General features: G+C 45.0%; 4 protein-coding genes and 1 long non-coding RNA gene across 6 annotated transcripts; 2 read left to right on the top strand and 3 right to left on the bottom strand.

Moving 5' to 3' along the window:
* Positions 1-2,833: 2,833 nt before the first annotated feature.
* Positions 2,834-27,341, top strand: BSX (brain specific homeobox). The gene is made up of 6 exons (XM_065040553.1): positions 2,834-4,589; positions 5,271-5,467; positions 5,644-6,762; positions 12,448-12,535; positions 21,761-21,870; positions 23,345-27,341. The coding sequence occupies exons 1-3, from the start codon at positions 4,325-4,327 to the stop codon at positions 5,881-5,883; spliced, it is 702 nt and encodes a 233-aa protein (XP_064896625.1). The 5' UTR covers positions 2,834-4,324; the 3' UTR covers positions 5,884-6,762; positions 12,448-12,535; positions 21,761-21,870; positions 23,345-27,341.
* On the bottom strand, positions 10,044-27,108 carry JHY (junctional cadherin complex regulator). The gene is made up of 8 exons (XM_021296845.2): positions 26,903-27,108; positions 25,742-26,168; positions 23,223-23,730; positions 16,061-16,713; positions 15,000-15,261; positions 12,738-12,818; positions 12,495-12,620; positions 10,044-11,129 (listed from the first exon to the last, which is right to left on the bottom strand). The coding sequence occupies exons 1-8, from the start codon at positions 26,922-26,924 to the stop codon at positions 10,926-10,928; spliced, it is 2,283 nt and encodes a 760-aa protein (XP_021152520.2). The 5' UTR covers positions 26,925-27,108; the 3' UTR covers positions 10,044-10,925.
* A 777-nt stretch (positions 27,342-28,118) lies between the features above and the next one.
* On the bottom strand, positions 28,119-38,897 carry CRTAM (cytotoxic and regulatory T cell molecule). 2 transcript variants are annotated; one of them, XM_065040551.1, is made up of 14 exons: positions 38,303-38,897; positions 35,497-35,643; positions 34,002-34,154; positions 33,660-33,791; positions 31,927-32,094; positions 31,306-31,377; positions 31,060-31,125; positions 30,852-30,917; positions 30,606-30,671; positions 30,280-30,387; positions 29,691-29,789; positions 29,176-29,322; positions 28,728-28,811; positions 28,119-28,272 (listed from the first exon to the last, which is right to left on the bottom strand). In XM_065040551.1, the coding sequence occupies exons 1-14, from the start codon at positions 38,349-38,351 to the stop codon at positions 28,142-28,144; spliced, it is 1,488 nt and encodes a 495-aa protein (XP_064896623.1). In that variant the 5' UTR covers positions 38,352-38,897; the 3' UTR covers positions 28,119-28,141. The 2 variants fall into 2 exon arrangements, with proteins under 2 accessions (XP_064896623.1, XP_064896624.1); XM_065040552.1 differs by lacking the exons at positions 30,606-30,671; positions 30,852-30,917 and having other exon boundaries at positions 38,303-38,896.
* Positions 38,898-40,056: 1,159 nt separating this feature from the next.
* Positions 40,057-100,692, bottom strand: UBASH3B (ubiquitin associated and SH3 domain containing B). Its single transcript, XM_065040550.1, has 14 exons — positions 100,392-100,692; positions 63,647-63,700; positions 62,876-63,062; positions 62,177-62,375; positions 59,967-60,136; positions 57,642-57,850; positions 52,095-52,230; positions 51,734-51,854; positions 50,754-50,876; positions 48,741-48,833; positions 48,344-48,488; positions 46,036-46,142; positions 45,386-45,495; positions 40,057-44,856 (listed from the first exon to the last, which is right to left on the bottom strand). Exons 1-14 carry the CDS (start codon positions 100,550-100,552, stop codon positions 44,719-44,721), a joined length of 1,953 nt encoding a protein of 650 aa, XP_064896622.1. The 5' UTR covers positions 100,553-100,692; the 3' UTR covers positions 40,057-44,718.
* Positions 100,693-108,884: 8,192 nt separating this feature from the next.
* On the top strand, positions 108,885-111,913 carry LOC110363756 (uncharacterized). Its single transcript, XR_010467933.1, has 2 exons — positions 108,885-110,019; positions 111,684-111,913. It is a non-coding gene; the product is annotated as an uncharacterized LOC110363756 (long non-coding RNA).
* The last annotated feature ends 30,318 nt before the right edge of the window (positions 111,914-142,231 follow it).

Raw genomic sequence — 142,231 nt, forward strand, 5'->3', positions numbered from 1 at the left:
CTCAAAACTACCTTCCTGTCTCAATCACTTCCTAATGTGGTCACCAACATCAACAACACTTCCATCCCCTCCTGTGCTTTGTACCTGGAACTGTAGCCCTGAAATTACCGTGAGGTTTGTGGGTAAATTCAGTGATTCTATTAGAATAATAGAGACCCAGCTTTTAGTCTGTTTGTTGTCTTGGAGTAAAATTAATAGGATGATTACTTCTTTATTTCATGTTCTGTTGTCTTCCCTTCATCTCAGCTACAAATGAAGGAGAGTTCCATTCTGTGGGCTGCAGGACAACATATTTTCGAGGCTGCGAAAACCAAGGGCTGGCAGAGCGATGAGCCTTTGAAGACCTGGTTGGATCTTCTCCTTTTGCTGCCATTAACCTTGGTTAGGAAACCAGCTCTTCCCTGACACATTCTTTCCCCTCCCACCCTCTCTCAGCCCTGTTTGCACCAACCACCATGAGACAACCTGCTGGACTCTTCTTTTAGGCAGCACTTGACCTCCAAGCCCATCCACTGAGCCCTCCTCGAACTTGACCTGGCGTCAAGGCTCACTAGAGTGTTACCAACACTGAAATACCATCTGTGGCAACACCGAAATGCCAGTAAAAGCATTTCGTGAAGACCTTAGTGCTAAAGGGCCTTCCCACCGCTGCCTTTATGTCATGGCAGTGAAGCTGAATTGATGGAACCTCTCTCCACAAACAGTGTCACTGTTTTCCATGGGCAGTGTGCAGGGTGGTGGGAGGCAGGGTTGGGTGCCAGGGGAGACGGGTCTTGGCCAGACGGTGGATGTAGGTGGGTGGGATGTAGACGGGGTAAGCGGCTGCAGTGAAGCACAAAGTGCTTTTCCCCTCTCGCCAGCAGTACCCGGTGAGCCCCAAGCAGAGACACCCCGCTCCTCCGCATGCGGAGAGGTTTTGCTTGAAGCATCATGCATGGAACATTCTCCATTAAGCCACGCTTTGTGTTCAAAAGACCTACTCTCTATGTTACGTGTGCAGCTACTCGAACCGAGCTCTTCAGACCTCTTTCCTGCAGCCAGGCTCCCATTTTGATCATATCAAGGCTGTCTGTTTTTAATTTAACCCTTCCTTTTTAAGTGGATTTTTCTTGAAAGGCATGAAAAGGCTGGGCTTCCAAGCTACCTTACCTCTTCAAGAGCCGCAGGAAGGTAAGTGCACGTATTTTTAAACTGCACCAAATTTATCCCTAATGCAGCACACTGAAATAAAGCTACTAACATCAATATAGCTGCACTGACCTTTTAAATGACCCTCTACGTTTTAACTCAAATAAATTTCTGTTTTCCTAGGCAAAAAATTTCCCCATAATACCTCTAAATGATCTTAAGTGTGCAAGTAATGATGCCCAGTGTTTATGTAAGCAAAGTGTATGTGTATTATGTTATTAAATCATAAATGGAAGATGTGTGTGTATATGGGGGATACGCATGCATCGCTACCAGCAAAGTTTATAAAGCTCTTCAAGCCTGTAGAAATCATTTTATGTTATTGAAGAAACAATGAACAAACTCCACGGTGGTGTGGCTACCTGGGGTCACAGATGTGTGGCTCTGGAGAAGCTCCGAATCATTTTGGGTTGCAGGCTGAGATGTTACACAGTCCCACAAGGCATACGGGGAAGGATGCAAGAGCACAGCATCCAAACACAGCTCTGGTCCCCCTTCCATCTCACTCTCTCTCCCAGATGTATCCCTAAGCCCAACAAAACCTCAGCATTAACACAGGTTTGGGGCAATTTCTGCCAAATCTGGGGAAAAGCTGTGGGACCACCTTAACAGGAGACCCCACTCCATTGAGAGAAGGCCACAGAGGGTCTCTTTGGAGACTTGACTCAGCTGTGAATTTAATAGTAAATAGAATTGTGTGTATGCAAAAACACATAAGAATATCTGCTTGTGCACGTATGTCTGGCCAGACAGACAAAAAGGTTAATGTGTGATCTGGGGACTGGTCTTTGGGGAGAGTGAGAGTACAGCTGGGACTGGGAGTCTTTGGGGGTCCTGGCATGAAATTCATGCTGATAGGTCCCAAAACTGGAAAAATAGGTGAGAGATTTGTAAGGAAAGGAGAGCACCCTGCCAACACTGCCTGCCAAAGGTTGGAAGCACCTGGCACCCCTTCCTGTCACAAAAAGCCATTGAATGTTAAACTTTAATAATCCCTGGGTGTGAGGAGTGCGGTGCAGAGGTCCCCCTGGGGTCTACCTTCCCTTCGGGGGACCTCCACAAATAGGGGGTTATCACTTCTGGCTGTTGTTACCTTTGAATTAGCACCAGGGAGAGGCTGCTGTGCCTGAAGTGCCACCGCCTGGTTTGGGGCGAGTTTTGCTGCTGTTGCTGCCAGTTAACACCAAGAGAGCAGCCCCATTCCCCCCCGTACCCTAAATAAAGGGGGGCGCGGAAAAGCAGCCGCTCTCGATAGGGCTGTCAGGCTTTTGCCTGAGTCCTAAAGCTGTCACCCAATCTGGCTGGAGTAACACGTCTTTAATCTTTCAGATCTGCTTTAAATATATATATCTACACACCCCACTGGTGAGTAAAACCCCAGCCCTCCCTGAGAAGCAATCTCAGCTGATGAAATGGCCAGTCAAGCGGCTTACACGCCCCTGGCTGCGCTCCCTCCTGTTACAAGTTGGGAATTAGACCCGTTTCATCACTGTTAATTCATTTGCTTACTCATTTGCTCCTCAGAGAAAGTTATTAGCCTGTTGTATTTTTAACCCCCCCGGGCAAAATCCCGGGCTGATGCTGAAATGGGCGTTTCAGGAGGGGACGCTACAAGGGATTTACTTTATTGTCTATTTTTTTCCTGGAGAGAAAGATGCTCCCGTGGGTTTTCCCGGTGAGACGGGGAGCTCGCTGGTCCCCCCCTGAGTTCTGGCCAAGCAGAACTGATGAAGGAGACACGTATTTATTTTAAAAGCTATTTTAAAGGCATTATAACTAGTTGGGGGGGCTGCCCGTGCCCTCGCCCACGCGTGATCGTGCCCGGTGACGAATAGACGGGACCGCTGGAAAACTCGTCCGCGCCGAGTTCCAGATTCATTAAAATCGGACGATTGCCATTTCTATTCTTTCAGAGGCTTTTCCTCGTCTATTTACCATTTACCAGCTCATCCATATGGAAGACATGGCTTATACTTCCCTGAGAACTGTACTTTTAGGACTAATTGATTCTGGTAATTAATTTGTTCTACCTGCTGGATCAGATGGAAATGCTGTCCGTGTGCCCAAGGATTAGCACTTGCCTTTCTAACATCTTTCTTAATTATCTAATAGCATGGGTTGTGCGAATTCTGGCTCTATTAGAACACTTTTACTATTAACGGTAGTGATTGGAATTGTGATGACAACTCGATTTCAACAAATTAGAGCTTAAAATCAGGAGATGAAGAAGAAGTGCCTTCTTTTAATTTCCCTGAGTTTAACATCAATAATTAGAGCAATTTTCTGAGATGCGAACCGAAATTATCTCGGCTCTGATGTAGTATATCACCCTCATTTTAGCAAATTGACTCCGGGGAAATGAATGTTACAGATTAGGGGAAGAAAAAAAAGAAAGACAAACAGAGGAAAGACCAAATATAAAAAAAAAGAGAGAGAAGCGTTAGCACAACACTGAGCGGGGAATGGATGGGAACAAAACCCCAACGGGGCGATAACCTGAGTGCAAAGACACAAGTTGGGAGCGGAGCGTGGGACAGGTCGGGAAAGCGCCACTAGTTGTTCTTCCTTTTTTAAGAAAATAAAGGGAAAAACCCTCATGTTTGGGAAAACTCCCCAACACCAGCGCTGGGACCGGGGCTGAGACGACCGCGCTGCCCGGGGCGGTGCGTCCGCGCTGCGCGTTGCGCGGGGGCGGCTGCGCGGCACCGGATCCCCCCAGCGCCCCTCCGCAGCCTCTCCGCGCCCCCTCCGCACCGCGGCGGTGGTTTGGGGGGCCCGGCGGGCCCGTCCCCCCGCCCGCACGATCGCTATTGGCTCGCTGGAGAACCCCCTTCCCACCTCAAAGGCGCGCATCTCCCCGCGCAGCTCAAGCCCACCCGCCTCGCATCCCCCTCGGCTCCTTCAGTTTATTTCTTGCCTGGGGGGAAATGTTTGTTTAATTATTGTTGTTATTTCTTTTTGCTCCGGAGTTTGTTTGTTTGTTTGTTTAATTGTTATATATTAATTTGTTATCATCATTATTTTTATTTATTATCTTCGGCCCCGGGAGGTGCAGCCGGCCACCCTCTCTCCTCCATCAGCCAGCGCTCAGCCCGGCTCGCTGCTTTCCCCGCTGCCCGAGGTGGGGACAACCGAAATGAACCTCAACTTCACCTCGCCTGTGCACCCCGTCTCGGCACCCAGGCCCACCTCCTTCTTCATCGAGGATATTCTGCTGCACAAGCCCAAACCCTTGCGGGAGGTGCCCCCCGAGCACTTTCCGGGCTCCTTGGCCTCCCGCGTTCCCCTCTTGGACTATGGGTACCCCCTGATGCCAACCCCGACCCTCCTGGCGCCCCACCCGCACCCTGCTCTGCACAAGCCGGAGCATCACCACCATCCCTACTTCCTCACCACCTCGGGTAAGTGCAGCCCTTCGCAGGAGGAACCTGCGGAGTTTGTGGCCAGGTGACACCGAGGTGGGGACTCGGGTGGGGACAAGAGTCCGCAGCCGCGGACGGGACAAATAGAGGTGAACGACAAGTCCTTTTGGGGCAGCGGGGCACCTTTCCGCATCTTCCATCGAAATGGGGGCTGCATCCCTCGCCAGCCGCTCCCGGAGCTCCCTACACCGCGGGGCTTCGTTCTCGGGAACAGGTGCTGCAGCTTGTCGTTCACTCGATTGCATTTCCAGGGTTTCCCTCTCTTTGCCTTTATTTTATTATTATTACTATTGGTTTTGGACCGGTAACATTCCTTGTCCCTTTGCGTTGTCCTGCCTTTTTCCGCGTCCTTTTCGTTGTGGTTTAATTGTCAGGAGGGTGAAAGTTTTTCTGCCAGCCTCAGCGGCGGTGGAAAAACTGCGGGCTCTGCCCAGGCTACCTTTGCCTTGCTGGGGTGGGTTCAGCTTTGCAAACCTCTGTGTTTCCAGAACAGCAAGACACCCCCCCAGCCCCAACCCCAAACCAGTTAGACTACCTCAAAAACGAAATAAACGAAAAAAGTAATAATAAAAACAAAAGAGGCGGAGGGACAGCCCACCCGGGGGCTGCAGAGGGCAGGAGCCCACGGGCAGCCCGGGTCTCTGCCGTGTGTCCCCCCAGGAGTGCCGGTGCCAGCCCTGTTCCAGCACCACGCTCACGCCGAGCTGCCCGGGAAGCATTGTCGCCGCCGCAAAGCCCGCACCGTTTTCTCCGACTCGCAGCTCTCCGGCCTGGAGAAGAGGTTTGAGATCCAGCGCTACCTCTCCACGCCCGAACGGGTGGAGCTGGCCACGGCCCTCAGCCTCTCCGAGACACAGGTACCGGGGCGCCGGGACCGGCCCGCCTGGGAGCGGGGCTGGCACCCGTCCCCTCCCCTTGCCCCACGCAGCATCCCCACCTTCGCTTTTTAATTTTCTTTATTATTATTATTATTATTATTATTATTATTATTATTATTATTATTATTATTATTTTCCTTCCCTGCTGTCCCCAGGTGAAAACCTGGTTCCAGAACCGGCGGATGAAGCACAAAAAGCAGCTGCGGAAAACCCAGGACGACCCCAAGCACCCGGGCGGCGAGGAGAGCCGGGAGCAGAGCTCCCCCGAGCCCGAACTGCCCGAGGCGGCCGGTACCGAGCCCCGCAAGGGCCCCCCCGGCCCCTTCCTGCTCCAGGACCCCGAGGACGAGGTGGACATCCTGGAGGAGGGGGATCTCTGCCCCCACCGCCTCTAGAACCACCGGGGCCCGGCCCCGGCTCGCCTGCCCCTCCGGGGCGGTTTTGCCCCGGCCCCGCAAGTCGCCCCTACAGCCCAGCCTTGAGTAATGCCGGAGCCCAAAGGGAAGGGGGGCACGGTTTTGGAAGGAGGTGTTGATGTGGGGAGAGCCCCCTCCCCGGCGGCCGGGCCCAGGGCGAAGGAAGCGACAGTGTTTCCCCGCCGGCATCACCCCAAGCCTGAGCTTTGCTTGCAAATCTGATGGGGGAGAGCAAAACAAGGCGCGTTTCCTTTAAGTTTCCCCTTCCCTTCGAAATACCGGACTTTTCTCACTCCCCCGAACTTTCCTCGATTTTACAATAAATGTTTGCGGGTGCCAGCGTGTTGTGGTTACTGAGAGCGGCAGGCAGGGCACGCCGAGCCCGTTAAACTCGCTGTTAAACTCGCTGTTTCCCTCCGTAGTGCGGTAGGTCGGGTTTAATCCCGGGCTGAGCTTCCAGGACGCGCATAAACTAAAAGAAAAAAATAAATCAATGTAGAAACGTCCTCCAAAGAAACAGGTAAGAGCAAAAGTACCCTTTATTTAATTCCGTTATGGTGAAGGGAAGGGGGAGCAGCACGAACAATTCGATCCTGCTGGGAGCAAAGGCAATCCCAGCTAGCAAAGAGATTTTCTACAGCTTGGAGAACACCTGCGTGGGCAGCGTGATTCCTTCGCGGCTTCCAGGTGTGAATCACCTTCCGGATGCTTTTCTTTTCCAAGAACCCCAGAGCTGGCCCCGCGTTTGGTTCCTGTTCCCGTCCGCATCTGAGCTTCGTATCGCAGCCAAACGAGCAGTCACCGGCCGTGCTCGCTTTGCCTTTATCTTCCTGACGGCGAAATGGTTTTAATTTCCAGGTAAATTGAGATTTTTAAATGTATTCATGTTTTTGTGTTTGCAAACGCACTGGGAGCGCGGCAGAGGCGCCGTGTCTCCAGGGGAGGGCTGAGCTTTCCTCGGTACAAGCCTGGAGGAGACTGTGCTTGCTCCCATGTTGTCTGTGCAGCCCCCGCTGCACCAGCAACCCGCTGGCATGTCGGCGTTTCGTTAGGTTATTTACTTTATTTCTTCTTTAATTTTCTTTTTGAACAGAAAGTTAATTTGTTTATCCGGTGTCGTTAGCACTTTGAGTGCGGTTTGGATGATGGGACATGTGATTTTGCGAGGGAAAATGTGTCCCCTGGTTAATATGTAAAATACAGACGATTGAAATGTGTCTTTGCTTCCTTTTTGTGAATTTCTCTTGATGCTTTTTACACGTAAAATAATAAAGATCGCATGTCGGAGGGGGAAAACACCCAACAATCTGTCCACAAAATGTCTTTTATGCTGTGTTTATAAATACTTCCAGGACAATAATTTTCATCAATAAATTGTGCTGCAATGCCCCTCGCCTCCCCAAGGATTGTAATCCAGAAGGTAAACCCAACCGGTGGTCTCCTAAAGCCTCGCCGGTCGTTTCTCGTTGCCATGTCACTGGCTGGAAACGCTTCTCCAGCCCTGTGACTCTTCCCTGCTCTCAACACCCACCCAGCTGCGGGCAGGGAGCTGATGGAAACTGTCTTGGAAACCTTGCCGTTTGATGCTGAAACAGAAGAAAAATCCCTTTAGTTTAATAAGAGAGTATATTAATATCAAGTATAAAGGTGTAATAATTTTTAAAAATTGCACCTGAATGAAAAGGGATATTAGAAATCTTGTGTCTTTACTTTAATGAGTGATACATTTTACTTGTGCAAAGTGTTGTATGCTCTCTCTTATTACTGAAGACAAAGGTGTGTGAAAATACTTCAGGCTGGGAAGAACACAAAGAGGCAGGAGAAAGTAAAAGCAGAAGATTAAGATGTACAAGCAGCAGAAGTTTTGGGCACACACATGCAAAAGCAACTTTTTCCTCCTCTGTGCAAGAAAACGGTGGTGTCAGCCCTCCCAATACAGATGGAGGGGTGCAATGGGGTGCTGCGTAACCAAGTCACCGCTGCACCAAACAGCCCGAAAGTTGGTGCTTGTCTCTGTTGCAGTGCAGGGCCTGGGGCATTCGCGCACCCGTGGGCTGGGGTTATTTATGGTCTGATAGTGGTTCTGGAGGAGGGAAGGATCCTGGGGTGCAGGTGCAGGCTCTGCAGCGCAGCATCTTTGCTGTGCCACAACCCAGACAGCGCTGCAGATGATGGAAAGTGTGGTGGGGGCAGCTCAAACCCACAGGTATCCTCGCTCAGGACATGCCAGGTCCTTGAGGAAGGGGCAGAATGTGAACCAAGTAACACACGAGTCTCTGCTGCCCCTCCCCTGCCGCTACAGGAACTGTATTCTTCATGAAGTATTTATGCCAATTAATAAAATAAACCCCACAAACACCCACCTATCTCCACCTCTCTGCGGTGCTAGGCGCCTTGGCTAACATTTAAAATGGCAATCACATTTAAAACCAAAGTCACTGCTCGTTAGCAGCCTCAGCACCAACACTGCAGTGCTGACACTGCAGGGCTGTGCACCCAGGCTCTGGTAACAGGAAGAGGCTTTGGGAATGGGCTGAATCCCCCAGAAAATTTGGGGCAAAACCGCCTGAGATTGAGACAGAGGAAGGAAATAGTCACTGCCTGAGACATCCCCTCCTTCACCAGCCAGCTCCTTCCCGGCTGGATGCTTCTTTAGCATCTGCTCTATCTGGATTTTAGGCTCGGTATCACCCCTGTTAGAAGCGGGCTGCTTTAACTTGCCCTTGCCAGCTGTCACCAGTGGAGATTCACCACCTTTACCTGTCACCCTTTGTGAATCCAGAGCTCGCTCTCGCTCCACGGAGGCGTCCAGCAGCGCTGGTCCTTTCTTCATGTCCTTATTCTGCAGAGAATTTACTGTAGGATGGTAATGACTGAATGCTTGGCTTGTTGGCTGTTTGTACACTGTAGCTTGTGACTGCAGGAGTTAGACGTAATCTCGTCTGGTTTGCAATCCTCATCTCCGACAGTTTGTCTTTAGAGATGTACTGATGGAACACGGCTTTTAAGCTTTGCCTTATTTCCTGTTTTGAAGGGATAAACCAGTGTGGTTTTGTCAGTCAGCAGCCAGCTGTTCGTACCTTTTGTGAGACGTTGTGAAGCCGATTTCAGTTATCTTTGAGAGAAATGTGACCGTGATGTTATTGCAGCAACATTGCTCTTGAGTAGAACTGACCGCTGGTCTTTGACCACTGAAGGTGATCTTGGGTTCTACATCTCCCAAATCTAAAATATTAAGAAAAGGTGGCACTAGGAGGGGCCCGTTGTGTAAATGTGGAGGAGTTTTGCTGGGTGGTGTGTGCATTTTTGCCCCCAAAGGCAGTCTGTGCTCTGGGATAGCTGTGCTGGAGCCCCGCGACTGCGGCAGGCGGGTTCTACTCCAGCTCCATCTCCCCCTGAATACTTAATGCAAAATTCAAGGCTTCCTTATTTAAATTCCTTGCCTTCCTAATTTGAAATACATTAAGTTTTGGCCTTTGCTTTTAAGCAGATGGATGCTCATCATTTAGTTGTATGGTCCCTTTTTGTGCCACCATATCTGTTAGGTACAGGAAAAATTTGCATTAGTATTGAGGTAGATCAAAAGATTTTCTTTCCACATATGCTGTGAAAAATGTCTTTTTTTTTCCTGTGAGAAATGGTCCATTCCAAATGGTTTGTGAGATGATCATGATCAGTGTTAAAAACAAATCCACCCCCCCACCTTCCAGATGCAGCATCGTGGCTTTTAATTTAGCATGGGTTCAGTATTTAAATGTTTCCTACAAGTTCATTGTTTTATTAAAAAAAGCCCAAATGCAACACACCACCCACCCAAAAAGCTCACCTTAATTTATGGGAGCTCTAAAAGGTAGTAGGATGGCAGATAGGGAGGAAGGTGATCAATTAAGACATTAAGCATTTTGCACCACATGGACGCATCTGCATGTCAGCCAAATAATAAGGCCATCAGCTCATTTTCAGGGGGCTGCTGCCTACTTCAACTCAATCCTCAGATCAAAGAGAAAATGTCTGCTTGCATTTTCTAATCAGAAAAGGGATGCTAATTTAGGTTCCTTAATGTGTGGTGGTAAGAGACTTCTTCAATTAACTGAATTCTATAGCTCAAAATATAAAAAAAGAGGGATACAAAGGGAGTCAGACTGGAAAGGCAGAAGTTCTCATTAAATCAAAGGTCCAATATTCATTACCTCCAGCATCTGGGGCTAAACACTAAACATGGAGATCATCAAAGGGGGTTTAATGGGTTAAATTGAGAATATAATCTAATTAAAATATTAGATACGAGTAAATAGCTCTTTGATATTCATCTGAAGGTTTCATTAAAATAGGTACTTGAGGTTTGTATTAAGGGGGGATTATCACTTTTCAGCAGAAACAACAAGTTGAGGTTCCCTAATCAGAGATGCTTCAAAGTGTTACCATTCCGGATAGAAATAAAAGTAGAAAAGCAGCGAGTGGCAGAGCATGGAAACATTTACCCAGCCCAGCTGGATCATAGTGCGGGCACCAACGTCCTGCAGCGGGGCCAAAGGCAGCTCCCAAAGGTGAGGAGAAAGGAATGAGGCGGAGGACGGTCCCGTTCCAGAAGCTGCGGTGGACATTGATGCGCAGAACACTTCTCCTGCAGCCTGACCCACGTTCCCCATACTGGAAGACACTTTTCTCACCAAGTTTCCCCCAAAGATTATGTTATGTTCGTCACAAACTCCCGCCTGGGATGTCTAATAGTCCAATTCATCCTTTCTCCATGAGGGAGGGATACAGTATGGTGGTCAGTTTTTCTTGTATGAGGTTTGGAGTCTGCAGGGTGTATTTCAGCAACTGACCTGCTTTTGGGACAACTGAGGCATCCTGTGGACTGTAGGATCTGGGCCAAACTCACCCAGGATTCTGTAAAATGAAAGGTATAGGACTTTTCCAGCAATATATGTCATACCTTCTATGACATATATTAATATGTCATACCTTCTACGACATATATTTTTGCCTTGAAGATATCCCTAATAATTTCAAAATACTTATAAGATATGGAGGGTTCTGAAAGCAGCTACAACTTGCTTCTCCTGCTCGTGTCTATTATGCAAAGTTTCCAAGGATGCAATTTGAGGTAAACTGTCTCCATTTAAAGTCTGTGGCAGAACACTTTCCTCTTTCACCTCTTCACCTGATTGTCTTGCCATGAAAGTCTTTGGTCTAGGAATCTTCTTGGCATATTCCAGTGCCTAAAAACATGAAAATTGGGGGAACTGATTAAGAGAAAGCTGATTAAATTTCAAAGAAATGTAAGTGTTTCTACGTTGAGTCAAATTAATAGTTCTCCTAGGTCCTGATCTTGTTTCTGGCAGTGTTCAGTACTAGATGCCTCAATGGCGACTGTGAGAAACCTCTGCAGTGGGCTACATAACCCATCACAAGTTGATTTGCTTTCTGGCACTTACCACTGGAGGCCATGTTAGATAATGAAGCAGTGTTTTTTCTTTAAAAAAGAAAAGGTAACATCACAGAATGACAGAATCACAGAATGTCAGGGATTGGAAGGGACCTTGGAAGCTCATCTTGTCCAATCCCCCTGCTGGAGCAGATGTGGTCTCCCCAGGGCAGAGCAGAGGGGCAGGAGAACCTCTCTGACCTACTGACCACCCCCTTCTAACCCACCCCAGGTACCATTGGCTTCCTGGCCACAAGGGCCCAGTGCTGGCTCATGGTCACCCTGCTGTCCCCAGGACCCCCAGCTCCCTTTCCCCTACGCTGCTCTCTAATAGGTCATTCCCCAGCTTACGCTGGAACCTGCGGTTGTTCCTGCCCATATTCAAGACTCTACACTTGCCCTTGTTCTATTTCATTAAATGTTTCCCCACCCAGCTCTCCATCCTGTCCAGGTCTCTGATGGCAGCACAGCTTCCAGTGTCACCACTCCTCCCAGCTTGGTGTCACCAGCAAACTTGCTGACAGTCACTCTGTTCCCTCGTCCAGATCACCGATGAATATATTGAATAACACCGGCCCCAGCACTGCCCCTGAGGCACTGCACTGGGTACAGGCCTCAACTGGACTCTGCCCATTGACCACGACTCTCTGGCTTCTTCCCTTCAGCCAGTTCGCAGTCACCTCACTCCCCGCTCATCCAGACCGCACTCCCCCAGTTCAGCTGTGAGGATGCTGTGGAGACTGTGTCAAATGCCTTACTCAAGTCAAGGGAGATCACGTCCACCTGCCCCTTAGCCTTCACCCACAGACTCTCAACTCGCTCCTCATCCATGCCTGGACAATTCTCAATACATTGTAGTTGCTCTCTCACATAAAGAGCAACTCCAACACCATGCCTATTGACCCCAACGTGCGTCTATTAAGTTTATAAACATTTTTTCCCCCCAGTTTCATTAAGCTCTTGTCCTCAGTCATAGCTTGTAGCAGGGAGTTTTGCAGGTTAATATTACAAGGATGTAAACTGCAGTCAATTATTAAAAGGAAGATCAAAATGGAAAAACTATTTTAACCTGCTGTGAGTTAAATTTACGCTTTTCCTTTTCTTTGTACAAGGTCCAGAATCTTTCCGTGCATGCGTTGTAAAAGGACTCTGTTCTTACCTTCTGTCTTGACACTGAAGATATGACCTGGGGTTTTGTAGGTAAGCTGTGAACTGAAGCAATGCTTTTCTTATTGTGTTCCTTAATCTGCTTTGCATATTCCTTTTGTTGCCTTAACTTCTCTTTCTGACAAAAGGAAAAGAGGGTATGGTTAAAGAAATGTCTCAGTGGATCCACCTGTTCTCCTCTGCCTAAGTTCACTTTGCATAATTGACAAATAGATCAATAAAAGAGACAGCTTACTTTCTCTTTGATTGCTTCATAGTCAGGTCCAAGGCCTCCAAGCTTCACGTTTAGATTTATGTAGGTTTTTGAGCTACATGGCTGAAAAACAAACAGCAGTTATAGATCTTCCTTTGTATGATTGCACAGAGAGCCTAACTAAAGCAAGTCTGGTAGCGGACAACCAAGACAAGAGCAGGATCCAACTTGCAGTCTCAGTCTTAGCTCCAGCATGTCTCATTTTGAGGATGTGACCAAAAAAATTGAGTTAATTGCGCAAGTCAAATTGCACCGTATTTCCTTTGAATCTAAGCAGGTAATTGCCAATCATCCAAATCACAAAGCAATACTTTCTCAGTCAAAAACGATCTTTGGTGAGCTTTATTTTTAAACAGCTTAAAGTGACCCATTTGACTGTTACGACTCCAAAGAAACTGGTAAAGAGAAGCGGATAAAAGTACCTGATTCTAGTGGTAAAAACATGAGGCAAACGTTATTAGTAATAGTAACCTTTCTTTGTTCTCAAAATAGCAATGGAAAATTGTTCACAGCCAGTTGAAGAATACATGCAAAGGCTTTGCAAGTGCATAGGGAAGACAGGAGATGAGAGATGGGTGATGCCATTTCAATACTTCATGACATTACTACAAAGACGCCAGTGCTTCCAGAATATTCTTCATCTCTTTCAAGAATATTAGATTAATTTTTACAAATGGCTTATATTTTAAATACTTGTCAGTGGAAACTCATTATGATCAGCTCTATATTAATTTCAATCACAGAGTAATGCAGAAACACCAGACAGTTCTATATGCAAATAAAACCTGCATTTCTGCAAAGGATGTATTCAAGTTAAACTGAACTGTAAAGAAACTAGTTTGATACACTGAATTTTCCATCTGATGTTTCTTTGTGTCAGTTATCCCTTTCTTTTGTGAAATATTTACACTTTTAATTTAAGGTACTCTGAAGAGTTAATAATTTAGCTGTCTACAACAGAATTAGTTGTATACTGCACTTGTTTATTAGGAAAAGCTGGATTTTGCTGTGAGATATAAAGAGTCTTATTCTCTGTGGCATTCCTCACGTGAAGTGTGAGAAAGCTACTGAAAATACAGCATAGAAACAGCAGTTTGAACTCGGGGGAACAGAAAGGGAAGGAAATCAGTTACTATCATAATCCAGCTAATTCTTCTCAGAGGCATTCAAGCAGCAACACACAAACTGCCTCCTAGATGAAACACATCAGTAATTATTCCAGCTTAGTTTGTCTGCCCTGAGACTCAGAGCTAACTTCTTAAACATTTAATTTGTCATGGACACACGGGGATATCTCTGTGCTGTTCCACCGCATCTGTGTTAACTGGTTACAATAAGAAACTGCACACACAGAAAAGACAAAAAGAACCAAGTTTTAATCAGGACCAAAATGGGATCATCAGGAGACTTGTAATAATGTTTATGCCGTTAGCTTTACAAATCCTCTAAGTTTGTTGTTGTTCAGTTCGATTCCCTTGGAAACCAAGAGATTTGAGTCGGATGGCAAATGAGCGTGACCAGGATAATGGTTTGCTCAGATCTGAGGCCTGGCTGCCTGCTGCTTTCTACAAATAGCTTTATTCTAAATCATTTTATCATTGGATAACTTAGAGGACAAACACTGCTCTGTGTGTTCTCAGAGCTAATCAAGACTGGAAGTGACACAGGTGGTGGTGAACTGCCTTGCTCTTTAGACTAAAATGATTTTAGTGTCCGTTGCCACTTTTGTTCCCTGGTTTTCGATACCCTGGGCAAGTCGGTGTGTATCAGTGTGCTCTCTGGAACAATGAAATATTCCTCAGGCTGAGGGAGCTGGGGCTCTTTAGCTTGGAGAAGAGGAGACTGAGGGGTGACCTCATTAATGTTTACAGATATATAAAGGGGGAATGTCAGGAGGATGGAGCCAGGCTCTTATGGGTGACAACCAGACAGGACAAGGGGCAATGGGTGCAAACTGGAACACAGGAGGTTCCAGTGAAAGAGGAGAAGCAACTTGTTGGGGGTGAGGGTGGCAGAGCCTGGCCCAGGCTGCCCAGGGGGTTGTGGAGTCTCCTTCTGTGCAGACATTCCAACCCGCCTGGACACCTTCCTGTGTAACCTCATCTGGGTGTTCCTGCTCCATGGGGGGATTGCACTGGATGAGCTTTCCAGGTCCTCCAACCCCTCACATTCTGGGGTTCTGGGATTCTGTGATTCTGGGGAAACAGAAATGTAGAAACATGCAATGCACATCTCTTTGCTTACCTTCTTGCTGACTTTAGGCTGGTTTTGCTTTTCCATTTGCATGATGTATCCTTCTGAGTTGCTTCGGCTTATTTCCACTTGATTTCCTCCACCGCTTTCTGGATCTACCTCTACACCACTTTCTACGTGTGGGATTACAGGTGGAAGCAGGCTGAACAAGTGCCTGGCAGCTAGATGAGCTTCTGTCCAATGGATGATTTGTTGGTGATGTTGCTCCATCTGTTGTGTGAACGGGGAGGTTGCACAGGGGGCTGTTGGTGAACTGTGAACAGAAGATTGAAAAAGACTCAGAAAAGAAAGAAGGGGTAAAAAATATCACGTATATACAGCAGATAGCTCAACAAGCAATTTGTATGTGGCATGGTCCCTGCTCACAGAATATACTGGGAACATGAAGATGGAAAGATGTGTGTTTCACAATGACTGACTTTGCTTGCACCCAAGTGTGTGGAAACTGTTTAAATTAAATGGGAAAAGTTATATATGTGGAAACTTTCAGCCTGATTCAAAGCTAGCTTAAGATAACAAAAACTGCCTGTAAATGGTTTTGGATCAGGCTTGCTGAGTACTAAAAGAATTAATTGTCTATGTGAAATAAACCCCTTCATTTTTACTAAGGCAGGTGAGATCCTACATAACTAAGGATTTTCCTGCCTTTGGTCTGTGTAGCGAGCCAGGATTGGCACTGGAATGACTCTGGATGCTCACCCTGCAAGGCGGGTTTTGATAGAACTCTATGCAGCTCACAGTACATTTAGTTTATGTACAGTGCTCTTTGCCATCTATTATTTAAACTTCACCTTTTAGCCTTTCAGAAGAAAGCCTTCAGTTGTGGAAAATTCTATGTGCAGGAGAGCCCGGAGTTCAGAACCGCCCTTTTCCAATATCATATTTAAAAATCAATGGTTCTGATGAATCTTAAGTTAGTAGTAATCTCTAGTGGCAGGTTGGTAGCAAAATATTTTTATACTTTGGACTTTAAAACATTTTCTTGTCTTTTTCTATTTTTTTCTGGGCATCATGGTGTTATGATAATACTGTTTCAACACTCCTATCCTTACCATAAACTACCGATAGCATAGTTTTGATGACTTTTATCCGCATAAACTTGTCTTTTGTGGTCCTGAAGTGGTACTTGACTCTTCACCAATTCTTGAAAATAGCCATTAAAAGTAGATGAGATATTCCTCTGATTTGGATCTGCTTGACCATTGGTAGTGTTGTCTCTTGCAAAAAGCTGCACAGGGGAAGGGCTGTATACATGTCGCTGGTCACGTGGAAGTCCATTTGGAGAATCATGCTGGTATTTCTTGTTCTCCTTGCTGGTATATGCTGGATATATAACTTCTACTGGGTTAAATGTATGCAGTGTTGGATGAAAAGGATGGGTAGTTGTGGTGAAATCCTGATTAACAAGATGTCTTGAATTTGGGAAATGATTTAAGCGAGTATCTAAATGTGCTGCTGTATTAGTGTCAGGGCAAACAGAAGGACTCGTGCACAGACATCTCCACCGTGCGCTGCTGTTGTCTTGCTCCACTCCCTGCATGGGAACAGGCTGAAATCCTGAGGTTTGGTGGTGACTGTGGTGCCAAGGCTTTGGTTCTGCTGCTCTTGCTGGCGGTTTTTGGCTCTCGTTCCTTGGGAAAGCTCTCCCTGCGACACTCTGCTTGGATTTCAGTTTATTTCTCTGGGACGACTTCTTTTGCTGATCCTAAAACAAGTTATCAGAAGTGGGTGAATTTCAGTAGTTGCTATTTTGTATGTGCATTAAGATCAACAATATATAGGCGTAAGGGTAAGTTTGCCTGTCACAATGCTTTTCATGTAGCTATTTCTTAGAATTCTACAAAATGACTGATTAGCTGATGTTTTAACTAGATTACGTTCTATGATTTTAATTCAGGACAACATTCTTATTTTAGACAGCCCTTAAATAGCTGTGCAGGTGACAATGAAGTCGACTTCTGAGCACGTACTGAATTTTGAACCAGTGTTGATGTGGTGCCTTCAACAAGCCTGAACAGGTTGGAGTGCATAGTCATCTGTCTCTTTAAAAATCAGGGGTGTATGGAGCCAGCTACCCCTGTTTAATGTACACTCGCACCTAGAAAAGGTTTATAGCAATGAGTATTGTGATGGAAATTAGTTTTAAAAGTGAGCTTTTAGCAGAGAGCGAAGTGTAAAAGGGAAAGCACCCGTGTCCTAAAGTCTAAGAAATGACCCTGTGGTAAATATGGAATGAGGTGCAAAAATACATGCCCTTAAATGCACAGGACTACTTGTTTCTAATCCTGCAGACAAGTGGTAGCTCGTTGTCAACCATCTGGGGAAAACGTTTCAACAATCAAATAGGTTCTTGGTTTCTATCTTCTCATGGAAGTAAACTGCACCAAATTTCAGGAAAAGATGGCTATATACACTCAGATTGGGCCACAGTAGAAACTGTCTTATGTCAATGATTTAAATGATTTCATTTCTAAACCAAGCACTCCTCTCTGTCCTGTGTCGTGCAAAACATTATCCAAATAATAAGAAACAATTTGAGAATTTAAGCACACCAGGACTACTGTCTTGAGCTAAATGACCTACTCTAGAGCTGGACTTTATCTAAGATTTATTACTTTCCAATCACAGCATCAGGTGCTGCCTGTTTTGAGGAAGGACATGGCTTTCCTTCTAGGGAATATACAAATCCATTCTCAGTCCATTTAATCTTTGTCAGCGCTAAAATCCTCCATTTCATCCTCCTGTCTCTCTAGGGTTCTTTTGTTAGCAACACTTGCAATCACTACATAGCATATGCACTCAGAATAAATACTTAATGGTAGGTATTAAATCCACATATAGAGCAGAATGTTTTGGTGAAAGCTTTAGCATTGGGGAACCCTGACTCCTGGTGCCAAGATGATGATTTGTTAGCTCGACCTCCGCTGTAACGATTAATGTTCTGGCACATGGTGCCACTGGTGGAAAGCACAAACTGCTGCCAAACTGGGACCAGGCCAATGTTTCCCCATTTAAATGGAATGAGCAGCCCTGTAAAGTACCTCCTCCATTGTGAAATTCCGTATATAAAGCACGTCTCTCATAATGAACGGCAGCATAAAATCTTCTTTGTGCTTTACACAAGTGTAGCTTCTAGTCTTAAGTGAACAGCAGAGAATTTAAACAGTGTTCCTGAATTACTTCAAATACTTGTACTACAAAGGCAGTAACTAGGTTTGCCAACGATAAATCCAGCTGGCTTGAAGTTCTGGTTCCAAAGTTCTTGGGTTTGCATCAGTGATGACAACCTGGTCTTTTTTATTGCTGCAAAGACTATCCCAGTTTTGTCAGGCCAGCATTAAAGAGATCTATAGTTTTATGTATACATTTTATGTGTGACCTTTTCTACTTGTAACTTGTTCTAGTTTATGGTAACCCCTTGATGTTCATGGGGATTTTAGGGGACAAGTAATGCAGCAGTAGTTACATTCTAGCTCAGAATCCTCATGAACCATCAAACACGACCATGTACTAGTTTGTGCTTTTACATCAACCAACCATGTTCCAAACAGATAAGATTCTTTGAGCTCAGACTTTCTTGAGGTTTGGGATCTATTTTGACTTAAAATCAGCATATGCATTAAATTTTGGAGATTATCTACTGATATATATGTAAGGATTTATTGTCAGTAATTGATATTTTAAAAGTAAGGAGATTACAGCTTCAAATATTCTAACTTCAGTGCTTTTACATATATTTCAATTATCATGTTACATTGAAAAAGAACCTTGAGCTGCTGTGATTTCAGGTACCATTTATCTTCAGGCTCCATTTTCCCAGTCCAGAATGGCAGGACACACTGAACTGGTTCCTCATCAACAGTCTTAGGATCTGCAGCCTAAAACCCAAGAATGTTTACGGCCACAGCCCAAACGGATGAAAGGATTTAAAAGTCTTGTGGAAAGACTGAGAAATAATTTGCCTCCTATTAAAGCTAAAACACTAAAGTTAGGCATTGTATAATAGATAATAAGACAATGAACGGCTAAAAGAGAAAATGAAAAAGGAAGCAAAAATGCAGTTAAGAGTGGTATGGTAGCAGCGAGTATTCCTTCTACTTTTAAGAAGAAGAGAGGACAAGAAAATTGCAGGAAGTATGCAGCACAGAAATGTACTTGTAACTCTTCAATGTCTGGCTTTCTCCATTTATACAAGAGCCAGTGGATGCACCTAATGACAGAAAAGCAGCTAGAGAATCATAATTGTCCAAGCAATCAGCCAGTGTACCACGATATTGATAGATGACATACACCATAGCAAGGTTTTGGACAACAGAGTCATGTGGAAAAAGATGGCAAAACGCAGTAATGTTGGTGGAAAAGTACAAGGAGTAGTTGCAGAAATAAAACAGCTAATATACACAGCCTGGGAACAATATTGAACAGCTTGTGCAAAATAGCAAGCCTGCAAACAAGAGGAACATCCTCCTGTGGCCACAGTTATAGTAGCGCAATGGCTGGAAATCAAATTTGTGCAATTTTTTGAGGGTGGCTGGTGGCACTACAGATTTCAAAGCCAAGAGATACCCTTGAAAATATGGCAATAATGAAAATCTTCCTTGAAAGTGTATATTTCCTTCCCAAGCTATAAAACTTCACAAAAAACACACAGAATCCCAGAATGTGAGGAGTTGGAAGGGACCTGGAAAGCTCATCCAGTGCAATCCCCCCATGGAGCAGGAACACCCAGATGAGGTTACACAGGAAGGTGTCCAGGCGGGTTGGAATGTCTGCACAGAAGGAGACTCCACAACCCCCTGGGCAGCCTGGGCCAGGCTCTGCCACCCTCACCCCAACAAGTTGCTTCTCCTCTTTCACTGGAACCTCCTGTGTTCCAGTTTGCACCCATTGCCCCTTGTCCTGTCACTGGTTGTCACCCACAAGAGCCTGGCTACATCCTCCTGACACTCGCCCTTTCCATATTGATCCCCAGGAATGAGTCCCCCCTCAGTCTCCTCTTGTCCAGCTCCAGAGCCCCAGCTCCCTCAGCCTTTCCTCACACGGGAGATGCTCCACTCCCTTCAGCATCTTGGTGGCTGCGCTGGACTCTCTCCAGCAGTTCCCTGTTTGGAAAAAGCTCTTCCTGTTGTCCTTGACCCCTCTCGCCAGGTTTAATTCTAAGGAGGCCTCAGCTTTCCCAGTTGCCTCCCTACACCCTCTGACAACAGCCTGATGTTCTCCCCAAGTGGCCAGCCCCTCCTGCCATGATCTATAAACTCTCCTCTTCCATTGAGCACACCCAGCAGTTCCCTGTTTAACCACACAGGTCTCCTGGCTCCCTTCCTTGACTTCCTACGTGTTGGGATGCTCTGATCTTGTGCCCGCTAGAAACAGTTCCTGAACACGAACCCACTCTCTTGGGCCCCTTTACCTTCAAGCAGCCTTGAACAATGCTGCTTTATTCATAGTAGTGTTGTCCCAAATTATCCTGCTGAGTACGATAGCAAGTGTGACACCGGCTAACACAGGAGAACTTGCTCTGAGAAGATATTTGTGACCAAGAGTATTATTAACTGAAAATGGTGAAATCAGCATGAAGGAAGTGTTAAATCATCTTTGGGGGTGAGAGATTAGGACGACTAGGGAAAGGTAGGCTTTCTGATCTCATTGCTCCAAATGGCCACGCAGATGCTACTAGTTGTGAGTAGAAGTGTTCCCAAATGAAAAGTTAGCACACAGGTTTCCTGAACTGTGAATCGATACAGCTTTGCAGTCAGTAAGACGTTTTTGGTGGAACCAAGTGACTCACTGTATTGATAGTTTACTGGGCAGGTAAAGCATACTTCTACATTATCTCTTTGAAAGAGGAACAGGACACAACCTCTGCCAGCATTTTTTGTGAACTATTCTATTAATACCAATCAAATTGAGAAAATGATCAAATGAAATTGCATTTTGAGAATCATAAGCTGTGTAATGCCTATTCTGTTAAATTGAGGCCCATAATTGCTTCTCTACTGAAAAGATACAACAAAGACAGCAATCATGGCATGTCATTATCCCAGACTAGAAAACCGGCCTTTGCAGTGAGGACTTCAAAGGCTTGTGGTTCTCGAATTGCATTTGGCTGCTATTGTTGAAGCGCAGGCAATCTTGATTAGGTGTTTACACTGAGGTAAGGCGCAGTGCACAGAGAGTCTGAGTGCCTTGGTCTAGAGCCATTAAAAAATTGTACATTATGTTCCTTGCTTTGAAGTAAGGGGCTTGTAGGTAGGAAAGCAACTCATATTGAGTACAGCTGAGCTAGATTGGGCCACTACTCCTCTCTCTTCCTCTCTCTCTGTCTCTCTCTCTCAAAGAAACTCATCATCAGGTTCTTAAAGAATCAGGCAACACTGCAAAGAACTTGATGCTTTATGAAATGCTATATAAATTAGTAAATGCACAGATCAACACGCATTTGTGGTATGTTTTGGTACATACAGCACAGGTGTAAATCTTGCAAGAATGGCGCTACAAATATTCTACCTAACGTTATGTCAGTTGAAAACAAGCTGTGCGCAAAGTACTTCAATGTAAACACTAGTTCATTACCACAGTACCTGTCAGCCAACAGCGATCACACTAATAAAACCAGCTTTAACATCCTGCAAAGCTCAAAATAATCGAGTTTAGGAAGAACCAGTGTTCGGAACGTGTTTGAGCACTCCAGCAGGAGACATGCGGCTTGTTTGCTTCCTCTCATACTTGGTGTTTTTGCACCTTTGATACAGTTTTCCAGGCGAGGTGACAGGCTCTGACCATCAAGATGTTTCCATCGAGTCATCTTTCACCCCCCTCCAATGAGATGGAGCAATGGATGTCTCAGTTAAGAACAAGAGAGGTCAGTACTTCTTCCTACGCTTATTTGCAGAAAATACAAAGGTAGCTCACAGTGATGCTGCTACAGCTGAATCAACTTGTTGAGGAAAGAAACACACCTTTCTACATGCATTCTGCCTGGCTCCTGCTACCTCACAGCCCTGCTCTCCCCATGGCTACTTCAGCAATGTAATCTTAGTCCTGATTTTAACATCTTTTGTTTATTACATATCTTTGAAAAGTGTCTACACAATGAAGTCCTGATCCCTGGCTCCAATACTTACGTATGACACATTTTCAGAATTCCCCAAATAGTAAACATAATCATATCAACACAGCTTTCATTAGCAGCAATCTACACTCATTATTTTTACCATCAACCGAATTATAACTGAAAAAAAATAAGTGCTCTTAATAGCTCTGCTAGAAAAAAGCTTGTCCACCACCACACTCATTGTAATGTAGTCAGCAGATGCCCTCTAGTGTTGTGTCAACTGTTCATTAGCCTTGGAAAATGTGTCACTTGACGCAGAAAGTCTCTGTAGTTTTGCAAGTTAAGAATTTTCTATGGTACAACTCATGGAATGATTCAATGACTCCCACCTTCCCATTATGCATAATAAGTAGCAAGTAAAAGCAACAAACTCATGTATAATCGTTCATTAGGAACTGTAATTACATTTCCACTTAATCCTTAATACAAGTTGGCTGACATTTTGCAGTCAATCACAAGAAAGCTGGGCCCTTCAAATCCAAGTACTCCCCATGACTTCTACCTGCTGACTGATTTCAAATAAACGTTGGGGCTGGCTGTGAAAGCAAGAAGGGGGAAAGGCTGTCTGACCACCCAAACAACACATATTTCTTGGATACGCCTACACGTGCGGCCCTAAATGATAGTGATAAGAAAGAGTGTGCATGGCCCTTGCAAGCAGTGTGACCACAATGTGTTTTCTGGTTCTTAATCATACCTACATGCACTTTTTTGTTATGACCAATGCGGGTGGAAAAACACGAATACAGCTTTTAAGGCCAAATGGTGGCATCAAGGTTTCCTACTGCAGTTAAAAAAATTGTGAGTGTTCTGCTATTAGAAGCAATTTGCATTTGCTGCATCAAACAAAACTTGGGATATGGTATTTGCAGAGATAATCATTACCGAATTCATGTTGGCCATCACCTGGGTTGTGAGTAACTGAGGACTTGTCAGTTATTCCATAAAGCGTGAACAAGATTATCTGGAAACCATAAGTTACCAGTTGTGTGATAGACTGTGAATCTACTCACCTCCTCTGCAAACATGACCGTGCAGCTATTCAATTTTAACACTAGACAGTACTCAGTTTGTACCAATTGTACGTAAAAATTACCTACCTGCTCTTGAAGAACTACTTCTTGCTTTTTAGCGTGTAATTGAAGATAGGAATTTGTCTTCCCTGAACGTAATCCTAAAGTCTGTTTATTTCTTTCCACAAAGTCTTTTTTTTGTCTTCGAGGTGGATCTTCTCGAATCTGAAGAGAAAACGCGCTGCTGTATGTACTGGGACTATGTCTGAAATGACGGCCGGCTGCAGATTCCTTCCCTTTGGTATGTAGCCTAAGAGGTTCACTGCTGATCACAGCGTCTGGTCCATGAAAGCTTTGTAATTCTGTACCTGCACCAAAATCGGAGCAGGAGCCTTGTGACGTTGCCTCCTGTTGATACATTTCTGTTGGGGAGCTATTGGAATGGAGGTAAAATGAACCCTGTGAGAAGTCCACACTGCTTCCTCCAGCAACTTGGTGGGATTTCTCTGCCTCCGAAAATTCCGCTGCTTCTTTTGTGTTCTTCCAGTTAGGATTGTATCTCAGGCTGAGATATTTGCCCACAGACTGTTGTTTCCTATTTAAGAAAGAAACACAAAACTATTTATGTAAAAAAAATCTGTGTGCAATTTGAGCCTACAAAAGTCCTGCAAATACGATCAGCTGAATTATTTCAGTGCATAAATTGTGGCAGTTTATGGGACTGGGATCAGGACAATTTTATCAAACGTTTTTTAGCAGAAAATTTAGGCAGGACCTCCTCCTCATTTTTAAATTTCATTACCTCCAACAGGAGGAAAACCAACTGCAGGAAGGGGCCAAATACATGCAAATTGGCTTCCAGGAGACGTGTGGGTAGCGGAAGGAGTAAGAACAGCAGGAGGAAAAGCTTTTGACACTGTTTTCTGCACTGGACTTGCAGTATGGTTCTGGTTTCTTGGGCACTGACAAATGGTCAAGCCTTTCTATATCTACATCTATAGGCACTGAAAGCCGGTTGACTCTTCAGCCCCTATTAGAAATGTACTGATACGCTGGATTCTCCAAACTGTGGCATAGTTCATTGTGTTAACATTTCCATAAATCATGCACTCTTCCTTTCTAAATTAGTTACGTGCCTATGCCTATATTTTAAGTGGCTCCTAATAAGAAAATAATGTGTTTCTCTGGCAATGCTTTTCATTTCAGGTAAGCATTGGTGCCAGGGTATTCTGTATACTAGAGATCAGATGATTTACACTGGTGAAAACATTATTATTCCTAGTTGCCACACACCACAGGTAAACAGAAATAGGTGACCATATTTTGAAGTGAGTACAGAAATATGTGATATAATTGCAATGATTGAAACGACGGAGTATAATGCTAAAGAGTTCTATTGTGCGGAAATGTGTGCACAGCAGCCCCATTGTATTACGCAGGCCAGGTCACCGCACAGGAACAAAATGAGTGTGAAGAGCCCCTTCACCTCTAATCATCTGCAGACAAAAAGTGCACCTTTTATTCCTCCCCCCGACTTGATATAAAGGTTAGATGGACTCTGTACTCATCAACAGAAGTGTTGCATGCAGACAACAGACGCAGCGTTTCCTCTTCAAATTCCGAGGTTAGTAATGGATGTAGAGAGGGGGTTTCATATGTATATGCTGTGATATTTGCTCTCGTTAATGGACTGTGTTTGAGTACTTACTAGGCTAAGTTCAAACAAAATAAAATCAAATTTCCATTTAATGAAGAGCCTCACATTCAGCACAGTATTCAGTCAAAAAAATTACTAAAAATTAGAGCATGTTTCTAGTACAATTAACATCATTTGCACTCTCAATAAAATATTCAATAACTGGCCATTTTGCCTGTTGAGGAGGTGAATAAAAGCATGCTATTAATCATTTAGCCTTCATTTGTTTGCCATTTTATTTTAAGTAGACAATTAAATTGAAACTACACATTATTATTACTTCAGGTTTAATTTAATCCCTTTAAACTTGAGAATTATTCCCAATTTATACAATGTTAAACCTTTTACGCATATGACAGCAAATTAGATTTTGTTTTAGGCACCGAGTTAACACTTTCTAAACAATGTTTAAAGGTGACAGTAACCCTGAAAATTTTAATTTTAGTTTTATACAGCTATAAGGGCAAAACTGCATTTATTCCACCCACCAATTTTTGCCTCTAAAGAAGCGGCCTTGTTTGTTCAGCACAGGGCTTTCTGTTAGGAACGAAAAGAGGATGTGTTGGCACTGCTTCTGCTTTTCTTTCTGGTCCTTTCTCACAGCCCAGCTCCAGAAACCCTCTGGTCCATGATCTCAGGGCTGCTGCACCACCCCGAGCTCTGACGGTTCCATCTCACCCTCCTACACTGGTGTTTTAGCCGAGAAAACATTGCGTCCGTGTTGGAGAAATGGGTGCAATGAGTGTGGCTAAGGTGAAACAGCACATCTTTGTGTGTAACTAAGTCCGTAGATGCTCTTAATAGCATTTTGGCAATACAAACTGGTCTTGAATATATCATATATATGCTGAGGAGCATAAAGTTTAGCGTCAGAACTATTCTACTCATCTACTAAAATCCTATGCCTTACCTTCCGCTGCCAGCATCCTTTTGCATTTCATTTGTATATTGATTTGCACCACACTCAGCTCCTTCTTGTTCTTTTGAACTCTCTTCCTCCAAGCTGTCTTCTTCTAAGCTGTCGTTCTCCAGCTCGTCAGAACACAGTCCTACCAGCTCTTCATTTTGGCGAATGCGCCGCTGGAGTTGTATCTGATACTCTCTCTCCTGAACAAGGCTTTCGAAATCAGAGTCTTGGGAGTCCCGCAGGCTGGAGGCGAAGCTCCCTTCTCTTACAGGTGACCTTTTCCAACTCGCAGGGTGGAAATCTGGTTGCGTGAGTGTGCGCTGGGGAAAACCTTTTTTACTTATGTTGCAAGTGTGTGGAGAAGAAACTGAAATATACTTTGTACCTGAAGAATTAACTCCGTGTTTTGCACCGATCATATACCCCAGCCCTGTATTTGGAAAACGTGAGAGTAAAAATAAAAAGGTTGTTCACTCTGTGATAATGATTATATTTGTTAAAAGCTGGAATAGTGCAGAGTATCATTGGCTTAGGCTTGGAATTCGATCTTTTCTATTAAAACTATTATTTATTCTCATCAGTTATGATGATTTTCCTTTAAGTAGTTAATATCAAGGTCCCGATGCAGCAAATACATGACTTATTACTATGAAGAGTATCTAGTACTCTCTAACTACAATTTGAGTGCTAACAAAGCTGATAATATATAGACAGCTTAAGAAAAAGAAAATTAAGCTAAGACAAAGCAACAAAACTTTATCTGTTAACTTCTGAGGAGTCAAAGAAATCTCATATGTTCTTTTCATTCAACTTTATACCATCTTGACATTTAAGCTATCAGCAAGAAAGTGTGTGGCAGAACACCATGAAAAGAACTGGAACACTTAAATTAGAGAGTTTCTTCTCATTTGATTGCATTTAAATGTTCGTAAGTCATTTGCACCACCGGATACTTCCAAGAGGAATTTTCTGGAAGGCCAGAGGCAGCAGAAATGCACATTAGTCAGTTACATCCCAACCCAGCCCTTTAAAGCTACTTGGTGAGTTTCTCTTCAGCACACGGGCAACTGTTGAGATACGGAAATGCAAAATATAACTTCTAATTTTTCAGGGTTGCCACTGCTCGTCACACGCGAGTTTACCCCCCGGGGAGGCCTCTGTCACCTGGGCGGCTGCCGGTGTCCATCGCTCCGGTCACATCACCGTGGTCCGTGGCCTGGGAGCCCCTCAACCCGCCTGAGAGAAGCCTTGCCCCCAAATCCCCTCGTCCTGTCCCCTCACCCTGTCCCCTCGCCCCCAAATCCCCTTGTCCTGTCCCCTCACTGATTCCAGTTCTGCCCCAAGGCCTCGTCCCCGGCCCCCGTTGCCATGGCTACAGCGGCGGACGCCGCGCCGCACCTACCAAGGGTGAGGGCGGCGGGGGGAGCGCGTTCCCCCCCGGCCCGCGGGGAGCGTGGTAGCGCCCAGGATGGGCGGAGCCACTTTCCACCTGAAAATGGAATTATTTACAGGAGTCGCTTCACGGGCTTTTGTTTAATTCAGTATTCAAAACCAGTTTTGAGCGTTTTTCTTATTTCTGGTGAGAAATAAAATAAATACAGCTTTCAATTGTATATTTCCTTTATTTTAGGAATTCTGTTTTATCTTCCTGCGGCAGCAAAGGTTCCTGGTGATAGCATGGTGAGGCTCTGCAGACATAATGCCTTGGTGACCCTCTTAGCGAGCAGGCGACTCTGTCCCTGTATTTGGGGAGTCCCATGGGTGACACTGCCCTTCCTCTTGATCCTTGCCAGCCCCTTGCCTCAGTGACCCCCCTGGAAGCTCATGCGATGTGGGAGACTGTGCAATTATAGCACCCAAATGTTTTGCTCTCAGAGCCCCTTGCACACTGGCCCTGATGCAGACAGCGATATTATTGTGCAGGTGAGAAACTCAGGCTGAAGGCCCAGCAACAGGGACAACCTTTGTTTTCCTGCTTCGTTAAACCTGCTCGTCAGTGTGAGATAACACCAGCCCCAGCTGCTCTGCAGCTCCCAGGGCTTCCTGCTCAGTCCCACCCTGTATTACAGAGGAGGTGGCTGAAGCATCACACAAATATCTCCATGTCCTCCAGCTCTCGGGGCTAATTGCATCTTCCTCTGCTGGCAGGACCTGAGCTGGGATCGATGAGCTCTGTTTCTGGCAGTGGCTAATTAAATCCTCTGAGGATTACAGGTAAATCAGTCTGTTCATTGCTAAGAGGTTTGGAGGAGCACTGGTCCCACTGTTTGGGGAAAGCAGCTCAAGCTGTGCTTTGGATTGAGGGCAGCTGTTTGTACTTGTGCTCCTTGAAATCATGTTGATGTCTGAATGCTGTAACACAAATATCAGGAAACAGTGGTGTTTCTGCACATCTCGCCATCCCTATACATTCGTTTCCCTTCCACATCCAAACAGTTTCTCACTTATTGCAATGTTTGTGTCTCTCGGATTCTTCTGCATTGTTTCTGCATATCCATCCGTTACATATTGCATGTTGGACTTCTGATTGACAACTGAAAGATAAACACACATTTATTACTGGTTTTGTAAAGGGAGGGGTACCTGCATGGTTTAAATATTGTTGGTGGTGAAATGGGGCAAGAGCCGTTCAGGACAGTTTAACAATAGTAGCGTTCCTGGTATATACCATGCATATTGTTTTAAATAATGTTTCAGCAGATTATATTTAGAAACTAGATAAACCCATTGTGATTATCCAGTCCAACCTATCAGATAAAAAGCAATGATTTTCATTTCTGCATCACTCTTGCTGCAGCTGTAATATCTGTGGTGGACCTTTGGTTATGAACGGTTTGGGTTTAAAATATTCAGGTTTAAAACATGCAATTTGCAAATATCTCTGCAGGGTGAGATTGACTGCAATCTGCCCTGGCTGTGGTCAGCAGCAATGGTCTAACAGGAATCAGGGTCTAACAGGAACCAGTTTATGTTGGCTAAAGCTTCTTACCGTGTCCGTTCTTCTCATGGCCTGGACTGTCTTCATTAGATTTGGACTTAAAACTCTCCACTGTCTGGTCTGAAACATCATTTTCTGCGCAGAAAACAAATGTAATTAAGATGATTGATTTTTGCCATGACTCTTCCCCACAAAAATCCCGAGAGACCAGTCATAAAATGGGGGTTCAATCATCCTCATCATCCAAGAGAGATGCTTAAAATAATAATTTCTTTGGCTCTCGTGGCACCTCGTGTCAGCTGAAGCATGACCCGAGGCTCAGTTATAGGGACTCTGCAAACAGTTCTTTGCAACAAGTCGCAGCTGCTGTCTATGGGAGAAGGACATTTAATTGGTGGCTGGAGGAGCCGTGTCTTGTCTCCGCTCAACAGGCTCCCCACTTCTCCAGCCCCTCCGAACAAAGCAGCACCAGCAGTTGCTGGACGCGGCCACCACTCACCTCTCTTCCACACCCCGTGAGCTCTCTTCAGCTTCCTCATAAAGAGCAGGACAATGATGAGCAGCACGAAAATCAGAGCAGCCACCAGGATGGGCAGCAGGAGATTATTCTCCTTCGTTTCCATACCTTCAGGCTGCACGTTTTGCTCTGTAAAAAAGGCAGGTATATGGTTGTGTTGTTAAATAGCTTCCTGTGTGTCTCTGGTAATTAGGACAAAATGATAGATCCTGGACCAGGCCAGATGAACACGGTGGGAGTGCAGAAGTCACCTTATTTGACTTAATTTTAGGCTGAGGTAAAATTTTTTCTACTTATATCAGCAAGAAAAGCTGTTGGAAATTGGTAGACTTGTGCCCTAGCACAACAAACAGTAACATTTAGCACTTTTTCTAGATGCTAAAAATGGTAATGGTAATTACCCACGTAATTACCATTACGAGGTCAGAGAGAACCAGCTTGCTGTAGGAAAGCTTGTTGCGTGTTTGGAAACTATCACTGAACTCATGAGTTCGTACCGAAGGTGATGGTGGAAATCACAGTTACATTTTCAGTTGGTGCTGTGTCTGGCGTGGAAATCTCTTCTGTGACGTTGCCATTGAACGACGTTTCAGCCCCTGGAGGAATGGAAATGAGAATGTAGCACTTCTAAACAAATATAAACAAAGAGTTGCTGTATTTCTAAGCCAGCTGATTGATTCTTTTCCCCACAGGGCTTGTCACACTAAGCAGGCACCTTTGCCCACCTGGGTGGGTTTTGGCCAACCCATTTGGGCAGTGGAGCTCTTCGTTCTTCTGCTGGCAACAGTTCCTCAGCTCCGAACCTGCAGCCTGCTCCGTGCACAGAGAATTGTTGTTGCACAGTGCCATCTAGTGCAACCGTCCAGGGAAACCCAGCCTGGCGCACACCCACCTGCTGCTATGGCTGATGTTCTGCATCTAACAGGTTCTGTCTGCTTTCATGGTTGTAAAACTGAAGGCTCCCCGCCCAAGAAAGAAGTGCTGGTTTTTATGCTACATGCGGGTTAGTGATGCAGAATGTAATGCTGTTCTCGGTAGCACTTCTGTCCTGGTTTGGTAAATTCATGTAACTAAGACCGAACTTACAAGTAGATGTGACATCGGGTTGGAGGTTTTGCTGGGTTGGTGTTGAGGCGGAGCTGCTAACTACTGGATCTTCTGGTACTGTAGAAGGGATGGTTAGTTGCTCAGATCCTAAAGGAAAACCCCCCAAACCCAAGATAAATATCAGAAGAGACACTTTGCCATGGAACTGATCCATGAAAAATGAAAGCTGCTCTGGTATGCTGTTTGGGTTGCTCTGTCTGATCTGTGGTTAGACTTATAGTCCCACCTTCCTGCTTCAGCTTTCCTGTCCTCTGAACGTATTTAATGCTATGAAAAGAGGAGAAAAATGAAAGCGAAACCCTTACCATTATGTTGTGGGTAGCTTGGAGCAGACGCTGTGCTGCTGTTCAGATCCGACTCTGCTGCAGTCACTGGGGAAGAAAACCAAAGTGGTTGTGAAGCCTGAGCAAAATGTCCCTCGGTGCTGATGGCAACTGCTCTTTTGCAGCCCTAGTTCTACATAAAGATGCTGCACGGTATTTTCTGTGACAGATACTGTGTTTATCTGCCTTGCGCATTAGTTAAGAAAAGGCCAAGCAGTTAATACGTACCTGGAGATTGCTCATTCTCCGTTGCGTGTGTATTGACTGCACCTGGTGCAAGATCTGTATTTGTCACTGAAAAAACCCAACAACAATACAACTTTCAGAACACTTTATAAGCATTTGTTGAATCAAGCAATCTAAGGAAGAACTTTCCTGTCCTCTGAACGTATTTAATGCTATAAAAAGAGGAGAAAAATGAAAGCGAAACCCTTACCATTATGTTGTGGGTAGCTTGGAGCAGACACTGTGCTGCTGTTCAGATCCGACTCTGCTGCAGTCACTGGGGAAGAAAACCAAAGCGGTTGTGAAGCCTGAGCAAAATGTCCCTCGGTGCTGATGGCAACTGCTCTTTTGCAGCCCTAGTTCTACGTAAAGATGCTGCACGATATCATCTGTGATAGATACTGTGTTTATCTGCCTTGCGCATTAGTTAAGAAAAGGCCAAGCAGTTAATATGTACCTGGAGATTGCTCATTCTCAGTTGCGTGTGTATTGACCTCTAGCGCAGCTGGTGCAGGATCTGTATTTGTCACTGAAAAAACCCAACAGGACAACTTTATAAGCATTATAATACACTTTATAAGCATTTGTTGAATGTAAGGAAGAACAAGGTAAGAAGAATGAAAGTGATCCTAAAGATGAGTAAATGCGCAGAAGGCAAATTCTAAGAATTATTAGAAAAGCAGCTTCAGTGTTAATTTACATTTACACCCTGCTAGCTTCCCAGCTGGATGTGTCTAACACACAGAAGACGTGGAGAGCTCACTGCTTTTTAGGAACATGAACTTTGAATTATATTTAAAGCTTTAGGGCAAACATACCTGAATTCTAGAAGCAGCACTGGGGAACTGACCAGTCTGGGCTGCTGTGACTTAATATTTAATGAATTTTAAGGTAGTTTAGAAGCATAAAAAAAGCCCCTAAATATTAGCTCGGAGTTCTTCTTGTGCCCCAGGTGGCCCTCTCATTTAAAAACAGATCCTACACACACAGCAGTAGCCTATGGGCTTCAGCTTTGCATCACTTCCCCCACTTCAGAGAGGTAAACCGGGATAGTCTCAGCTCAAGGAGCCTGCAGTACCAGTCCTAGGGATGTCCTCAAAGTGGAAAGATGCCATCAGCTCCTCTTTCAGTGCTTGGTGGCGAACGATGCAGCTGGCGGTTGAACCGGGCCCATAGGCGAGGACTGTCAGCCTGCTGGTTGTGGTCCATTTCTTCCCATCCGCTTCTAACTTGTGCTTAGTGTCACCTAGACACCCGTTGCAAGAAAACATTTAAGTGCTTTCTAGTCAAGAGCAATTTAATGAAAAACCTTCCAGGCGCTATCTGCATTACTGGGCTCTGCTAAAGCAGCGCGTGATTACTGCGCACAAGTGGTTCATTGTGTAAATGGATTACACGGGAAGCGAAGGCAGCAAGGTCATGTTTTCTTCCTTGGCGGCTGTTTAAGTGCAGATGTCGCTGCATCTCCTGCGCTCACCCCAAAGCCTCCGCTCTGTTTCACGACTCGTGTGGGGAAATTGCCCTGCAGAACTGTGGCGAAATGGCCACTTTTGGTCCTCACTGAACAGAATAAATTGCTTTTCTATGTGCCACAGCTATGCAAGGACCTGCTATCTGCAGCATGACCGAGATTGAGAAAAGTTCCAGTTCTGCTATGCGGTAATCCAAGGGCATTGATTTTGTGTCTTAATAACTGTGGATTTGTTATCCAGAATGTAAAAAGAAGTCGTTAAATTTGTATTGCTGTGCAGTATTTATGATTGTAATAAATAAGCATTGGTGTAACTCTGTTAAATTTTGTACAAGTCAGTGCGGGTTTGACTCTTCCCTTTTTGCAGTGGGCTGAAGTTAACCAAAGATTAATTGCCTTGCCATAATGAATTAGAGAGAGCCATGTAACTTGTCTGATGTAGTTCCTGGTCCTCTAGGTAATACTGACTTCTAATCATTTATATGAAATGGAAAAATAAAGGTGTATTTCATGCGGCAGAGACATCTTTGAATAGCGTTGGTGGAGAGGAAGGTTTTTCAGATGTTTAAATTAAATGCCCAAGGTGGCACAATAATCTCTACTGTCTGTAATGCAGCAGCTCTCTGGAAACAAACTGTATTCTCTTGATCTGTTACCCTTTGTAACACCTTTATTTCTTAAAGAAAAGAAATTCCTTGTTTCCAAATTAGCCTTTACAGATAACTTGCCATATCACAGAGACCACTCTGGGTATTTTTCTCAGACTTTGATATGGGTGTACATTTCCTGTGTAATGGGCTACAGTTAGAGCTGATAAACTAGTTATCATTAGAACATGGTCTTCAAAGGAGCTATTTATATAGTACACAAATTAAGCTGAGCTACGTGGTGGCTCTGAGCATGTTAACAAGAGGGAAAGGCTGGTGTGTGCCCGAGCTGCTCAGCAAAGCTGAGCAAAATCTACCGCTTACAACAAGAAAATAGTTATAATGGATTTGCTAACTGACTTTATATTTGGGCTTTGAAAATTGTGCTGCCGGTTTTGGTTTCATTTTATTTCAGTGGAATTTTGCTCCAGACTCTCAAGAGATTCTGGTGCCAAGTGGCTGTTCTGTGCTGAATGTGAGCAAAGCAGATCAGCCTTTCTCTTGCATAAACACTGAATTCAACGCTGACTTTTCTCCAAACTGGCACCACGGGGGCTGAGCTGTACGGAATGAGCAGTGATAGTCCCAGCAGATGCGTTACACAAGGTGTTTCACCCTCCAGTATTTTTAAACATACCCGAGGCTGATAAGGAGAAATTGTTAGTAATCAGTCCCCGATCCTTTCACACTTACCGGGGAGCTCTATGCCATTGTCCAACAGCCAGGTGACCTGGGGCTGTGGTTTACACCCATGGGTATAGCAAGACAGCGTAATGCTGCTTTCTGTGTCTCGGGATACTTCCAGTACTGGATTAGAAGGAGCAGCTGCAGCAAGAAGATTTAGAATCAGTTACAGTACATTTTTCCACTAATTTTTATGAATGGCTGCATACATAGCGTTGTTCTGGGGGACTGAGCTAAAACCGGGATTACGGTGTGTTAAGCACCATGCAGTTGTATGCAAAAATGCATCTCTGGAGTTGAGGAGCTGGCTTTGTTCTGCTCCTCTGGAGCAAAGCAGGTGAGGGAACTTACCTAATACCTCAACAGTCTTGTTCTTGCTTTTGAATGGGGTGCCATAGTAGAAGCACTTATAGACGCCTGCATCGTGCACGGTTACGTTAGACAGTTGGATGGATAATTCCTCCTTTGAATAATGGATAAGTTTGTACCTCCGATCTCTTAAAGCTGTAAGGAAAATAAAACCCAGCACGCTATGTGTCTTGGTGCATAAAAGGAAGACAGATAATCAAAGCAGTAATGAACGAGGATAGTTGTCTTTATTGCATTTTTAAAATTCATCAACAGCTGATGTAAGGGAGCAGTTCTAGCAGAAAGCATTGCCAGCTGGTGCTGCGCTAGCACAGAGACAGCAGTAAACTGAAGAAAAGGGGAAACATGCTGCCAGTGCGGAAAATTAGATGTTTTTTCTCGCTTTTATTATCAGGGGCTCTTATTCCTGTGTGAGGATTTGATATGTGGTCAGAACAGCAATATGACCTTTGAATACCAAGCATAGATGCATGAACTGAGGAGCTTTACTTTCCCCATTCCCCAAGCCTTTATCTGGCCTTGAAAAAACAACTTCCCCTCTTTGGCTGTATTTTGTGATATATGAATGAACGCTATGGTCAGCCCACACCTCTTTATTACCTGCTTATTAATTGGCTGTTTTGCTTCCCCTATCCTTGCCAAATCACCTTGGTTTTAATGAGCCCGCCTCCTAGGATATCTGGATATCTGTACTGTGCTGCGCAGTCCCCTTTCTCTCTCTATACTTTTAAATCTGCGCTTCATTCCTCTTGCTGGGTGACCCATCAGAGTAATCGGGGTCAGGCCAGTGAGTCACGGGGACTTTTCCCACAATCGCAGCACAGAAAGTGCAGCTTTTCTGCCCTTAAATTGAACCGAAACTGGGGATGTGTATCAGTCACGAGGGAGAAAAAGACCTCCAAAACTAGTTGTGTTTTTTTCTTAGGTACCCAATGTTATTGGAATAAATCCCAGTCAGTGTTATCATTAAAGCCTGAAGGCTTTAACAAGAAGGGATGCTGACTAGGTACTGTACAAATGGGGAGTCCTCATCTTGCAGAGCTGTTGAATTCAGACCAAAAGGAGGGGAGATAAGGACAGATAGATGTGAGGTATAGGGAGTAGAAGCGAATATAATAAGTGTAACTTTGGCTTTGTCAGCACATATTAGAAACCACTGCTTGTCGAATTCCCCGATGAGCAGAAGAGCACCCAGGGCTTTCAGGCACGTCCTCTCCCATCTCACTTGTAAGGCAGGAGTGGGTTTTTGTGCTAGTCTCTTGGTGCCGGTGGTAACTATGGTTTATCGGTAAAAGCTCTAGTGCCAGACCACTCTTGTGGGGGGTTCCATTTCATCAGCTTCCTGCAGCAAGGGGCTGAGTGTGAAACCATCTCGAGCGGTTGGGTAGGAGCTGAGTCAGCCTGGCCATGGAAAGCCCACCCCGGAGTGACCCTCCAGCCCCCCGTGGAAAGTGTTGCCTTCAGTTTTCACACTTACCCCGGTGGGTGTCCAGGAAAATGCTAAAATCGTGAGGGTTTAACCACTGCCGGGCAGAACTGCCATCACTGCTGAGGGTGCAGCGCAGATTTAGGTCTTCACCTTCCTTCAGAGTTATGGTTTCACTGCCAGCTCCTGGAAAATCCCCTGCCAGAGGTGAGGGGGAAAAACCATGTATTAAAATGTGACAAAAATGTTTCACACAGAGTAATATGTCAGCTTTCCCTTTTTTTTTTTCCATGGGTGTAAAGGTTTTCTTACATTGGGAAACTTGCCGATACGATTGTACTGATATCAATAAATCACAGTCATTAGATAGGTCACCACAGCTGCTGGGTAAGACTTGTACCAGGGGTCTGTGATCTTCATCTGCCAGCACAACCAGATTTAGTTATTGAATGTTATTCCACACAAGCCATTGAATAATTGATAGGAGACCCTTTTATGTATATGTATATGTATATGTATATGTAACCCTGTATGTTAATACAAACAGGAATTTTCCTTATTCCATGTTCCCTTCTGGAGCTGTTGGACCTGCTCGAGCAGTGAATGATTAGCCCCTTGCAAAATGAGGCTTTTTTACTCAAAAAGCGTAATACTGTGACTGCTTTGAACCGACTTTGAAACTTCTTTCATAGGCAAGATCTGCAAACCCAGCCTGGCACAGCTTCCTGAAATGAAATGTCATTCTGTGTCTTTCTATCTCATTTTACAGGCAGTAAAGTGTGTTTTTTTCTCTCCAGACATTCTAAGATACATAATACACTTTGTGAAAATACTTTATGCCCTAGAATGAATTGTTTTCTCCGTAAAAAGCATGTGCTGCAGAAATTACTAAGAGCAGTGCCTGGGTCAGAGTTCAGTAAATAGGCAGTGAGAGGGGTTTATTTTCATTTCTGTTTTGTGTGGGTTGATTTTATTTTCTAGGTAGCTGTGTGCTGCAGGTTCCTGCTACACACACGACCATTTCAGTTTGGGGAAATGAATCTGCCCGGCTTCGGGAAAGCTTTTCATTTTCATCAAAGATATTTAAACATCTATCAGAAATGCAGCTCGTGCCATGTGGGGGTTGTTTGCCACGGAGCGGTAGCAAAAGGAAAACCTTGCACCGGTTCTGCTTGTGAAACCCTGTGTCGGGGGGGGGCAGAGAGGGCCTTGCTGTGGTTTTCCCCAGGGCCCTTCTGCGTTGTTTTCAGTGACAGTTTCCTGTCGCCAACAGCAGCGCGGGGGCTTTCAGGTCGCTCCTTTTGAGGCGAGAGCAGCAAGACCGAACCAGAAAAAGGGGGAGGTGTTGCTTGCTTTTCTAAACCAGCAAGCAGCAGCCCCCAGAACGGAGCATAAACAGAATTTCCGTGAGCGACCGTGGCTGCATTCAGACCATGACTCACAGGTCAAGTTTCCTTCCATGCACAGGGGCTGGTTTGACGGGTCTTCAAACCACTGTAGCCCACCACGGTACAGTCGTGGTGACATGGGACACGCTCCAGTCCCAGCTCTAGAGGATAGTGATTCTTGTACCCTGTGGATCCCAGGTGCCCTGGGTACCTGGAAAGATTAGTCCAGCATCAAGTACAGCGATATATCCACCTTCTTGCAAGACAGGGCAGCAATTTCATACTAGAAATTGCAGGATGCAACCGAGCAGAATGCCTCTGGTTGCTCTAATTTGAGCCTTTAGAAAGCACACAGAGCTTATTGCAGTGATACGTGCTCAATACATAATTTCAGAGTTATCTTTAAAACTGGAGCCTATAGAGAAATCGTATTTAATGGGTTATTTTTGACCTGTGGCTGCTGAACCTGTGAGTGGGAGCCTGAATTAATTCTGGTGGCCAAGCGCAGGTAGCAGTTGTCAGCAGGCACGAATTCTTCATGCGTTAGTCTGGCAATATTGGGGGAAGAGGGGTTGTGCACTGAAACAGAGTGGAAGCTGCTGATTTGGAGCACGTCTGCTGTTCAGCTAGGATATAACTGACAGCTTCTTCTGTTAAACACAAGCAATGGTAATAAAATATCCTAAGCAAGCAGTATTACAGAATGCTTTGTCGCTGTTTAGATTGGATGGGTCCGATGTTAACAATACCTTTGTGTACAAGAGTATTACCAAAGCGTCAGCAATAGCACTGCTGTGTTTTCTGCTCCAGCATTGAAGAAAGGAGAGTGACTGTTCTTCAATGAGAACCAAACTCGTGCCTGCGTTCCTCCCGCAAAGGTCAGGAGTGAAGCCTGAGATGCGGATCGCTGGCTCCGTGCTTTCCTTGCTTAAGTCTTTCCCTATTTGAAATGGTCGAATGTGAACCTCGTATACTCTCCCGTGTATGAAGGAGAGGGGATTAGCAAAGTAGGTATAAGCTGCATCCTCTAGTAGGAGTAAGGAGGCTGAGCATTTAAAGCGCTTTTCATTTTTGAAGTCCTTTGCAAGAGGTTTCTAAATTACTCTGGCTTCTTATATTAGCATCTTTTTACACAATATGTGACCAGAAGCATACACAGACATCCTAGCCATGACAGCAAGCAGCAATCTGCTGTCCAGATTTAAGGGAGAATCTTTCCATTTGCCAATGCTTTGCCATCTCAAGCATGCCAGGAGGTGAACTGATCTCCTGGATGCTGGGTTGAGCAGTCAGCCGGAATTCAGCACCAGCGTGCTTTGGAACTTTGGTGACAATACAGCATTGTCAACAAGAAAACAACAACAGCAAAGCCGCTTCGCATGTTGTGTGCCCCAAAGCTCTGGAAATCGAGTTCTCCAAGCTGACTGCTTGCAAAGGGGACGTGGTATAAAGCAATGTGTATTGCTTACCTTGCATCAGGAACAGAGCCACGACGTGCAGCACCCTGGTGAAAGTCATGCTGCGGTGCGGGCGAGACGGTCTGTGCTGGTTTCCTCTGTCTGCCGCGGCCACGGGGTCCCTTTTCAGCACCGGGGGAGCAGATTTACCGTGACTTCATCACTGCGGGCTCTCTGCCTCCTTTCCCCTCCCTGCCATTCCACTCTCGTGTTTCCTAGGTGTTGGTGGCTGCTGAGAAATCTGTGACCTCACAGGTCCCTAAAATGAAACTGGTGGGTGACAGGAGTGGTGGCGCTTCACCTCGCACCCCCTCCGGCTCTGTCTGCTCAGCATCTGTGCGGGGGTGATGTATATAGAGGGGAAAGCACCTAAAGGTGCAGTGATCCTACAGGTGCACTGTTTAATTCCCCAAGATGGGGGGCACCCTGGAAGGCAGAGATTATTAGGTGAACAGCGCTGTTGTGCAGTAATGGAAGGTTGCTTGAAAACCCAGCTGAATGGTTCAAATCCCTGGAAAAAATAGCCTTGCGTCACTCTGCATCTTATACCTCTGTATGCACGGGAGGTTGGCATTGCTCTGCTTGCAGGGATGCCAGCAAAACAAATAACCAGAGAAATAGAATTAGCTGCGTGTGGTTTGTGGCTCTCCGGGGAATTAACAGCATTGGGGAGGTGGTTGTGAAAGGTTCACTGAGCACCAAAGCATTGAGGAGGTCCCAGGGGACCGACTGGTGGCACAATCTGGGTTTCCCATGTCCTGATTATTTCAGGAGCAGGGCGCAGCAAAGCTTTTCGTGTCTCCTGGGTGCGTGATGTCCAGCAACATCACAAGACTTGTCCGAACCTCTTTCCATGGCGTAGCCATGAGTGCTGATTCCAAAAAGGCTTCAGCAAATCCTCTTCTGGCAGTTTCCTGCAACTGCCCGCCATTCACTGCGAATGACTAACACGGTCAAAATGAGCTGATAAAATAAGAAGTGTGGTGTAAAAACCATGTGTGTTTACAGGGCACAAGTTTGAGTGAATGGGACAAAATGGTTAGTTATAAATACATTACGCATTTCAGTTCCAATTTACTAGAACCTGTTTCCATTAAACCTTCAAGTGCATGGAAGTGCGTCACGCAGTGTATATCTGACTCTAAAAAGCTCTGGCTTTTGTGTTAATCATAATAGGATGGGTTTTACTGGAAAACAGAGCTATAGGCCATGAAGTTTAGCGTCGTTAGTTGGTTCGAAAGGAGCCTTGCTGGCTGATTAAACTACTGCTGGATTAAACGATCCAGATTATGAAAGAAGATATGTGTTGAGAAGGTAAGAAGTGCTTTGGTGTGGTTGTGCTTCCAGTTCCACACATCTAAACTTGACAGTAAAATAATTCTGGGGGAAAAAGCCATCAAGCAATAGAGAGACTGGATGATCTTTTGAGGTCCCTTCCAATCCCTGACATCCTGTGATTCTGTGAAATCACCTGCACCCGACTCAGAGGGAAAACTGTTCCTGTGCAGTAGAAGGAAAACCAGACTTGAGATAGTTTTGTGCCACCTGCTGTCAAATAGATGAACTTCATCTTTTGGTGGAGGGAAGGAAAATGCAACTCAAATTCCCCATTCTTCATGTTTCTGAGGCTGCCACCCCATCCAGGTCCATTGCAGGTCTGTGTCAGAACATTCGCTCCACCAAATCCGAGGTGCTTGAGAGGAGAATTTAAACGGGCATGGGAAGGTGAGGGTGCGCGGCAGCTTCATTAAATCACCTACGAGACGTTTTTGTCCGACTTCCGAGAAATCCATTTAATGTAATAAGCAAATTAAAATGCGGTGGTTGTTTTAACAGTTGTTAGCACTTGAAAATGAGATTAAGACCAACCAATAAATCCCCCCAAAATAAAAAAATACAGATGTCACAGGTAATTACAGCTATTTTTGGCAATACAATTATTGGGATTTTTTTAAACAGCAAACATTTTTCTCAAATAAATACAATCTGCTCACACTAAAAAACATAATAAACAGAACGATACATGTTTGAAATGAAAATAAAACGTATCCATTGATAACATCAAGTTTTAAGAGACGTCCACAGAGAGAAACTTCAGAAAATACGTTTTAATGGGAAGTAATAGAAGGGAACTGGCTGTGTATTTTCTGTTATGTATCACATATGGTGCATGAATAGTCCCCAGGGAACACGTATTTGAGGAAGTGGTGAGAAGTAAGAAGCGGTTCAGAGCGTACGCAGCCAATCACACTTACTGCTTCAGTTTTGTTTCCATTCATTCCCTCATTCACCATTTTAAGCATGTCTGCTCCCACCATCGTTTCGCATGGATTTTAAAGTTCAAATAATGAAAAAAAATTCAAACCCCACAAACTATTAAGGCTTCCCCTCTAAACAATAGTTTGCATGTGGAATTTCAACACGTTTCAAGTTGTGCAGCGCCGCAGATTCATTTGGAGCTGTGGGTTTAAAGGAGGGTTGGTTGACTGCAGCCTAACTCGGCTATTTAGTGTCCTGCTTTTTGAAATGAATATAATCAGATACTAAATATCGTTCTACTTCTGTGTGCGTTTCTCAAATCAGGGCTGGAAGGGCTCAACCCCGCACTGATGAGTCCTCCAAATTCCTCGTTAAAGCAGTGATAAGTGTGGCAGGACCAGGCTTTGTGCATCTTCATCCCCAGCCTGAGGAAACGATGAGAAATCTCCCTCTTTGTTCCCTTAGGCCCTGGCTCAGGATCCGGAGGGTGAAGCAGGAGCTGAGTTTGTCACAGTGCTGTAAAAACCCCCTCCCCATCCTTTTCATCCACGCTCAGGGATGACAGAACCCACATCCCTGAGATATTCCTACCCCGGGGGGCAAAATAATACGCTGGAAAATAGCGCTTTAGCATCCTTTCCACTCTCTTTGTTTTGGAGATTTACCCCTTGTGTTCACTAATGGTAATTCCTGCAGAGTTCTTGTGAACAACCACTGATTTGGCGATGTAAATTATCACTTTCATAATAACACAGACCCTAGAGGCGATCACCTGTTCTACCATCAGCTGACTTCTGCAACTGTTTGGACCGAGTGAAAAGGGAAATAAGTTATAGACTGGATCCTTAGTTTGCATAAAGAAGCAAAGCTCTGTTGACTTGAGTTTTACACTCACAGAGAACCCGGCTGCGTGCTCAGAGGGTCCAAGTATTTGGCTGTAGCTGCTACTGCACTAAATGCATGAAACTTTAGACCTGGCACCTGTACTGATCTGGAAATGGAGCCCCTGCAGTGAAGGGAGATACAGATAGTAGTGATAAGGGTCAACGCTTGATCAAATCAGAACTTCTTCCAATATCCTGGTTTTCAGCTCTGGTGCGGAGCTGCCACCAGCTGCTGCTGCGCTGGAATCTGATTCTGCACATGGATTCTTGTACTTTTCCAGCCCTTTAATCTGCAGTTTATGAAAATATCGGACAAACAACTTACTTGTGGCAGATTTGCAGCTTTTTTGCTCCATTGGGAAGAGAGGGGAAGATCTGGGAACTGCTATTTGCCTTCTGTACCCTCATTAAACTGTTGGGACCTGATGCAGCTCACAGTGAAGGCAAGGAAGAGGCTGGCATACACTTCAGATAGATCAAGTCTAATGTTCTTCTGGGACAAAACACTGAGGTGATATTAAATACACATTAATGAGCAGCAATGGAGTGAAAGTGAAGCAGCAATTGATTGGTATTCTTAACATATCAACTAAAAACTTAAAAGGTACACTTTTTTCCCCCCGAATGAGCCCTATCAACATGATACTACTTAGCACAAAGCCCCTATGAGAAATCAAAATGCTCACGTTCCTGACACTTGAAAAATCTAATTTGAGATAAGATTACAATTGTCAAAATACTTTCCCAAACATCCAAAAAAATATATATATATATTTAAGAAGAGCGTATTTTAACATCTACCTTCTCAAACAGAACACTCTTTCCTATATTACTTACTGTATGCAAAGATCAGCTAGTCCAATATTCAGATTGTACATTCAGGTTTTGTTCCTGCTCTGCTTCATGCTGCTGTCTAAATAAACTCCTTGTAATGTCACTTAACTGCAATAGGACCCGAGTAGCCTCCCATAGGCAATATTTGTTGCCCCAAATTACATCCTGCTGGCCCATAGCATGAAACTAAAAGCAGTTTGGAGACTTACACATGCATTAATAACCAAATTAGTTTTGGTGTGATTGTCATTTATTTGAACTCTTTGAGAATCTGCAGTGAGTAAGCATGGAGGAAAACAAGGCAGAAATGCTCTTCAGAATGTCTGTACACAGCCCAAAATAGTTTAAATTACAGTTAAAAACTAAAGTGACAGCAGTTTAGCTGCACGGGAGCAGTTTCTTCTGTCATCTCATAAGTTATCTCCCTGACTTTTCAGTATACATCCCTGGTATAATAATGCACTTATGAATGGCCTACTGTGTATTACATAGTCATAAATAATGGGCTATCATTATGGAGCGTGACAATGTACATATTGCACAGGACGAGCTCTCTGCTGACTCACAATCTGGACAGAATCTAATGGACTCTACTTGGCAAGCTCAGTAAAACTCAAAGACGAGCTGAACCCCCTTAAGATTTGTGACATGGCAGCTGGGGAGTGTTTTGCCCCGTTGAGGAGGACGGGATTGCAGTTTATCGCTCCTCCTTTGCAGCTCAGTCCTTTCCTGCTGAAGGTTATAAGAAACCTGCACAAAAATCCAGCTTGGCTCTCGCTAGGAATAATAAGCCTTTGTCAAAGTCAGTGGGCATGAACTTCTGTGCCATACAAACATTTCCAGTGAGGACATGAACACTTTCTGCAGGGGAAAACTGGACAGCAGAGGGGTACCTAGGATGCCAGAATTTCCTTCCTGGTACTTCTGAACTTGCCTTTGATGGTTTTTATGTGGATACTTAGACTAGACTTACGGCCCGAATGAAGGAAGGAGTATGCCTAAATCTCTTTCATCCCATTTCAGCACATTTTTAAGTACCTTCTGAAAGCGAGCCTATACTGATAAGACCCATACAAACGTCTGCAGGAAATTTTTGACCCAACGCAGATGACTTAAGATAAAATTAACCTGCTCCGAAGCCACTTTATGCTGTAAACTACCCACTGGGTCACGTTTTGTGTTCTCCTCTAAATCAGCTGGTATTGGCATCTTGCAGGTTGTTGCACTAAGAGGCCACTCCTTGTGATTTCAAAGATTTTAATTACAGATGGCAAACCTTCTCTTCTTCTTCTCTAACCTTGTCCCACTAGATAAACAGCATCTTAACAGGCTCAAGCACGCTGCTCCTAAATTTAACTGCACTGCTTTTCCAGCTCTGCTTTGTCTTTATGACAGATGGCACTTAGGAATTAAGCAAAAAGAAGCCAAGCGTGCAGCAGGGACTGAGTTTCAGCATCTTCTTGATTTCATCGTTACCTCCTGAAGAAAGCTGCTGACTGCAGGACCTCATCAGAGCGGACAGAACAGCTCGCAGGGACAGAAAGCCACCGCTGTGTACATGACCAGCACAAAATCGCGGCATAAAAGTCTTTTCCAAGGTCTTCCGAAGGGAATTTAAATGACACAAACACTTTAGGCTGGGTCTGTGCACAAGGGTGGGTTTCGATAATCTAAATAAAGGAAAGAAACAATGCCGAACTTTCTAAATCCATCAGGTTTCGTTGGAAAAGGCTTGTTTCCTATCCACTCCAAAGAAACCGCTCTCAGGCTTGGTTCACAACATCTTTTGATGTGCAAGCTTCATCTGTAACTGATGAGGAATTACAGCTTTTCTTCTGACGTGGCTCAGTGTCTATCGGTCTCTGCATTCTCGGTGTGGCCAACACAACCCCTGCCACGGTGCCGAAATAAAGGAGAGGAATAATCTGCTGCTGCCTGCACAGGCAACGCTGGACTCTCATTTCCAGCTGGTGGTGGTTTCCTTTATAGAAGCTGCCGAGAATTTGGGGGTTGTGAGTGATGGGGGTGTCAGCACGTGGTCCTGAATAAGCCTGCTGATGCTTTGCAAAAATAGTAGTGGAAAAAAATAACCCAGCATCCTGAATGCTTGACTTCTACACAGTGCTAGTTGTTTCTAATGTGGTGCAAAAGGCAGTGAGAGCTACTGGCGTTACCAGAGGTGGGAACATCTACCTGAGCTACTGACTAAACAGAGCTTCAACCTGCATTTTAATAGTTTTTTCCTTGAAATCACTCCCTTTTGTATTGGCCTAGTTGTACATGAGACGTTTCGCGTGACTGTGGCTGGGTGAGAGATATGCTAGAACAGCTGTTTGTGTCATCCACTGAACATCTTATGACTATTTTTCCACTGTCAATAAACACAAGAAAGAAAGGACATTGTCCAAAGCTTGGAAAGGCCATGGGTTTTCCTCGCTCGTGTAGCTTTGCCTATTCTTGTAGTAAGGTTTCTCTCCAGTTAAAGCCTCCAGTTGGTCCGTGTGTGAGAGGGAGGATGGGGGGGTCTGTGAGCTGCCAAACGCCCGTGTCTCCCAGTTCTTCGCACGAGCAAAACCCCAAATACGGAATCTGTGTGGAGAGAGATGGAAATAAAGGCAATGAGCAGCGTACACGGAGGGAGCTCCTCGATCCTGCTGTGCTCCTGGAACATTTCACTCTTCTCTCTCTCCCCCTCTTCCCCAAAGCCCATTTTCAGAAATGATTGTAGGAGTAAAGCAACAAAGGCGGGAGGCTCCGTGATAATTTTCAGCCCTTTTCTCCAACTCTTTATAGTGAAATGAGGAGGGGAAGTGTTGTAGCGCCCTGTGAAGTGTGGTTAGGGTGTTTTCGGCACTGGAGGGCACTGTGGGAGTCTCTGTAAGTATCTACAGGCAGAAAGCAGAGTCGGTAGGTAGGCATCTGATCCCATGCTCTCCGTGACAGAAGCCACACGTTAACGTAAGCCTCTCAAACCAATCTGCTTCACTCTCACGCCTTCGAAGCTCAATAACGGGCAAAACAATCAGACAGGAGGAACAAAGCGTCCTCTCCCTGGTTAAGCAGATTGCAGGTTTCTATTCTGTAAAACCAGCGAGCTTTACTCCTCACTGGTAATTACCTTTCGGACCATCTGTACAAAGTCCTTGGAGTTCTGCGGCGAGAGCCCTTGGAGCTGGCAGGTACAGGCCTCCAGGGAGGACGCGTGTGCCACGATCAGGATGTTGTTTCCTGAAATGAACCAAAATCAAGCGAGAAACGCAGGCTGAGGAGGGAGGTGAAGCCAGCTTTAGGGACTGCTGCCCAGGATCAAGCAGAGCATTCAAAACGGGTTCAGTTTGTCGCATAACAACACGTTAAACTGTGCATATGGGGGGAAAAAGCGTGGTTTAGCAACATATTTAGAGTATTTCCCAATTTTTGGGATAATGGCTAACCCAGTGTTACTGCTTTAAAATGGCTTTCTGAAGAAAAGATGATTTCAGCTGTCTTGTGAAGCAAATACTTCCACCCCCAAATTAATTCTGATTAAAACAAGCACTTTAATTTCAGTCGCTGGTTTCCCACACCAATAGCTTTAGATGTTCATTTCCAGGATGCTTTACAACCAATGTCACACTGTGCCATCGAGGCTTGTGAGCAAAGCATTAAAATAAACAGAATATAGAGACAGAGCAGTGAAATTACATCAGTGAAATGACCAGAACTTTGAGTTTCCAGTGTCGCTGGGAGAGGGGCTGGCTTGTTTTTCACCCCGTCTGTAGCACTTACCTTTGCCTTTACATTCACTGATGATTTCTTTTGTTACTTGGTAGCTTCTACTTATGTATGTATCATAAGATTCGGAAACCACCAGCTTGCTGACAGGAATGTGAGGTCTGCAAGCAGAAAAACAAAGCCGGTAAACTAGGAGAAGTGACGAAGTTTTAAGTGCAAGTTATGATTCATCTGAAAGTATTTGTTCCTTTAACTCTTCCAATTCCCCAAATCCCCAGATGTGTTTCTGGTGTCGGGACCACTATGATTTTTAAACTTCAAAACCGAGATGTCTGCTGTTGCTGCATTAAGATATTTCAGTTAACTGGGACAAATGATAAGTGGAGTGGTTAGTGGAGGCAGCATAAGAAGTGCTGATTACACTTGTGTTAGCTTTGCAACGGCACGTGGCAATAATGATATTGCTTCATGTTTATTTAGTTATGCCTCCTTTGATTAACGCATTTCAGGGCTCACCCGCCCATGTGAAGCTGGTGGCTCTATCAGCTGGAGCAGGTTGATGTGCACGGAGAAGCAGGGGCTGGGAAGCAGAAGGCTGTATTTTCACGCCCCGGCACAAGGAAAGGAGCTGACTTTTCCTCTCCATCTGGTGGCCTGATGTATGCTCAGGAATTGCACTTGCGATGGGTGACACAGAGCACCAGGAGGGCCGTGCCCAAGTCCCCCACATCACCAGCTGACCACACAAAAGCAGGTTTTGTCTTGTGCTGGGAATATTTGTCCCAATGTTCCCAGAAGGCACGTGTTTTCTGACGCAGAGGCTCCTGTGGTCCAGCTGCTCTGCCGAGCATTACCCATATGATACCCTTTCAGGGATAAATATAGCGTACGGACTTCTATTTAGATAGCCTCAGAGTGTTGGAATTTTAGCTGCAGACCAAAAGGATGCAACACAAGGCACTTATTCCACTTGAGGGTTCTTTAACAGACGGGTGCAGCGTGACACCGGCAAACACCGGTGTTTCTGGTGATACCATACACCGCAAAAGCCCAGACACAAAATATTTGTCGCCATGCCCACGTAGGTGGAACTCCCGTGTTTGTACACTGTGTGTGTATTAGAAATGGTTTGGTTTGATCTGAGATTGCTCAGGCTCACGCTAAGACAGAAAGGGATGGGCTCTGCAAGAAATCATCATGATACAGATATTTCCGCAGTCAAATGTGGTGGAGGGCTGGAACCGTGTGACCTTTCTGGAGTTGCCTTCTTTGTGGGAGCTCTTTGAGTCTGGCTTGTATAAATGAATCATAAATTGGAGGGTAGGAAGCCCCAACAGATCGTCTTGTCTATTCTTTGCCACATGACTATTTCTGCTGGGTTTTATTTAGCCTTTCTCTCTGCGGTTTGCAGTCAAAAGCATTTGTGTGTTAGGCTGGAGGGCACCAGGGCTGTGAAGCTTCACTGGGGAGTCGGAGAGCCTTGAACTTCCCTCTGGACTCCGGCTGCAGCCTCGTGGTGTTTTTTGGCGATGATATTGGGAATGCAGAGGGAGCGGCTCTGTCAGGGTCCCTGAAAGCCGAGCCAATAATCGCTGCATTTCCCTTTTCTGCAAAGCGGGAGGAAAGATCAGTGGTGCTTATCCATTTGCCATTCAAATGGCTTTTCACCAGCTTTGTTTGCTTTCACCAACCGTTTTTGTGGCAGATACTGTGAAACGCTGAGGGAGAAACCTGCAATTTTTTCCACTAGAAATATTTCAAATATAACTGCTGAGATGTGATAAATGCTCAGGGTTTAGCTCTTTGATAGAAAACCTCTGAATTTCGACGTCACAGGAGGCCTTGAATTCCTGACAGATGCAAACACGTTCCCCAGGATGCTGCAAAATCTACAATTAAGATCCATCACCTTGCTAATCCTAATAGAGAGACAGACAAGCATTTTCATTTGGGGAGGGGGAAGGCTGGTGTGAATGAGCCCATGATCTGGTTCAGTGTATGAATGTGACGATCAGGGAATTGAGTCTGCCAGACTAGTTCTGTGAGCTGAGCCCCAATCCCTCAGTTTTAGGAGAAGGGTTAAACCAAACATAAATACTTTGACACCTGACAGGTAATGGAAAGAGGAGCTCCCTGATCAGCAATATAGCTGAACCTTGCCAGTAATCGGGGAGATGTGATTTATCATAACCCACTGTCAGCTCACGTTCGACCCAGCAGCCTCGAGCCTTCTCCACATTTATTCTGGGAGCCTCAGCAGCTTTTCCAGTCATTGCTTCAATTTAAAAACTCATCAGGGTGTTACTGTTAAAGTAAAAAGCCAAAAAGCAATCCAAGACCCTCCGTCCCCCCTTCCTGCTACCTGTAGGTTGTATCGACGCTTAGAGTAGCTGCAGCTAAATCCAGGGGGGGTATCCAGGCAGGTAGTGTGTTCCCAGAGACCCACTTGGTCCATTCAAACAAGCCCGGCTCTATTCGGATTTTCAGGTTGTTCTCTTGTTGCATACCTGGAAAAGGGAGCGAGAAAACCAGCTATCAGTGGAAGTGTCTGGTGAGGAAAGCAGCAGGACTGTTCAGCTTTAATACTTCAGTTTGTAAATCAGGTTTTTAATTCTCTCCAGCACATAGTTGATTAACAGTATGTATGGAAGATGAAGTGTTTGATATATGTACTTGGCATAGGATATTCCAAGGAATGTAAACCCCTGTTTCCCAGAAAATGAGGACAACGCAGCTCTTTCTGCCCATTCGGTTCTTACCTTTCAGGATGTTGTGTGCTGTCTGTACACACCGCAGGGACGGGGAGCTGTAGATGTAGTCTACAATGGTATTCGTTTCTAGCAAGGCTTCACCTGCAAGCAAGTTTCAACACCCGTGAATAAAAGCAGACAAATGGCATTTGGGCAGCAATGCAGGGCATCTGCCACCCAGCAAGGAGCACATGCAGTTTGTGTTTTGGGAAATACGTGTGTTTAATTTCAGCAGACACTGTGATATGTGCAGCTGTGGATCCGAGGCGCGTTCTTCTCTGTGTGTTGCTCTACGTCTATCTAGACACTTAACCAGTGTGCAAAGAAACGGCAGCAGCTTTTGCTTTGTTTCTGTTTCTCTTAGATTTGGCCAAACAGCAAACAGTGTGCGGAGAAAAACTGTAGAGAGCTTGAATTTAATTTTGTTTTCGTTTGTAAGCCGTAAATCAGAATGATTCAACTTAACTCAAACCCAACCTAATTCAATTGGCTTGGTTTTTCGCTAGTGTAAATTACCATTTCATTACACAGGTGGGAGATCACTGAAAATGAGATAAGAATCAACTCCATTATTAGGGTTATTAATATTCTTGCAATGCCTAAGGGAACCAAATGAGCACAGGAATCTGCTCAGCGTTGCACAGACTTGTAGTAAGGAAGGGTTGGTTTTTGTTATATTTGAAGAGCCAGGACAAAGAAGTGGGAGCAAGGAGGGGTTATTAACCTCGACTTCGTTATGTTTAATGATGGCTGTAACCGTGTCAAAGCAAATCTATAAATCTCTTGAGAGAAGTGGGGTAATTTAGAAGGAGCGGCACATCCAGCAACCTCCATCATGGGTTTGCTTTCATTGTTCTCGGACTCATTTAATGACACTAGCAATGTGTGCTGTGATTGCTCCCGGATTCGCCTTCTGTCGTGTGCATATTGCCAACCCCGGTGCCATGTGGCCGGGAGTTCTGAGCATCCTGCTGTTGTACAGCGATTTATTTTAGTTTAAAAAGCAAGTATAATTTTAGCTGCCCTAGTTTGAATGTGACCAAGGCAAAGTGCTCTGCAGGATTTCAATTTGAGAAAATGCAAAGTACGGTGCTCTGCAGCTCATGTCTTTGAGGGGCTGGGCTCTCCTAAGCACAATGCTCAATATGTGCTGCTCGGCTATTAAATCATTTTCTCTCTATACACAAATGAATAGGCTCAGGAGCCAGGGACAAGGATGGGGGAGTGGGACAATATGGGAAATAATGTAGACTGTGTTTTTGCCAGATAAACATAAAGCCAGGTGGTTTGATACAAGTATATTAACTGCAGATCAAGATGTAACATCGCCAAAATCAAGGAGACTGAGGGGTGACTCATTCCTGGGGATCAATATGGAAAGGGGGAGTGTCAGGAGGATGGAGCCAGGCTCTTGTGGGTGACAACCAGTGACAGGACAAGGGGCAATGGGTGCAAACTGGAACACAGGAGGTTCCAGTGAAAGAGGAGAAGCAACTTGTTGGGGGTGAGGGTGGCAGAGCCTGGCCCAGGCTGCCCAGGGGGGTTGTGGAGTCTCCTTCTGTGCAGACATTCCAACCCGCCTGGACACCTTCCTGTGTAACCTCATCTGGGTGTTCCTGCTCCATGGGGGGATTGCACTGGATGAGCTTTCCAGGGCCCTTCAACCCCTCACATCCTGGGATTCTGTGATTCTGTGAAAAAGTGTATTTTGCATGTGGTGACTGTAACGCTGCTGCATTCCTCGACAACATTGGTAACAACAGCATCTTCCAGGGTGATAACGCATGCCCTGCGCTCGCCGTGCTAACAGCTCTGATTTCATACTGCGGCCTAGATTCTATGCTTTGTCTTTAATTCCGCTGCAGCAGCTGAAGGAGACAAAGTTTGCTCTGAAACAGAGGGCTGGACACTGAAGGGACTTTGCAAAGGTTCTCGAAACATCTAAATCCTGTTAGTTCAGGGCACCTGAGTCCTATTTTTGTGCTTTCTGTTGCTCAGGCTGTGTGTGGGAGCACAACTCACCCACGAGCCTCGCCTGGGTACAGCCCAGCACGGTGATGGGCGCATCCTTCTCATAATCCCTGAAACCGCCGCTTCTTTGAGGTAAACTGTGAGGCATATTCAGGTTACTACGCATATACCTTCCTGTAAGAGAAAGGTTAGAAGCAGGTGTTGGAATTATTTGATCAGAGAGCATCATGCCTCTTCTTTCTTTCCACCCTCTTCCATCGCAACGTCCGTACCACGCAGGCTCTGCCTAGACCTGTTTGTCGAGGCGTTTTTCCCATATAAAACAATCAGGAATCGGAGCAAATTAAGTATCGGTTCAGAACGTTGCTAATTTAACGCCCCGAAGGAAACAAATTTCCATCCCACAACAAACGGAACCTGAAATGTTACACTTCTACAGGAGGCTAAAATGTCAGAGCTCTTCAAATGTAATTTAGGGAGAAGGTAGTTGTAAAATCATCCTTTTTTCCAGCCATTTTGGCTATAAGATATTGGCATTTTTTTAACAGAAAAAAGACTTTGGATGAATCTTCTACCAGCTCTAATGCCAGCAGAGCCTGAAATTATAGTCTGTTAACTACAGTCTGAAAATCAGGCATATTACTGGGTTGCAAACTCTATTTGATGCTCCAAAAGGCACCCTGAACTGCACCTATGGGTGTTACTTTCCTTTAGGACCGAAAGCCAACTGTGCCAAAGATGTTTGCACTGGACACTGACTACCAGCATCATGGCTTCATTTCCAAATGAAAATGCTCTTTGGTAGTGTTACTTTAATGGAAGTTTTTCTTGCAATACTCTCCCAAATATTGTAGCGTTTACTTCGTGGCTGGTGTTTCTACTTCTGACTGCAGCCCTGGACTCCGCACCCGGGGGGTTTCCACTCGTAACTGCTCAAAGCAACGTTTTGTGCTCCCATCCAACCTTTCCCCAGGTGGTTGCCACTCGCTTTCCTTCATCTAAACCTGAGAGAGCCAGGGGAACCAACTCACCTTTGGCATCAAAACACTGTGACAGCCAATACTTCCCAAAAACCACATCCATCCTTTCCCCGTGTCTGCAGACAAACAGGCAGCGTTTCTGAGGCCCGGGCTGGCTCGTTATTCTCAGGGGCTGGAAGGAAAATCACAGGATGATTGACCTTCACCAAAGCGCAAGGGGTTTTCTGAGCTCTGATTTACTTATGGGAGTCAAGACCAGGCACCTCTTGCTTTACCCTCGTGCAAATGTGGGTGCAAATGAAACTTCCAGTGCGTGCGGTGAAAAGAGACCAGCAGAAAACTTCAGAGGGAAAACCAGTTGGTGGAAACTTGCCACCACAATCCTGTGTGATCTGTGTGTGTGGGTCCCCACCTGCACGTTCTGGCAGATGATGGTGAGTGGTCCTGTGTCCCCAGGTCCTTGGTCTTCCTGCTGTCTCCGTTCCAGGGCTCCGTCAGTGAAGGCTTGAAAGGACGGGGAAGATGTAGTATTCAGAATTGAGTAGGACCTGCCAAAAATAGAAAGGTGTTGGCTTTGGGAACGCTTTGGACTTCATGTGCTTGTGCTGCAGTGAGGACATTTCTGTAGTCTTTGGGAACTGATGATAATTACTATGGTCATGTTATTACATTATTACTTGTATTTTAGTGCTGCCTAGAGGGCAGCTTGCTAGGTGCTGTAGAGACAAACCCCATCTCAACAGGCTCTCTGTTTCCTTCAAAACAGCTTCACAGAACAACAGTTCCCAAACTTTGGTCTGTCGGGCTCTGTCAGCTCTCAAATATTCTCCTGGAAAATGCCCAGACCTTCCTCACAGCCCCGGGACGCTCGCTAACATCATCTGGGGACCAGCTGTACATTACTTACCACGGTCTCATGGATCAAAGTTTGGAAACGAATGAGTTTTTACTCACCTTTGGGGCACAAGCTATTGCTTCAGTAGAAGGGCAAGTTTTGGGGTACCTGCACATGAGTATCCCCTGGTAGGGACACAGCACATTCAGTTTGGGTTGTTGTTTCTACATTTTTCAGTGCTATTCCCTTTCCTGTCTACAGTGGGAATTTATTCTCACCAGTGCCTCCTGTTAAGTGCAGCCAAAGGGATATAATAGATCCTATTCCCCCTCAAGGGTTTATCTAATGATGGTCCCCCTGAATAAAGCTCTCATGGCCAGACATTCAAGGACTTCGACCAAGACCCTCGGGAGTAAACTCTGCCAGGCAATTACAGAAGCTGCACTGACCCTCTGCTGATGAGGTTACACTGTATGGGTCACGTTTGCTTAGTCATTTAAAGAAACCCCATTGTCAGATAATGTACATGGTCATTTGCTTTGACAGACGTAGTTGCACTTTTCAGTGCCTTGAATATGTCAGAAGTTGGTTCCTAACTAGCACCTAGTTAGGATAAAATCTCAGAGGGGTCCCAGAGCTGTTAAAATGACACCAAGTGCCTCGAGCAAGGGAATGAAAATAGGTCATCTGCATTTTCTGTAAAATGATCTTCTGCGAGATCGTAAGATTTGCACCAGTTTGAAGAAGAAAAGAATACCACACTGTTGGTCCTGATGCTGGTCCCTTACCTGGGAGGATGAGGGAAATAGTCCCAGGTGCTGGGGTGACAAATCATGTCTAACCTTCCTCCTCAGAATATCTGCATGTGCTGTATTGCAGGCAGAAATACCCACTTCCAGCTGGCAGGATAAGGCCAACTCTGACCCAAAAGCTGCCCGAGTTCATTGGCGTGCGCAGTGAGCACGGACAGACATTTATCACGTTTATTACGTGGTCAGCCTGGAGCGCGGGTGCAGCTGCACAGATACATCCTCGCTGACCCGAAAACTCGAATATCTCACCGTGAGAAGGATCTGGATTTCTTAGCTAGGCCCCGTCACTATTGCTGTGTTGCAGCTTCCAAACCCTCATCCCATCTCAGCCCTTTCCTGCTTTGTCTTTTAAGGATGCTGGCCTGGAGAATACTAAGAATTTTTTTGGTTACCCCTCTTCCCTTCATCCCCAGGAGTTGCTGCACAATTTCAGAGACTTTCTTTCTCTCTAATCCCTTATTAAAAGGCCACAGACACTGTGGTATCTATTTATAGATGCTAGGATCTGCTGCGAATGATGATGAGGCAAAGGCTTCCTATCTTGCCGTGTCTGGAGCAGAGCCACCAGTCTGACTTCAGTGCTATCTCCTTGATGTTGCTGGAAAACAGAAGCCGCTGAAGCTATTTCAGCTTAGTCATCTTCCAAGCATGGGTCATTGTTTGGAAGCTTTTCCCAAAGGCTTGTAGCTCCTCTGCTTGGCAAACAGAGACTGAAGGCAAACAGCATTTACTGTGTTCAGTGCTCTATCAGCGATGCTGCTGTGTCCCCGGGGGCAGTGTCAGGAAAGGCCCCTTGAAGAATGGAGATGCTTGGAGCAAAGGATGGAGAAAAGGTCTCTGTCACGACACAACGTTAGTTCTCAGCTCTGTGTAGGAAAAGACTCCTCTGCCACATCACTCATCATTATCTAGAGGAGAGGGACTCCCAAGGAAAAGGAACCAGTGATTATTGCAGAATGGGAGGAAAGGAGAGGGGAAAAAAAACCCCACTGAGCCCCAAATATAGCTTGAAAAATTAGGGCTGATTTTCCTCCCCCCGGTACTTGTGCCAAGTCTGATTTCTCAGGCTCATTAAAGGGGCAAAGAATAGCTCTGGCATCTCACGAGGAGCCAAAATAGACTGGTGTGTAATATCTACAGCGCTCCTGTCCATTTTGGGGCAGAGGAGGCAACTATTTCTGGCTTGGCTGGTAATGGAAAAGCAGTGCAGGGAACCATCACAGATTTTAGCTTTTGGGTGGTGCTGGCTCCACAGATACAAAGATAGTACTCTTACTTCTGCCATACGCCTTTACATGTATATGTGGAGAGCCCCATGGGTTTGAACGCTTGGTTTTTGTGGCTTCTGCCATGAAGTATTTTGTTTTTAACGAACCTATGGTCAGGTCCTTTCCCAGGCTCGGTCAGAACAGATCTTATCTCTCTCTCCCCTAAGGAGAGTCCAGTGCTTTCTGAAAGGTTATTTTTCACTCACATACGCTTACCAAAGGGATGGCAAGAATGGGTCACACAGACCGAGGATCTGGGTTGTGCTGTGTGGGACGCTGAAGCAATTTATCTTCAATCATTTTCCAACCTACAGCACTGATCAGAGATGGAATGTTTCCCCTCACTGTTACCAGCAGGTCCGGTCCTTGGCATGAGTAGAAATCACGCAGGGATGTGCCACAGCCAGAGAAGAAATGTAGTTTAGGTGTACAGAAAATCCTTGGGGTTTGCAGAAGAGAAGTGATACCATCCCTATTTTTAGGAGACAGGGAAAGGATTCAGCCTTGGAGTCTCTCAAGGCACAACCTGGTTCCATGGGCAGTAACTCTGCCTTGAAGGCAAACCCTCTTCTCCCCTATTAAACAGATAATCAGGTTTGTCCTCTTAGTGTGGCAGCCTGTTGGTCTGCAGCCGAGGCACAGACCTTGCTGCAGTGCAGGGACATCTTTTTTGTATGTTTGTACACTGCTAGCCAGCAAGGTCTGTGTGCCGGGCAGAGACCTTGAGCTGCTATTTGGATATTAGCCATAAAAACCATGTCCACAAAACCAGGCCACTGTTCAGCTACTGCCTCACTCGCGCCCAGAATGAGCTGTATTTTCACAGAATCACAGAATGTTAGGGATTGGAACAAAGATGCTGAAGGGAGTGGAGCATCTCCCATGTGAGGAAAGGCTGAGGGAGCTGGGGCTCTGGAGCTGGACAAGAGGAGACTGAGGGGGGACTCATTCCTGGGGATCAAGATGGAAAGGGGGAGTGTCAGGAGGATGGAGCCAGGCTCTTGTGGGTGACAACCAGTGACAGGACAAGGGGCAATGGGTGCAAACTGGAACACAGGAGGTTCCAGTGAAAGAGGAGAAGCAAGTTGTTGGGGGTGAGGGTGGCAGAGCCTGGCCCAGGCTGCCCAGGGGGGTTGTGGAGTCTCCTTCTCTGCAGACATTCCAACCCGCCTGGACACCTTCCTGTGTAACCTCATCTGGGTGTTCCTGCTCCATGGGGGGATTGCACTGCATGAGCTTCATGATGATCTCAATAATGCATGATTTTGACTTGAGGAATGCAGTCTGTTGCGATTAGGAGGGAAAGCTCCATGGCTGTTCTTTCTTTCTTTCTCATCCTCTGCAGGGATGGAACAGGACGTGGCTGCGTACGCAGAGGCAGCACAAACCAGCCCCCGGATCACAGGATCACAGCATCGCTCACCGACAGCGGCCTCGTCCCAACACCGCGAGCGGGGTCCGGCAGTCCCGGTGAGTACTGCCACGATTACTTTTCTTTTGCCTACAAAATGAAGATATCTGTGCGCTGTTCTTCTCTTACCACAAGGATCTTGCCGTGAATACTGTGGCCTGGAGGCTGTCCTTAGCTCGCTATATTGTTTTGTCCACATGACATTCTGTAACATAATATTCCCTGCGGGAAGCCGTTGTGTAAAATGAGGCTGTTTTCCGGGTATGTAATAATGTTTTTGATAAATGTTCCATATTGCTTGCTCCAGTTGATGATTTATAGTCTTTAGCGGTAATCAGGGAAAGGGCATTTCCTTTCTTTGCTTATCTGGAGGCAGAGGTGCTGGAGTTACAAAGCATTTGGCTTTCCTTTGAGTTGCTGCTGCAATAGTAATTCTTTCCCATGCTGCTCCCTAGGCCTCAGAACTCTTCCAGGCACTCTAAGAAAACAAAGCAGAACGCACTTGAGCAGTCTATGTGGACCTGAGACCATTTTGGCTAGCAAATTTTGGGTGAAGAAAGGATGGTGTTGCTGGATTTGGAGACTGGAGGGTCTGGATTAAGTTGTGTCTTCATAGAAACTCTCTGATTGACTTTGCCCATGTGTCTTCGTTTTCATTTCTTTAAGCTTTGTTTACTGGAGGTCTTTTCTCACAATGAAAGATGAGTTGGAGTTTGATGGCGACAGACTCGCTATATAGGTTTGTTCTGTTTGGTAAACATGTTGGATCGGTTTCTACTGTCAAGTGCTGTGCTGACACGGGTTACCGAATGCTTTCCTTTCTGCTTGGCCTGTCTCCACAGGTCACGTTTGCCCACTGAAATTTGGAATATGAAGTGCCTGTGTTTTGTTCTGTGTGTCCATCCCTTCCCCTTGCGACTAACCTGTGCTCTGGTGTGACCGTCACCAAACTTCTGTACCTGCACGGTGCTTATCAGGGGGGCAGCAGGAACGTTCCTCTCCTCATTTTGTGCTCTTACATACAAACTACCCCCTGTGCTCCAGATTTCTCAAAGGTGTTTGGGCACTTAGAGATGCAGACAGCCCTGCAGCAGTGCCCAAACCCACCCCTCAAGTACTAGTTTTTGATTGCTGTTTAACTAATTCCCATCAAAATCAAGAGGCATAAGGCATATCCTTATTCAAAAAGGTGAGATCTGTATTCTCATTCAAGCCAATGGCAGGCAGGCAATGAACCGCTTTTGAACATCTTGCTAAGTATCTTAAGAAACACTGCTGATCCCGAGTCCTTTTCCCTGAGGAATTCTACCCAGCAGATCTCGCTTCCCAAAGTAATGCTCAAATTTAAACCTTCCTGATCCTTGGCCCAGCACAGAGGTGTCTACACAGCAGTGGCTCTACCACAGCCATCTGCTCCGGCTCTGTTCAACAGCACCAGCAATCCTATGAGTAATAGTTGCTGAAACAGCTAGACAAATCACATCGTCCTCTAATCCCGTGCACAGGGAGAGCATCTGCTCTTCCTTTCCTTTGTGTGCCAGTACGTTTTCCCCAAGTGACCCTCTGGGAGACTCTTCACTGACCCAGGTGAAAAATCACAGCGATGGAAAGCAGACTGAGCAGCTTTACCTACCCATGGAACACCCAGGTCCCACATTCATCCGCCTTCGTGATGTAATTTTCAGGCAGAAGCCCAGAACAGCCAGTTGCGAGGGAAATGCCATAAATCCAGCCCTCACTTGTACTGGTTTGTTCCACGGGGGACATGAAAATAAAATCCCCTGGGACCAGCTCCAGTTCATCATCGTTCTGGGGGGTGTAAGGATAGATCACTTGCAGAGTCTGGGGAGGAACAGAAGCACAAATGAATGACTGTTAATGGAAGGGAAGCTTTAGCAGAGTGGGGCAAGAGCACTCGCATACTGGACTTTAACCTTAGCAAGGTGTGAACTGTTCTCCTTGTAACGCGTCACTTTGTGCATCACTTTGTGTGTTATCCAGGAAAGCTTTACCTTCAGGGAATTCCTGACACTTCTCCCTCTTTGCTGTTGGAAAGATTTTCTAGTTATTTACTCCTTCTCTCTTTGATTCCAGTCGTGCCTTTGATAACCAGGAGGGAAAGGGGGGGATGGATTTTAGAGCGAGCAAAAACATGACTGTGTGCTTAATTCTTGTGCTTAATTCTAAGTGCCCTATTAAAAATGGAACCGAATTCTTATTGAGAGCTGCAATTACACAGTTCATGACCATCAGTGATCATTTTTGATGCACCTACTGATGCTCAATCTGAAAGAGCAGTTCTTGTTGCTGTTGGAGATGGGGCAGAGACACTGTTGGTGGGTGAACAGGTTTGACTCTGCGACACCCTGTTCTCAAAACTATTCACAATAACACACAGGAAAAATAATACAATAACACACAGGTGATGAGAAATACTGCGGCCACATGGTTTTCTTTGTAATTCCTACTGTGAACAGGATTAAGTTATAAACGTGGGGGAAAGATCAGTGAGTATAATGCTGTAATCTTCACTGGTGTGTAAGGAATCCACACGTATTAAATGTCTATCAGTAACTTTCTGTGGAAATGGCTACAGCAGTCCCTCATTTAAAAGGAGAACAAACGTGTTATTGTCCCTGGCCAAGCCTTACTTTTGCAATGGCATCGCGCAAAGAAAACCCATAATCTGCCGAGCAGCCCTGATCTGATGGTGTCAGCCCATTTTCCCACTAATCCTCCTAGACTATTCGCGGTATCTTCAAAGGCAGATGGAAACTAGTCACTGTCACCTGATACCACAAGGCCAAAACTTTCACAGATGGCTGCCTGAAGTTAGATATGCAAAGACGTGAGCTGGTTTTCATCAGCAACTCCCTTTATGGTCAGTGATGGTGTTGACCATGTGCAGCTTCTAAAGGGCAAGATGACACTTTGGATAGGAAGGGAGGTTGGCATGGCATGGGCTGGGGCAGAGCGCTGTGCACGAGGGATTTCAGCTCTCCAGAAGCTCGGACATCTGATTACTCTGTGTTGTATCATGTGCTGGACTCAAATCACTTCTTCCCACTCCACCACAGGTTTTGTGCGTGTGATTCAGGACAACGCACCTTGGTGGGATTAATCACCCCAACCTTAGGGGTCTAGTTGGCCACCTGAGCAGGTTCCCTCCTCCAGAAGCTGATTCATCTGGTCCTGAGATAGATGATTCACTTTCTGGAGGTGCCTGTTTTCCCTCACCGAGCCTCAGTACAAAGGCAGACTCAGACTCAGAGCTCTAACCTGGGGACATGTACAGGGAGATAAGATGAATCTCACTTGTGGTTTCTCTGTCCCCAAGATCCCAATCTACAAAATGGAAAAAAATATAGTTTTTCTGTATATTGTGTTGGAAAAAAAAAATTACTAAGAAAACTAAGTTAAGACACTGCAGTTATAGAATCCATATAAGTAACTGAAGTATAAAGGCCACGAGTGTAATAATTTCTTACATGGTGAAACGAAATGCTGTGGTTAATAATAATGTCAAGTCTGTACAGAAGAGGATAGCAGGCTAATATAATGGCCTGGTTCTTGAGAGATCACACCCGCTTACTTTGAGCTAACAGAGTCATTGTTAGAATTAATTAATCCAGCAGGACACAGTTCCCACAAGAAGGAATAAACGAGGTGGGTGAAACAGCAAGTCTAGACAGTATGAGTAAAAAGCAATCAAAAAAAGGCAAGATAGGCTGTGTGTTAAGATGACTGGTGGGATGTGGGAGATCTATGTTCTGGGTGTCCTTGTGGGACCTGAGGCAAATTTCTCAATGTCTGTATAGTCTGTGCTGCGCATGGGGAGTTCTCATTCAGCTGGCAGCTTGTGAGCGCTCTCAACTGCAAACGCAGCTAAACCCAGCTCTGCTAGGTCCTCTTTTTTATTGTTTGGATTTTTGGAGTGAAAGAGGCTCAGAAAACGTACCTCGTGATTAACGAAGCGTATGTCTCGGGAGAATATGGCGGCCACCCAGTCGCAGCCCAGCTTGACATCGATGTTCTGCGCCAGCTTCTCCAGCGTGGGCAGGTGGTTGGTCTGGAAGTGATAGGCCAGCGTCACGTGGAGCTGCTTCTTGTGGGGCTCCACGTGAACATCTGCAACAAGAAGACGGCGGTTAACAAATGACTATTGAGATTAGCAGCTTTTTGGAGGTGTAAGAGTGTCTATCGCCTCCAAACAGGAGCTGGGAGGAGAACCTTTCAAATAGCTTAAGTGGAACAAATTGTGGGCTAGTTTCTGGGGAAGTTGAATGTGAGTTCCCTATATATGTAGCACTTTGGATCAAATAATTAAAGATTTGTGGCCTTCTTCAGTCCTGAGTCACACCAGGGTGGCAGACAAGGCATTCTTGCCAAACTGCCAAAACACACATTCAGAAAACAACGGCCTTCTGGATGGTGTGATAACCATTATTGTCATTTTGAACCCACCGGGTCTTCTGCCAAAACAGCCATTTTTCCAGGAAAGGGGTGGCCTTCCTTTCATTGGCAGATGAGCAAGTTAAAAACACTACTTTTTAGTCTCCTCTGTTCTCTCTTCTACAGTAGCAATTACAAATCCATGGAATTTACACATTCATGAGAGTTGATTAAATCTTTTCCCTGGGCATTAGTTGGATTAGCAGTTTGCCCGCTGAGGGTGAGGTATTCCAAAATTGTGGAAACAGACCTAGAGATGATAATGATTCAAAACGAGCCTGCAGAAAAAGAACCTTTATTAGGAAAAGATTCCAGGAAGCAGAAAGGTGAAAGTATGTGAAATATTTGGACTCTTCCAGTAGATGTGGAAATCATAGGATACATTGTTTGAGTGTAATTTATTCTTGCTTATTCAACCAAAAATTGCAATTAAATTTGACTGATTATTCAGTCAAAATTGCAGCTATTCAGAGACTTGGCTCCAAGTGCCAGCCAGGGGTGGCTCTGCAAGCTCATCCATCTTTTATTTGATCAGCAAGAAAAAATATGCTCTGGATCTCTGCAAAAGCCCCGGAGGCTTTAATGTGATAACCTGCCCAAGCTGCGGACTGCAATGCAGCAATCGGCTTCCCCTGGGAAAGAACTGCTCCGAATGGGAGCAACGCAGGGCCAGAAGCTCGCTGGAAGCCCATTGATGCTTCTTTCTCCTTTTGGGGTAAAAACTGCACCTTTTGACTGCGTTGATTTGGATGTTACATCACTCTGCTGTGCAGGGGAGCACTTGTACCATTGTCACATGCTGCACAAGTCCTTGAACCTGCCTAATGTGCATTGGTAAAGATAACAGCCGTTTCCTCCCTCTTCTAAAGGGAGAAAAGTTCTAGGTCACTGTCAGGTGAAAACAATGTGATGAACCTACGACATGTCTGTATCTCTTCCTCTGAGCCATGGGCAGAGACTCGTAGCTGGTTTTTTGGTGTTACGGAACTCAGGAACTCAGAAGTTGCTGTATCTCAATGCACTTAAACTCCAGGATAAGCCTGTGATAATAAAGGACTAAACCAGTTGTGTTGTGACTAGTTTAGGCTGAGCACTACGGCGATGGAGCGTGGGAGGATTAGTCAGGGAGCTATTATAATGCTCTGATGCTGTTCTGGTTTCCAAGTTTGGAGGTAACCGGAGGACACGTGGAGAGCATGGGGTACTCTGTTATCTCCCCACTCCTGGCTCCTACAGGTTCCCCCTCCAGAAGCAGCAGAGGACCAGGCAATGGAGCCGCCGTGTTGGGAGACAGGGCTATTTGGAAGTGTTCCCTCCTAGGATGCCAGGGTACTTGGGGCCTTCTGACCCCATTTGCACCTCAGAAATGCAGTGCAAAATCAAACGCAGCCTTTACATGGCTGAGTAAAGTTCTGTGACAGTAGCTTGAGGTAGCGAGTGGAGCAGGAAATGCTCAGCCTTGCAGACAGAGCGCCTATCTGAAAGGTTAAGGAACCACCAAATGTCAACTTCCCTTTCAGGAGATAACACTTGAGACTAAGTGTGAGATGATCTTACAACCGCTCCTCTCAGGCTCTTAGCCTCATGCCACTTTGAAAAATCAAGTATTGGCCTAATGAGCTTCGTTTCTTTGTGCCATCAAAGTTATGGGTTCTGAAAATGCCCAAGTCTTGATGAAGACATGAGCTCTTTGTAGCTGCCAGCATAGCCACTCACCGGCTTTCGAAGCGGCCTCTGCGGCAAAGTCTGCAGCAAACTTCTTGAGCACCTCAGCGCTTTCTTCCTTGACAAAGAGCCCGATGAAGTTTGAGGACGTGTAGAGCTCCAAAGGCAGAGGGGCCGGGAATTTGCATTTCCAGCGCATCACGGTGGCCTGCAGAGCTTCGGTGAGAGCATCCACCTTGCCGTCCTCACACTGCCAAAGGAAAAGGGACAAGCGTTTCTCAGGTGGAGAATCGCTCCTGCGCTTAGCTCTGTAGTGCAGAGAAAGACAGGCTTGGGGGGGTGGGCATGGATTGTCTACCTTTGCTGTAATGCAGTCTGAAAAAGCACATGGCGGTAGAAAAACAGTAGTTTAGAACTCGTCTGCCCCTCCCTTGTCCTCAGAACAGGATCAGCTATCCCCAAGTAACCTTCCTAACCTCACCCCACTGCCCCCCCGGCTGTTCTCATGGTAGCGATCGCTTGAGATGATGAGAACTTGGTCTTGTGCTGCTGCTGCTGCTCGTCAAAACAACCCGCTTAAAAACCAGATACCTCATCGACAAGCCCAGGCATCAGGCGGTTCTGGCAACAGCCCCCCAGCTCCTGAGCAGAAACCCTCTGATGCGGCACGTAATGTCTGCAGCCTGGCCCTGGCAAGGGCTGCTCATGAATGCGTGTGTAAGGGCAATGGAAAGAGGAGCTCTGCTTTACCATAAAGAACTGGCAAAGGGTGATATGTGGGAAGATGTTGTGAGCTTTGTTCTTCCCACAGATCTGCTTCGACTGCTGCCAGAACTCCGACAGCTTCTGCGCCAGGGGGCCGGTGGGGCGCAGGTACAGGACGTACTCCCGGGGCAGCGTGTCATCGAGGAATGGGTCACCCACATGGGAGAACAGCCTGGGAGGGAGAAACAAGTGTTAGATTGATGGATAGACACATAGAGTTTTCCAGCAAAACCAGCTTTCCCTGTCCTCCCTCGTGTTCATTCTCCCTTTGTGGAGAGAATCAGCTCTGGCAGGTCAGGCAGAGAGGTGCGATGTCTCATTTGCAGCCTATTACCACTGCTCAGTAATACAGAAAATAGGTTTTTAGTTTCAGACTGAGGCTCTGAAGATCTAACCCGGGTCACTGCTTCTGCCTTTCTGACTTTCTGTGTGCAAAACACAGGGAGGAGAGCACTAGAAATTGCTCAACAGCTTTGAAAAGGCAGCACTCAGTTTTCTGTTTAGGTGCTGGGGTGGGGAAGAGCAGTGGTTTCTTTCTCTCTCTCACCTTTTTTTGCTATTACTCGAGATCACAAGCTCTCTGAGACAAGGCTTCTTTCCGCATTGCTTATTTACAGCACTTAAATAACAGTTCCATAGTTTTGCTATTGTATTTCAGCTAATGCCCCTGTTTAAACATTCCACATGGCTAAAAACTTAGATGTTTAATTCAGTAATTTCTTTTACTCTTTTTAACATTTATAACTTCATACCAACCAGTCGCATGCTGCTTGTACACTTCTTCCACCTGTCGACGCCAGTGCTTTTTGTCTGAAGAGAGAACAAAACACAAAGGAATATTTCAGCGATGCTGGGTTACATGGCTACGGTCACATCCATTGCTTGAACAGCGATTCCTCGCTGGGGAAGGGCTCTAATGGTGCGTTCAGAATCCAGACTGATTCCCTCAACCTTGGGGCTTCTTCTCTTAGATGTGCCACCTGTCAAATCGCTGTACGCAGTCTGAGGGACCAAGTCATGCAACCTGTTTGAAGCACTAGATACGGACCTCTGGGTTTTCCCTCCCTGGCCTGGTGTTATTCTGGATAGCGATGCGCCGGCTATTGCTATTTAATGACCTCTTTGCTGGTCGTTTGCACAGCATGAAAATCAAAAGGTTTGGGTCTGGAAGTGCAGACATTGCAATTGCACTGAGGACAAGAGAAATTCAGCTGCCAGCAGGGGGCAAAACCCAGAGATTGTTTCAGGTTGCAATAACCTGCCAAAATTTGCTAGCTCCCTTCAGTCCTCACTATATTGAAAGTGCTCTGTGGTTATTTCCCTTTGGGATGCCTATACATCCCTTTTCACTCCAGCCAGGAAGACCCAAGTCTTCCGTTCAGCAAGTTTTCTGGTTGCAGAAGAAACTAGAGCAGCGCTGTTTAACTTGTAGACATAGAACAGTGCCAGTTGCGTTCTCCTGTCGTTAATTTGGCCAAAGCAGCCACCTCCTTTTGCTCTGTGGGTTATACGCTGTGTCTCAGAGCTGTCAGCGACAGAATCTGACTGAGGGCATTTCCTTCACGTTTACACTGGCCGACCTCAAGCCATAACCAAACCTTACTAAATATGCTACGTTACAGCTTGATAATAGTGCTAAAGGCTTGCTGACATCTTTAAGCAAGAAGGAATATGACCAAAGGGACAAGATCAATGTGCTGTGCAGCCTGTGTTATCTGCTGCTGGTTGGGTATGGGAAGCGGGTCCAAGTGAGGGGAAAGGGTCATGGATTAGGGCAGCTGGGACCCTCCAGTATTTCTTATTTCTGCTCATAGTGCTGTGTAGGGTGTTTATTACACCCTTTCTGTCTGCAGCGATGACTTTTGAAAGCGCTCCGATAACCACGCGGGAATATGCAATGTTAGCCACCAGCACATGTGCTGTTGACTCAGCTGTGTTTCAGCTCTGCCCTTGGCTTCCCCACCCCTTGAATATACATATTTTTGTTCATTTTGAGAGTAAGAGGAAGGCAGTAAGATAATGCTGCAAAAAAAGGGCTGTGTTGCAAATGTGTGATTATGAAAAGACTTCCTCCTGAAGCGTTTTGCTGCCCTTGTCTGCCAGCGTTCATTTGAGATCAGCAGTGCTGGTCCAAGCACCTGCCTTCTGGAAGGATGGATCTTGTGTGCCTAACGGCGTAGCTGGGTCTGTTCTATCTTGCTGGCCTTTCCCTAGTCTGGCTCAGATGCACTATGCAAAACACCCCCTGCTTTGCTATGAAAAGTAGTTCAGATAAGAGCGAAGAGCTCTTTGCTCTCCCCTTGCACAGGCTGGGAACCTTTCGGGGATGTTGCTCCTTGAGCAGAGCAATGACCGCCTGTGGGTCTTCCTTACCCTCATTTCATCATCCATTTCTGTTATGTTGCCTTTGCTCAGTTCACCCCCCCTATTGCCTGGGTTGCTTATGCTCTTTAAAACACGAATAAATGTGACTCTCCTCACTATATATCTGAATTGTGCCTGTCTGTGTTGCATCCGAGACAGTGAATTAAAAACACCCTGGCTTTGAAATGAGCAGTTTCTCCTGTTGCAAACAAGCTGGCTCTCACTCCTGATTTACTCTCTCCAGACCCCAGCGCAGATCTCTGAAGGAGTCATGCGCAATCTAGCAGGACAGACGGTTCTGCCACCCACCCTTGTTGACTTGTTCCCTTAATGAATTGATGTTTCCTTGCAACAAATCGCACAATAGAGCTCTGCTGGAAATAATTGCAGCTCCTTCTCCGCTGCCTTTGTGCTCCTGGGACCCCAAAGGGCAATATAAAATATTAGGCATGCAAGATTTCCAAAGGTGCCTATCTCTTCCATGGGGACAATAAACTCCCTTTTCAATTTAATTTTCAGTGAGAGGAGGAAGTACTGCATAAAGCAAGCAAAACCATGGTATATTTTTATTGCGGGACCTGAAGCTGTGAGATTATTATTATTGTTATTATTATTATTGTTATTTTAAATTGAGTGCTGGGAATGGTGATGATGACTGTTACAAAGCAGGGCATGCACCGCATCCCTCCCCAACACCCTTCCCTGTAGCCAGGACCTGGAAAGGACCCATCCTACGGGTGCTCCAGCTCCCAGGCCCTGTCAAGATGAACTGTTTAAAAGCTGAGCACTCAAAACTAGTCACATCTACGCTGGGCACTTAGAAAAGTGGCCTGATTTTCACAGCTGCTGAGTGCAGTGGGAGCTGGAAGACACATTTTGCTCCTGAGGAAATCAGGTCACTTAATGAGGTGACGAGCTGTGGCTCAGGTGCTCAGATTTACTCATGCTGGGTAGTGAGTCTTGGCTTTAGCATTGTAGCTAGTGGTAAGAAATGGTTCTGTGACGCAGATGCACCAGAAAATAACTTTGGCTGCCTCGGGGATGAAGTACAGGGAAATGGTTTAACAATGCACAGCAACACGTAATAGCAATTTTGAACAGAGAGCAGAGATGCCATGTCCAGCTACAGGTCTGGAGATGCCGGATTTAGGGAAGGGGAAAGAAGATCCTAACGGTAGTGTCTTCCAAAAGCTCTGCAGGTGTTTTAACCACCACAAAGAACCTGATTTGTTTGATTCTTCAATCTCAAAGGCCTCGCTGTGACACTCTCCAATGTCAAGTCACAAGGAAAGGCTTCCGTCACATATTAACGTGTAAATGGTGCCCATTTTAACCCAAGCGCACAGCTCTGCATGCTACAGAACTTAACTCATCACTGCCGAAGGATTTCTGGCTTCCTGCAAGTTCAGGCTAGGAAAAAATAGGGCAACAGGGGAATGTCAATATAGGAAATACATATCAATAAAGTATAATGGCAAAATCCCATTTACTTCGGAGGAAATGGCTGTAATGGGAAATGATGCATTAAGCATAAAGAGAACCTTAAGTCTCAGAGGTCCTTCCCCTCCAAGCGCTCAGCTTTCTTATTCCAGTTTAGAAAAGGAGTGTGTGTGTGGCTGCCACTGGTGCCGTAATGACAGTTAATGCCAACAGCACAAGAGCAAGAGACAGAGGTGAACTACTTCAAGATATCTGCACCTGCATTACATTTTATAGCTAAAAAATAGGCAGACTTTGGGGTGTCGATCAGCCGATGTGCTGGGGCGAGGGAGATCTGTGAATGAGCAATGGGAGCATGGAGGCGGCCTGGAAAAGAAAGTGAATGACTAAATCTTCCCTTTCATTATGTGCCTCGAGCAAAGAGAAACTTCTTATCCGTGATCAAAACCCCTCGGAGGGATTAATTCATCATTTCAAGTACCCCGACTCTTTGGCCCATAAAATATTTAGCTGGGTAAATAAAGATGTTTTGGAAAGCGCATTAAACATGATGGAAGGACTTGGTTCTCCTCATCATTAGGTTCAGTTCAAAGGACCGCCTGACATGATAAGATAGGAATTATGGATCATAACTTACGCCAAATGAGTTTGAAAGGAGAATGCTGTCAATTAGAACATTTTTCTTGGGATTACAAAATAGGCACGTTTATTTTTGCTTTTGTGTGTGTATAAAATATCTCTTTATGTAGACATATATTCAAATAGGTATATGTATCTATTCAAAGCCTTTTTTCGGTCTATGTTGGTTTACGGGTTTTGTTTCCACATTGCCCATCAACTGACCTTTAAAAATACCCGAACTTTTGCAGTTCTCATCAATTGTTTACACCAATAACAGTACAACAGTGGAAATGTGTCTATTTTAGGCTTTCAATAAACAATTGCACATTGAAGAACAGTTTTGCAAGCGACTTTTCTGTCCATTTAATGACTTGGTCATTTGATGCAGGGAAAGATATCCACATTCCAAACAACTGGCGGTGTGTCTTAGTTGTTCTATGCACAAAAACAGCCTCCGTGAGGTGTTGTTTCCAAGTGGGTTTTGCTGTGAGTTACTCAAATGTAAATTCTTAATACGCAGAATCCAGTTGGTCACCAAAAATCATATGATATTGTTTCTGTTCTGATTTGGGTGACCTTGCTTCTATAAATAGGGACAGGACAGGAAGATATCACTAGGAATCAAGTTCCTGTTTAGCGTAGGGGGTTGGGTAGGTTCCTTTTCTGTATTTTGTTAAGTAAAATAACCCCAAAACCTCAGGCGTTTTCGCAAGATAGAAACGACCCGAACATAAGTGCACATCAGCAGAATCACCTTTTCTTCCAGCAACACCTCAGCGCATCCTTCTATCTCTTTCTGCACGCGATGGAGGACATAAAGTCCTTGTCACGTTTACCAAGTGCCTCTAATTGCGGCTGCATCCTCCACAAAGCGCGAGTTGGTTGCTCCACACCATGCTACCATGAGCCAGCACTGGGCCTTTGTGGCCAGGAAGCCAATGGTACCTGGGGTGGGTTAGAAGGGGGTGGTCAGTAGGTCAGAGAGGTTCTCCTGCCCCTCTGCTCTGCCCTGGGGAGACCACACCTGGAATCTTGTGTCCAGTTGTGGCCCCTCAGTTCCAGCAGGACAGGGAACTGCTGGAGAGAGTCCAGCGCAGCCACCAAGATGCTGAAGGGAGTGGAGCATCTCCCGTGTGAGGAAAGGCTGAGGGAGCTGGGGCTCTGGAGCTGGACAAGAGGAGACTGAGGGGGGACTCATTCCTGGGGATCAAGATGGAAAGGGGGAGTGTCAGGAGGATGGAGCCAGGCTCTTGTGGGTGACAACCAGTGACAGGACAAGGGGCAATGGGTGCAAACTGGAACACAGGAGGTTCCAGTGAAAGAGGAGAAGCAACTTGTTGGGGTGAGGGTGGCAGAGCCTGGCCCAGGCTGCCCAGGGGGGTTGTGGAGTCTCCTTCTGTGCAGACATTCCAACCCGCCTGGACACCTTCCTGTGTAACCTCATCTGGGTGTTCCTGCTCCATGGGGGGATTGCACTGCATGAGCTTTCCAGGGCCCTTCCCATCCCTAGCATTCTATGATTCTATGATTCCCTTTAGGAACACGCCGTTCGGTACAACATCCCCAATTTAGGTCAGCGAGTGCTCCGAGCAGCTCGCAGCGATGGAAAGACACGCCTGAAATACAGGAACTTTCAGCGGAGAGCAGGGAAGTGCATGGTGGCTACCGAGGCTGCAAGATTTCAAACCGTGCTATATCCTGTAGGTCACATAAATATTTATAGAAGGTGCCTGACAGCATGATAGGGCTCCATAGTCCCCTTTGCTTGCTCCCAGCTATTGAGTACCAAGCTCTGGTAATAGGAAAGACAGAGAAATGTAAAATGCCATCAGAAATAAATCTGGGAAGCGTGGTGCTGTGTATTTCTAGTTTCCATAATTTAAAATGTTCATTTTTTTCAGCTGGCAAACATGATGATGATGATTTTTAAGTGCAAGGAGCGAGGGCCTGGGTGTGTGTCTCTGTTTTATGTGTTTTGGGTTGTTTTTTAAGTTATGTAAGATTTTTGAAAGCGGATTTTTTCTGCCTTCTTTAGCACATGTGCACTAAGTCATTCCCCTAATCCTCTGCTTAGCCAGCTTGTTAAAGCAAAGGAAGAGGGAAGTACAGACTCGTAAAAAGTGTCGGGGATAAAGACAGGAATGTAGCAGCCATTTAACATTTTTAAAGAGATACACCGTTCAAGAAGGAAGCAGGATATTGTGTTCTTTAGAACAACAACAGTGCAGCTTTTTACGAGTCCTGCGCTTAGATGTCCAAGCCCACGGTTGCCAGCGGCTCCCAAGGATGCTGCATGACAGAGGAGAAACGAGGTGCAGGTATTTTGCCCCATTGGAATTCAGGTGCAAAAACTTGTAATGAGTTTTGCTTACAATCATGATACTGTTTTTGTTTTGGATTGCATTTGTTGCGTGGCTTCCTAGTTCACTTCCTGAAGCTTTTCTTCCTGTGAGTACATCTAGAAATGTCCTGCTGCTCAAACGCAGTGTCTGAAAATAACGGGAGTCCTGAAGCTGGAGATTTAAGAAAATGATGTCTCACAATTCCCTAATAAAACCATAAGAGCTGGCAGCATCTCAGCTGGCTGATTCAAACAGGTTCCGAATTCTGATGCAGAGCAACCACTGGAAAAGGGCGTCAGGGTTAAGGAAGACACGAAAAATCACTGCTGGTGCTAAAGGGTTTGAAGAATTCTGAATATTAGCAAAATGGTAAATTATAGATGATACAAATAAATTCCAATAGAAAGCAGATATAACTGGAGCACATTCAGCAGAGGCTTGTCCCTTTCAAACATCTAATTTTAATAGTAGTAGCCAGAATGCAGCAGAATGACCAAGATTTCGTGATTCAAATAGCGCAGTGCAGGAGAGCAGGAGCTTTCATCCCAATACTATTAATACATTTTTGGCTAACCAGGAAGACAATGTCTTTGCGAGGAGCCAAGTTAGAGGTTTAAGCACGCTCAAATGTACCATCTGGAGCTCCAGTGATAGCCAGAAAAGGAAGCAGTTGTCACGCTGATTGGAAAGAAATAAACTCCCTTGCAGTGTTCAAGATAAACACAACGCTTTCTTCTTTCTAATTGCTCTTCTTCCTATAAATTAACGAGCCGGGCTGGAACAGAGATTTTCCGTGTGGTACCAAGGTCCTCCAGTCACCATGGTCTCTTTTTATGGGAGGTGAAGAAAGTGAGCGACCCAGTGTCACTCAGGTCCTGGGACAGGGGGTGGCCTTGCTGAGGATGCTCTGCCTTGTATGTAGAATTTTTGAAGTATCATCTAGATCTTTAGGAAGAAGAAAAAACAAGCCGCAAGTAGCACTTTAAAGTGCCGGTGTTAACATTTTCCAGCTTCTTGGGCTTTCAAAACAGGAAGTTTGGGGGTGGCGCAGTTGCACAATTTGCCAGAAAGCTGCTGTTCCGTGAAGTCGGTGACACGGCCGTACAGGGAACCCGAGCCCTGCAGGCCACCTCACTTTCTTGGACTATTTCTCAGCGCGATGCGAGGAGGTTTTGATGTGCTGCTCCTATTAGTAGGAGCCTTACGATCTCAGCTCAACTGCCAGTGGAGGGTTGACTTGTTCTCCAGAGACCAAGCAAACCCCAAAGCTAAAGAGGAGTTTTCCCAGCCCGACAGAGGGGAAGCGGGTAGAGATAACACAGACCAACATCAACACGGTGTAGCCGAAAACAAAGCATTGAGCTATTCGCTTTGTGATGAAATTTGTGATGCAAACTTGCTGATAGGTTAGAGTCCAGGTCTTTGTATCGTGCACATCCTCAGAGTTTGGATGTTCGTCTGAACATGACATTGGGAGTATACTGTCACTTAGGTACAAACAACAGGCGTTGAAGTTTTGTTGAAAGACGGCGAAGCAGCAGGTTGGGACCTGCACAGCCAAATCCATTCACTGTTCTAGTGAATATTCATGGAATATTCCACAACTACATCACTCTACAGCAAGGCTCCATGGGTCTATCTGGAATTGAATACTCAAGTTGGTCAGTGCGCGAGGTGGAATAACTAAGAGGAAAAGCAACAGTGAATATCAAATCAATGACATTTTGTGGTTCGTCTGAATATCTGTTTGCCAGAGATGGAAGAGTTAAGACACCCATGTCCCAACAGCTGCACTCAGCAAGCTTAATTTGGTATTTTTTTGCACTAGTCAGTTTGGGCATTATTTGCTGCATTTGGAAGAGCTTGGCTGTCTTCGTTCTGACACCTTGTTTTCTTCTCAAGTAGTCAATAAATGGGCAATGTCTGAGGAATCTTACATGTTGTATGTACTAATGGACTCGCAACTTTGCTGAAATGGCAAAGCCCGGAGGCAGAAAGCGGGAAGTAGATGCCTAGTGAGAAGCTGACCATGATCTCCTACCTAAAATAGACCCACGCAAAGCAACAAGAAGGAAGTCTAAGAAATTAAGGAAGGTGGAAGGAAGAAGGGTGGGGTGCTGAGATAGTTGGGTTAAAGGCAAAAAATAGACTCAAAATAGCCTCCTGCTCTAGACAGCTCTGTTCAGGAAATTTTTTAAGCCTTGTTGTTCTCCATAACACAACTATTTCAAAAAAGTATTCCTCGCTTGCTGTTTCTTGCCATCTAGATAGGAGGTGTGTCGATATTCCTATGGATACCGTGGCAAGAGCCCTAAAGTGCTGTAGGAAATGGGGAGAGGAGGGTGAATACAGCGGATTGCAACATATTCAAGGCTAAAACACCCCCCAAACAGTGGGGTGGGAGCACGGTGGTGCTAAAAGGTCCATCTTGGGGTGAGAAGTCACACACAGGTCTCATCTCCTGCCTCGGAGGTTTTGAAGTGTGTGGTTAAACCAGTAACCTAAAGCTAATGTCAAAGTTTCCATTGTGGGGGGTGGAATGTTAGTTAGCAAGCTCTGGTCTGAATTTCAATTTGGGGAACTACTGGGTCTCCGTTAGATTGCTCTGTAGTCCTCAGCTCATCCAAGTCGTGGTGAACTCTGTAAAGTAATCCTGCAGACATCAGGAAAACTGCAGCGAAATGGAGCTGTAGCAGAAGATTTCCAAGTTAGCTCAGCTTTGGCTTGTGTCTTCTACTTTTTGTTGCAACAGGAGGAAATTTAGGCAAATGTGGATGCTTTTGAGAGTCCTGTACACTGAGTTAAGGTGGGATATCCAAACTGGAATGAAGTATCTGTTTGTTCCCAGTCTTGAGTGACAGAAGCTATAAGATGCTCAGTACAATTATTTTGCTGTTATAACATTAATAACAATGAGAAGTCGTAAACACTTGGCCAGACTTTAAACTCTAATACCAGATTATATGTTAAAAATGTCCTTGTGGTGGCTGGTTATCTGGAATTAGTAGATGAGATCTATACAAGAGCCTCTGAAAGATTTAAATACCAACTATGGAAGGGTTAAAAGAAGTCCCATTAAAACTATGTATGTTTGAAGTCTAAAAGGGAACAGGAAATGAAGAATTGTGATAAACTCAGAAACAATGAGATAAAGAAGGATCTGAGAATGTAATGAGAAACCTTTACCACAGACTGGGAATATTTCCCTGCATACTCCTCTGCTTTTCTTCTGGCCTGGCAGTTCTAACTGTACAGTCTTTATTCCTTTATCTGATCATATTCTTGCAGTATGAATAGTGAATTACAAAAAAGAAAATAGGAAGACCTTAATGAGACCTGGATTTACTAATTATCCCTACACCAAAGAGTACTTATTCATATTTTTAACTTAAAGCATGCGCTTATAGACTTCAGTGAGGCATAAGCACACGCCAACTGCTCTTCTGCAAAGCATATGCTGAAAGGTTATTGCAAATCAAGATTTTGGGTCTATTATTTCTCCCAGCAGAATTTCTAAGGATTTTAGAACAAGTGTTTGCCATGATAAAAGTAGCTTGTTTTCCGTTCACTGAAAACCTGGGGATCTGATGCTACCAAATAGCAAATGGATGTATATTTGCTGGAGATGGTCCTCACTCCTTTTGCCTGAACAAAGCTTGTTGTGTGTGACGATTGAGCCATAACCCAGCCTGTCCTCAGCCTCCTCCATTTGTCCAGTGTGATTACTGTTGTTTTATGATTGCTCGGCTACCTAAATGGTGAGAGACTTGGTGCTTCCCTTTAGTTAAGAGTTCTAACAAGGATTCCCAGGTGAGATGTGTTGTCTGAGTCTGAAGTGTATTTTCTCACCAAAGGCTTTGCCGTAGCACTTTACCACGTGGAACCACATTTCAGCCCATTGCCAGGCTTGTGTAGGAAGCCACGTGGTGGCTGCTCGCCTTGAGGACCTTGTTATCCCGCCTGATCTTCTCGGGCAGGTATTGTTAGGCAGATACACACCAGCATGCCCTCCCTTCCCCAGCGCCGCTCTCCCCCGCACTGCCATACAAGCGCTGCTGTGGGGGTGTGTTTCTAAAATTACTCACAACGCACATCTTTTACAACCGGTCCCCATCTTATCTATCGTGTGTGTGTGTCTGATACCGTGAAACCTTATGGAGAAGTGCAGTTTTTTCCTTAAATGCAGAAATAGAGGCCTCCCAGCTGCAGATCTGCAGGCTCCTGTGCTCCCAATGCTGGCGGTTGCCGTTCCACCTGCAATAATTTGGCCTTTCCTCAGTCCTTCCCTGTTCTCCAAACAGACCCGCTGCTGCTCCCACCTCTCAACAATTCCAATAAACACCCTTGGGAAGCACTGATGAGGAGGTTCTGTGAAATATGAATTATCGTGTGCACGCAGGGATCTTATCTCTCCTTTTCACCTGTGGCAACAGATGATTTCAGGCTGCAGCTGAAAACTGATCTTCCTCAGTGCATTCTTTGCCTCTTCTGCAGTTTTCTTTGCATCCTCTGCAGTTTAACATTTAATGCTTTACCTCTGCAAAGATGCGTGTTGATACAGGGTGAAAATAACCTGCGTGGAGTGAGGCTGAAGTGAATATCATGGCAAATTCCGTTGGTGGGATAGTCCCTGGTACTATTTTGTCCCGCTCAACACTCTTTCCCGCATGCAGGTTTTGGGATGTTTGGGGATGCTAAGCCCATTTCTGCATGGATGCCTGTGTGGACAGACTGAGCTGCATAGAAATTACACCATTTTGCATGACAGATACACATGCAGTGCGCTAAACTGCGTCAAGACCACGAGGTTTTCAGAAGAGCTCAGCATTAGCCTAATTTTGCTCCCAGTGGTATTGAATGAGGCAGAATTAGGCTAGAGCTGAGCTTCTGAAAGCTGTACCCTGCCTCCTTCTTGCTGTAGTTCTCTAAAAATAAGGAATCCAATTAAATCAACAGCAGTACAAAGTATGAGGGAATGTATAATTAATTAAAAAACGCAAAGGCTGTCTTACAGCACTGATCAGCATTTAGCAATCTTGCCACCAGCTCTTAGTCTTTTCATTCTTCCTTTTTAATCAGTGATTATTGTTGTATCTCCTTACATTACGACCGCGTATTCCGGTAGTATTTCAATGTGACTGTGTTCCCTGGGAGCTGTAAACCTGCTCATAGGAGGAAAATGAGAAGAGGAAGGGAAGAATCTGTTACGAGCTCGAACCCTGGCCCTGACACCTCACTGCAGCCCTGATATCAGTGAAGGATAAAATGTGCTCGCTGTGATAGTCAAGAATTTAATTTGCAACACAGCCCTGACGAGAAGCCTGAGAGATAAGAAATTGCATGTCCAGAGTCATCTCTCTGAGCTATCGCTCTCTTTATTGCTATTGTTCTGTATCTCGCACTCCCAAATATATATATATATATATATAAATCTACCAAGAGACTGTGAGCAGCCACCGGCAAGCGCAGGGCTCTGTCACCTCCCAAACACGCGTTTCACACTTGCGGTGCAGAGCGAAGGGAGCTGGAGATGATCTCTTCTCAGTTATCCTGGCAGGAATCCCCCAAAACTCTGCTGGATTCGCAGCAAATCTGGACCGACTCCTGTTGGGAGCAGAATCCGGCTTATGTTTTGAGTGCCAGCTGTTAGTGGGAAACAGTAAGACAACGTGGAAGAAGAATCCACATCATCCCATTCTGGTGGTTCTTCATCAGTTTCTACCTGGATTTCTCCATCTTCCCTTTGTCCAGTTCAATTGCTGGTTGAATCTGCTTCTTCGTGGCAGTAAATATCGGCAGTTTGATACAGCCGTGGCATAAGGACGGACTTTCGCCTCAGGGAAAGGTTGAGGGGGATTCGCTCCATTGAACCAACAGGGTTGGCACCAGTTGTGGGTGGTTTCGGTGTGGTGAATGAATCTTGTGACGGTGGCATCCTTCCTTTTAAACAGCATTATTCACACTGGAGATAACGGCGTCTCGACTCATCTTTGCAGTCAGCGCAGGCACTTGTAGGGCACGTTTACTTTTGGCGAGGGGAGGCATTTAAAATAGGTCGGATGATTCATGTTTCTCCCCATTGCCTGGAAAAAGAGCGAGATGACTGCTCCAGACATGGGCATCACCTTCTGACATGTAACATGTGAAAGTAACTCCTGCCCTCTGTTCTTCTGTGCCTGTTCTCTGTCTCTATCCTTTTTTCCCTGTATATTTAGATCATAAATTCCCCTTGATGCTGTAAACTCCTGTAATGTCAGGATCTTTCAGCGATACCGTCACAAAAATAACTATTCATAGTGTCGTCCCTACGCTGCCAAAAGAGCTGAGGGGGAAGGTCTTTTACCTCCAGCCATGAAAGCAGCTTTTCTATGACTCACCATTTCTTCATCCTCAACTAAATACCCCTCGTAAGAAGCCTGATAGAAATTATTAGTAAAAGATGACCCATCTCTAGGTTGCGGTGGAATTCAGTAGAATTGCTGTAGAACTCAAGGAGGACTAAAAGGGATCATATTCTTGCTGAGTCTTCTGAGATTTCAAAGCGACGGCCTTAGGACTTGGGTTTGTATGAATATCTGCTCTGGTCCTTCAAATTGATTCAGGATCCCAGGACATTGCTGCGAGATTTAAAAAAGAACAGCCCTACCAGGGTGTTGTGGTTTGGGTGTTTGTTGGGTTGGTTGGTTGGTTGGGTTTTAATGCAGGGAAGAGGCATTTTCAATCCTTTGCTGACTGGGCACTGGTTTCCAGCTACAGGCTGCTCCCAACTACGCATTTGAAGTTATTTTTGAAATGCATTATTACCCTCAAGTTGCATCTCTCCCTTTTTGATGCATAATTTAGATTTTAGCCTCTTAGAAACGAGATGCCTAAGGAACTGCTGATGCTGCTGGGAAAAAAACAACAATAATAAAACAGTACAACGCATTCTTTGTGAAGGCTGTTCGGGATGTAAACACATTTATACTTCTCTGAATTCCCTCTATTTTTGTCTCTGGGGTGTTTACATGAATACAGAACCTCTGTTGTTTGGTAATTCACCAATATGGATGAGATCTCACAAATTCCTGCTGCACATCAGGACACTCCAGTTCTTGTGGTACCCAGATGGATGGATGGACGGACGGACTATGGGTGGAAGAGAAATCAGAAGTAGCTTTTTATTCTAATGGGGGCTTGAGTAGCTCAATCGAGTGCTGGATTTACTTCTCTTTTGCTGGTTGATGTTGACAAATCTATTTATTTCTGGGTGCATTTTATCCCGTGCCCAAAATAGAGGTAGTGAGATCTCTGGCTGTTGCTGTTATTCTTTAGGCTACCGTAGATTTCTCCCAAAATCTGCTGGAACCCACAGAAGAAAATCCACAAAAGCCTTTGGGACATGTCCATACATTGGTCTGAGCCCTTCAGGATGGGTGAAAGGACATTTTATGTGTGTGCTCCTGTTATCACAGATCTGCTTCTCTGCATTTGGGTTCAGCATCCCTAAGATGAACGAGGGTTTTCTAAGCTGCACGGTGAACTTTGATTATTTGAGCTAAACGTTGCGAATGGCAGTCACTAAAGTCTTAAATAGGAATCGAAACAACATTCCCTTGGTTTTCCAATGTGTTGTTAAAATCTGTGGCTCTGAGGATCCCTATTTTTGTCCAATAGGCTTCCTTTTGTTTTGCTCTATATGGATGTTGTTGCTTAACTTATTAAAACCTAAGCCTGAATGTCTTTAACAGATCTAATTAAAGGTGTAGGCATTTTGGATAATAACCAACAGAGCTCCCTACTGAACCCAGCCTAAAAGTATAAATATCAAGTCCAAAGTTAATTAAAATAATGGAAAATAAACTTTCTGTTGAAAAACAACTCGAAGGACTGAAGATATAAGATGACTCCGCATTGTATGTGATAGTGAAGAGTAATTGAGTTAATCTGTGATAGTGAAGTGTAATTGAGTTAATCTGTGCTGCTGTTGAGGTGAAAAAAAATATGGCCTGAAAGTATCTATTGAAGTAAAATTGAGACACAGTGGGGGATGGAAATAAAGTCTAAAACGGGATGTTTTTCTAAGCATTGGAGGCAACATCAGCAGGTTTTTAAGTATGTAATTTATAGGGGAAGTGACTCAAATGAAATTACGCACTTTAAAAATCAGCAAGTGTTGAGGGTATAATAACCTTTGAAGAATTTTGAAAGCCCTTTCATATTAGTATTATTAGAGTTCCTCAATCCTGTCGTTGTACTTCCTTTTCTTTTTAATGGCACAGCTCCTAATATCAAGTGATTATTTCAGAATCAATGAGTTTCATTAGAAGAAGCCAAGTCAATCCGTATCCTTACTGGCTGGACAGAAAAGCTTAAGAAACTCGAGTGTATCTTAAAACCTTCGAGACAAAATGTTCAAGTGTTAAAGTTCTGGTTGTTAAATGTCACTGTCTCCAAGGTAAATTCATGACCTTCTGTCCTTAGTCATAAGGTCTAAGTTGTGCAGTTATCTATTGGAATAGGTACAAGATGGAGAGAAAAAGAGGCCAGAAACTCCAGTTTCATCCCTCAAACTTTGTGGCAGGATCCGCTACCATTTAAAAATCTACTTGCTGTATTATAGTCACCAGCGTTTTCCTCCTCTCTTCTCCCAAAGCGAGGTGGCTTGAATTAACGCAGACTTTACTCGTACAGAAAAGGTTAAGAAGTCCATACTTGGTGAATAAAACCTCCTCCATGAACATTCATCCTGGGTAGGAGCCAAATAAATGGCCGCCTCACACCTTGTCCATTCCCATGAGGATTAAGCATTTTATGTAGCTTGAAAATAGACTTTTTCCTGCCTGAAAACTATATGTTTGCAAACAAAATGCGCATTTTTTGGTCATAGTTGAAAAAAGCTGAAAACATTCTGCTTTCCAATTTGGATTTATTTATAGGGAGTGGGTTTTGTGATGAAATAGAAAATGCTGATTTATCTACTGAGCATTTCAGCCCTTCCTTGCCCTTGTAATAGAAATAAGGGTGAGGTGGGGTTCTGAGGGTCACCTGGAGGCAGGTTGGTTTTATTATCCTCTGTCTATCTCAGGCAGGTAACAGCCCGGACCCAAAGGCTTCCAACACCCTTCACAAAGGGGCTGGAATTTGCTTCCAAAGGAGTCAAACAAAACCCTTTCAATGGATTCCATCACTTCCGTCATAAACAAAACGCGATTCCCTTTCAAGCTTATCTGCGTGCCAAGTTCTGTGGTTACAATACAATGGCTGTATTGTTCTTGTAGGCTGCAGGCTAAGATGTATTTTGGTAAGTGCTGCTCTTTCTAACACAATTGTCTGATGACAGTTATTCTAGCAAACCATTAACTCCTTCAGCCCCACAGGACCACGGCCAAGCAGGCTGGATAAAACCCCAACATTCAATATATCCCACTGAGCACTGAGAAGAACAGAAAGTAACACAATTCTGGGACTCTCAATGTTAGATAACATGCAAATTATGGTGAGTCATAGTGGAAAATCATAGATAAAGATTACACAAAGGCTCATTTAACCACCATCTTATGATTTTTTCCCAGATATACTCACACATACTTGAGAATAATGCGACTATTTGTCCATCCCCCCACCCTGCAGCTGTCTTGGAAGATATGAGATACAGAATAAAAATGTACATGCATATTCATATTCACCTCACATTCCCCACCGAGGCATGAATGAACCGGCTTTAATCACGGCTGCGTTTGTGACAAATACACTAATTCCCACAGTCACACTCGCATGAAAACGCTTGCTGATTTTTTCCTGGGTTATTAATGGGATATTCCCATATTGCAGTTTGGAAAACAGGCACAAAATTAGCAGGTGGTCCTAGTTTCAAGGGTTAGTTTCAAGGTGATGGTTTCCCAGCCTTCCCTCTTTGAATTAAACTACAAAACCTACAAGAGGTGCTGGGAAAAGAGGCCAGAATAGGCAGAATATCTGGCTCATCATGTCAGGAAACACTGAGAAGACAGTTGGGTTTTTTTTCTAGTGTGTGCATATGATCCTTTTGTAATTCAAGCTCAAGTCACAGTGAAACTCTGCAAACAAATCTGAAAGAGGAGTGAAATATGTCTATGGACATATTGGAGACCAATTCCAGCGGTGAGTTTAAGGACAGGAGATATTTCTTCCTCCTCAATCAGTAAAGCCCGTGCTAATATCCTAAATTATACTAAAGAAATGCGCCAGTGAGGAGACAGCAAACAGCTTGGCAAGCACGACAGAAAAAAGGGACATAGGTTCATAAGTAAGTGCCAGAAACTCTGGCTGCATTTCTAGAGAAAGGCTGAGAAAGTGCATTACACTGTAGAGAAGGTGTTTTCATATTGCTCATCCTTCCCATCTCCCAGACAGCACAGCACTGATCCTGGTGGGATCATCTCATTTGCTTTCTTCAACTCGGTACTCAGAGGCCCAAGGAATGAGGCCAGCGACCTTACAATTAGAAACGTTCTTCCCAATCTTCCACCGTCATTTGTCTCCGCTCATTTTCATGCATTAGCCTGTATGAACCTTAATTGCATTCCCTTCTGGCTGCTTAGGGAAGGGCTTTTCTTGCAGGGGTTGAAAGCGGGGTTGGAAACCGGGGTCCTCAGAGTTTTGGGGATCGTGGCCACTAACTGGTCCCAGACTGGGCTGTTGGTCCCACGTACCAACCGCTTCCCCAGGGCATGATGCTCCAGCAAAGAGCATGATGCTCCAGCAAAGGCCATGATGCTCCCTGTCGCCCGCCAAAGTACATTTTATTCCTTCCGTACATTCACTGCAGCCTTTCTCTGAATTTCCTTGCTTTGTCAATAACTCTCTGCTGTAGATACTTCAGTCTTATGATTTTTCTTTTCCTGTGCATACCATGTCCCCATCTCTCTCTGCATTTTCCCTGTCTGGATTCGCATGTTGTTTCCTCTCCATCATTTGGGTGGAGCTTTTTGTAGTCAAGGGCATTAATATATGTATGAACAGTGCTCGCTAGCTTGTGACCTTGGTGTCAGAAGGAGGCTTTTTGGTTCTACCAGCATATGCATTATTAATACAACTATCATAACAACTAGTTACGAGGAAGCGGAATTATCTTCCCTTGTACTATGGTATATAAAGGTCTATGAGGACAGATCAAGCAGCTTCATTTGTATTTGCTGTGCCTGAGCTACAGCTCCTTAAAAACGCTGGCATTTTCAATACATTTCCTTATTAACTTGATAAATTGTTTTTTAAATGGTGAGCATTTTTTATCTCTAGTCAAGAAAATCTGATTGTGTTCATGCCGTACAGAGACAGCAGATTGCGGAGAGAGGCGAATACATTGGGGTTTGATATTTTGAGTTTGGGGGAGGCAACTCATCAACAAATACACATGAAGAGCCATTTACAGGAGCAATATATTCAGCTTTTGAGTATATATCAGTGATATATCTGTTCTCGGTGCATGACTCCAGGTAGTTCCCTCTCAATCCAGATCTCAGTCAAGTGCAATTATACTTTTTGATACTGTAGGAACCTTTCTGATGAGTTTTTTATCATTGCTTTTCATCTCCTGGCATTGCTATTTGCCTGATTCTCTCTGAAATTAAACCCTGTTCGTACTAAAGCCAGCAGCAAAACGCAAATATTCCATTTGTCTGTTTAAAAGAAAAAGGCCAAATTGTCTGTTAAGAGTTTTTCCTAATAATTTTAACTTTTGTAAGAGGAAACAGAAGGGGAAGAAGTGTGGCAAAGGGGAGACATCAGCATTGAGGTTTGCGCAATTTACTCCACCTGGGTACATTAGATGGGAAGAGAAATTGGCCTTGAAATTTGGGTTCATTAAGGAACGTTCACAGGGCCGCCACTCAGGCTTGGGAATGATTTTTGAGTTTTGGCCATAGACAGATGAAGTTTCATGAAAAGAAGCACTAAGATGCCAGGGAAATTATGTGTTTTAGTCCTTAAATGAGAAGGATAGAAGCCTGACAAGCCTTCTGAAGAGTGAGGAATCTGTCCCGGCCTCTCATCATGTCACCAAAGCTGCTTTTGTATCACAGAATCACAGAATGTGAGGGGTTGAAGGGCCCTGGAAAGCTCATCCAGTGCAATCCCCCCATGGAGCAGGAACACCCAGATGAGGTTACACAGGAAGGTGTCCAGGCGGGTTGGAATGTCTGCAGAGAAGGAGACTCCACAACCCCCTGGGCAGCCTGGGCCAGGCTCTGCCACCCTCACCCCAACAAGTTGCTTCTCCTCTTTCACTGGAACCTCCTGTGTTCCAGTTTGCACCCATTGCCCCTTGTCCTGTCACTGGTTGTCACCCACAAGAGCCTGGCTCCATCCTCCTGACACTCCCCCTTTCCATCTTGATCCCCAGGAATGAGTCCCCCCTCAGTCTCCTCTTGTCCAGCTCCAGAGCCCCAGCTCCCTCAGCCTTTCCTCACACGGGAGATGCTCCACTCCCTTCAGCATCTTGGTGGCTGCGCTGGACTCTCTCCAGCAGTTCCCTGTCCTGCTGGAACTGAGGGGCCACAGCTGGACACAAGATTCCAGGTGTGGTCTCCCCAGGGCAGAGCAGAGGGGCAGGAGAACCTCTCTGACCTACTGACCACCCCCTTCTAACCCACCCCAGGTGCCATTGGCTTCCTGGCCACAAGGGCCCAGTGCTGGCTCATGGTCACCCTGCTGTCCCCAGGACCCCCAGGTCCCTTTCCCCTACACTGCTCTCTAATAGATCATTCCCCAACTTATACTGGAACCTGGAGTTGTTTCTGCCAAGATTCAAGACTCTACACTTTCATTGCAAACCAACATTTACATTTCCAAGGTGCATAAACTGGCCCGAGAAAACTGCGGGATTAGAATAAACTCTCACAACGCCCCAAAAAGTTTGATCAAAGGCAGCTCAATTGTCTGCACCAGCCAGAGGAGTTAAAAAGACAAAAAAACCCACCAAAAACTTGGGCGAAAGCCGGGAAAATGTAAAGGCTAAAGGCTGCTCTAACCACTAAGTATCAACTTCATCGCCCACCCACCTCCCACACACAACTAGAAATAACTTTAAATAATTTATTTAAGCGTGTCTGTATTGCAGTTATATATTTAATGACTTAAAGGGACGGCGTTTCATTCAGGAATAAATCTGAATTTTCCATAATTTGCAGTAAGCATTACTCGTTTGATGAGCCTTTCAGAATGCTTTCCAGCCCTCGGTGGATTCAACTCCATGCTGCCATCTCAGGTAGTCATTAATATTATTAACAAAGAGCAAACCATGCCACGAATGGGTTTAGTAGCTAAACTTAGAACAGGGTAATTCAGTGAGAGAACAAGGAACAAGCTCATTCTGATCGCTGAATGTTAGAAGGAATAAAATACCTCTTATCTTCTGCTCTTATTTGTTGCCTCAAGTATTTCCTCTTCATAGATAATAACACATTCAGGGACTCAAGGGCAAAATGTTGAGCAGGTATATTAGTGGCAGAATGATGGGGACATCATTTATTATACAAAGGAAGGAAAAAGGAGGTATCTATAGTACAATTTCATGTTGGAATTATCTAAGCTCGTTACAGATGAAAACATCTGACTGATTCATGTTCCGAATTCTATTAATACTGGTGAGTAGTTCATGGCTCTGGAATTGTCATCTCCTTGATAATGGTCACAGTTTGGTCCAGCTACTTCCAGGAAATTATGTTTTTAATGTGTAGAGCATATCAGTACATCTGTAGAAATAAATGGAACAGCCGCTGCCCTTGTCTATAGGCTGGGATATACTGTGGGTGTCCCCATATGGATATAATTCCCCTCGGCCTTTTCGTCCGGACGCAGATTGCGACATTTGGGGGGTCTTGCCTTGGTGACCACATCTCATAGTTGTCAAGAAATACTCAGAGAACCATTTCCTGCACTTTCGATGGGGCGAGATGAACGATACTGATGGTTTTGCATTCACCCGAGCCCCGGAAGACTCAGCAAAGAGCAACCAGCATGTGGTCCAACCGTTTTGTTCACAGAGGGAAAATAATGATCTTTAAAGCCCAGTTTCCCCCTGTATAAATACACGGTACAGAAAAGCTAATTATAGCCCCAAGGCTGACAATTATCAATGACAAACACAAACCCCCCAAACAAACCAACCAGTTTCTCATTTTGCTTTAATTTCCCTTTCTCGGTGGCAGATGGTGGCTTTGCAGGGGTGTTCAATCTGCACATAGCTAATAGGGTGGTGTTTCTTCGAATGTTCCATCTATTTCCACAGGAACGAACCATCAATTCTCACTATAACACAACCCAATAGTCAAGAAGCTGACTGGGGAAAAAGAAATAAACCACACCACCTACATCCCCTAAACCTCTATCAAATAAACAGTAATAACCCAGAGTTGTTTACTATACTTTCTCCCTTTTTGTGTATTCTGTTTGAGCTGAGCCCCGTGTGCCGTTCTGCAGTGATTTCACAGCCAGGCTCCTCCAGCATCCCATAATATGCAGGCTGAGAGAGATGCTCCAAGTTCCTCCAGGCCCAGAGCTGCTGTTTGTTCAAAGGATAAAGCACAATCCTTGCCCTGAAGATACAGAGAAGGCAGAGAGTGGAGTAAACAGTATTTCATCCTTGGGACCTCATAGAGGGAGCGGATCAGATCTGTTCCATGCGTCTCAGCCCTTCTTTTACTCAGCTCTTCTTGCCCAAATTTCCGCTAGCATTTCAGTTATTCCCCTTCCACGTCAAGCAGCACAGCCCTTGGCTCTATCTGGAAGTGTTTGGCTGCCCAACAAGCCACCAAGCAGGTAAATCCATGATGGCTCAAGGAATGGAAAGCCAAGCTTGCAAAGGGAGCCCGCAGCACTCGGGTGGCTTTTGGGGGGCAACTTCTCAGCCTGGAAAGCAGCTTTGGCACGGGACACCCTGCTCTGCATGCACGGGGTGGCCCCTGACACCCCCAACATGCACTACTGTGAAATTCTCTTGCATTAAAGACTATTTATTGTGTCGGTGGAATCACTCTTAATGGTAGGTAGAGGGGCTTTATATGGCAAATATTGAGATTTATCATCTCTCAGCACAAACTTCCAAGTGGATGCTGTAATCTATAGTTTCATAGTTTAGGCAATGGAGTAATTCTCTCCTTTCAGCATTTCTCTGAATTGTAATTCTTCAGCAATGCCCCCAGTCTAAGATGTGCGCAGGATGTGTGATAGTGGGGAGGGGAGGGTGCGGTGATCCAACTGCCCAATACTTGGTCATTCACATGACTTGCAGCTTTGTTCCGAAACCGAAAAGTGACCTGTTTGTGTGAAGCTTTTTCCACAGCGTCAGCAGCGCATCTGCTGTCAGCTACGGCCGCTGCACCTGCGCAGAGCAGGACCACAAGCAGCCACGGCGAAGCAGCTCTCAGATGCTGCTGAGCTTTGAAGTGACCCATGTTCAGTTTTTATTCTGCCCTCCCAGGACTGCAGGGAAACGTTTCAGTTTGAATCCCAGCATCTGGTATGCATTTGGTTACAGAATAAAGGTTCATTCATGCTACACATGCAGATTTCAGTGTTCATTGTCCAAGTGCTTCCGCCCAAACTCTTCTCCTTATCCTAATAGCCCTGCAACTGTCCCTCAACCTTTTGGCCTCTCCTGTGTTGCCAAGGATCATCTATTTCTTGCAAACCCTACTGAGGAAAATCTCTCCTGCAGTTGAAGTGACCTGTTCTGAGGGATACCCCACAGAAATAAGGAGTTTTTCCACCCACACAGCAGACACAATGACACCTTCTGCTACCCAAAGACAGCCCAGCTGTTTATTGGTCTTAGTCGCTTTTAAAACATAGAGGCTGCGACCTTCCCATTCAGGTGGAAGGAAATCAAGTGGCAGGGATCCCAGTGATGTCACTCTTTGGCTCTTGTTCCCATCGCAGGCTACGTTAACTGCAGGACAAAGTCTGAGGTCCTTCCCGTTTCTTGGTACGTGCCCATGGAGGGACTTTCTCCTGGATAAACCGCACAGACCAAAGGGGCAGACATTGCTTCCAGCTATTCCTGTATTATTCCCCCCCCATGTTCAGTAAACCGTTACCATCCATCCAATAATAAGAATCAAAGGAATTAGGCACTGGGATTTGCTTATATCACACTTTTCCATGATTCTGTAAACTGGCTCATAATTCTGTCCATCCCAGAGGTGGCTCAGAGAAGAAACACGACTGCTTTGCCTGGTAATGGCTTGGTCCTGTTCTTGATGACTGATTTCTGGGATGTCCAGCCTAGTCTGAATCCAGAATACTTTAATACCAAAGTGTTACACAGCCCTGGTTGCAGCCTGGAGAACAGGGGAACACCGAGACAGGGTTCTCACACTGAAACTTTATGCTCATGTTTTATCTAAAAGGGAGAAGGGGGATTTCCCACTTCTACTGAATGCCTTTTTGCTTCCCATTAATAAGAGCCACTGATCTCTGGTTGTCTGGATTCTTGCAGTAACTCGCAACCTCGGTTCTCTCAGTTTCCTTCAAGAATCAGTAAGATCAGACTTGTCTAAACTGCATTCGCTGTGGTTTGATTACAAGGCAGAACTGTGCTCCCATTGATTCTCATGTGGCTTCATCAGAGCTTAAAAGAGTCAAGATAAGTAAACAAACTCAAGTACTTTTAAGATAATGCATTAGTGAGTGGTGGAAATTACTGGCACATAGTGCTGTGAAGGTTATAGTATAAATACATTAAGAAAAGGAAATATAAATTAGGATTGGCTTAGTGGTAGCTTTCAAGCATTTGGGGCCAAATGCAATGTTTGGCTCAGGAAATTTCCAAGTGGCTGATTGGCATAGACGAAGAACAGAAGAACTGCTTAGTGGTGTATTAAGCTAAATGAACCTTTAATCTAACAGGCTGTGCAAGTCTTATATTTTTATGCGTGCGCATTAGAGGAAGAGCAAGCCGTTATTCTTTATAGCCTGGCCAAATGATTTCTGACATCTCTTGTCTAGCAGCAGGCCAGGACTGCTCAGCGAGTGCAGTGTGATAACCCCACGGGCAGCAGGGTGGATTTATCGCTGTGCAAACGTGAGCAGAATTCAGCCCATTCATTTCCTGAAACCACCGGCTCACATCCTGTGCACGTTCAGCCACGCAATGGTGTGCGTCTCTTAGATGAAGCCGCAAAGAATGGGGCCTTGCAAGATCATATATACACAGCACTTTCCCTAAAGCGCCGTTCATCTCAATAAGGGTCTGAGGGTGATTTGCTGGGTGCCTTGTTCTTTTTAAGCCCTGTCCTATATATTGCTTGAGAATTGTTAATCCAGGCCGCAACTTGCAAAGCACAGGTGAAACAAACAGTAGTGTAACATGTTGTGTAAACCTAAGATTTTATTAATCAGACATGGAGTTCCTATGAAAGCGGTCAGGAAGACACATATCATCAGAATAAGTGTGCTGTAGGACAGGTTTGTGCTTTTAGTTCCAGCCCTTGCTCATTGTTTCCTTATGGTCTCAATCACCGAACACTGCAGACCGGCGGGCTGGTTGGGTTGTGTTGTTCAACCCTTGTAAGTGACGTTTGTCAAGTCGGTCTCCAGGTTCTCTTTCGAACAAAGAAGCTCTCCCGGCTTCTACTGCTGATTCTGACGGTTTGGTTTGTATTGTAGAGAACGGGAAAAAACAACAACAACAAACCAAACAGAAAGAAAACCACACGCTGGCCGCAAATTGCTTCCTAACTTCAACTCTACTTACCCTGCATACTTCATTGTATATATTGTAGGAACATATGCTTGTGTGTGTATATAAATGTGTGCATATGCCTGTTATATATATAGTAAATGTATAAGTAGGTATATTGCTGTATATTTTTACAGCTACTAGCTCTAAGGAGTGTTGGGGATTTCCAGCATTATAGCTACGTTTGTTGTATTTTAATAGTGATGCCATCGCCTTAAGATGTTTTGGGCGAGCTAGATGGTTGCAGAGATGGAAGAAGCCCTTTCTTTCCTTCCCAGATAAACTGCCCCTGTGTTGTGTCACGACAAGTTCCCCGGGGTGGCAGGGGAGGGAGAACAAGCCTGAGTGTGCATGGAGGAAGGGGCCTCTTCTTATCTTCTAGATATTCTCTGCTCTGTTATGGTTTGTACAGATCACGGAAGCAGGGGTAGAAGTCAGAAGTGCTCCAGGGGCTGCACTGGCTTTGGCAAGAAACCAGAAGAGGATGACTTATAAAAAGTTTTCAAGCTTGCAGAGTTCAGCGGGGGGATTATTGTTCGTGTCTTTTGCGTGCGTCATGAATAGGAAGACACAAAAATCCGGTATTTCAACATTTCACCTAAGGTGGGCTAGTGAAACCACCTGTCACCAGAGCGTATTTCTGTAAAAACCGGGAATAAGCCCTGGTGGCAGATTGACAGCCCCAGATTTCAGACCTGTGCCTCCCGCCCAGAGCAGGGACAGTTGTGCGCTGCGCTCCATCCCACCGCTCCTGGCAGAGGGAAGGGATGGAAAGGAAGCCAGGGACTGTGCTCCTGGGACGTGTTCGAGGCTCCTGTGCTGTGAGCTGTTACATCACGGCAATATGAGATTCTGCAAAAGCGGAGACCCTGAGAAAGGGAAAAAACACAATGGCCCCAGCACAAGCTGTTGGTCGAGCAGCCTGGAAGGTGTTAGCACATCCTCAGAGTCCAACCCGCTAGTTACTTCACTTGCTTTCTGAAAGCTTGAACCCGTATTGGTAAAGGGTTGCACTTCCTATTGCCATTTGCTTTATTTGCAGCATTTTGAACACATTGCAAGGTGGGGAGACTCCTATTCTGTGCATGGGGAGGGGAGAGCAAATTATTTCTCTACCCCAGTCCATCCCATTCACTGAAATCAATGGGATGTAAACATGTTTAGGGCTCTTCTGAATGGGAACGTAAATGTCCTTCTCTGCATGTCTTAATAGGTCCCATTCAGCCATCAGCATAGAAGATTAATTGTCACCAATTACTGCAAACATTTACATGTTCTCTTCTCAGCCTGGTCTTCTGACGGGCTGAAGCCGTGCCAGTCTCACTAATCACATTTCCTGGCTGAAGTTGGTTTATAGATGGCTTGGATATCACTGGCACACAAGTGAGGGAGGAAAATCAATGCTTACAACTCGATTCAAACGCCGCTGAATCCAAGGGAACGATTACTCTTCAAGCCGGCGTGCCCTGAATGAGGCTAGACAAAAGAAAGCTTTGATAGCCATCGATTTTTGAGGAAGAAGGAGCTGCATCTTTTGCTGGGTTCGAGAAGGAGTTGTTTAAAATTAAAGGCAAAATCTATGCTGGGTTGGGGAAGACGAGTGTGGTCGTGCGGAGGTTGCGATGATGAGAGGCAGGAAGGCTCCGGTCTCTAATGAAGAGAATTGAGAGGGGCTGTGCTGGGTGTACGGGAGCGCTCTGCTCTGAGAGACGAGACACTGAGAGCTGATAATGAGAATGAAGAACTTCCTTTGATTATTGCTTCTCATTTCCTATAATGCAATCTACATCTCTAAAGCGAGCTCTTCTGTTAGACGTTAGATCCCCTCGCCTCTTCTGTGTGCTTAGATCTTAGTAGTATTGAAAAGAAAGGTTAACCCGAATAAGGTAGAATATAAGCCTCTTCTGCATTAATTCTGTGTAACACCACAGGTATGAGCGGAGCCATTTCAGATATACAGCAAAATCTGGCAAGCAGGAAAGTGCAGAACGGTACGTAGCAGCAGCCAAGACAGTACTGAGAACGAAAGGGAGGTGATGGCTGAACCCACCCTGGGTTGGGCTTGGATTTCTACAGTTTCTTTTAAAAGAGATAGCTGGAAACAGATGGAATTGTTGTGTGTCTAGATGCCTAAATACTTTTGAAAATCTAGCCTCGAATCACATTTGAAAATAGCTATTGAACCCGTAATTATGTTAGACATGTCATGCCAGGTTGTATATGCAAATTGGGCTGGTAGTTTGGCTTTGTACAAATTACGCAGACAGTCTGTCAGAAGCAGGTGCTGGTTTTGAATGCTTGCATTGCAGTTACGCAAGGATGTGCAAAGACGGTGAGCGCGACGCATCTGGGGTTGGATGTGCGAGCGCTCACACATGGCTGGTTTTACATGTTCAAAACCGAGAAATTGAAAGCTGGTTTTGAAAACAGAATCTTAATCCTTCTGTACTTTCCATATCTGTGAAAAGGGGATGGAGATAACACTCATCACTCTGCTGATGGCAAAGAAAACCGGTGGAAATTTCTCTGCCTTCCTCCTATTGCAGTGGCTGGCGGAACATTCACAGTTATTATGGGGCAATGTCTGCTCTTCAAACCCTGTTGCTTGATCAGGGCCATGGGTAGCGGGTACAGCAATAATTAGAGCCAAATAATGGCATTGCACATTTCAGAACAAACAGGATGCACATATAGAGAAAAAACCTTCTTGATTGACATGCAAGAGGAAATGAAATTAGAGAGACACTAATGCAGAGAACCAAACCCAGCAGTTCTGATGTGTGCTGGCAGTTAGCTAATGGTAACAACAGCAAAGGACGATCAGCAAAGCTCTGCTCTGCGCCACAGTATTTAAACCCCACATTATTTCAAAGGCCACAAGCTAGCCGTGCATTTATGCGCCTGACTAATCTCAGTTAAAACCAATGGGACTATTATTGTGTTTGAACTTGAGCAAAACGTTTGAACCCTTTCCCAGATTGGCACCTAAATTCATGCCGGTTTTCTCCCTGAACGTGGGGCCGCCTGTGCAAACCTGTGTGGTTCCCGTGTTCAAAGGCTGACGCTCCCTCTGCCTGGCATGCTGCTGCAAAGCTCAGCTTTACCTTAAGCTGCGAACGCCACGGGGTATGGATGGGATGCTTCTAGGATTCACCAACTGGTTTTGCACCAAAAACCCCTTATTTTTCAGGAATTTTCATCCCAACCGAAAACTCGTCTCTGATTTGACGCATACCTTGATTCAAAGGGACAATTATCTAGTCACAGCATTCAATCCCATTTGCATAATCTCATCTCAATTGTTCAACTGCTTCAAGTACTTTTGTGTTAGCAGTATAGTCCACAAATAAACTGACACTCAGAACCAATGTGTTGCAAGGGAGAGAAACATAAAGCAGCATGGAAAAAGGATTCCTTCCTTACCATCATTTACACCCAACCTAATATTTCATGTCTATTACTCAAATGAAATTCTACATCAAAGGTCCTGTAAGACTTGGGGATATGCTACAGCAAAATTGAAATAATATTCGGTAGGTGGGAAGTTGAGTGAGATGCCTGGAACACTGTCTAATTGCCACATAAGAGTATATTTGGGTGTTATTTATGGTTATTTATGTTATTTATTACCCAGATCTGAACCCAGTGCTGGAAGAAACTCTCTCTGTGTCCTCAGGCAAATACCTTATAACACTTTAATGCTTGCTGAGAGGTGTTTAATTTGCAGAGACACTGAGCATCATTGAGCCGAGATCTTCCAAAGTGGTTGCTGACTTGGGGTAATCCATTTCTGACCTCTGTGAAGGGCTTGGTTTCCAGACACATTAAAACCATCAGGAAGGACTGAAATGATGCCTCTGCCATCCTTCTCCCCCAGAACAAGCTGGTGACAGCAAATATGTACAATTCTTAAGGGAAATCCTCTGCAAGCTCCTAGTCCTATAGTTGAAAAGAGGCAGTGGCAGCAAGAAGAGGGGGAGAATTTTATCTTATCTATCTTATTTATCTTATCTATTCCTTAGAAACCCCAAGGGCTTCAAGTCCTTTGATCCCAATGAGGATCAGCAGCTTTGGGGCAGGAACTGGTGAAGCTGGAAAGATACGCTGACCCCCAAACTATGGGGCTTCATAGGGAGTTAATTCCTCTCTCGAAGATGACATCTGATGGGCTTCTTTGGGAAGCTGGGTCTAATTATTGCTGTACCTGCTACCCCGGCCATTGCCCATGTCCCTGGTCTGCTTCTTGTAAAGCAACAGGGTTTGAAGAGCAGACATTGCCCCGTAATAACTGCAAATGCCTCTTATAAATGCTGAGTTTCCCATTTGCAAGTGGAAAATTTTACCATAGTAAGATGAAATACCACGGGGGAGTGGGTCAGTGGGTCTTAAAATACCCCCATACAGCTGGTTTCAGGTTGGTGTAAGTGGTCCCAGTTTTGCAACTCACCCCACACAGGAAACCTCCTGTACACACTGCAGACTCAACAATCTACATGTGCTGTGAACAGGCAAGAAGCACCTGAGGTTGGTATTTTTCTCCCAGAGGCTATGGTAGCGATTCTTATTTACATGCAGGCTCTTTGTATTACCCGAATGGTGTAAAAAAACCCCTATTTCTCTAAAGGAAGCTTTGGTAGCAATGCAAGGTTATTTCTGGATAAGATCCTCAGCTGGGATGTATTAGTATCACTCCAACAAAGTGGTGCTGGGCTGATTTACACCACCAGAGGCTTTAGAACATCAATGTATTTATGGTATAGCTATGGGAAGGGGTCAAAGAGACTGTAAAGGCAATATAAATGCATCTTGTAAGGTGCAGCTGTAAGTTACATTTATTCCAAGGCTCATTTCCGTTGCCCGTGGAGAAGTGTGAATATGAACCAGATACAATTCTTGTTTAGTTTGAGATTTCTTTGAATGGTGCTGGGAGAACTGGCTACAACTTACCCACGGGTGATCTATTGTGATTTGGCACTTGGTAGGACTTGGCAGCTCCTTGCAAGGAGAATATTGATTGTGAAGAATAAATTCAATATAATAGCAGAACAAGGGAGCAGGACATCATTGACACCATTTACAGCCCGCAATTCTGGAGCACCCTTTGTTTGGAGTGGATGGCAAATGTTAATTAAGGTGCCCTCTCTGGCATCAAGCCCCTTGATATATTGCCTCATTTTAGATAATTCTGTCTGTAAAACGGGAATGATACTTATTTCAAAGTAGCTGTTCCTAACAGTGCAGCTGTGAATTTCACCCGTCCATCCAACTCGCTGTAACTATGGGTAACAACAAAGATTTTGGAGGGGCTGGATGATGTTTTCCTCTTCTGTTTGCACAGCCCCCAGCACAGCAGGATTGCGGTGCATAAAAATCAGGCTTCTACCCACTGGTGCCACACAAGCGAAAAACAACGGTAGCGTTTCATGTCAGCACCAAGTCAGGGCTTGAAATGTGCGTCATGGAACCAATTCAATCCTTTGCAAGAAAACGAGGAACAGCTTAGGAGACAAACGGTACCGCTTTACTATTCCAGGTATTTCCAATGCTATTTAAGGCATCCCCCTTCTTGCTGGGTGGAAACGTATGGAGCATCATGATCCCAGCCCTTCCCGAGAAGCACATGCCCAAGGGCTTTGCTGCACTGGGCCATTAATGAGGTTTCTGTCGTGTGAGAACTTGCTGCATTTCATTAGGTAGAGGAGAAAGAAAAGACTCGTTTTTACAAATCAGGAGATGAAAAATCTCGCTGGAACACACCGCCCTCCCCACTGGCAATTATTTCATAGGCGCTGACCACAAATGATTAATTCTGCACTATCATGAACTGCAGGGCCTAGTTAATACTACATGAAAGGGGAAAAAGTGGCACTTGCCTTGCGTTTGATAGCAACAGGGGGGCGAGGATACAGTTCGAACCTCTTTCGATGCCGGGCTATGAAAGGCCAGGGTGTTTATCAGCATCACACGTCCCAACGTGTACTCAGGGGTGCTGTTTGCTCAGCCACGTGCAGAACCTTTGGCATTTTCCTACTAATCTCCTGCTGACAGGGACTGGCCTGCAAGGTGTTTGTGCTGGTGGTGACAAGAGGGTTCAGTCCCAAGGGCTTGAATTTGGTGTCTGGGGAAAGCAAAGACATCCAACGCATCTCCTGTCACTCAGGTTCAAGTTTATAATGGCTTCCTTTCTATTTGAATGTCGTGCTGCTGCTTGGTGGGTGATAGAAAGCTGGTGCTGACAATAGCTGTCAGGGTATTGTCATATCTGCACACCCTTAAAAATAATGGGGAGGCTTCCTAGGGAAGGTGTGTGAGATGGACGTCTCTTATCTGCATGTTGTGGGGATCTGGGAGCACCTCAAAAAGCACCTTTTGCTGCTGGGACCTGTCCAAGATTCAGGAGAAATACTGGGAGAGTGGAGTTGAAAGGGCAGCACCTGTGTCTCATGAACATAGACAAGAGTTTAAAGATGTCTAAAGCACTGTTTGTGTAGGTTGTCAGCAACCTTTAGCAATCCCCTCAACCCATCCTATTATTTCTTGTTGTTGTTTTTTTTTCCCCTCCGCTTTATGCTGCTTTCTAGATTCAATCTTTGTGCACATAGATATGGTGGGAACAGAATAACGCCGAGCAAACCCGAGCCCTATTCTCTTCAGTCTGTTTATATAGGGGATGAGTAAGACACAGGCGCCCGGCGCACCCCATTGTAACGCACAAAGCCTGCAGCCAGCCTCGCGGATGGAATCCAAAACGCTGTCAGCTGCTAAACTACAGCTCTTTTGATGACTCTGCTTGTTGGGGATAATTAGACTGGTGCAGCACAGACACACACACGGATGTCTCTATTCTTTTTGCAATTGCAGAGCGCATGCTGTGAATCCACTATGAGCGGCAGTTAAAACCTAGGGCAGTGTTTTCAAGTGTGAGCAAGACTCGGGAGTCTAAGATGCGCTCTCAAACACACAAGTCTCATCAGGAGACATGACATTTAAAAGCTTCTACTCATGATCTTTCTAAGAGCAGGATTGCCCCTGATTTCTCTTGGTGTGCTTATTCAGGAGGTCCCGAATAACCTTCAAACATGGGCTCTTGCATAGCAAAGTGTCAGAAGCAATCTAGGGGGAACTTCCAGAGCGCTTTACAAGAAAATACTGCAGAATTCTGCAGAAATGGGCCAGCATGCTGCCACTGTCACCAGGTCCCCAAGGGGGAAGAATAATCAGTATTTTATACAAAAAAAGCTTCATTCCAATAGGCCATGCTGGATATCTGAAATCACTAGTTTATCTAGCCGGTCTTTGTCTTGGAAATCTCGTCAGTACATTTATACCGGCTCTTGACAGTCGTGTCAGGTCTGTGAAGCGAGAGAGAAAAACGGACAGCAAAGGAAAAGATAACACCGGTATCTCTATCACTTGAAACCGATACGTAGCTTGAAAGGGAATTGCACACTCAGTGTTAGTTATTAACTCCGTGGGGTTTTGGCACAGAAGGCACAAAGTAATTTTTCGGTCTCTGTCAGTGACATGCGGGGTCTGGTTGCGCTTTCTGCAGCTCCTTCCCAGTGCAGACAGTAGGAGCACATTCAGGACCTTTGCTCCATGACAAATCATGGGAGAGCCAGAAGCACAAGGCGGCAGCGAGTACTGCAGGGACTCGCTGACCTTGCTCCCCGGTGAGCAATCTGTGTACAGGGATGCTCTGTCCTTATATAGTTTTCTCAAGGTTTGTGGCCACAGCGTTTTGTTTGTCCATAGCAGACCTTGAAAATATGATTGTTCCACTTCTCCCAACTATCAGATATGATTCATACAGTATCCTGAATCACTGAGGTCCTATGGAGCGCTACTGCTGCCGTTATCATTTCAGAGTGTGATCTTATCACAGGAACGACATCTTCAGCCTCTGATAAGAGAAGGTCTCTCTCCATTTGAAAATTTTATACAATGTCATGGAAATAGATGTTCTTCTTAGACCAGATATCTAAGTCTTGCCATTAAGCTAATAGATTGAAACTCTACAGATATAGGTGCAAGTGCCAGCCTAACTACAGATTTGACATATCTAAGCTTCTCTGTGCCTCAGTTTCCAGACTATACACTGGAATTAAAAAGCCCTCTATGTTTTATCACTTCAGATCTGTCCGATAGAGATCTCCCCACACCAAAAGCAATTAAGCCGCTGGCACATAACAATGTGAGCACTGCAGTAATCATCTCTCAGTCCCACAGCAGAAATCTGCAACTAAAAAACAAAATTCATATGCAGAGCAGCCAGGGGACTCGGTCCCAAATGTATATTTGCTCAAGCCCTTTTCCAGTGCACCTTCTGGCAGCTGCCGGCTCCATTGCAGCATCCGTGTTCCATCGCGCCGCGCAGACCTGTTGGATCCTTTCCAGCCCAGATGTGCAAAACTGTTCAGAGGCCTCAGCGCTGAACCCAGGGATTGCAATACATGAACCAGCCCAGTTCATTGCTCCAACTCTTCCTCAAGTTACAAGGCAGAGGCTCCTCCGTTAACCCCGGCGTGAGCGAGGAGCCGCTGCCTCGCAAGAGCTGAAACAGGCACAGAGGGAAGGTCACGCTAGGGAAAGCAAATTCTTCCTCTTGCACTATTTGTAAATGGGTCACAAATCCTTCCTATGAAGCTTCTGCTTACAAACACCCATCGGTGTGATGGCTGACACACAGTACTGGAAATGGAAGTGTTATATTTTGGTTAGATGGGTTCTCTACTGCATGGTCCAGTGGTTCTATCCAAGCCCAAATCCCACTGGCTTGAATAACGGGCACGGATCACTAGGGGCAGCTTTTCCCTAAGCCCTTGTGGCTACAGCACCTGGATTTTCCATCCAGGAGCTGAAGATTTCCTGCCGTGCTGTTAAGAAACTTTGACATCCACTTTCAGTGTAGCCTTCTGAACTGTTGCTTCTCGAAACAGTTTTAGCCATCAGCTTCTTCACTTGGGATGGGGTTTTCCTCCACATCCCCCAGGCCAACACAAGTCACTGTGAATCACAAAAACCCCTCTAAAGCTTGGGCTTAAGTGGGACTTAGGGGATGCCTCTGCTTTGGGCTGGTCCTTTGGAGTACGATGCGTTTCAGCCAAGGGTATTTGCAGAAAACTAATACCCTGAAAGCAAAGCCACGAAGGAACAGAAACCACTTCAAAACCGAAAGATTATCTGCAGCGCTTTTCTCTCCATGCCGTATTTTCCCAAATCCAGCTCAAACCCTTGAGGAATAAGAGACTTCGCAGCCTTTCTGGGCTGAAATACTGCGATGTTGCTAAATCTGTTACTAGGCAAAACATGTTTTAGTAGCCTAGAAAACATTTTCAAAACACAAGGGAAGATTTTACTGTTTGTAAACCGGATCTGAGCTGCTTTTCTTTGAGAATAATGAAACTCTTAATACTTCTAAATTCTCCTAGTTACTCAGAAAGCAAATCTAAATTGGACCGGCTCGGTTCTATTCAGGACCAGGGAGAACACGGTGCAGCTTTGTGAATTAGCTCCTCTTCATGGGCATGAACACAGAGTTAAACCCAGGTGGTGGGAGGAAACGTTTAAACTGCACAATATTCCTGTCCATCCCATTTTTATGAAGGGGAAGAAACATTGTTAAGAAACTTTGACATCCACTTTCAGTGTAGCCTTCTGAACTGTTGCTTCTCAGAACAGTTTTAGCCATCAGTTATGTCTGGATCACTCGGTAGCACAGCATTACACGTTGAATCAACATTACAGACCAATCTGTAGATGATATTCTCCCCTTTTCAGGCTGAGATGATGGCAAGTTGAGTTTTGGAAAGCTCTGCCACCTGTGTCAAGGACAGTGCTCACGTCTCACACTCAGAGCACAGGGCACAGCATCCAGAGAACCATGGTTCCTGTAATGTAAGAGCTCTGTTTACGGGCAGTGATTTCCCCAGTCTAAGTAATGACAGAGCCCAGAGAATTACCTTCATTTTTCTAGGTCTGGATCTCTTCTGAAACTACCTCAAAATTCCAAGTTGTATGCAGAAACTCAAGCCATGTTTAATATTGTGTATATTTATATATTCATGCACATATCCATATCCAGAATTTTTTTTTTTAAAAAACAGCAAACAGGAATTTTTCGCATACCAGAATTTTAACTTTCTGGTTTTGAGGATGTTTTGGAGGAGTTTAAATTCTGATGAGAAACTTAAAACTGAACCACTGGACTCACAGATTGTAGAGCCACACTGATTCCTGCACCATGCAGGATTTCAACTGCTTATCCCTCTATTAGTTCCAATAACTTTAGTTAAAGGCCTTCTTCCATCCTGAAGAAAACTGTAGTCTAGCACTAAATTTTCCAATGTTTACTGTGAGATACATGTTACATGTAGGTTTTTTAAACATTGCTTGTACACGCATAATAGTTTAAAGTGATGCCCTGTGGAAGCCTGTTCTTGTGTTTAGGGCCTTGTGACACTGGGGATGTGGTTAGAATTCTGTGTGGCCCCAGGTAAAATGTTTGTCTCAGTGCTCAGATTGCTAAATGGCAATTGCAACATCACCTTTGCCTTCCTTCCTTGTTTAAATCCAAAACCACTTTGGACAGGGCCAGCCTACTCCTGCATGACTAGACAGTACAGAATATAATGGGCTAATTGCAGAATAAAAAAATTACTAGTGCTGAAAAAAATATAATGGAACAGCTCTTTGGAGTAATAGTCCAAAGCGATGACATACTGCAGTGCTTTGAGCAATTTCCACCCAGCCAGGATCGTCCTGGCCGTCTGAGCTCTTATTGCTGTTATGAACTGTAAGCATGGAGAAGAATGATTGAATAACTTGAAAAGAATAAAGCTGAGTTGTCCATTGGTAGGAGTATGAGGTATAGAGGTTACTGGAGCTGGGTTAGAAGCTGAAATGCAATGTGAGTACTCCCCAGGATCTCAGTACTGCCTCAAAACACCATTCTTGTGATCTCCAGGTAGCTCTTGCGTGTGTAACCCCGGCTTCAACAGTCCTCCCCGTCCCAATCAACCCCCCAGCTCTAACACGAAGCCAGGAGGCCACCGATGCCCACAGTGATGGCATTTGGTGACACGCCTGTCAGACTCGTTTGACAATGTGGAGCTTTGTTTCTCATGAGCCATCCAAACAGATGGTCACCACTTCAGAGTATCAGCCTGGCTTGTATTTGTACACAGGACCTACGGATTGGACATTCGCTGAATTCTCTGCCTCCTGTTGTAACTGTGGGGTAGAAAACAGGGGTTTGGGAGAGGACTCAAAGGGCTTTAAGGCTACTTCTCAATACTGTCTTTGGGAGACAGGATGTTTTTATCTCCTTGGTAACTCTGCGATCTCTTTCATTCACACTCGCACAGTAACATGAGTTAAAAAGCAGCTTCTGGGAAGCAGTGACCTTTAGGGAATGTCCTTTTGCCATGTGCTCCTATCTCTCCCGCTTCCGAACCTGTGTGCTGTTCCACTCTGTGCCCTTGGCAGCAGTACTTAGTTGCTTGGCTTTGTTTCTCTTTTGCTTCTTATCTGCATTTTAATGCTGAGTTATTTGTAGTATTTCCAGCAGGATGGAATAGGGGCGCTAATTGCTACCTCACATTGGGAAAGCGGTCCCCTCCCCGTAGAGTTGTCCAACAGGGTATCTTGAATTTAGCATCAAGACAGTTTTACCTGTCTGGCTGTTTATATTTGCAATAAGTATTCTTTGCAGCTGGGGATATTTCACCTCTTTCTCTGGCTTGCTCTCTGTGTTTAACCTTCTTTATCTTGTACGGTGAAGCTTTAGGTCCATTTTTGTCAAATATTAGTGTTTACTGGGCAAGAATATGAACCGTAGACGTAGTTCCTCAACTAACGGTTAGGTAAGATTGGGAATAACTGTCAGCCTTGATGGCACTGTTGTACAGGTAATAACTAGTTTCTTTCATAGTATCAAGCTGTTTTTTCTCTAGCTACACTGAAAGATGCACGTCTGCTCTTCCAAATGAGCAGAGCATGAAGTCATTGCTCTCCTACTATCTCCATTCACAGGTGTTGTACGTATAGAAATGCTGTATGCTGATTTCAATAGATAACTATAGATCACTGACAGATATAAGGAGCATAAGTAGGACAATGGGCACATTAGATTTTCTGTGTGCACTAGTGGATCCATGGCAATCTCAGGAATCCACAGAAGACATATATCCTTAAAACTGCATGTATCTCTATATTTATAAAACCAAACTGCATGAAGACAGGCTATAAAACCACCAAGTTCTGATTGGTATCAGCAACAAAAGGAAAACTTAAGCAGCTCAAGGAATCATCCAAATCCCTGCTGGTTTCATTTGCATCCTAAAGCACACAGTCCCACTTCAGGAGTTGCTATGTTTAAAACTGGGAGAATCATTATTAAGTTATCATTAGGTTGCTGCCTAATTAATTTAAAGCATAAGCACATGCAAGGAGATTACACCAGGGCATTGCTAACTCGGGCACGAATAACCTACCACTTTGGACTATGGAAATTTTAGTCTATCGCTCCGTTCCCTGACTCGTACGCGGATTAAAGAAAATCTCCCGGGCGACCAAAAGCAATTGCACCAAGGGCTTCCTATTTTCAAGGCATAGAACTACGGGCTCTGATCTCAACTGGGGGGTGCAAAAAAACCGCCTCCCCGCCGCTCCCCGAACTTTGCAGCGGTGCGGAGGCCCCTTCAGCACCGCGGCTCCCGCGGGCGGCGGGGACGGGACACGGCGCTCCCCGGGACGGCACCTGCCGCCCCCCCGCCACCTCCCTCGCCCCCACCGGAGCCGGGGCAGCGACCATGCGCATCCTCGGCCCGTCCGGCATCCCCGCAGCGCTCCGGGAGCGCATCCCCCGCTGGCCAGGCCGCTCCGGGAGCGCATCCCCGGGGCGCTCCGGGTGCGCATCCCCCCGCTGCCCGGCATCTCCCGCCGGCCGGAGCTCCCCCCCGCTTCCCGAAAGGAGCCCGTCGCTTCTCGCCGCCGTAAAACGAAAGGGGGAAGAAGGGGCCGTGCGCCGACTTACGCCCGGGCTTTTGGGAAGCCCATTGACAGCAGGATCTCTAGCGACGAGCCATGTTTGATGGTCCCCGCGCGGTGCTGCCGGTTCCGCCGGGGGATGACTTTGCTGTACAGCTCGTCTTTGGCAGCCATGGCGTGCGGTGCGGGCTGCCCGCGCTGGGCCATCACGCAGCCATCGCCGGCCGCGCTGGGCCATGCACACCCGCAGAGCCCCGCCGGGGGCCGGGGCCGGCCGCTCCTCCGCCCCCAGCCCAGCCCACCCCGCCGCTCAGCGCCCACCCGCCGCCCCGGCCACGCGTGTGCGCCCCGCGGAGCCCGCGCAGACAGCAGCGGCTTCGCAAAGGAGAAGCCGCGGCCCCAGCGCAGCCCGGCCCCCCCCGCTCTTAAAGCCGCCTCCGGGCGGGCGGGGGGACGGGGAGGGCAGCCCCACGCGGTCCCCGGGGCGCCCACCCGGCGTGGGCGATGCTCGGGGGCTGACCCACGGGGGGATCACAGAACCCCAGAATGTCAGAGGTTGGAAGGGACCTGGAAAGCTCATCCAGTGCAATCCCCCCATGGAGCAGGAACACCCAGATGAGGTTACACAGGAAGGTGTCCAGGCGGGTTGGAATGTCTGCACAGAAGGAGACTCCACAACCCCCCTGGGCAGCCTGGGCCAGGCTCTGCCACCCTCACCCTCAACAAGTTGCTTCTCCTCTTTCACTGGAACCTCCTGTGTTCCAGTTTGCACCCATTGCCCCTTGTCCTGTCACTGGTTGTCACCCAGAAGAGCCTGGCTCCATCCTCCTGACACTCCCCCTTTCCATCTTGATCCCCAGGAATGAGTCCCCCCTCAGTCTCCTCTTGTCCAGCTCCAGAGCCCCAGCTCCCTCAGCCTTTCCTCACACGGGAGATGCTCCACTCCCTTCAGCATCTTGGTGGCTGCGCTGGACTCTCTCCAGCAGTTCCCTGTCCTGCTGGAACTGAGGGGCCACAACTGGACACAAGATTCCAGGTGTGGTCTCCCCAGGGCAGAGCAGAGGGGCAGGAGAACCTCTCTGACCTACTGACCACCCCCTTCTAACCCACCCCAGGTACCGTTGGCTTCCTGGCCACAAGTGCTGATGCGCTGAATGAGGAGTTGGGGGATGCACTGAGCAGGGCCACTGGTGGAGCAGATAGGAGAAATGGAGGCTTTCTCTAAAAAAGCAATAGCACATGGCCAAAGAATTATTTTGGGGTTGTTTTTGGTGGAAAAGAGCGTGATATTGACCTAATGCTGTGGGACAGAGAGCAGAGGGGAGGTGAGGAGCAGCGCATGATAACGCTGGGACTTTGGGGGCTCTGGCTGCCATTTGATGTGCCTTTGATGTGGTAGCACTGGTGGTTGAAGTCAAGGTAGCGAGAGACAGAAGAGCTGTGCTCCAAAATTTCCATCTCAGTCTTGTGCTTCTGCATCCCTCTCAGGCTGTCACTTGGAATATACGGGACTGCCCTTCCCACTGTACGGTCTGCATGTTCCTATGGGCTGGGTGGGACAAATATCACTGCTTTCTTCCTAGCTGTATTTCAGTTCAGGCTTCAGTTTGGGATGTAAACCAAGGGGTTTATCCAGTATCCTCCTCCTTTGTCTCTTTTTCTTCCCTCCTCCATCACACACCTCAGAGCCTCCCTGCTTTCTCCTTCACTTGTAAAGACCAGCAGAAACCACTACGGATCTTCCCAGAGCAGGCCCAGCTCATGGCACTGTAAAGAACAGCATGAAATTGCAACCATGCAAATAAATCAAAACCACTGCGAGGCATTTTTAAAACGTGCCAGAGATGGGGAAAAAAAGACCCTTCCCGGTATCTGCTCGTTCCCCTCTCATTATTTGATGAGAAACTCCAGTGCTACACTGGGCTCTGTGTTCCCATCCTCGCGCTGCCTGAACCAACAAGCGCTGTGAAAATTAAAGCTCCAGAAGGATGGCGCACAAAGCGCTGCTTGTTTGTTCCTTGAAGTCACTTTTCGCTTCTTTGATGTTGCTGAGGCGCCGATTCTTTCGTTTACCCTCGCTATTAATTGGCGAGAGCTTCGTTAAAGTCAGTGGAGGAAAGCAAGGAGTGTTTAGTCATGGATTTCAGCTGGGTTAGGCAGTTTGTAACCATGAAATCGGGATCAGGCACCCCGTCTATTCCATTTAATAGAGGAGGAGAGTTAAGGGTTATTAATAACAATATTTGCACTGAACCATAAGAAGCGTTTGTCACTGACAAACTCATCCCCAGCAACACAGAGACACAGCTTGTTTGGGATCTATGAAAGAAGAAGATGAAGAGCCCAAATTACTGCTGATCCCACCTTCCCACCTCCCAAACAAGCACTGCAGGCAAGAATCTGATCAATGTACAGGGATCGGCAGCCAACAATCTGCAGGGTTTGCTGTGCTTTGGTTTAACTTGATCTGCTTCATTCATGCCTGTTTTCTTGCTCCAGCTGTATTACTCCATCAGGAAATAACAATAAAAATGCAATTAGCTATGGAAGCAGCTTCCAGGGACTCTGCCCTGGTGAGAATCTCTTTCCTCTAACCATGCAAAATTCAACTAAAAAAATCCACATTATAGAAGTTGTGATCCAGAAGTTCTGTTGGTTGGATGATTTGCTACAACTGACTCCACTGGAAGCATCAAAGATGTTACAACAACCAAGAAGGAATAGAAATAAGATGTTTACACATCCATTCTAGCTGAGTAAAACTCAGTGAAACTGGCTGCGTACGCCTTGAAATGGGTTTTCAAACCTGCCTTGTGTCCTTGTAACTTTAGTGCATTTGATCTGGCTGTGCTTCTTTACTTTAAATCCCCCTCATTAGGAAGTAGTCTTTTTTTAAATTATTATTTTTATTATTATTATTATTTTAATTTTACCACTTCAATGATGGAAAACGTGCAACGCAGAATTAATTGAGGGGAAAGTGGACAGTGAGTGGGAGAGTTGCTATGTACTTCAATGAGAAGGGGTCAAGCTCCTAATGAATTTGAGCCAAATTTATCTGCCTTCCCAGCCTGATGCTGCCTCCTGGCATTCACATGCAAAGGGTTTGCTCTCTAACAATAGAAATACTCTGAAATAAACAGCACAACAGCAGGAAACGGAGCAGAGGTTTTGCTTTCCTCCTTCCTAACTCCCCTCCCTTCCAAAAGGGCTCAGATGCTTTCAGAAAGTCCTCGTTTGCGCCTCTGCTTTTGAATTATTACCAGCTGAATCGCCTGTTTTTGCCCCAGGGGGAGGGACAGGGACAGGATGTGGAGCTTTTCCTGGGCCAGCACCTCCTGTGTAGGAGCAGCAAGGAAAAACCCATCCCCTCTCCCTCCCAGAGAAAGAGAAAAGCAATCTGCCATGAGGCACATCTTGAATCAAAGCTGAGCAGTGAAGGACACAGCAAGATTGCTGTTTCCTAGACTTTGAGCCTGGCCTTGCAATAATTTGCATGCTTAAGCAATTTTATACACACAGATACTCCACATGGCAACTTTGGGCCTGTGCTACAGCCTTTCCCCCTTCTCTTGCTTTGCCAAGTCTGTCTTTCAGTTATTTGAAGTGTCAACCCTGTGCCCGAGCACCTGAATGTGCTAAATAATGAAAAAATAGAATTGAGTCGACTCTCAGCACTTTTTTCCCTTTTTTTTTTTTTCCTCCCGAGTTTCCAAAGGTCAAGAAACAATGATTTATCACTGAGAAAAATGAACAGCTGCCTCACGCTTGATCCAAAACAGCATGAAAACGGAGTCGAAATTATTAGGCGGAGTTTTTGCAAAGCTGCGACCAAAAAACCTTCAGCAAACTTCAGCCCATTTCCTATGTAGCTGGTAAGTGCATTGTGGGCAGTGTCTTGTGACGGTTTGTGTTGTAACATCTGAGCGTGTTTGGAAGTGGAAGAACAACATTCCTGAGAGCAGCTCAGCCTAAAACACCTTTGTCCAGGTATTTTACCTGTTTGGGCTTCGATAACTGGCCTGGAATGAGCATTTATTTGTGGTTCTGTCCCGCAGGGGTAGTTTGTTCTTTGCTAAACATCCATCTGCCTACATGAGCCTCCTCTTCTCTCATCACCGCAATATTTGAGCCCCTCCAGAGTATTTAAAAATAGAAAGAGCAGCTGGGTTAGAGAAGCACAGGATTCTATATATTGTCCAGAAGGTTTTCTCACCCTTCACTGTATCTACCTCACCTCAAGCTTTTGCTGTGAGATTTGAGCCCTGGGAGGATTCATTAGGGCTGTAGAGCACTCCTGAAGGGCCAGGGATTTTTTATCCATCTCCAGCTTTTATTGCCTGGAGGTTTAATTCCAAACTGCGGCCTTGGGGGTGGATTGGGGTCCTAGCACTACTGGCTTCATTAGGGAGCAGCTGGGAAGGATGGAGGATGCAAACTGGCCACAGAATTTGCTCTTCTAGCTTGGATTTCCATCACGTTTGGAGTGTATTTTCCTCATTACAACCAAAATCCACTTGAATTTCATCATCATCCGAGCAGGACTGTCAGGTATGAGCCAAGAGGGAAAGCATCCTTCAGGTATCGCACTTTGCAGATGACATCCAGTGCAGCTTATCCGACTTTCGAGCCCGGTTTTCAGTGTGAAAGAGAAATAAAACAACACACCTATTTAAAAATGCTGATTTTTGGCTAGAAGGCAACAGGGGATTCTGTGTGGGGAAGGACTCCTGGTTTTCTTGCTGGATGTGCCTGGGGAATGATTCATTGCACCAGCTCTCCTCTGCAGCCCCGTTCTCTGGGTTCAGCACCCGTGCAGTGCAGGTACTCAGGGTGCGTTAGAGCAGATTTTGCCTGCTTCATTTGGCACTCTTAGCAGAATGGCCTTTCATGGGTCATTAAAAAATGAACAAACCACAGGTCGGAGCGGTGAATAGCCACGGCTTTGCAAAGATGGAGTTTACCCTCTCCTAACCCCTGCAGCGCTGCGTATTTCTTCATATATCCAGCAAAATGTTGCATGCAGCAAATCTGTTGAATTTCTCCTTGCAGACTTGCTGCGGCAGCGCAGGTGTGAAAAATGCTTGCAGTCTGTTCGGTAACATAGGTCGCATTTTTGAGGGGAACTAAAGCCTGGATATCGGCATGAAATCCACTTAGACTGGGCTTAGAAGCCTGGTTAGCTCTTCAATCCTGGTCTCTGTTAGTGGAAGAACAGTTGAGCAACCAAAAGATTAATAGGCTCCCAACTTCTAACCCACGTGCAAGAAACATCTTGAGCATTGGCTGTCTTATCTATTGGATTTTGTGTCTGTTTCTGCTACACTTGTAGGAATCTAGTTTGGTACGGTGATTATTTATTTGCTTGGGAACGGGCCAAGGAATAAGGAGATACAATACAAAGCTGCTGGGATTTCCCCAACTCCCCCACGCAGTGAAATCTGCTGTTCTGTCTCAAAGGCAATAAGAGACTAAATCAGGGGAGTGACACTTTGGCTCCTTTTCTCATTTTTCACTGGTTATATTTGTGTTTTCACTTTATTTGGATATGGCAACAGCCTTGGAATGGAGAAGAGAATGAAAGTGCTTACAAGCGAAAGTGAAAATGTTTAATCAGGTTTCACAGAGGTCATTGAAATAGAAAACAACAGCAATAAAGGAATGGTAGAGGTAAGAAAACAAATGGAAAATATTTCTAATGTAGTCGTCAAACATGCTCAGGAACATCGGAGACTAATTTTTAATGTTAAGAATTTTATCTGGAAAACAGCACTTTAATAATGCACATCCTTTTATTACAGAAAAGGATTGTTTTACATGCACGTGTATGTCCATTATAGACACATTTACGTAGCTTGAGAGGAACTTAAAGATATAATTTCAATATGAATGCACATCGTCCAACATCCTGCTTCAGCTGCAAGTGTTTGCAATTTATTTCATATTTAAATCTTCATTATATGAACGACTAAAAGAGGCTGTTCTCTGTAAATCAAATTCCACCCTATGTGTAACTCTTTGCAACCATTTACTAAAACGTTACATTCATACTTTAGAGCATAAATTTACATGGTGCTTTGATTTCAGCTGCTACTGTCTTTATCTGACTGAAGGATGCAGCCAATTCAATCCGCCCAGCCAAAACTCTCATGTCTACTAATAATACTTCCAATAAACCTTTCTCTTGTCATCTTGTCATAATGAAGATTTACTGGTTAATGCCACAGTCCTAAAACTATATACATGTGTTTAACTTTACTCCTCAGCGTAGCCTCATTGTACTCCCAGCAATGAAATGAAGTCCTTGCATCAACATCTGCTGGGCTGGGACCCAAGGTAAGACTTGATGCCTTAACACATCACATAAAAATAAACGTGTTCCTCTGTCATTGCTTTGTAGTTTTGCTTATCCAGCTCTGCTAGGATGAAGTAGCTTGCAGTGGCGTTATCCTGCTTGTGTTTCTTGTTAGGACTTTGAGGGGTAAACAAAACAAGGCAAGCAAACAGGGAAAGAAAAGAGTTCCTGTTTGCAAATAATTTCCCATCTGTTTCTCATTCTGTTCGACTCCGGGGAAAATTTCCACGCTGTATACATCTCGTTTTAAAGAACACAAAGTCTGGATGAACGCTTTGAGCTTCCTACTTGGGAACTGGATTCGTGTTTCACTTGGATGTGTGTAAACGGCCCACGGAATTCCCTGCAGGAATCCTTGGCTAAAAGCAACCCCGGAGTCATTACAACCAAACTCCAAGTTGCTGCTTAATAGAGGAGAAAGGATCTTCAGACAACTACTAGAGTTCCTAGAGAACACTCCTTTGGGTTTTCTGGACATCCTGCATTAATTGTCTTTACAATCTGAACATAACAAAAATATATAAATGTAAAGGTTTTGTTTGGCAAAGCATTTTTGAATAATTCTGTAGCATCATTAAGATGGAGAATTGTTGTGGTTTGTGTTCAAAGTATGGTCTGAAAGCTCATTATCTCCATTAAATCTGGTAGGATTTCCTGTATCAACCTCTGAAATTCCAAAGACAAAGTCCAAAGTGGCTGGATTCAGATTCCTGCTCTAAGTCTAGTAACATTGTCTTTTTAGAGGCATTCTGTCAAAGTGTAGCTGATGAAATAGCTGCACTTAGACAAGCAAAAATATGGATAATTACAAATGTGCTTTTATGGAGGCCAACAGAGTTTAAGCTTGGGCTTGAAAGACAGGATCCGCTTAAGTAGTTGGAGACTGTGACTACAAAGCATCTTGCAATGATGTTCACTAAAATCGCCTCCTTGAAGGCACCTAAAATACACGAGATTCTTCACAGGTCCAGGAGTCAGTACAAGGGGATGGTGGAAAAAGCTCTACCCATGTTTTCTATCATTGTGCCACAGTACGTGATCATAGACCCTTAAGCCGAGACTAGAAGTCTGTTGCTCTTTCCCTGCTGGATTTTGGTGCTGCGCTTCCCTCTTGTGTTTGCTGGTATAACTGTATTTGCAGAGCTGTGTGCTTGCAGGACACACACTGAGCCTCACACTCCTCAGGAGTGTCCCCAGCTTTTTTTTGCCCTTCCTTGATGATGTTCTTTCCTAAGAGTTCCCGGAATCATTAATTCCCCATGTTATTCTTCTTTTCTTTTTCTGTTTTGTGCATTGAATATAGCATGAGAGAGTTCTGGCCAGCTTGTGTGACATATGGCTGAGGTCACCAGAAGAAGAGTTGCCCTGGGACAGTGACATTTTGACTTTTTTATGAAAGAAAAGTCCACGTAAGGGAACACTGATTTCTCATAAGAGAGAAAGGTCCAGCTTATCCTTTGAGACTCCAGCCCATGGAGTTTAAACCAGCCTGTAAATGATGACAAAATCAGGGTCTGGTCCTAGAGCTGTTAAGTCCGGACTATGATTGTGTACCCTGTCTTTTTTTAGGCAAGACATGAACCAATGAGGTTTCCTATTAGCTGTTGTGTTCCAGCACATTTTGCTCATTTTTGCTTTAAAGAAAAATCATGGAGTAGTGAAACCCTCAGAACTACAGTAACTCCAGGAAATTACTTCTCACCAGGATGAATAAGGAGGTTGCATCTCCTTAATTACAGTGTGCCTAATCATGTTTATTTGTTTGTTTTCCGTTTTCCTGGTTCTGCTATTTCTAAGCTATATGCCAGAGGTTAAAACCTCAGCCCATCAGTATTTCAAAGAAAGGGGAGCTGTCATGGCATATAAGGAAATTCTGCTTTATTTCTCAAACATTTCATTGCATTCTGCACAATATTTAAGTAGTTTTTTGACAAATCAACCCCCCTCAAGAAATCAAAACATGTAGTTTTATAGCAGATGGGGCTCACAAGTTCAGGCATCCTTATAGTATATACAGACAGATGCTTGTCTTCCTCCCTCAGCTCTGGATTTGACACCATAAGGAAGGCAGACATAAGAGTTGAGATCAGCTTCCCTCATTTAACTATGCTGAAAGGGACTTCTAACACTGAATATTGGATAGAAATATTTTTCAGTCATGTCTTCAAAAGCCTGGGAGTTGCTCTGCTGAAATTTAACTATCTCTGTGGTGAGTTGTAGTTACTTGTTTGGCAAAAGTTCAGCTGGGTATTTAAGTATGGACTTTGTTTCTATTCTTCTTATACAAAACAGGTTTGCTTGATGTTATTTAGCGCACACCGTGCTGCTGTCAGCTATTGATTTGGAGCAGGGAAGTTTCCAGCAGGTCAGGTAAAGAGAGATGAGAGCACTTGATTTTAATCCAGGCCTCAAATGACTTGTTTCCATTTATCCTCCTCCTTGAAAGCCTGGCAATTATTTATTACAAAACAAGGATGGGGAAAAGAAACCCAAACAAATGGAGGTACAGTATCTGTGTGATTGAAGCTGAGGTTTCCAGACATGACGTGAGACCTTTAATGGGACTGCATTAGGATGTTTAGCCAGAATGCGATCGCTGCCTCTCAGCGCATTGTGAGGTGCTTTGGTGATGGTGGGGAAGGGGTTGCGGCTTGTTAGCGATGAATTGCCATCCTTGGAGGCACACGAGAGCTTTCAGTGTGGAAATAAGAAACCTAAGGCATTCTGAGCCATAGGCAAGGCGAGCTAAATTAACTGGCTTCATTCATACGCGCTCTGATTCGGCCTGGGAGCCAGCGTTCGGCCTGTTGATTAGGCCTGCTGAGCTTGGCCTGAAGATTTCTTATTCTCTGCCTTAAACTTACCTCAAAACTCAAGCATACACCCCACCAGGAGCAGCTGCGTTTTGGTAGCGAGACATCCAGGATTACAGTAAGCTGACTTGTTCTGTTTTGAGTGCTGAATCGGGCTTTTTTTGTGCTAACCAGTCGTTTTTAAGAAGCCTGTTGGGAGCTGGGAGGAGGTCGAAGGCATGAAGGAAGCAAAAAGTTCACTTTGGTGAACAGGTGTTTTGCACAGGTGTTTGGTGTTACAAGAAACAGGCAATTTAGAACTCATCAGAGACCAAAGCTGTGCTTTAAAAAGAACTAAAGGGACACAGCAACTGTTTTGGTGAATCAGATCTTCCTGGCTTCGGAGAGTGGGAGTTCACAGTAACCCAGACTGAGGTTTTGTTTGGTTTTGTCTGTGGAGTTTCGCCAAGTTTTATTTCATTTCTCGCAACCCATTAAAGCACAAAGGAGAAAAGGACCCTTTTGAGGTGGGACAATTTCATTAATTGGCTGGTAATTCTGGGGGTGCGTTGATGCCTTTGCATCACTGTGGTGATTAGAAAGCTCATTTGTGGTGTGTGATTATAGCAAATGCTGATGTGAGTTTGTTATGTTTGCTACTGGCCTGGGATGGTGGGGTCTGGAATTACGGTGTAATTGCAAACAGCATTTCATTCTGCAAAACCCACTGGCAAAACCTTCCTGTGTCTTAGATGCATAAAAACTGGAGGAAGTTGCATTGGCAGGTTGTTAGTGCAGTATTAGTCAATGTATGTAATTCCTTTTGTGTACCTGAAATAGCCCTGAATAGAATATCGTGCCCATCCTGTATAAAGCAAATACTGGACACAGTTGTGATGCTGAAGGGGGAGAATCGCAGATTCCAGAGCAATTGCTTATGGGGCAGATGTCCTGATTTCCCCCCCAGGACATTGGTTTCGAGCTGGTATAATTCCACAGGGATGAACAGTTATAGGCAGTGCAGCTGAGCGCAGAGCCCGGCCTAAAACACTTCCTAACCACCACCACTGTCTAGACAAAAGGCTGTCCTATGACCAAAGCAACAGGACCTTAAAATGAGGGCAACGGTCCAAGTGCAGCAAACGGTTTGGCACGTTAAGCTGTGTAAAACGTTTGTGTGGGAGGGAGATTTTTGGCAAGGGAAGCAGTTTTAGAAGTGAAAAAAAGCAATTTAGCGCCCAGAGCTCTTTCTGCACTGGCCTTCTCTCTACTCATATAGGCCAGGTGAAACTGTGGTGAAAGAAACACCTGGAGAGCTTTTATTTCAAACAGAATACAGCTTTTTGCCCCATCTAGTGGGTATAGTATGTATTGAGCCTGGAGTTTGTTGTATTTTAATTCCAGCGTGCAATTTATCTAACACAGCTCTCAGTCTCTGATTTTAGTTTTGCCTTCTGGCTGTTTGAACAATACTTGTACATGTTAAATACACAGAGTTAGTTCTCACACAGAGAAATAGCTGAAGCATCAGTTATTGAAAGGAGGCGGTGAGTGAATAGGGTGCATCTTTTGGCAGAATGAGATTATGAAAAGAACAGTCTGGAAAATGTCAAGATTATCTAGGTGAGCTGAAAAGGATGGGTACCCAGAACTGGGAAAGGAGAAAACAGAAGGAACTATAAGACGTGTTCCTCTGAAAGCTGATATGTTTCAGAGGAAGAGTTCTCTGGGTGGAGGGACAGAAAGGGGAGAGGACAAGTTGGTCACCGGTGACGGGATAGGATGGGAAAGCTGTTCCTGGGCTGGTTTTTGTATCAGTGCTGCATGTCGTTCTCCCTCATGTGATGGGTTGGGAAGTTCTTTCCCCTTCCTCATGCCTTTTCCAGAGTAGCTATTTCTCACGTGAAGAAGGTCCCTTCTTTAAAAAGCTAAGGGCTTATTCATGTTGCAGTTTTAAACGGTGCAAGTGTGCTCTTTGGTGTGTGATGAGGCTATTCTTGGCATCTATGAGAATGAAAAAGAATAAAAGTTTTTCTTAATTGTGAAGTAAATTCACTTGGATTCAGGATGAAATATTAAAATACTGGCACAAAATTAACCTCGCTTTCTTGGGGCTGCTCTAAGTGTGCTTGATGTCTGAAGTACCCTATCTGACCACCACATTGTGTGATATTTTGCAATACTGTTACAGAGCTGACATCCGGGTCCTGAAGGCTCCTCTGCATCACCGACTCCCTCCAAACATCTCTCTGAAGCTCAGGATCGTCTTGTGCTCCAGAAAACCTCTGGCAGAGCCAGCCCGTAGCTGTGCCAAGATGTGAATTGTGTGGCAGCTCTGCTATCTGCCAGGAGGGAGAAATCATTCTCAGACCTCAGTAGCAAAAAGGGTATTTCTTGCAATAAATTTTGCTAATGCGTTTAGTTCCTGGGCCAAAGAGGTGGGTTTGTGCTGAAGGGCCATCTGGCTTGAGGATCGGGAGTGGGTTTTAGATGGAAGAAACTGCATAATCAGTGTGGTGCAGACACGTCTGAAAACAGAACTGAAGCTCCTAGTTCAGTTATGTGCTTTCCAAACCTTTTCTGCTCTACTAATGACTCAGTAACACTTGCAAATCAGACGTGTTTCCTACCCAGCAGAGTGCGTAGAGGCTGTAGTATTATGTACAGCGGCTGATTCTTTGTCTCTTGATTCCACCAATTGGGGATATTTCCTACCTTGCCCTTTGACTTTTTATTTAAAACATGTAAAATATTATTGCAGTTCTTGGACAAAAAAAAATTGGAGTGGTAAGGGAACAATTATTATTTCATTTACTCTAATATGGTAAAACAGATAGTCTTCTTTCAGGCATACTTTTAATCTGGTTAAGTATTGGACACAATATACCATAAGGGTACTAACAGTGTTTCACGTAGGAAATAGAGGAATGAGGGCTTACCATTATAAAGTGTAGTAGCTCTGAATTTGTTCTGGTTATGTTAATCTTTCCTCGCTGCTTAAGTCACTGCGTCCTCGTCTTTAGAGAGCAGTAGTTTGCTGACAATGACCTGTGCTGAGGTAGTATTTCCAATTGTTTCCTAAAAGAATAGGAGCCAAAACCCCAACAGTAGGTTTATAGAGGATGAGACAAATTTACCCCTAGACCCTGGACGTGTCCTGTCTTTCACTTCGCAGATCCTGTGCTCGATTTTCAGTTGCCCAAAGCTGATTGTTGGGAAGACGCACTGAGCATGTACTGAGCATGTCCCCATTTATTGCAAAAGTGACATGAAACTTGCACAACATTTACTCCATGGAGTGGAGAGCAAGATAAGGATGGAAAAAGAGATGAGCAGGACAGAGAGAACTGTTGTGTTCTACAAGAACCTGAGGAGCATCCTTGGAAACCATTCTCATGGAATGTTTCCATTTGACTGGGAACAGTTCATTGCTTGGTGAGAGAGACTCTGTCATATGTCCCATATGCTCATTTGTGACTGTGCCATGTGTTTTCTGTGTGTTATGTACAAAGTACATGTACTTCGTGCTTTGGTTACGTACCTTCCAGGACCGAGAGCAATCACTTATTAATAAGTGACTGCAGAGTGCTTGGAGATCTCTGGATGGAAGGAGCTATAGAAATGCAAACTATTATTATTTTCTAGGTCATGGGAAGAAAGCAATTACTTGTAGACTAGTAATTGTCTTTCTATTTTATCGTTGCAAATGAATGTGACTAGAAGACAGCAGCAATTACACTGATGGAATGGAAAGAGGCTTTCCAACTTCTCTTGGACTATCTATTATTTTTTATTCACTTTGAATTCTCTTTGAGGTGGCCAGTTTAGTTTTAACCTAGTGTAACGTGCGTGTGAGAAAATCCCTAAAGCCCCTGCATCCAAACCTGGAAAGACAAAGCGCGGAAAGATCTCTCTGGACATATCCTGTTCTTATATTCTTCCCTGGCACCACGGTCATGCAGGATACTTGGACTAGATGTGCTATTGATCTTAACACATGAAGCATCCGTAACTCTTCAGTGCAATATCTTCCACGCAAACTAAAAATACCTGAACCTGAGCACAACATTTTCCAAATGAGAGAGTCAATCGCAAGGGTGTTTGGCTGGATAGGGCTCATGAGGTGTCTGTGATCCATCCTGAGCTTTGGTCCCAACAGAGAATATTTGACCCAGCATCCTTCACAACTTTATTTTGTCCTGACAAACTACTATTTCTCAATGAAAGTTGTAATAAAAAATTCAGACCAGATGCGACAGCTCCTGCCAACCGCTCATTTCCTTGCTAGTTGTGATGATTGGGACACAGCTGCTACCAGAAAAAACATAATCCAGCAAGGGAAGAGAGACTTGAGTGTTAATTTGCATTTAGCTGGAGTCTGGAACAGTTGTTCTGGATTTGAACTGGTTCTCATATGTTGATGGACAGTGGGAATTAGGTCACTAAGATAACAGTTGGGATTTGCTGTGTCTTTTTGTCCTTAGGCATCCTTGTGAATCTGGGCCTTTGTTTGCAGAAGTTGCATGAAAACAGATAGTGCAGAAGGTCATAATAATAACAGCAAAACCCTGTCTGTTTCATGGTGTGATAAAACAAAAGGGATCTCCTTGGTCCAAGTTCAGTTCCTCACACTTACAGTCAGTTCCAGAACAGAGTTGTAGTTTAGGGGGCTCCACAGAGTATCTGGTTTATTCCTTGTCCGTCACAAAACATTCAGTAACGAACTGGAGAGCTGCAGTGAACACAGAAAGAGTTGCAATTATACAGCACTGCACAAAAAGAAAAGGAAGACGTAAGGAACCAATGCTGTTGCCAGTGTCCTAAGGTCTTTCTACTGGCAGTATATGCATTAAATAAAGTTCCCAGATTATTATTATGCCATTAACATAGCACTGGAGTGTTATACCTCTTGTCTGTACAAGCAGCTATATTGAAAGCCTGCAGACTTGAAGGAAACACCAGAAACAGCAGAAAGGAAACTAATTCTCTGCCTCAGAGCACAACACATGGGTCACCTCTGTTGTAGGTCACTTATTTCTCATATTTGTGGCCAGCAAACTTAGAAATATCAGTATGAGGCAACTGTAAAACTGCTCCATGTAACAACAAATTCTTTTGTCACAAAAAGCTTTTAATTCTGGCTGGTGTCTGAGATTGGAGATGCATTGTAACGGGTTTTCTTGCAGGGTATAACAAGAGATGCTGTCTGTCCTTAGGAAGTTGAATCCAAATAAGTCAGAGAGCGGCAGGCACAGCAGAAGCAATTGCATTTAGTTGCCGGTGGAGGGATGAGGGACACAGAGGTGGCTATGAGTTGTCCCTTGAAAGATCCAGCTGTAGATTCCTTTAAATCGTGGTCCTCTGGGATTTATTCAAGGTCACGCAAGGAGTTTGTAACCTGCATCCAGACTCTCAGTGTGATGCCTTAAGAATAAAGGCTGTCTTTCATCTAAATTAAAACCCCACCGTTTTCTAGAAGCTTCAGGGCCTCTGTATAATCTATTCACACATCATTCATCACCGTGGCATCTAGGTGCCACTCTTAACCTTGCTGGAGTCTATCGTGAATATTCCCAACATCTAGATAGTTTTCCAAATGAGATGAACACGCTTTTCCACAACTTTCACTCCTCTGTATGTCTGTTAAACAACCCCATCCGTTATAGCCTAAAAATAAAAGAAGAGAAATGCAAAACACTGAGAGGATGGCCAATTAGCAGATTATCTCAGCCATATTTTGGAGCATCTCTTTTCCTTCCCCATTAGAACTTGTGCACTAGAACAACGCGGCCTGTCACTGTGCAGCCTGCCAGCTGCAGAAAATCAAGGTGTTGGGCTTTTTTAATTGAAGGCATAATGAGTTGACTGGCAGGTTTAATTAAGAAAACTCATCCTGTGTATGCACCTGGAGGTGAAAATAAGTTTAATCAAGAGGAGTTGGCAAGTGCAAACAGCCTTGTTGTGTTTGTTTGTTTGGGTTCTCCCCCCGCACCCCCTTATTTTGGTTTGTTTCAACCAGGTTTTGTCTTTGCAAAAATTGCTCTGGGTGCTGATTAATTATATTTTGATGAGTTATTGCAGCCTTCTTTGTGATGAGGACTACTGCTCCTGGAAAAGCTGCACCAAAAGCTTTAGTGATCAGTATGCCTTAAATAAACTACTTACGACAAACATTCAGGGTGCAAGAACATGGCCCTTAAGGACCTTGTCTACATGAGGAAAATGTGCTTTTTAAATGCATTGGCTGACCTATTATCGCTAAGAGAATGTGGATTCCTGGTGAAAACTTTCTCAGAAGTTACAGAATTGAGGCAGAAACCCTAAGAAATCTATTTACTTAGCTTGAATTGCTTCTGTTTTGAAACGGCTTCTACGGTGGGACCTCTGTGTTGGTTAACGTCGCGGTTGAGACGGACAAATGACATTTTTACTCCCTTCTTTCTCACAGATACACCTTAATATCTCCGGATACTCCTTTACTCCTATCTTTCTCATGGGTGGGCCTTAATATCTTCAAGGCCAATCTGTTCCCATACCCTCCATCAGGGAATCCACGGACCGACCGTAGTCCCCCACAGTTAACAGTCGTATAGTCATAATATAGTCATATATTCTCACGCGGAAGGTCAGCCTGCGCTATCATTCCCCCCGCCTACAAGCCAGGACAGCTGCGCTATTGCAGATCTCCACTGAGCCAAGCCAAGCTTCAGAAGAGATGGAGACCTGCACCCCACAGGTGACTTTGGGGACGTCCCCTGCCCAACAGAACATCCGAGCCCCCTGGTGTGCTGTGATATCGCTGCTGGAGCCCCTCGCTCTGCGCCCGGCATGGGGAAGGGATCCATCAAGCCAAGCTCTAGAGAAGGTTGTGGGCGTTCGACGGGGAGGTTAATGCATTCAAGCTGTCAAAATATTCTTCCTGCTATTCACCCAGTTAACATGCCCTCTCTTTATTTTGCCTGAAAAGGCATTTGCTGTGGTATTCTAATACATGGTCTGTGTTCAAGATGTTAGTGACAGCTGTTGTATGACTACAGGAAGGAAATTATGACTCCCTAATGATAACATGTCACGGCATGTCTCTTTGCTTTTCTTTTCCTTTAGACGTACATTTCTTCTGCCAATGTCTCAGTCATTGCACACATGCAGTTAATTGTGTATCAATGACACATATACCATGTGTTGAGAAGAGGGCTTTAAAAAATAATCTTCTGGATGCTTCTACCTTGTCTTTAAATGATGTGGGAGTTGGCTGAGAAGATGCCCCATGTGGTAACCTGATCTTTTGTACTTTGGGATGTATATCTGACATCAGTATTGCCATCCGGCTTTCCTTAGGGGTGATAGAGCACCTATATGCTCAATTAAGGATCAAGCATTCAGTGTGCATTCAGGTAGACTGTCAGTTTAATCTCTTACGTGACTTTTATGACTTTACCCTGCTAAATTCTGGAAGGGCTGATAGATGTTGGTGAACAAGCCTGTTAAACACATGGAGGTGACTGGATGGGCCACCCCAAGCCCTTCTGTTGTGTTTCAGCTGTGTTCTGACACCTCCAGCCTTTGCAGGGAATCTTGTCACAAAACTCTAATGAGAAGTGATGAGAAAAAGTCTTTTGCATCTGCTTTAAGGAACTTACTGGAGTGACAAGTATGTTTAACCTAGTTTTTAATTCCCTCGGTGTGGGAAAGTTTCTGTGCCCAGGCAGAAGGCCCAGAAGGGTTATGCATCATTTACAACCCAATGTTCAAAATGAGGGGCAGGCTGGGGGCGAGTGCGAGTGGAAATGTAGGTTTATAATTCTCAGCTCAGCAGGAGCTGCTGCTCTGTACAGGGGCAAAACCCAACTGATTAACAGCTTCTGGCAAGGGCAATGGTTCTTGGGTCCCTCTCACTTCTTGCTAGCATGACAGAAAGTGTCCTTTCACTGTGGCAAACTGAGTGTACCCCCTGTACCCCTTCCAAACCACATCTGCAGGACCTTGACGGGTTTTGGGGTCACCTAGAGCAACCCAACAGGTACAATTTCACTCTGTGAGATGCAGTGGTCCCTGCTGATTTCCAATTGCATTTAGGAGGCAGCTGTTTGTCTTTGAGTAGCGTATTGCTGCTGTTCGGTATAAAAGTCTTGATCTTGGAGAGCCTGTGGTAAAAGAGCATAAGCTTGCAGGAAAGGAAAACACACTATGGAAGTTGTTTCAAAACCTGGTAGCTCTGACAACCATAAAAACCTGAACAAGCTGCCTTCCCACTGCGTTGCTCAGAATTGCGGTATCTACGGGCATGACTGTACATCCCAGCATCCCCAAGACACCCTTCTCATACAGGCAAAGATGCCATTTCTGTTTCAATTTATGAGGAAAAACAGAAATCACTTCAGTGGTGCCACTGAAATAGGGGTGGAATTAATCTGTTTATAGATGCCTTCACAAGGGTGAAGTGCAAGTACAGCGCAAGTCTGATTTTATAGAAATCCATGGCTCTGTCCCTGTGTCAGGGACTAGTTTTATGTCCTGAAGGTGGGTTTTCCTTTGGGACTGATGCCAGGCAAGCTTTCCTTCATCCTCTCTGTGCTGATAGACACATGGAAGAGAAGTAAAGGGATGTGCAGGGAGGGAGTTTTCAGCTCATTTTGCCCAGATAGTCTAAATAATAAGGAAGAAGGGAGCATAGTCTAAATAATAAGGAAGAAGGGAGGAGCTCGCTGCTCTGGGTCGGGGCTGAGGAGCAGCAGCAGCCACAGGAGGTCAGTGTTGTATCGTGGATGTGGCTATAAGAGCCAGCATGGCCTTGACCTAGAAGGGAGGGTTCATTCGTCTTGGGCACTTCTGGGTAGTTCGCCACCCTGGTTTCGTTCTGTGTTCAGCAAAACCCGGTGCTAGTGAAGGGCACGGCCCTGGGAGGAGCAGGGATTTGTCACAAGCGCCAAAGGAAAACCGCAAAAATGAGAAAACAGCAAAGCGAGAGCGGCTGGGATTTCAGGCCTTGGCGGAGGCAGCGGGCTGGGAACCGACACTAGATGGCTCAGACCCGAATCGCTCCTGCGAGCGTCAGGCTTTCCCCTCTAAATCCTTGCCTTGTTTTTGGCCCGAGCGTTTCCTTGCAGCTGTTTGGTGGAGGTGAAGCGGTTTGGCAGGCGCGGGCCAGCTGGTGTCCAACATCCCCGCTGTGCAGGTGGCCTGTTTGTTGGCAGCTTCGCTCCAGTTATCAAGGCTCAAAAGCCCCCCCCGTACGCCTGATCTCAATTCCTCCGCTTGCAATTGATCCTTCCAGGGTGGTCCGGGGGCAGGTTGGTGCAGGAGGGATGCTCGTGCGGCTACTGTCGGGGTCGTGTCTGGTTGCTGAAAGAAGATTTGCATTCCAGGAGCTTCCCCCAGGGCTCCGTGCTCTGAAACATGTTTTAAGGCCCGTTCCTAGGGAGCTCTGGCAGCTATTTGATGTGGTCTCAGTGCTTTTAGAGAATGGCTGGGCCAGTGACAGAAGTGAAACTCAAATATTCTCCAGTAGGCTCTGTGGTTCCTTCATTAAAAACAGACAGATAAACAAACAAATTACAGCCCATTATGAGCGTGTCCTTCAGTTCCTCTTCAAACGGCCTTTTGCTGGTTTAAAAGCCTTAAATAAGGACGGAGCCTCCTGAGTCTCGGCTGTAAACTATTGGATTTAAGCTTTCCTTGTGCCTCTAGGTCCATTGCCTTTGCTGGCTTCTAACTGTCTGATGTGAGCTTTCCATTCATTTGGCTTTTCCTGGTGTGAGGCTTCAGAACAAGATTCCTTGTGTGCAGTCTTTGATGTTGCACCACAAAGAATCTCCACTTTTTCCTAATGCTCTGCTGAACCCCCATTAAAAAAGAGAAAAAGTTTTATGTAACTAGGTTGAGAGGAAGTGGGGTGACCCATGCAAATAGTTTTTGTGTCACTTACAAAGGCTCAGATGCTATGGTGATGGGTTCAGCGAAAGGATCTGAACTCATTTAGACAGGATTGAGCTGGGATGTGTTTGCTGAAAGGCAGAGGAGACACCGGTAGGGATGTGAAGGTGTCCTTAGGGGAATACAGTCCATCACGACCAGTTTGCTGTCTCTCCTCTGCATACTCACAGGTATGACCTAGTAACATTTATTTTAAGAATGCAAAGAACCTGTACCCCCAGTCTGGAAAACATGAGGTAGAATACACTATGGAAATGCAGCCAGAATTTTTCTTCCTTCAAAAGTAGATGAATAAGTCTTGCTTAATTTAACATGTAGTGCCTTCTTTATTGCCTCCAGGCTCCTGATATTAGGACTCAGTCCTTATTCTCTATGTCTCATGTCTTCTAATGCATTTGCGTATCTCCGATTCTTCCCATGCGTAGCATTCTTAAAGCTGAGAGAGAGGGAAAACAATCGTCTTCATCATAGATTAAAATAAAGCTCTTGATTTTTATAGTCAGTCTTCGCCTTTGAAATCTGGATCGCTGGCTAAAAACGTGGTGCTGCGGGAGGATTTTTTTAGGGCCCCTGCTTGGCGTTGAAAACCAAACCAGGTGCCATCGGTGAAGCATGTGAATCTTCAGCTTCATGAAAAGGCTTTGTTACAAGTGTGTTTTTGGAGAGCAGAAACCTATGCACTGACCCTTTTCAGTATCATCTGATGCATGCACCATGATTAGAAAGAGTCAGGGAAGTTAAAAATAACCTGTGGAGGAGGCATTCTAATGAGCAATTATCATTCCTTTCCATTGACTTTTGCAGCAAGACTCTCCATGTGTTTAGTCTTCTCGAAAGAACATGCCAGATGTTAGAGTGAGCGACTTGTTAAGTCCCTGAATACAATTCTCACTGTCGTGCTGAACCATTGTCAGTTTTTTTTTTATAACTATTAAAATAATTGGGCCCTGAACATTGTGACCTGATAACGCGAAAGAATCTTGGCTGGCTTTCCTAGGGGTCACGTTTGTGAATAGAAAACTCGGGGAGTGTTTGGCAGAACAAAGCAATGTTTCTGCATGCAAAGATCTTCAAGAACCTAATCTGAGGTGCAATCATCTGCCTTCAGAAATCGTGCCTCCTGGCGAAATCTGACTTTTGCATTTCAACATCCCCAACTTGAGTCTTCAAGGAAGCTTTTGTGCTTGTGGGGCTCTGCTATTCTCCCAAAAGAGAGTTCTTTAGAAATTATTGACGACCAGGCCAATTTTACCTTTGCAAAATTTTAAGACGGGGAAAGCAATGAGCAAAGCAGACTTCTCTTTACAAAGTCACTAAAGCCCTTTGCCGTCCCTGCTTGCGCATAGGAATCTTAATTGGATTAAAATACAAATCTGTATATTGTGATTTTGCGTGCTATGGATCCCGCTCTCTTGTTTTTAGCCGCATTGGCCAAACTCAATGAAGTGCACGGTCAATGTTTTAGCTTTGCCTTTGGTGTCCCTCGGTTGGAGCTCATTAAGCATTCGGGGAATAATAATTCTGGGACTTGAACTTTGATCTGAGGAATCCGGGAAAGAAAGGGCCGGAAATTGCAGCAGCCTGATTAGCTACCCCAAGTTGATCAACTTTTCTGCCAGATGCAGCTCCCAGAGGCTGCAAGACAATAGAGCGAGCGAGGGAGAGCTCGATCACATCCCATTACTGCTGCTAATGCAGACGGAGTTTTGAACCGCTTTGCACACACCAATTTGTCAAATAATAATAATAATATATATATATATATATTTAACCCTAAGTATTTGTTTGCTAATTTTCACACATCTGGGAGTTGTGTGGAAACACCATAATATCCTGAAAGAAGCTCAGCCAAAGCTCTAAGGGAAAAGGGGCTCTTGAGTCTGAACTTGTGAGAATTTCAGATGGACAATATGAATTACAGTGCGGCGAGACCAGGAGAGACTCTTTGTGCCAGAGTTTTGCATGAGCAGAACTTTACTGCTCAGAAGGAAGTTTAGCTTGGGGTATCAACCCTAAAATGCTTATATACAGAGCGAGGCTGAGTTTGTAATAGATTTTCATTTTCTCAAGAATATAATGAGAATTTCAACTCAAATTCATGTTGTGACAACCTGAATTCGATGGTGAAGCAGCTTTACCAGTCAGCTCCGACTGCAAACTTCCCGACATTGGGCGACTGAAGAATCTCAGCTGAAATTGAGTGAGAAGTGAACTAAAGTTCTCACAAAGCAGTTCGAGACTCATACCTTTCTTCTCATAAAGCAGATGGAAGATGAACCTACCACCATCAGAATACCTTGAGAATATTGAACCCTCCATCTTTGGCAAGCTTTCCTTAATGCTGTCGCTTTTCTCTTAAAGCTTTTCACACCTTCAATTTCTGTCAAGAGGCGCATCAAGTGTCCACCTCAATATCGAAGGGAAATAAATACCCGTGTTTCTGAGTGCTTGGCCAGCTGGCAAAGAACGCCTGGGACGTGGAGCTTTTCCAGAAGAGCTTCCGAGGAAGGAACATTGGTTTTGGTCCCTGCTAGAAATCAAACACTAAATATTGTAGTTGAAAACCCAAATGATTTAAGCTCCAGAAATGGTGCCTTATGAGCTGTAATTAGTCCCTCTTCATATGGGAGGCAGTTTGGAGCAAAGCTGCACTTTGCAGTGGTCTATCACACTGCAATGTACTCAGGGTGTTTTTCAGGAGGAAAATCATTGTCATCGCACATAATGTTGTTTGAAAGAAAGTTTCCTTTCCAAAGGAAAAAGGTAATAGAATTTTGGCAAACTCCTCTCAGCCTTCCATTCCAGACACTTCACGTTACGGTTGTGTGTAGTATCAGAAACTATCGTTAATACAACTTTGCAAGTTTGATGTCAAGTTACCGGGTCTCAGTTTTCAGGATGTGTCCCCTTGTCAAAGGGCCAAATGTTCTGTCAGATATAAAGCTTGCTTTCCCTTTATAAAGCCGAGTTTAGTTGGAGGCGGGAGAAACAGCGACTGAGGCAGCTGACGCTATTTCACATCCTGAAGTCTTTTAATTTCCCCCGGCTGCTGTTGCAGTAGCGCCATTTCACTGAATAAATTAATCAGAACATAAGATTTGTTGAATATGAAAACTCAAACAACAGGTTACACTGCGATAAACCCACTAGAGTTGGTGGTTAGTCATTATTTTTCCCTCTATGGGCGAAACGGTTACAAGAACCTCTGCTATTGTTGCTAGAAAAAGTGGCTTCCTGTGATATAAAGTATTTTTTTCTTTAAATAGGAAACATATGGCTGGTCCCTAACAACAAAGTAATATTCAGGTGCTGATGGCATATGCCTCCAGTCATATTACAGGAAGCTGTCTTGGAAATGTGGTGGTAGAGGCTTATACACTAATTTTCAGGAAGCGGGGTGAGGGGAAGGAATCTGCAACCGCGATCAGAAATACATTTACATTTTTAATTTCACTAGACGTTCCTTGCTCTTCCTACTTCAAAAGTGTCTGCTAATCATTCCCTATTAGCTAATTGCTCTCTGTAGTCCATCCCCACTCTCCAGTTCAGCATCACAAGGTCCAGTTTGTCCCTTGGCAGATGTTTTCCCACTTAGAATTTGTCGGAGGTTCTCCAGAACCCTTGGTGAGCAAACTGAGTGCGCTTCATACCGAGAATAAGAAACCTCTGTTCTAAATGATCATTATTCTGTTCCTTTTCGTGCCAGCCTCCAGGTATTTGTAATTGTGGTCCCCACTAGCCCCCAACTCCCATTTTTTAAAACCAGTAAGTAACTCTCTTTGACTTGAGTGGGAATTTGGTGTGGGGCTGTGTCAAGCCACTAAGCTTCATTGTTTTATCATCACTCACCGAAACTTGCACTTGCAATTGTTCATTCTGCTGCAAAACCCCTTTTCCACCATCGCCCATTCTTCCTTTCATTATCGTTCACTTACCCAATTAGTGCACTCACACCTGCAGCATCATCTTCATCTACAAAATGTGCCACTGCTTTAACCCTTTGACAGGCTGACACGTCAATATGTGAGGAATAGATCTGAGTGACTTTTGTGTAAAGAAGGGACAGCTGAATTTGTTTTCTCTCTGTATTTGGCACCAAGGCAAAGCGGGGAGTGATTTCTGTTTGTCACTGAGCCCTTCTTAGGGGCGAATGGCACCATGAAACATCTTTCAGCACTAGATAATACATAGACAAGCAAGAGTTTTCTGGTGAAGACTACGAATCGTGTAGGAATCTTCTTCAGAGTTGCAGCAAGTTGCAAAGAGACATAACAGCTCCGCAAGATTGATTAAGTGTCTACAACTATGCGTATAAGATAGTGCTATAATAAAAGTGACAAATGAGGAAGAATAGTGTGTCTGCTAGAAATGTAGCATGACTGAATGAAAAAAATGCACGGTGTAATTTATTAGTGATGAAGAACCATCAGCAGGAGAGAGTGAACCTAATTCATCCGGATTAATTAGGTATGGGACTTAAACTTTGGTCTTCCACAGCCACTTGGTATCTCAGTGGACTTTGGACTACAAAATGTTTAATTTCAATTGTTTGGTTCAAATGTCTGCCAGGACAATAAGCAAGCAAAGCTCTCTGAATATACTTCATATGTGGACGTCACCATTATCAGCGGTTACCAGAGGCTTCACCTGGGGGGCGTTCTGCGTGCCCAGAGGTATTTGAGCACCATGGATTTAAACAGCTTGTGCTGCTCAAAAGCAGCCCTGCTTTTCCTTGCTGTCCCTTTGTGTCACCCCCTGTTTCACCTGCTGTCCCCCCAGACTCTCAGCACCCCCTAAAAACCCCACAGGTAGTTTAACAACCATCCTCCCCAACCGAATAAACACAGCAACAAAGAAAACCGTCCTCATTCCCCAGGTAATCTCTCCTTCTCCCCAGCCTTAGGGAGCGCTAAATCTGTGCGGGGAGGGGGCAAAGAGCAGCACCTTTTGCTTGTGCAGCCAGAAAACCCGTTATTGGGCATAAAACACAAAAGAAGATGTTTTTTCTGAGGCTGGGTGAGGCTGCTAAAAGGATAATTTTATGTGATGTAATTCCCAACATGGTCTGCCCTCCACTGAAGCTTCAGGCAAAATCAGTGTGGTCAGCTTGAGGTTGGAGCGGCCGGGGAGGGGGGAGCAGGGAGAACAGGAATGTTGTTACAAATAAAGGAGCGAAAAGAAAACTGCACTAAAGCTCTTCCTCCCCCGACGGGCTGGGTTGTGTGTGTGCAATCTCCGCATGAGCCAGTCGCTTGTCCTACAAAAATGATTTGTTAGACAAGTAGAGGCAGAGTTGAGAGCAGGGGGAGGTGGAAGGAGTCGGGGAACCTTGGAAGGGGTTCAGGAATGACTGATGGGCTCGACTGCAAATTTCAGCGACTCCGGCTCCATGCAGGGGGGGCCGAGAAGTGGAAGGGGGAGAAGTGAGAAAAGGCAAATGGAGAAAGGCTGTGCTGTCTGCTTTAGCATCATGATATTTTATTTTCCGCCGCTAAATGCAAAATTGATTTTTTTTTTTTTAGATGCAAAAAAAAAGAGCTTCTACCTCTTGTAATTCCCAGACAAAGGAGGCTGAAGCAGACACCCAGACAATGGATAGTCCTTTCTCCCTTAAGCATTTGCCTTTCTCAGCAGTTAAGGTTAAAAAAAACCAACCCAAACCAGAAAAACCTAATTGAAGGAATGCATTAAAAAGACGACCCCGGCAACGCGGCAGCCTTTTCATGTGATGAGGAATCAAGTTCACAGAGTGTGTCACCAGTGCTGCTGCGATTTGGTCTTTTATTTGTTTCCTGGCAATAAGAACATTCCTTTTTAGTCTGATATCATCCTCTCATCTTCTCCCTCCCTCTTTCTACCCTTCTCTTCCTCTTCTTGCATGGTTTTTCCTTCCTCCCTTTTTTTCTCTCTCACCCCCTCACCCTTTTTTCTCTTTTCTTGCCAGTCCAGGCATTCTCACATACATTACCCCTTCCTTTCATCTCCGGAATGACCTGAAATGACCTTTTGCCTGGCACTAGACGTGACTTAACTGATAATAGCAGATACTCGGGGGCCTCAAGCGGTGGCTTGTCTGAGCACGTAGAGGGAGGGGAAGAAAAAGAAGCCCTTTTTTTTTTTTCCATAGGAAAAGCATGAGTTTCTCTTTGTAGCAGCATTTCCTGCAAGGTAGCAATTAATGCCACTTATTGCCTGTTGGATCAAATCCTTCAAAAGCTTGTGGTGTCTATCCCTATGAGCGAGGGAGGGGGGAGAGGAATCTGTCTGCAAGTGGTTAAAAACTCCACACCATCATTTTTACGCCACTGGCTACTAGTGCTCTGCATTGCGTCTTCTCTTTGTGCTGCCTTTTCAGCCAAATACTTGTTGGAACGGCACAAACGTCCTTCTGTCTTAAATAATCGACACTTTTAGGTGCCTAATCCAGGCAAAACGTCCTTATTTTGCTTCTTAGTGTCCCTCAAAGCCATGGCGGTAAAGATTGCAGACGGACCCGCTGGGTTTCTGGGTTTATTTTTTGATTTTAACTCTTTCTTTGGATACTCGGTGAGGTTGGGTGAGTTACCACAGCAACGACTCTGAGTCTTGAACATGAAAGGGCTCTTATTGTGCCATGTGGTGCCTCAGAGATACAGAGAAAGAAGGAGGCGGGGAGGAGAATTCCTCTTTAAAGAAACAATAGCGAGACATTATGTGAACTTTTGGGGCTTTATTATAAAGTTTGAAGGCGAAAAAAAAAAAGGGGCTGCAACAGTCTGCGGTGAAAAAATGTGCTGACTTACAGAACTTTGGAAAAAGAGGTGTATGTGTTTATAGGAATATTAGTTAATGAACTGTTAACTAAAAGCTTAATGTATATATGTGTATTTAGTTCTGTTCTCTGACAGGTCGTTTAGGTAGAGGGGCTGTCGGACTGCCCAAGCAGATCAGAGCGCAGGGTCAGAACCCGAGATATGGCTTTTATTTCATTTTATTTTTTGAACTTGGTTCTGCCCCTTTCTTTCTAGAGAAAGGAAAAGGGGTGGGTGTTCAAATGGCAGGAAAGGTGCTGCAGCTAAGTCTGTTTTCCACTGGCCAAAATAACGAGGCAACTGAAACTCCAGACAATGGGAAAATGTGGCACACGGGGATGACCACCCAGTTTTACTGGGAGCACCCGTGTGCAATTGTATCCCTAAATATTTAGGTGTTAATCACAGAATGGACTGGGTTGGAAAAGCCCTCAGAGATCATCCAGTCCAACCCTTGGTCCAACTCCAGTCCATTCACTAGATCATGGCACTAAGTGCCATGTCCAGTCTCAGTTTACAAACCTCCAGGGCCGGTGAGTCCAGCACCTCCCTGGGCAGCCATTCCAATGCCTGACCACTCTCTCTGCAAAGAATTGCTTTCTAATATCCAGCCTCAGTCTCCCCTGGCACAGTTGAAGCCCATGGCCCCTTGTCCTATTGCTGATGCCTGGGAGAAGAGCCCAATCCCCACCTGGCTAGAACTGCCCTTCAGGTAGTTCTAGAGAGTGCTGAGCTCACCTCTAAGCCTCCTCTTCTCCAGACTAAACAAGCCCAGCTCCCTCAGCCTCTCCCCATAGGGCTTGTGTTCAAGTCCCTTCCCCAGTCTTGTTGCTCTTCTCTGGACCCGCTCCAGCACTTCAATCTCTTTCCTGAATGGAGGGGCCAAAGTTCTTGGGCCAAGGAGTTTCTCCCGAAGACCCAACCTAGAAATGGCTGCTGCTCTGAAGAGCTCCCCGTCACCACACCTTTTGCCATTGAACTTACCCTTCCCACATATAGAAAATAAATGTAATGATTTGTTGTCTTCCAGTGAAGAGTTCTTGCAGCGGTAGCCCCAGGGTGGCAGCACTTTGCTTGGGTTAATATATTCTGGTTTCTCACTTGAGCGCTGGCACCTTGTCACCTACTGTAACTGAGCCATAATGCATTTCCTTTTCACAAACCCATTTGCAAGTTCATTCAGATTTTTCTCCCAAGTATTCATGTCATGGTCAGGATTTGGGGTGATGCGGAGTGGTAGGAACCTGTAACGGGATGGACCTGCTCAAGGTAACATCTCAGCAGCTTTCTCCGCTGTTTTGTTTAATGATGTTTTGTTGGTGGTGAAATATTGACTATTGGTACTGGCCAAACCTCCAAACTCCATGTGAAACTTGTCCATATCTCCCACACTTTGGTGTAATCTATTTGGAGTGGTCATGCAGCCTACCCTGAAATCCATGCGGTTTCCTTGCTTCAGGCGTTACAACTGAGCAAAGTTCTTGGAGTTCCCCTGAAATTCCAGAGAAGTTTTGACAAGGGAAAAAGGGGAGTCAAGGACTTCAGTGCGAGTCAGCATTGCTCTAGTGATTTTAAATCTATCAACCATGTGCCATTTGTCCAATGCTCCCCATTCCTCTTTGCCCTGTGGAATGCAAATCTTGGTGTATTAACAGTCAGTAATGTTAACATCAGATGTAAAGGTATAGAAAGATGGTTGAATTAATATTGTTGGAGCAGCAATCTTATTGTGAAGTCTTTGACTCTCGAGTGCTTAATCGCACAATCTTGTTATACATTTATAAGTGTATTGTGCATACAAACAATGTTTACTGTCCTGGAACATTCTTCTATCAAGATTGTGTTTTCACCAGCGTTGTAGGTTAGGAACTTTAAATTTTGAATAATGTTTTATAACTACTTAGGATTACTTTCCTTCTCTTGTACAAGTTCAACCTCTATTCTTAATTATTTACCCGGGTTTCCAGCTCTCCTTTTTATAGGACCGTCAGTAAATTGAGTGAAGTGGATTAAATTACTGTTGGAGGAGAAGGACAAGGCAAATCATGGTTTATTGCCTGAAAAGCATGACTGCCTGAAATGATGATTGTATATTCCTGAGGATGCTGAAGTGCCAGCTGTCTAAATGTCTCCGGTGCTGGTATCATAAAAGATTTCTGGTTTCTTTCATATATAGGTTGAGATGTGTCAGGATAATACTGGCACTAAACCTTCCTCTAATTCTCAAAATACACGTGAGTGTGAGATTAAGAAAAACAGTCGGGTTAAAGCTCTGATCTCTTTATCAATAAGAAAAGCGACGCGGTGAAAAAGTAAAGTGTATTTGCCTTTGGTGGCTTGTCGGGTCAAGCAAGAATGGCTTATTATGGGTTAGTAACTCAAGTGGCAGTGGCCTCTGCTGAGTGTTTCAGGTTCAAAAGCTTTTAATGGGAAGGTCACAGCCTGTGTTTCCCTGCAAAGATACAGTTCCCTGTGCCAGTTACACCTTGTTAAATATCTTGTCATCGTCTTCATCTTCCCTGCTCTTCTCGTGGTGAGACCAAAGGCCACATTGAGTCACCAAAGTCCCTGAGGTTGGTGTTTTCTATGGGCACAGGTTCCTCTGGTCACCTGAAACCAGCCAAGAGGTGACATTAAACAGAAAGTGGATTTGAGGCCATGTGAATATGACACAAAACCTGCCTCTCCTTTTGTGATCCGGACGGGAACTCGCTCGATACTCCAAGACTTGGAAGGTCGTTTCATATCAGACACCACAGTTGTTTCCTCTTTAATCAATTGCTTCACTTCTGCGTGTTAACAGCACCAACAATAAGTGATTTAGATAAGCTTGGATTATTAGGAAATCTTTTCAGAAACTGTGCAGTACATCAAGCCTGTGGAAATAGCTGTTAAAAGCATTTGTATTACTTAGTAATTTGAAAATAGAGAAACATAAAAAGGAAATTATGGCCGCAGTGAGTTGGATGGTATTTGTGCATCTCAGGAGACACGAGCTGGAAACTGGAGCGTTACTTAAGAGTTTTGACCCCTGAAACTTGTGTCTCCTTCCAACTGGCAAGCAGGCAGCACTAACCATATAATTGGGCTGGATCTGTCTTGCTGAGTTTAGGGAGTAGTTTCTTAACTATGGAGCAGGCTGAGATGTGCAAATTGCAGGCAGCAAAACTGGTGCTGCACCTGAGAGCTCTGCAACACTTGTCTGCATTAAATACGTGGGTACTGGTCTTGTGAAATGGGCATTTGGGTTGAAGGAGGCTCCTTCAGGAAGCAAATATGTTTCAAACAGAAGGAAAAGAAGCTCCTAATAAAGAAAGAAGTCCCTATAGCCTTGGGTTCGTCCCAAAGCTGTTTAATGCCAACTAAAAAGAAGTATTGTTGAACTAAGCCTCCTGCGTTTTCAAATACACGTGTGTGATAAATATCTATCTTAAAAGGCGCTGCGTTTCAACTGTATGTTCACTCTTTATCGACAAGTGTGAATTTCTGCTTAAGTTCATAGTAGAAATCAGTTTTAAACCACACAGGTGTGTAATATTGTATAAGATGTTCTTTCTTTCACATGGTTGCTCCTCCTGAGGTACCTTAAGTGGTTTTGATGGGTCAGTAGACAAGTAAACAAGAAAGTGTACTAGAGCATCTCCTGTACCATGGAACTATCTGCTGCTCTTGCTTTGTTAGGTTAAAATTGCATCTTCAGTAGCTGAGCTTTTTCTTCTGATGTATAGGTTATATTCGCAGGCAAGTTTCATTAATGATTATCATTTAATTACATCAATTTCTTGCATGCTGATAGAAGAACAAGCCCCCTGCATAAGCATCTGAAGCATTCTAGAGTGTTTTTTCATCTCTAAACTATTTTTGTTAAATGTATTTGTTTGTTTAAATGTCAAAAAAGCTACAAATCCTGCAAGCACTTACCACTAGGTGTAGCACTCAATGCCAAGACTTTAAGTATTTATGGCAGAAGTACATTTTAAAGCGGTTTCCAAGTAAACACAAGGCAAAATTCCGCTTGCAGGAAAGCTTTACTGAGATGTGTATGTATTTATTGCATTTACGTCTGTACCAAATGAAAGGCTTTCACTTCCCTTGTAGTATCGAGGTAGTTACTTCAAGATCTGTAGTGATATGGAGATACGTGAATTCACCCAGATGCATTAAAACTACTCAATCACTCATCAAAAAGTGTTCTATGAAGTGGCGCAGTGCACGGTTAAAGTGGTGGTGATGGTCACATAAATGGACAACAGCATTTGCAGGACAAGGTGCTTTTAAATGGAGGGGACGTAAGACAAACACACCGTGACACTCGCTTTGACCCTGCAAACTACTTAAACAGGATAAGCGAAGACAAGTTACCACCAGGCAAAGAAAGGATGAGGGAGATATTAAGAAGAAAGGAGAGTTCTTGGAATAAATCAGGCTTGAAAAGGGAGGGGATGTGTATTTGATGGGAGAAGAAAAGCCAGCAGATGTTTTCAGGTGTAAGTTAAAAGTCAGTTGGTGCAAACTAAAGCTGGATAAAGAAACTTAGATAGCGAAGTGTCAATATATCCAAAATAGTGTCCATTTTAATGACATTTTGCATGAGCTCTTTCAGATAGGATGAGAAAGAACCATGATTTTCACTTTCTCAGTCTTGTCAAATAAAATAATGTTCCTCAAATCAAGGTGGTCACAATTGAAATCCCCGCTCTGGGACCTGTTTGCTCATGGGGATGCTACAAGACTTGGGGACTCCATAAATCACAGATGCTCCTTGGGGAAGCCTTTTGACTTTCCCATTGTTCCATTGCCTTTGCAAAATGCTTGGGGAATCCTTAGCAAAGCAATGACATCTCCAGAGGCAAGTTGTTACGATCCTGGAGATGTGAAAGCGTCAGCAAGATCTCACAAAAAATCAAACATTGATATCATCCTATTAGAGAGCAGTGTAGGGGAAAGGGACCTGGGGGTCCTGGGGACAGCAGGGTGACCATGAGCCAGCACTGGGCCCTTGTGGCCAGGAAGCCAATGGTACCTGGGGTGGGTTAGAAGGGGGTGGTCAGTAGGTCAGAGAGGTTCTCCTGCCCCTCTGCTCTGCCCTGGGGAGACCACACCTGGAATATTGTGTCCAGCTGTGGCCCCTCAGTTCCAGCAGGACAGGGAACTGCTGCAGAGAGTCCAGCGCAGCCACCAAGATGCTGGAGGGAGTGGAGCATCTCCCGTGTGAGGAAAGGCTGAGAGAGCTGGGGCTCTGGAGCTGGACAAGAGGAGACTGAGGGGGGACTCATTGCTGGGGATCAAGATGGAAAGGGGGAGTGTCAGGAGGATGGAGCCAGGCTCTTGTGGGTGACAACCAGTGACAGGACAAGGGGCAATGGGTGCAAACTGGAACACAGGAGGTTCCAGTGAAAGAGGAGAAGCAACTTGTTGGGGTGAGGGTGGCAGAGCCTGGCCCAGGCTGCCCAGGGGGGTTGTGGAGTCTCCTTCTGTGCAGACATTCCAACCCGCCTGGACACCTTCCTGTGTAACCTCATCTGGGTGTTCCTGCTCCATGGGGGGATTGCACTGGATGAGCTTTTCAGGTCCCTTCCAACCCCTCACATTCTGGGATTCATTCTGTTATTGAAAATCTCAAAGATGAAGTGAGAAAATTAAGCTGTCACCTTTCTCCCCCTTTCTGCCACGGACTGTTAGGAGTTAAACACAACGTAACGTAAAGAAATGCAATATAAACTCCAGAGGTAAAGCTTAGCAAGCCTCTCAGTGCTGTAAAATTTGCTTTATAAATGACTTTCCACCCCACTCTGATTCCAGAGCACTGTGCGTGCTGGCAATGAAGCCTTTTTTTGTTGCGGTGCCAAAGTTGAACTCACCAGCGACTTGAAGTGGAAAAAATGAAATGGATGCATTTGTTTCATAGGGATGATGCGTATCCTGTGAAAAGCACTCGGAGCTGAAATTTAAGGCAGACCATCCTGGATTTTTGCTGAGGGAGATGATTAAGGAGCTGGATAATACTGCCTTGGTTTTTAATGTCTTGGCTGTGTTGTTGTGCATATAGACAGTTGTTATGTTTCTCTGAGATGTTTATGGACAAAATATGGGACTTGTTTTGCTGCTGGAAAATGCCTGGGAAGTGCTAAATCTGGAGGTTTGCGTGTGGGAACTGGTAGACTGAGGTTCTAATTCTGGCTTGCCACATAGTAAGGTGTTTAATTTCTGTTGGAAGAGCCCACCAGAGGAACGTTGCAGTTGCCCTTCAAGGAAATCTTCCGTCTTTACTAAGGTTATACGATCAAGGAGGCCAGAAACGCAAACACCTGACCTCGTCTGGGCTTTGTGGGAGGTAAATTCAGAGTCCAGTCTCATTCCTTTTGGCCTGGCCCTTGTGATGCTGCTCTGCTGGTTGTTATCTGCTCTTCCTCATGTTCAGAAGCTGCTATTCGCTGCACTATATTCTGCTTAACTGAGACGTCTTTACCAGACTGATGGTTTTGCTGGGGTTGGGTACCAACAAACTCATTCATCCTGTAGGGATTGATAGATGGTGAGTCCTTTTCTGCTGGCAAAAACACATGCAACCTATTCAGTATGATATAAGCGCTTTTCATTATACTTGATCAGAAGCAAAACTCTAAAAAATTACTAACAAGTCTTGATTTTTTAATTAAATTTTTAAAGTATCATGTCTTATTGGAATTTAGCTCTATTGACCTTAGAGACATAGCACAAAGGATGTAGCTCAAGTCCTTCAGAAGAATTGCACTTCACCAGCATCTCTTTACAAGTATTTATCGTACGTATCTATGCACACAAAACATGTAGCCTTGAGACAGCTCTCTCCTGTGCGAGGGGAAATATTAAATTCCCTGAGCTCAATGCTGTTGCTCGTGCAGTTTGTCTTTTCTTCTCCCTCAATCAACTTCGTTTTGCCTGGGATATAAAACCGTAGGTTGTCACAGGAAATGCTTGCTGTCATCTATTATCCTACAAGAAGACGCTGAAAAATCATAGTTAATCTAATTCACGAAACTGAAAAGTGTTATAGGTCAGGAGGAAACAAACAGCCTGAGTATTTGGGAAACGCAAGGGCCAAAATGCAATGACTGCTTTGTGACTAGTACCAACCCTGGAGCTTCCCCCTTCGGCATCCTCTGCTCCGTTATCTGGTACCTCTGGTTCAGCGACACACTGGAGAGGGTTTATCCATCCTCTGGGAACCCATGAGCTTTTAAATCTGATTTTCTCCCCCTGTCTTGCTGAGGACAAGGAGTGAGAGGGCGGCTGAGTGGGCTGGTCAAGGTTGACCAGTCATGACGAGCTCTACAAGTCACCCCTGAGTTACACCTCATCGACCAGATTGGATGCCCACAGCTTCTCTGGGGGCTGTTAAACGAGAAATGGGATGTTTCTCCAGTCACTCACATGCAGAACAGGATTTTCTGCATTTTCAGCAGGAGTCCAAGAGCCCGGCTCCCACTGAAAACCAATAGATTTGAGGCTTCTGAGTTACTTAAGTCTTTTTGAAAAGCTTCTCTATAGCCAAAAGCTAACATTACAGTTAAGAGGACCAAAAATGGAGCCCCACCCTTTAAAGTCTTTCTTTAATTTCTCCTTTTCCACTAGGAATTGAAGGATGGATGCATCTGTGCACCAAGAACAATGAAGATGAAAGCCAGTAGACAGCAGCCCTTGGGAAATCCTGTTCTCACTGTAGTGCTTCGAGTGTCTATGAAGAAGCATCGACAGGTAGGACCGAGCTCGCCGTATAGTAGCGCTGGCACATGCGGCAGTGCCTGCTGCTTGCATATGGTAGAAAAATCACGATGCGTCTCCAGTTCCTCCGGGCAAAGAAGATGCTGTAAATAGCATGGCCAAGTTTCAAGCTCTCACAGTACAGTGGGAAGCAATCCAGGCTTTTCTGGTGTCAGGAAGGAGAGCAAAAATGCGGTTTATGCATCCTAGGGGGAAAAGAGAAGCAAAGCTGCCCCAGCTGGAGTCGTTAGCTCTGGGAGGGGCAGCCATTTGGCTCTCATTAAAAGTGGCAGGATCTGAAGTAACAATAGTTCCCCATTGGATCTTGGTGAATGTGCGTTGGTGGGCTCTGTCGTTCGCCCCGGGAAGGACTGATGCCATGCCAAAGTCTGCTCCAGGTCTGTGCCTTGGGCACGGCTTACTGCTAAACAGAATATATGGGCAGCATCCCAAAACCCAAGTAGTTTATCTGTGCAAAGCTTGTACCGTTCCCTATAGGCTTTTCACTTATCCAGGCTTTCCCCAGCTCTTGTCCCAGCCCATGGATGCCTGAAGGAGACTGTGTTCTCCTCTCTCTTTTGCTGTGGTCCACCTGGGAGTCACCTCATAGCTCCCAGGCATAGGACGTGTCCCTTTTTTAATCCTTGTCTGACTCTTTGCTCTTTAAAAGCCTTAATTGCAGAGCTTAGAGGGTGTTTAAGCACCTTATCCCAACCTAAATTCAATTTGGACTGTTACTTGGTATGCCATCCTACAGTTCTGTCTAAAAGGCAGCTGGATAGTCACAGGTAGGACCGATCTGTTTCCCTCAAAGAAACCAGTCATCCTGTGTCATACAGAATATACATAGCTGAGCTTGTCTTGAGGTACAGACATTGGAGCTTTACATACAGTGCTCCATGTAGTTTTCAAGTAATCCACAGAACAGCATAGTTTATTTTTCGGTCTCAAATGCCCTGCATGGTTTTTCTTTCAAGAAGAAAACTGGATGTAGAGCGCTTTCCATTTGGACACAGGACTCGTCTGAAAGCCGGGCCAACGCTGTGCTAAATAAATCATCGTGCCAACCGCTTCTGGGTAATTAGGCATGAAGGGAATCAGCAGTCTGCTCCCTCCGTTGTGACTCAGAGGCAGCACATTTGCAATGTGCCTTTAGCTTCCAGGGCTTCAACACTGTGACACTCGCAAGGAAAATGGACCCTGAGCACGGAGCAGCCTTGGGGAACTCAGCAGTGTCGTGGGGAGGAGATTTGTGTGGTTACAGCTTGGATATCTGCAGCAATTCTCTTGCAAGTGCCGGGGGGGCTGAAACACTTGTTCATTTTGTGGTGTTTGTGTGTTGCTGCCTCTGTAGCGAGTTATCATCCCAGATAAGATGAAGCACAAGCTCCTAAGGTGCTTCAGTGCTGCGTCCCTTGGTTTGGCTCCTAATTCTGGTGGCATCAGCTCCAGGATGCTGCGTCAAAACCTGATCCAGAACTGGGCATGAACTACTGAGGGTTACAAGGATGTCTAAAATCACAACTGTTAAGCAAACATGTTTTTAAGCCTTGGGTCGTCTGTTCAGAGCTTTAGGGTGATTCCTTTTAGTCATGAATAAGACGCACTGTCCACCTGCTTTCAGTGATCCATGAGCACCTAATAGGTTTAGTTCTCGGCACAGCCAAGAAAAAGGTCTGAAAAGTGGTCCAGAGATAAAATTCCAATTTAGCTGCTTGTTAGGAAAGTCGCCTGTTAGGAAAGTCCCCTGTTAGGGACTTTCTGGACTTTGGGATATGAAGTGGGAATGTACCAAAGGCAAAAGTCTTTTGCTTAGTGCATTCGGGTTGAATTATCCTAACATGGCTGCTTCTCCAAACCCGCAGGAAACTTTGAGGACTTCCAAAATCTCTTCCAGGTCAGTACACTGGAAATACAGCATAGCTTGGTTTTGTCAAGCAGTTTTGGGACTGTTTCCTCCTATGTGCTTGAATGAAAGCAGGAAGAGCAGGGATGTGTGAGACAGACCATTAAAACAAAAGGAAACAACTTTGTTGCACTTAGCAAAGGACTCACAGTGGTTCTGAAACATATCCCTGTGAATACAGGCCCAACGTGCACTATTCAAATTTGCAATCTAAACTTGGCGTATATTCTGAAGGTCCATTTGGAATGCAGAGGTTTAACCTCTTCTGTGGTCTGTCCTGTTCAAATCAAGACCTTGCAAAGTCTGGAATTACTCAGACCTCAGGGTCCTGATCGAGTTCTAACCTATTTTAAAATGCAGAGTGATATTCATTATCTTAGAAGTCTTAGAGTAACTATGGCCCATCCAGTTGTAATTCTGATTAGTGCTCCTTAATCTGGCAATATTAGAGTTTTTGTGATTTCGTTATAACTCTACATGGCAATCGGGACCAGCAGACTTCATTACAAACAGGCTACATTTCTAGCCCTATTGTGGAGGAGAACTGAGATGTGAGAGCTCAGTGTAACCTCAAGGAAAAATAGGCAAAGCTTGAAATAGAATGAAAAGCTTTAAAAATAACACGTGCAGTTTTGTAGAATTGCTTTTCTTTGGCGACTCGTGTGGATTTGGTGAGGAGGGAGATCTCTGCCGCGCAGCGTTTGGACACCCGGACACAGATTGAAGTGCCAAAACCAGTCTGTCCTGTACAGGTCACTGGGGTAGACGCAGCTCTTGCCTGAAAGCATTTGTAATCTAAAACCCCAGCGCTATTCGCATTGAAGGTAATGACAAAACTCCATGAGATTGCAAACGGAACAGGATTAGGCCCTAACTAAATAAAAAGGGCTCTCCCCTGCAGCCCTCCCTCCCTTTTTTCTTTTTTGGTCTCCTTACCTATGACAAATTCCAATAACTTTTGTTCAGGAACCTAATGACTTAATTTTGTCTGAAAAACTTCTTCACGCGCCGTTCTTTCCTCACTTTAAAGCAGGTTTGGAAAGACAAGATTTGAAAGAGAATTCCCGTCTGTTATTGAAGCATTTAATCACTCTTTAAAAAAGCCGGTGCAGTTTGATTTTCTCCGGGGAGCGAGCAGCATTAGCCGAAGCATAAAGCAAACTATACCAAGTGTAGAAAAAACTCACCCTGATGTCCTGTTTGACAAACTGACCCGCGGGTCACAACCTGAGTTTATTGATCTGTGGGGCCTTGTCTGGGTGTCGGGCATGTTTTCTGGACTTTGGTTTCAGCCGCATTCCTGACTTCTGAAAGAGTAGGGGGTGTGGATTTCTACTAGGAGTAACCACTGGGAAGGAAGTAATGTTCATTAAGTGTGCAGGCAGTGCAGGACTAAGCATGCTCAGTGCAAAAAACACCCTTTTCTCCTTTGCCTGTCAAGCCCTATGTTTGAACTCATTCCAGAATGCCGGATTTACTTTGCACGAAGAAACTGTACCTGGCCGGGCTGCATTTTTCTTTCCCTCCTTAGGCAGCGGAAGATTGGAAACAGTAATGTGTTGGTGAGCAGTGCGCTCTCAGTAACGCAGCGCTGCCTGCGTGCAAGCGTGAGTCTTGCAGTGGAGGAGGAAGAAAAACTTTGCTACCTGTGAAACGAAGACTTCTTAGGTCAGTAAGAGGGGTGCAGAGCAACTAACTTTCCCACTTGTAACTAATGCTTTTGTTCCCTGCTCTCCTGTAGCCCTTCCCAGCTTTAGCAGGGCTGAACTTTTCCACAAGTTCAGCAGCTTGCTGATTGTTCAGCCTCTCTGATAAGGTGAACGTGTTTTAAGTGAAAACGGTCGATTTGGGGGAGCTGAGCTTGGCTTTTGAAAGCTTGAGTTGCTGGGAATATAGGGGTTTGTTTCCTTTACTTTTTCTTTCTTCTTTTAAGTGGTTCCTATAAATGCAATCCAGCCTGTGTGTGTTTTAAGAGACTGTTCCCCCCTCTCTCCCCGCCCTCTCCGTTAGAGCTGAAAATGAGACTCATTCTTGAATAATAAACTCTGTATGTTATCAAGCAAATCTTGTGGCTTGTTCATGTGATCATTTCCAGCCTGGCCATAGACGTTTTTGCCTTTCTTTCTGGAAAATGAATTGCAAAACTGTTAGCAGAGGGGCGAGAGAAAGCAGTTTTACTTGATAACGTGTTTTAAAGTAGCAGACTATTGTGCCTTTAAATATATAAGTGTTGCCTACATTTTCGTTTTAAAGGCATATTTAGAACTCCTGTCTTCTGAGGTTTTGAAACATTCCCAACCTTGGAAAGGAGAATATTTTGCTTTGAGGCTCTGCTGCCTAATGGAGATTTTTCTGAACATAGGCCAAATGGTCAAGAAACAAAATGACCACTGAATAAGAAGTGAAATGGACTCGAATAATGAGAAACTTTCTGTGGTTAATGATTGTTTGAAGTAAGTCAGAAACATTTGGCAGTTTCTGGTGTTAAATTTTGTCCTCTGATGTTCCTCAGGGTGGTTTTATTGCTTATCAAAAGTTAGCTATTTTATTTTTGAAGTGTGAATATACAGCCTTCAATATTTAAATGAGATGAATTTTATAAACTTGAGATACTTGCAGAAATAACTGTGCATGGAAATGTAAAAGATTTGTGTTTAAAAGCTTTATATTTATGATTTCTTTATGGATTTTCCCTGCAAAGGGTCTCAGTGAGAAAAAAGGGCGGCAGGTTGGTCGTGGTGCGTACTCCTGGTTACAGGGTTAGACGTGCGTAATATCTGTGCAAACTACAATAGGTTCTGCTGTTTCTCAGCTGAAAACTCTGCAGAAGAAAACCTCAGCATCTCCTTTTTGTACAAAGGGCGGGAGCAGAGCAGAAGCCACCGGGTTACACTGGGAGCCTGGGCTGCCTCCCACTGGGATTACTGGGGGGACTGGGAGCAGCCAGGCCAAGCAGGAGGAATGTGCAGATCACCAAAGCTGAGGCTCCCTGATCTTTCCTTACGTTTAGCCCTTGAGATCCAAGGGACTTTTTGAGGCTGGCAAAATGTCTTTGCTTTGATTTTGCAACCTGCAGGGGATGATGGATGCGATAGGGTTGTGCTGCGGATGGACACAACCCAGTCTGTCCCCTTTGCAAACACCTCCATTTCCTCAGCTGGGAAGTGGGGAGGGTCTTTTGTAAGATACTTTGCATATTTATAGAAGAAAAACACCCCGGACTTGCAGAGAAGTGATAAGCCCAGACTGCAAAGCTGCACGTCCAGATCTGGGTTTTGAACACTAACGTTTGGACCCCAGATCCACAGATTTAGCACAGATTTTAGTGACTGCAGAAAGGCAAAATATTGCCCTTATCCAGACACAAACAGCGTGCCCCCCCGTGCTATTGTTCATTTGCAGGTATACAAATCCATCAGCTTTGTATGAATCCACGTGCAAAATATACTTAGGGACAGGAAATGATTTTGGATTATTTCATTTCCCATCCTAGGGTTGAGATTTTGCAATTTTGCAGAGTTATAAGTGGAAAACAACTCGCACCGTGGAGCCCTGTTCTTAACAACCCTCCCTTTGATTTATAATAATAAAGCCCATTAAATGAGTATCAGCCAGATTTTGGCCAATGAACCATTTAGCCTCTTGGATCTGTATTTTCCTCCTTGATGTTCTCAGGTGTCCCCAAGGCAAAGCCACCACTTGGTTGCATTTACATCCTGTCTTTTTAAAACAAAGGAGGGGAATTCCATAGTTCTTGGAAGGGCCCAGGTCCTTCTGAGGTTTCATTTACCTGTATGTATGTAGCATAGTTTTCTGTCTGTCTTTCATTTGTGGACTTAATCCTGGCTTTTGGAACAACTTAAATGGGGAAAAACTTAGAATGCATCTGTCTTCTCTTGAGTTCTGTCTGTGATGTTTGAAATGGAGGCGTATCTTCTGAAACCAGCCATGATCAACAGGCAGAGGTGACATTTGAATAGAGAAAGCGGGAGGTGCAGGAATGGGATTTATTGTATTGCCTGGAGCGAGGCTGCATTTGCTATGAATCCTGTCTTGGGATGCACAGAGCACAGCACAATGCTTTTGGGTTCCTGAAGCGGTTAATTGGGCCAGTTTCCTTGTTTCAAGACATCCTACCAAGGCCTTTTTTGAAGATGGTGTTTGCTCAGAGCATTTTGAGTATCGGGATGTCAAGACCTGTCTGAAACACCCTGGTTAAGTCACTGAGAAGAGCGAGCCAGCTGCTATCTGTAAAAAACAGACCCCAAATGGGTGTATCTCTAATGGGTCATTCTTGACCTCCAGATGTTAAATGTGATCTGTTCAGATAACGTGCCCTTGTGATTATTGGAATGTTCTCCAAAACCGGGCAGGACTTTCCATATCGCTAAGTATAAAACAAATAGGGGATGATTTATTTTCAAGGAAGCCGCACTAGATGACTTTTGAGGAAGCGCAGAGTTTGCACTGCACATTGCAATGAGCAACTGTATTTTTTCATGTCTAGCATAGCAGCGCAAGGTGAAGGCTGATAATGGTACCCCAGGCAGCAATGTGGATTATCGCCCTGTGCTTTTGTCCTTGAGAAGAACCAGGGAGCCGCTGGGCAAGTCATTGTGGGCTGTTCTGTCTCATGTTTGCTCTGATCTTGGTCATTCTTGGCAAGATACAGAAATCACCTTTTTTTTCTGCACTTTCCCTGGTCCCAAGAGTGTTGCATTAAAGTAGCTGCAGGGAATGGACCACGGAGGAGCTGGAAGCCTGTGGTCCAGCTAAAAACATCTTTACAAGTTACTATTAAAAGGCTGAGAGATGCTGCAGGTGTTGCCGCATCATTGCGACGTCTTTGAGACATAGGACAGTGGCTGTAAGCAAAAGACAATCCTCGTATTAATGGTGGATTCCTCCACTTATTTTCACAGGTAGCAGTGGAAATGAAAGCAATTCCATTTACAATATTGTTCACAGACTCCACAAATGTAAGTACAAACATAGTTTAAAACTGCGCTGTGTTTCACCCATAGGTGGAAGTGAGTCTAATGATCAAAGGAGGACATGTTCGTGTTGTGTGGGTTTTAAAAATAAGGAGTCTAGAGGAAATGTAGGTATTTGACATTCTCTTCCTGGCTTAGCACAGAATCGGGGTTCGTTTGCATTTAGATCCTGCTGTATTTGGGCCAAAGTTGTCTCTGGAGCAGCCTGGGAGGGACAGAAGGGGAGAAAAGCTTTTAGCTCTGTCTATTGAGAAACCTCCTGGGTTGCAATTTCAAAAACTCCTGCGGGACCGAGGCATCTAAGTCCTATTTTTGGAAGCCTTGTGGGAGCTTAAATCAGGCTTTAAAGCTTTTAGGAACCTGAAAACGCAGGTAGGGACCCCGTGGGATCTGTGAAGTGTCTGAACAGGTTATGTGCCTCACTGTGAGCCTTAATACTTAACCCACCATAGCGGCGTTAGTAAAAACCACTAGACTTGCGTGTGAATCTCCATATATATCTATAAATCTTACATCACCTCCTTTCAGAGGATCCGTGATCCATAAATACTGAAGCCTCAGTTTAAGGTTCTCAATGGATATAAATGATTTTCATATATTATCCATCGCTTTAAAATCCCAAGTGAAGAAAAATCAATGCAACACAGAGTGTCTGTTGGTGCTTCCTTGACTTGTTTCTGTGTTCACTGAAGTTCAGGGGATATTTTTTTCCCCAAGGCTTCAGTTTCTGCCACTTGGGAGCTTGGAGAGCGTTGGGAAATTTAAGCTGAAATCCAGTGCAAATTCTCATCTCTGTAAAAGTTTGTGGGAGTTGCAACCTGGGCCAGAATTCAGCATCTGGAGCTGCTGAGATGCAAACAAGCAGAATTTTCTGCAAATCCTCCCAAGAAAGGGGTGTCTTTCTGAATTGCCTCTGTGTTGCTCTTGGGGTTCAGGTGGTTGAAAAAACGAGCTTTGTGTTCACAAGGCAGCAGGGACCGGGGTTTCTCCAAAGTGCCTTTGTTTGGGTGTATGTAAAGCCATCAATGCGTCATTCTTTCTGCTTCAACCCGTAGAGACTCCCATCTTCTCTATTGATTTTACCCAGAATGCGACTGCCCTTGAAGGTGTGACCTGTACCTCGGGCTAATTTATTTCTGTCATGGCTGCGGCATTTTTTAGAGGGCAGCGGGGGTTGGAGAGAGAACAATGAATTCAACATGGAATATAAATCCCAAGTCTGGAGCCTTCAGACATTCCACTACATACCCGGCTCCATTCTCCCGTTTGACATTCTGCATGGGCTTGGATTAAAAGGGGAAAAGAAAGACATTTGTGTAACTAATCAGGTGAGCCGTTCTGGGGTAATCCATTTGGCCACACTTATATATTA

This window comes from Columba livia, chromosome 24 (genome assembly GCF_036013475.1).
Source record: "Columba livia isolate bColLiv1 breed racing homer chromosome 24, bColLiv1.pat.W.v2, whole genome shotgun sequence".
Lineage (NCBI taxonomy): Eukaryota > Metazoa > Chordata > Aves > Columbiformes > Columbidae > Columba > Columba livia.

Bases quoted from the DNA above. Each gene is read 5' to 3' on its own strand.
- BSX (XM_065040553.1), top strand. From the start codon at position 4,325: ATGAACCTCAACTTCACCTCGCCTGTGCACCCCGTCTCGGCACCCAGG. The intron at 4,590-5,270 runs GTAAGTGCAGCC...GTGTCCCCCCAG, and splicing joins CTACTTCCTCACCACCTCGG to GAGTGCCGGTGCCAGCCCTG. The intron at 5,468-5,643 runs GTACCGGGGCGC...TGCTGTCCCCAG, and splicing joins TCAGCCTCTCCGAGACACAG to GTGAAAACCTGGTTCCAGAA.
- JHY (XM_021296845.2), bottom strand. From the start codon at position 26,924: ATGGACACCGGCAGCCGCCCAG. The intron at 12,819-14,999 runs GTAAGCAAAGAG...TTTGTTTTTCAG, and splicing joins AGCCTAAAGTCAGCAAGAAG to CCATGTAGCTCAAAAACCTA. The intron at 11,130-12,494 runs GTAAGAACAGAG...TCATGTTTTTAG, and splicing joins CTTCAGTGTCAAGACAGAAG to GCACTGGAATATGCCAAGAA.
- CRTAM (XM_065040551.1), bottom strand. From the start codon at position 38,351: ATGACTTTCACCAGGGTGCTGCACGTCGTGGCTCTGTTCCTGATGCAA. The intron at 33,792-34,001 runs GTAAGTTCCCTC...TTCTTGCTGCAG, and splicing joins CAAGACTGTTGAGGTATTAG to CTGCTCCTTCTAATCCAGTA. The intron at 31,378-31,926 runs GTACTGCAGGCT...GGGTTTTTTCAG, and splicing joins TGAGGACATCCCTAGGACTG to TGACAAATACAGATCCTGCA.
- UBASH3B (XM_065040550.1), bottom strand. From the start codon at position 100,552: ATGGCCCAGCGCGGGCAGCCCGCACCGCACGCCATGGCTGCCAAAGAC. The intron at 63,063-63,646 runs GTTGGTATGAAG...TCTCCCTCCCAG, and splicing joins GTACAAGCAGCATGCGACTG to GCTGTTCTCCCATGTGGGTG. The intron at 48,834-50,753 runs GTGAGTTGTGCT...ACTTGCTTGCAG, and splicing joins TACCCAGGCGAGGCTCGTGG to GTGAAGCCTTGCTAGAAACG.